A 117,147-nucleotide genomic window follows, 5' to 3' on the forward strand; every position below is an offset into this window, starting at 1 on the left:
AATGAAGGCTCTCTCTATTCCATGCATCATTAATGAAGGCTTTTATGCTCGATATTTCGTGTCTAATTAATCGACATGTATCATATTACTTGTACGAATTTAAACAGGATTGTAGCATCATCATACTACTTTGAAAAAAATCAAAAAGATTATTTAGAAAAAGTGGGCAAAACAATCAATACTAGTTAACCAACTTAACATATTAAACTTCATCATGAAATTATAATAAATTTATAGAAAATAAATCAAAAAAAATTACGAAGCTCCACTTCTAACATATCTAATATTAAAAATTAAAATTAAAAAAAAAAACTAAATTTATAAGACCAACATATAACCTAATATAATATATATATATATATATATATAAAACACACTAACTTAACTAATATTGAAAGATGAAATTAAGAAAAAAACTGAATTATCAAATGGAAATAATAATAATAATAATAATAATAATGTTGTCATTCAAGACTTAATCATGATTATAATACCTAATTTGAAGGTTAATTCAACCCAAAATCTATGTTATAGGTTAAGAAGATTATCCCAGTGAACTTAATTTTTAAGTTTTTATTTTTTTAAAAATAATAATATTTAGATTAAAAATATGAGTTCTATCCCAACCAAATCCTGGTTTGTCAAGCCACTAAATTAACTAGCCAGACTAAATAATGATATTGATATTTTTTAACACGGCATAACTGAAAAAGAAAAAGAAAACTTAAGACAACATGTGAAAAGTAAAAATGGGATTGATTGTTATGAGAGGTAATTAGAGGGTGTCTAAGAGTGTGATAATGATTATATTTTAAAGTATTTTTTGCTCAGAAATATATTAAAAAATATATATATATATTTTTTAAAAAAATCATTATTGATATCAACATATTAAAATGATCTGAAAATATAAAAAATATATTAATTTAAAACTAAAAAAAATTAATTTTTTTTCAAAAATATTCTTAAAACATAAAAACAGGCCATCAATAATCATGCTATACATCTCAATTCTCTTAAGAACTTTTTGCAAAGAGTGTTCGAATTGAATTGTCCCATTAAGTTGAGGATAAAACAAATTTTTTCCCGAAAATTGACACCCTCTTGTCTAACCTATTACTCGCATGAAAACTATAGACTCCATTAATTGTTCCTCACTCACCACCGCCCATGCAATCACGAATGACGAAAGGCCATCCATAGTGTCAAGATTCGGACAGCGACAACCTTCGAGCAAAATGAGGCGCACAACAATCTGTTGCCACAGTTTTTTATATTCTACAGCACGTTGCTTTTTGAATACAACACTTGAAAATCTCGTGCTAAGACTAAAACGATTGATTCAATAGCAAATCAATGCACGCTTTGTTTTACTGTCTTTAAATATAATAAGTCAACCAACTTCTCCTAATCCTTTATAACAAACAATCTTAGTCTAAGGGTTAGTTCTATCTTACAGGAAAATATTTTCCTGTTTCAATGTAAAACAAATACTAGAAAATAAATAAACAAAAAAAACACCATTTTATTATTAATGTAATCTTCATCTTATCACCATCTCACCGTAACCATTTAATATCATCATCACACCAGCCATTTCATCCACCACCATCACTAGATTATCAATATAATTATAGCTTCTTTATTATTTTTATTATTACTCCAACATCGTAAATACTATAACAATCATTACCGTTACTCGCAATCACCAATATCATCATATTATTATTAAAATATCTATAATAATAACTTTTATTATTATCGTTATTATCATTATCATAATAACCATCCTATAATCACTATTTATCTTCACATTATAATCATCATCACCATCACCACAAAAACAACATAACAATTATTATTTTCACAATCATAACCTCTATCATTAATTCTCATCTTTATTATCATCATTCAAAAAATACAAATGCAGATTAATTTATTATACTAGAAAATATTTTCTTTTTAATGCATTCAAACAATGAAAAATAACTTTTTTTAAAAAATACTTTTCACATGAACATTTTTTTGCAAACCTAATGGATCCTTAGCTTGCCGTGTTTGGTCGTTTTCTTCCCCCCCCCCCCCCCCCCCCCCCCCCCCCGGGAATGAAGCTTCCCATGCTTCTGTTTCACATTATCTCAAGGTTGTTATAAATGCAGGCAGCATGAATCAATCAAACCAATGGGCTGAAATAATGAAGCTTCAAGAAACCGCGATCTGACATGGCCAACAGGTGAACCATGCAGGAAATAATGTATTTGTGAACATTCCATGCCCTTAGCTTGAAAGGGGATGATGCCTAGGAAAAAAAGAAAAGAAGGCGGCCATGCTTTTCTGCACTATAAAGGGTGATGTATTAATCTCGCTGTGCCAAAAAGATTCATTACTGTTCCAAGTTCAAGATTCATGCTTCCATCAACATAAGCCAGGAGAGTTCATACATGACTTTCCTCGTCTGGCTAGCCAGGAATTTCAACGAGAATGGCAGTATTCAATTTGCTCGAGCAAATAGCCGCCCAAGTTGAACTTACACTAGATAAAATTTACCTCATGTACCAACATGGTCATATGCATAAATGAGATCGCAACCAAAATCATATAATAATACTGATAACAACCCAAAAAGATACGCACTCGTAAAGAATCATGTAAAACGCTGAAAAAATGGGAGAAAAATTTTATTTTATTTTTATCTCTACCACCAGTTAACCTTGGTGATGTGACTTTTTTTTTTTAATTACTTTTCCTTCATTTTTTGGGAAAAAAAGTATATATCATACGTGCTTCGCTTCACAGGTTGGATAAAAAAAATAGTAAAGTTTAGCCATTAGCGATGTAATTTTTGTAGCAGCAAGAAATATTTTTATTACAAGTAACGTATATGATAAACAAATGGAAGATCAAAGACATCAATAGCATTAAGAAATTTTTTTTAATGATAACAAAATATTAAACCGAGAAGTTAAGAGGCCTCAACCAAATTCTTATTTAATTTAAATTTAAAATTAAATCGAATTAGAGCTGATATGATGTAAACTCATTAAAATCCAATTTGATATCAACAAAAAAATATTCATAGACATTATTGTTTTAAGTTTTTTCTTATATAATAAGACAATTATATTTTTTATAAACTCGAATTAACTTAAATTAATTCTTAGACCTTCAAACTAGACAGTAAGCTTGGATTGGATGGGTTTAATAATTTAATTGTTTTGAATTTTTTTTTTCTAACTATACAACAATAAAAGTTGACAAGCAAAGAAAATTCATGGAATAAAATTTAAGAAAAGAAAACTAGCTATAAAAGAAGAGCACCCCCTAATGTTACAAAAATCATGCCATAAACTTTCTAAAGAAAACAAAAGATTGAATGGTATTCAATCAAATTAATAATATATAAAAAAAAGTGGCAATTAAATAAAATTAAAAAAAAATAACATTATAAAAAGTTATACAAAAAGAGCGCTCACTAATATAATAATAAAAAGAACTATGATCTCACCTAAAAAAAAATTGCAATTTCAATGATATTCAATAAAAAGAATTTCAAATTAATGGAATGAAGTGCAAAATATAAGGAAACAAAGAAAAAAAGAAAAACAAGCCATACAATCATGTGAGCTTGACACGCGTACCACCTCAATTTTTTTATATATTAAAAAGTGAACATGTTATTTGTCTTTTAAATTTTTTTATAAAAAACAAACGTGTACAATATATCATTTGCAAATTAATCAAGAAATTCAGCAATAAAAAGAGTAAAGAATACCCTAAAAACCTTGATAAACTTGTTTAAGGCCTCAAACAACCTAAAATTTAGTATATATATATATATATACACACACAAAAATCATGCCATAAACTTTCTTAAAAAAAAGAAAAGACTGAATGGTATTTAATCAAATAATACAAAAAAAAAGTGGCAATCAAATAAAATTAAAAAGAAATAATATTATAAAAAGTTTTATAAAAAAAAGTGCTCGCTGGTATAATAATAATAATAAAAAGCTATGATCTCACCCAAAAAAATTGCAATTTCAATGATATCCAATAAAAAAAATTTCAAATTAATGGATCAAAGTGCAAAATATGGGGAAACAAAGAAAAAAAAAACAAGCCATGCAATCATGTGAGCTTGACACGTGTATCACCTCAATTTTTCTATATATTAAAAAGTGAATGACATGTTATTTATCTTTTAATTTTTTTAAAAAAACAAACATTTACAATGCAAAATCCGCAAATTAATCAAGAAATTCAACAATAAAAAGAGCAAAGAACACTCTAAAAACCTTGATGAACTTATTTATGACCTCAAATAACCTTAAAATCAATCTAAATATCTAAAATTAATCTAAATTCAAAAACTTTCTTAGTGCTAAGATCTACACTCTCAAGCAATGGAAATAGCAAAGAATATCACAATAAAATTTATTTCATTAAATTAAACTTGTTGAATTTTAGTGGTCACAATTGACATCAACGGAGTTTTTTTCTCTGCAACTAGAATTCAGCAACTCTAACTTTTATCAATACAGTGACAAAACAAAATAAGTTTTATAATGAAATTGAAATTTTGAAAGGCAAAGGGACTGGAAAGTAACAAATCCAAGAGTTGGGCAACTAAATTAACCTTTTCCCTCCACTTTTGAAATTGACACCTATTTTCCTGTCTTTTCCATTTTGCTTCTCTTTCTTTTAATCTTTTTCTTTCTTAGAAAATTAGAAATAATTGGCCATCAATTTGACTTTAAAAGGTTGAAAATGAAAAGTAAAAAAAGATCAAGCACCAAAATGGGAAAAATATGCAATGATCCGGTCCAAAATGATTTATGAAAAGTTGCACGGTAAAAACTACACATTTTAGTTTTTTTTTTATGTTAATTGTTAATGTAACCGGTGTCAGTATTTTGTACATTTCAATTTTATATATATATATATATATATATATATAGGATTTTTGAGCTTGCAATCTCCCGGTTGAACGTTGAACTGCATTTAGAATCATGAGAAAAATGACCCCATGCCTTCCTAGTAAAAAAATTCTTTTTCCTCAACACGGCATTTAAGAAACCAAGAAAATAAGAGAAAAGATCTTACAACAGCCATCCAAAAAAAAAAAAATTATCCTCTTTCATATCAAAACTCATAAATACTGGCCTCGTAATGTTTATGCTTTGTACCAACAAATTTCCAAATGGAAACCATCTCATCAGTAGTAATCTACCCAAAAAGTTACTGATTGCGCGAGACTGAAAAGCACAGCAACCACTTTGCCCCTTGGTTAAATTATGAATAATGCCTGGGGTAAGAGGAAGAAAATCATACAAGTATAATTGAGTGGAAAGAAGGTATTACTGTTTCATTTCCTTCTAAACATCCCAAAAGCATAGCTGAGACATTACACATACTAAAGGGCACACCTTTGATTACTGACTGGCCCTCCCAAAGAAGTGTTCTATCTGTAAACAGCCTTGAGATTGCAAACTGCTTGTTTTAGCTCCATACTTGCACTTCTTGGCAGATACAGAATTTTCCTTGCCATCCTGCATAAAAAGGTCACAGTTAGAAGTCAAGCAATCAGTTTCATAACGAGGTTGTAATATGGAGATATGTGATTCTAGATACAACGTGGATGACAAAAAAAATAGCTGCAAGAAAACCAAAGCCAAGTTGAATGGATATGAACAGAAAACTAATTGATACTCTATAACAAAATGTAAGTAGAAGCATGATTGCGTGACAGGTATTGAAGTAAGCAACTAACGCGGGCAGCTACAAGTTGCGAAGACAAAGATGTTTCAAACCAAAATGTGTCAAACTAATAATTAAATAATTGTATACATGCATTACCTACCAACAAGGATTGATTCATAGATCTCAGCACTTTAACTCTACCACCTCGCCCATCAGATCCAACAGCAATTAAATCCCTGCTACTTGCACTTGTACCTTGCATGGCCAATGACCCGTTGCTTTGACCACGCTTACACCATCTCCCCAAGTACCGGTTTGTTCCATCAGGACCCATCAATCCACTAGAGAAACATATATCCCCTGGAGGTTTAGTATCATAATAAACAACTAATGTCAGATTCTGAACAATTAATATTCCAAAATATGTATTTTACAGAGGGCAAAAGTGTGCTCATGCATGTAGTTATATCACAAAGTTTGGCTCAAGCCACTCCTTGAAACCAATTACATCAAACTCAAATTATACCAATAGTAATGTGTGTTTGGGATTGTGGTGGCGGTTCAAAATGCTTTTCGCTTAGAAATGCATCAAAATGATTTTTTTTATTTTTTAAAAATTATTTTTTACATCAGCATATCAAAACGATTTGATAACATAAAAAACAATTTCATTTTAAGCAAAAAAAAATCAAAATTTAAGGAAACACGGTTTGCGCCGCGCCCTAAGAAGTCTTTTCTAATGTTGAGAATGGGTTGACCTTCTCTGGTGTCATCAAGAGACACAATAACTTCCTCGTCTGTAGCAGAATCAAGAGCATTGCCCTTACCATTGTTGATTCTTATGCCAAAAGGTCCAGATGGGTTCACTGTTTTGTGCACTTTGGCTTCACTGTGAATATCAGAAACTGCTTCTGACTTTGCAAGAGCAGATTCACCCTCTCTGGTCTGATGTTTTGAATCAGGGTCTAGAGTTACATGCACAGCTGTAGGAAGATTCAAAGCTGCTTCATCTCTTGCATAATAAGCATTTCCCTGTTTGTTAAGAGCAGTGATTCTAGTACATTCTTTGGATGAATTGGCACCCTTATCACCCATGAAACTAAAATTTTCTCGATCACTGGTCGAGCTTCCTGTTAGATCCACAGATACACAATGCTGTTCCTTTTGACCAGCACATGAAGTACTTGTGGCCAAAGCATTAGAACTGTCCTTGATATCTTCTGCAACAAGCCCTTTGCAATTTGCCTTCTTTGAAGCTTTTAAAGCCCTCAAACTTTCGTTATCTTTTACTTCAACAACCATCTCTAGTTCTTTGACCCTTGTCTGATGATGGCAACAAAACAATCATTTCAGCCAAACCAGAGACTAAGCCATTCCCCGGATGAGCTTTTATTGGAGAATTTTAAACAAAGTCCTCACAGACTTACCTTTAATTTATTGATCTTTTCTTTTGCCTTCTCAAGTCTTTTACAAGAACGAGCCTCACCCTGTCCAAGTTGGTTACACTTAGCCATCAATTCTTTGTAAGTCCTGTTAGAAGCAATGTGGAACAACAAATTATATTAGATATCAAAACCCTGAAAAAAATAAGAGATGCGGGTAAATATAAGGAAAAACCATTGATAACATTTTGCAAAAAATAGCTAAATAAAAATGCAGTGAGAATAAATCAGGTAAATTATCAACATGGTTATTCTTCAGTGGAAAAATCAGGGTAAAATCTAGCATTAGCAAAAGCAACTATCAGATAAAGATAGTGCATGTAAACATTGTAAAGTGTAAACACTGATCATTACAGATAGGTATCAAGCAAAAAAGCTCACCGCTGTCATAACACAATCCTTGATGATGAATCAACAGCTCTCATCATTTTGGAATTAAGAAGGAGCATTAAAATTCAATTGAATGTCAAAACTCAAAATAATTTTCTCCATCCATAAATACATTTAATTACTATAACTGAAAAATAGACAGCTTACTTATTGCGAATGACCAAAGACTTTCTCAGGATGTCTACGGTATCTTTGTTATTGGCTTCGTTACCAAAAGAGGCAAGCTTTAAAACCTCATCTTCCTCCAGATTCACATCCGATACCCTAAATTACAAACCGTATAAGTACAAGAGTTCATAACAAGAAACCAAATAATAAAAGTCTATTTGAACCTAGCACAGCTGCACTTACAGCTTGAGTGCTACAAGCTCTTTGGCAAGTGCCATATTCCTATCTTGCAGCCTGATGCGCTCCAACTTCAGTGCATCAAGCTCCTACAACACAGTTGACCAAAATCTCTTAGAAAAATTCAGTTAATTGGCACCACCAACGACATGAAAAGGGGAATAATCTAGAACAACTGTGAAGACGATAGTACACCTCAGATTTCGATCGAAGCAGGTGCTGAATCGATGCTTTTTGTTCCATTGCATGAGTCCTCAATTTAACTTCTTTCTTCAACTCATCTTTACAAAGATACAACTGAAACAAAAATAGCTTCATAAGACCCGGAGAAGAACAAAAATAATCGGTTTGCTTCAAATACTTCATTGATATAGCCATAGATTCGGTCAATTACAGCTACAAAGATAACTGCACGCCAGGTGTTCTGCAAAATTTTCACAGACAAAAACAACCAAACAAATCATAAGAGAAATCAATCTTACTTCCTCATTGAGATGCTTCATTTCCTTCACTTGACTCTCCAAAATGGTATTGAGACCCGACAATTTTCCTTCCAATCTCTTCACTTCTCCACGCAACAACTTAGGATCCTCCTCACACTCCCCCGCCTTCCGATCCCCGAACGGTTCGGTTTGGTCCCCGACCGACTGAAAATAAAGGCGACCGGCATTTTGCGCCGAGCAATTCTGCTTGCAAACTGGACAGCTACGCTTCTTTTCATTCGAACAATATTCAAACCACTGCTGCAGGCTAGGGTTTCAAACATTAACCACGGAAACCTTAACAAACTAGTTTCCAGGTTTGCAGAGAGAAATTGAAAAATTAAGCACATGCGAAATCGTTTCCGTACCAGAGTTCGTGAAAGACGTGGCCACAAATGGAGATTGATTGGAGATCTTCGACAATGGGCTTGAGATCTTCATAGCAGATGGAGCAGATTGTCTTCGCGAAAGAGTTGTTAGGGTTTGTGACCATCGCTCGGTCGCTGTGGGTCTGGGACTCCTTTTTTGCGTTTCGTTGCTGTCGTTTTGGTGTTTTTCAATTTTCCTGTCTCTCATTGTTGTGAATGAGAGCGAAATTTAAAATGATGAGGGAAAGCTGTAAATTTTATTTGGCGGGACATAGAGGGAAAATGGAGAATTGGGTCAGGTGCCGCGTGCATGCCACGGAGACTAATGTAAACGGTGAGGCAGACAGTTTTTTTTGGGAAATCTCACTTTAGCACCTAATATGTTATTCAATTATCAATTAAGTACTAAATCTTTTGATTTCATTAATTTCCTTTTCTTCTATTTTCTTTCTAAATGACCTGTAATGCAAATAAAAGCATTGAATCGACCGAAAGAAGTGCCCCTTCCTTTACTTTTATTTTAGAATATATTAAAAAAATTAAAAATTTATTTTTGATATTAACACGTAAAAATAATCTAAAATCATACAAAATATATTTAAAACAAAAAAATTCAAAACATTTCAAAAACATTGTTAAACCTAAAACAAATACACTTTAAAACAAGTTTCAATCTCTCTTGAAAATAACTTTAACATCAAATCGTAATAAGATTTTATTGACTTTGTTTAAAAGTGATAATAAGATTTTCTTGACTTTGTTTAAAAGTGAAATTATCATATTTGGGCATTAAGATTAGCCTTTATAACATATTCAGCTTTTTTTGCTTTTTTTAAAAGAAAATATGGTATACAGTGGATGGGTAAAGGGTGATCTTTTCTGGTGCACGTCGTGTTTGGGTAAAAATTATATAACCAGAAGATTTATTAGGTCCAAATTGGTTATGAGTGATACATTAGGGGCTAAATTGAGATTTTACTGTTTGATTTGTATTTTTTTCTTTGATGATAATAATAAAGGTATTTTGATTTTTTTATTGTTATTGCGACTAAATTACTTTTCTAGTGGAATTGATTGTTCTTCACATCTTCGTTGCTATGTTGGGAGAATTGATTGTGATCCTTACTTGTTTTATAAGAGTCAATGATTTAAAATCTTTATTACTGACACATTAACACGATTTATATAGAAATTTAGTATAAAAATGTTTTTTATAAATTCATTATTCAAATAAATAATACTTTAAAAAGCGTGTTTTCATTTATAATATCGATCAAGATTGGATGATAGTATCTATTTAAGAGTGTAATTACGATTGTTTTTTGAAAATATTTTTCACTCAGAAATATATCAAAATAATATTTTTTTTATTTTTTAAAAATTATTTTTTATATCAACGCATTTTAAAAACACCAAAAACATATTAATTTGAAGTAAATAAAAAAAATTAAATTTTTTTAAAATATAAAAATAAACAAAATCACGTTGTTTATTCTTTGTTAATGGATTCTTAGGTAAAATTTGGAGGTATAATTTTTACATGCTCTGATTTCTTGGTTTTTCCATGTTCTGCCAAATGAGAATGATAACACAACATCAACACAACAAAAATTGAAAGGCTATTTCCATAAGATTACAATCAACACAACATCAAAGAATTAAATTGAAAAAAAAAAAAATAACACAATAAAAAAAGAAGAAGAAGGGAACACTATGTGAATCCAGGATGACCCCTTTCCGATGTTAGAGTGAAAGGCTATTGCCTTTTATTTATTTTCTTATCTAAAAAAATAAAAGTCTCAAATCATTTTCCATCAAATTTGCATCCAAATATCTCAACTAATTAGCCATAAGATTACACGAACATGACAATGTTTGCTTCACTGTAAAGTAATGTGCTGCAATGATTTGGTTTGTGAGTGGTTGTTTTTGTATTATAATTTGTTTTTTAAATTATTTTTATTTTAAAAAATATTAAATTAATTTTTTTTATATGTTTTTTTTATTGTTTTTATGTCTTGACATAAAAAAAAATAAAAAATAAAATTTTACTTCAATTAAAAAATACAATACACCATGTAACAAAATAAATCAATAGCCGAGGGAACATGTAACAAAGCACAAATTTGCCAGTTTATACAATAATTAATAAAAAAATATTTTATAAAGGTATTCTTTTTTTTTTTTCAAAATATCAAAGTCAATATACGTGTCATCTATTGTGATTATACAGACAGTATATAACTATTGAATTATGAATTAATATTATTCTATATATTTGTTTGACCAAAACAAGTTCCCGTCCGTAGGTAGTTTTGTCAAATATAAGCTATGGATCCATCATATTTTATAATAAACTGAAATTTTATTTGTCATGTACTTGACTAATATACCCCCATGAATATTAAGTTTAACAAAAACATTAATAAAACCAACACGTGACATCACAAATGATAAAACTAAACTCAATGTCTTTTCATGTCAAGGATGTAAAGAAATCAACCATCTAGGTGGTGGTCAATGGTAAAAGCTTGTGATCAAGAAGTTTGTTTCTTATGTGGTCTCAGGTTCGAGCCCTGTGGTTGCTCATATAATAGCCACTGGAAGCTTACATGGTCGTTAACTTCAGGACCCGTGGGATTAGTCGAGATGCGCGCAAACTGACCCAGACACCCATGTTAAACTAAAAAGAAGATGTAAAGAAATCAACATCAAAGTTGTTGGGTGATGGACAAATCATAAAGAACATCATGCAAAACGATACAAAATATGAAGTTGAAAACGATAATTATCTCCTGTTGTCTTTATTGCAAATAAAATCAATTTATTTCAAATGCCAAATAAAACCTAACACACAAATTATGCTTTAATACTATAAAATTATACAGGGAAAAGTTAGCAGACACTTAAATATACAAGTAAATAATAAATACTAAAAACAAATTTTAATGAATTAATTTAAAATATAAACAAGTTGCAAAAAAAAAATGTGTGGGTTTACTGTCTTTATGAAGTGAAACTTGACAAAAAAAAAATGATAAATGAAAGTTGATACAGTTAACAAATGTTGGTCGATCGTTGGCGGGTTGAGGGCTGGATTTACATGAGGGTTGCCGGAATTTGAAGAGATTCGAAGAAGGGGCTGTTGTTGTGCTTTTTAGCAAATGAAAAATAAGAAACAGGGGAAGAGAGAACCATCAGGTTTTTATTCATTTAAAATCACTGATGGATTCCGTCAGCATTCATGTTATGTCAAATTTTTAACGAAACTACTAACAGAGTTTTAATTAATTTTTTTATATTCTCTTGCTACCAAAAATATCCAACCATAATTTTATTTTTATTTTTTTTTGTTAAAAATTACCAATAAAATATTTTTTTTGTCTTTTTTTTTTTTGGAATTACGAAGGAACAATAGAGGTGAAAATATCTTATTAAGGGTGTATTTGGCTTGGAGGTGTGGTGGCTTTTTGTCTAAGGCACAATACCTTTTAAGCACAAACTACACCTCTAAAAGCTATAAAAACATGCTTTTTACTCAAAAAAGCACAAGTTATCTCACATTCAAACACCCTCTAAGTAAAATACTAAACCGCGTAGGTTTTTTGTTATAGCCCATCCACGAAGAAATGTGTTAAGGGCTACACTGAAATTTTTTTATCATTTTTTATTTGTTTTGAGACAACACTGTCTTTTTATTTTTTTAATAACAATGCAATTATTGTATTGCCCTTAAAGAGTAAATAACCAGAACCTTTAGTCCAGGGGCCATGTGGTAAATTCAAATTTGTCATGAACAGTTGAATTACCTTTATTATGCAAATTTGTTAGTTTTGCCTTTGCAGGCTTGATTGTCATTCCCTAGAGTTTCTTTGTTGTTGTTATTTAGTCTTGAGAGTATTTTTGGGTTTTTATTTTTAATATTTATGAACAATTGAATTATTCCACTATTCTTTTCCATTCAACTTTTTAGCACTGACTTTAAGGATTTTGTTGTAATTTTATAAGGGTTTTTTGTTATTGTTGTTTAGTTATGAGGGTATTTTTAATTTTGTGCACATAAAAAAAAGCTGCTAACACGTGCGGTTGACAACGATGGTTGAAGTCAAGCTTCCTCCATGTCATTTGATGTGTCCTAGCATCCTCTTTCTCTTTTAGTGGCACGTGTATAGTAGCGAGGCATAATTCAACATCGATTGACTTTTCTTTTCTTTTTCTTTTTTTTCTCGGATTGCGTGCTGGTTATATAAAAAATACACCAGCCTTTCAATATATTTTTTTTCTTTTGATTCGGTCTTTTTTCTCTTAATTGTAATTATTTTTTTTACATTGATTTTTTTTATTTTGATTTTATTTTTGATTTCATCCCTGATTTTTTTATTTTGTTATTTTTTTTTAATCAAATATGGTCCTCATTGTTTTAATTTTTTTTGTTTTCAATCATTTTCTTGATTTATTTGTTTTTCTTCTATTGAATCCCTAAGCATTTATTTTTATTGAATTTTTATGTCAAGTTTGGTGCCAATTCTTATAATTGTTATTTTTTAATTTTTTTTTAATTGATTTGTTTTTTTTAATTCAATCCCTAAACATTTAATTTCATTTAAATTTTCCATTAACATTTAATTTTAGTTGGTTTTTATGTTGAATTTAGTCCCGATTCTTTTAATTGCTATTTGTTTTGTTTTGCATTGTTTTTTTATTGACCTTTTCCCCCTCAATTTCATCCCTCAATATTTGTTTGGTTAAGAATATTGCTTCTTTATTTTTTTAGGTTTGCCTTCAACGAGGCCATTCTAGTCTCGTGACCTGGGTCATAGATCTAAAAAATTAGCTCAGGTCGACTTTGATTGTTTTAAAAGCATTTTTTTAAAAAAATTTCCTGATATTTTTTCATTTTTTTTAACATAGATATTTTGATTTATTTAACTAGATGATTGCATACACTTTTCAAATGACACTTTTAATTTTTCATGTAAAAAAACACACTAGAGCAACTTACATACATGATATATATATTTTTTAAATAAACAAATTATAACATGCATGCCAATTTCATGATTTTAATGTTTTAACTTTTTTTTCTTTATACTCTTTTTGGAAAAAATATTATTTATACTTTGTTTATTTATACCATTATTTTTTTCATTTTCTTTTACTCTTTTGTAATATTTTTTTTGATGTTTTTTCTTTACACTTTTGTTGCTGTAAACTTATTCAACACAAACTAAGAAAATAAAGTTTTACTGTAACAATTACAATATTTTTTTATTTTTTAGTTACATTAAAAATTAATTTGAGATCTTATTATATTTTATTACATGTAAGCGTTGATTTTGTAATTCATGGTTATATTTGTTACTTGATGTAAAAAAAGACTCTAGTAATACTTACACATTAATTCTCATGTGTTGGAAAAAAAATTATTCGACCTACTACCAGACGAATTGAATAAACGTGTTAACACTTTGTTTTTTTATATTTATTGATACAAATAATTTTTATAGATGTTTTGATTTATTATTATTATTATTTTTTAAATAAATTTAAAAAATTAACATATTTTTTTTTTACTGAAAAAATTTATTCAATCCGCACGGCAGCGCGACCCCATGACCAGGTGAAACTAAAACGTACAGGGTTCCTGAACTTACTCTGGGTCTCGTGACTTCATTATTGTTTTTTTTATCATTATAAAATGAGGACAGGCTACTTCATTGCATAACTCTAGGTCTAATTTGACCTTTCAATACACCGTAAAAGAAATTTAATTTTCAAAATATTTTCTTAAAACAATTCACAAAATAACATAGAAGCGAAAAAACAGGAAAAACAAATTAGGCGGTGAACAATCCGTGTCTATATATACACAAAGCAGAAAGAGCGTTCTAACTTCTAACCTCTCAGCATTCCATTCACGCGCTCTCGCTCTGTCTCTTCTCCATCCCTAAAAATTCACGTCTAGCTGGGAAAAAAAACCACAAATTTCTAGACAAGATGATTTCAACCGATCTTGAAGTTCCTGGACTGGAAGGAAAGACCCTAAAACTAACCATCAATCCTGTTGAAACAAGCGAAGCAGCAAACACCACCTGGGATTGCAAGACCCCAACTGGAGAGGAACACAAAATACCTATCCAGCACGAGTGCCCTCCAGCTCCAGGTCCAAAGTGGCTTCTGGATTCTCTCTGTGTGAAGAAGAAGGCGTCGAAGAAGAAGTCTAGGTGCCAGCCAAAGGTAATAATGTTGCAACCTTTTAACGTATCTTATTCCAAGCGAATCACTCTGGCGCCTGGGATGCTGCCTGAGGATGTTAGAGCTTCTGATGATGCCTTAGAGGATCACATTGTAAGAAATTTGAAGTGGCCAGTCGAAGAGATGAGAAGACTGCAATATCGTTCACCAAGAGAAAAGAAACACAGGGTATAATTTCTCCTTCATTGAAGGTTGCTGGGAGAAGGTCATGAAACTCAATGGGTTTTAGATTATTACATCAAGACAGTACTTAATTATGCGTTGTGATATGATCACCACCTTGGTTAGGTTTCTCATTGTTAATTAAAAACGAAATTATGTTTTATTTCGGATCCCTTTTTATAATTTTCTAGAGTAATTAATGTTTTGTCTGCATCTTAATTTATTCACCTTTTCTTTCATAACCATAGAAATTAAGAAGATGGCAATTGGCATTACCCTTTTAAGCGACGATAAGAAGGATGTAATCACCAGGTATAAGGAGCTAATTATCATGCGCAGAGCCCACTGGTCAAACCGACCTTTTTTTTTTACAGTGCAGGCTGTTTATATGATGGTTATTTATTTAACTTTTTAGATTCAAACCCGGATTATCAATTAGAAAAAAAAAATTAAAATTTTCTAAATATATCAAGCTATTTTTTTTAAATACATTAAGCTGACATGGGAGTGTACTTTTAAAGTCATTTAGAAGGAGATTGATTCCAATTAATGTATAAGTTGGTCTTAAAAAGAAAGAAAGAAATTGACTTTTCTTTTTTAATATAATTATTCAACATAATTATTCTTTTAGATTTTTACATGCCTTGAAATAAATTTTTAATTATTTAATTTTTCATATATCCATGTTTCATGTCCTTTAAAAAATAAAATATATATTATTATGATGTATTTTTGAATAAAAAATACTTTTAAAAATAATTATTTCTGAATAAAAAATATTTTACATTAAATATAAAATTTGGATGTAGTTTGATAATTATTTAAGATAATTTGACTTTTAGAATCCAAATTCAATATTTTTCAAGCAAATATAAACATGATGTTATCCTTTTCGTTTAATTACAATTGCAATATTAAAAAGACTATATGTTATTATTGGTGTATTGATAATTTAAGTGCCATTTTTTTTTTAAAAAAACTTTTATGTTGTATATAAAATATTTTTAAAAGTAATCTATTCCTCGTGTATTGCATTTTGATGTTCAAGAATGGTCTTATTATCATGTATCGGTATATCATCTCGTGTTATTTTAGGTACGAGTTCATGATCCTGTATAAATTAATTTATACGAATAACAAGTTGCTCAAAATTCTTGTTATAATCACACAGACTATTAGTTATTATATAAATTATCTTATTATAGTATCATAATCTAGTTTCCTTCTCAGTCCATAATTATATACATGAAAGAATAGTTTTATTATTGTTTTTGGATTGATTACTGTATCCTTATATTTTCAATGAACGTAAATCATATCATATAACTTCAGTAAATTAAATAATCTTAATTATATATAATCATAATAAGCGTCTTAAGAAGATTAATCATAACTAGATTCTTTATTTATTTATTTTTGATAACACGAGAAAAAATCTGGTCATCAATTTTCAAAACAGTAAGATTATATGTTTTGTATTTTTAACTATCAATACTGGTCATCAATTCATGTAAGCAATTACCTTGTATTTTGAAAAGGTTATTTTCAAATCACATGACATATATTTTTTTAGTTCTTTAAATAAAATACCTTAACAAATTTAATTTAAATCTATATAATAAAATATTTTATTAATACATGGATATACACATGAGCTGGCATGTACTATTCGGCTCTAAGAAATTTAAAACCGAAATTAAAAAGAAAAAAACTAGAAAAGGAAGTGTTTTTATAGGGTTGAAGTCTACTAAGACACCTTTTGATACTGAGGTACAAGTATTTCTAAAAAAAAATTAAATTAATAATTTTTAAACAATTTTGATGTGAAAAATAAATTTTAAAAAATAAAAAAATATTATTTTAATATATATTCTTTTAAAAAAATCTATCTCGGTCCAAATTCTAATAAGCAATAAGTGGTAACAGTGATTCCAATAAATCCTGCCTAATTTCATACGCTCTATTGCTTCTCTTTTCTATTCCCGACCCTAACCTTTTTTCCTAAACTCAATTCACCAGAAGAAAAAGAAAAGAAAAGAAAATTACAGAATCGAAGATCATATGATGATACCAAGCTTGGAAAGGGAAACCCTAAAGGTAAATACTAGTCCAGTTAACAAAGACGAAGAAACAGAGATGACAATGGATTGTAAAACCCCAACCGGGCTGAGACATAAAATAGCAGAGACGACATGGGATTGCAAGACCCCGACTGGGGAGGAACACAAAATACCTATCCTGAACACTTGCCCTCCAGCTCCAGGTCCAAGGTGGCTTCTGGATTCTCTCTCGGAGAAAAAGAAGGCGTCGAAGATGAACTCTGATGCCGAGCCAAAGGTAATAATGTTACAACCTTTTAAGGCATCCAATTCCTAAGAGAAATAGCGGGTCTCCGATGCGCGCTGAGGGTTATGTTAGAACTTTGAATAGTCCAGTTAGAGAAATTAGAATATTGCAACATTCTTTTCAGAAAGATAGATACAGGGTATGATTTTTCTCGGGTTGCAAGTAGAAGGTCATGAAACTTATGCTGATTAAAAGGACAAGATTGATAGGTTTTGGAATTTCACAACGAGGTAGTAATTATGCTTTGAGACATAGTCAACAGCGTAATTAGAAACTGGATTATAATCTTAATTTGGATCTTTTCTTTTATTTTTTTAACGTAATGTTGTTGTTTTAATCAGCATCTTTATTGAATTGTTTTTATAACCATAAGAAATTAAGAAGATTGGTAGAAGTTCTGGGCATACAAAACTTTGCTTGCTATGCTGTGTACATGCGTGTGTAAACGTAGAATCCAATTATCACTGGTATTTCTTTTGATTATTATAATCTTCTGGGAAAGTTTGTTTTTATTTTATGAAAAACTTTTGGGGAAGCTGTTGCGTGGCATTTTCCATTTTCTTTCCGAGAATCACCATCATCCAGCCCTCTTCCCTTCAAGTCATGCCTAGTTTGGCTTGTATTAGATGTCTGGAAATTATTTGTTAATTTTCTCATCTTCTCGGAGGAGCACTGACAAGTGACAACCCAGTTTCTTAAATTGCTGGTTTGGCCGCTGACAAAATAACCTTCGATGTTTTATACTTTATGGCACTTGCAAACATTAGAAGTTTACTGAGGAGGCATGAAGATGCAGCTGGTAATCTTCTGCCTGTGGATTTTGTCTCCTTGCGGTTATATTTAATGACCAGGTTGATTCTTACTCCTTTTGATTTTTGTGGTGATTATGGAGGATCATAAAATGACGTTAAATCGGAATTTCAGTGATTTTTGTTAATATTTTCTGTAGAAAATGATTACTTAGTCCAACATCGTTTCATTTGTGCGTACTATGAAGTTCAATTGAATCGAGGTGTGCGGAGTATGACAAGTCGAGGTACTGTTTTATTTTCACGAGAATCAAGAGATCTAGTGTTATAAAGTTAGATTGTATTTGCCTTATGTTTTAAAATTGTGTTTAATATAAAAAAATATGAAATTAATATTTTTTTTATGTTTTTTTAAATATTTTAATGCAAAAAAATAAAAATAAAATCTGAAAAAAATATTTTTATAAATTTTCATATAAAAAATATTAACGACTATAAATAAATGACAAGCAAATGAATAAAAAGGCAAACTTGTCAACTTCAAGCTTCATACATGTTGGGTTTTATTTTAAATGGAGGTTGATCTGGTGGAAGATATGATCAAATAAAATCCAATGACTATTTGTTTTTATTTTTATCTAAAATGATATCCTTTTATTTTAAAAGAACCAAAATAGCTTTGTTTTATTTTAAATTGACCGGATAAACTCACAACCAAACCGAGTCTAATAACAGATTGAGTCTAATAACAAGGAGCAACAGTGTTGCAGCGAAGACCTATAGAATGCAGAAAGCATCACCAGGCATGAAGAACAAACGGTGGCAGACAGGATACAGAGTTGTTTTCAGATTACATCCATGCTATCAGATGACTGACACGGTTGACTTCTTGTTTGTCAGGGGTTCTGCACAGTGATTTGAACCTCTTCTTGTGTGGGTGAATTTAAATCATTGAAGAGCTGCTTCAGCTTTGCTCTTGAATTTAGAATACCTCTGCATTTCCAAGGAGCAGCGGCTAGAGTTTTTAGCCACTTGATTGTGTATCATGAATCTGATGAGCTAGTTGTGTTTTTATTGGTGGAGCTTATTTCTAAAGCTTCAGTAATCCTGTGTAGCTCCACCTCCTTTGAGTTAATTTTTCCAGTGGGGCTTGGAAAAATACAGATGAATTTTCCAGCACCATTGTGAATAACTCTCGTGAAGTCCGCAGCATAAGGCTTTCCGATAGATGATCCGTCCACGTTCTACTTCAGGCTGTTGGCACTTGGAAGTGACCAAACCAAACTCCATACAATCAGAACAAGGGAATCTTGTTTTCTTGCTTTGATATATTAATCTGGTTTCTCATGGAACCATCGAAACAAGGGAGCTTGAAACTTATCATGCAAGCTGGAAAGGTGCGATAATTCATGGAACAACTCCGTGCAATTAATCTTTTCAGTGCTTCAACTTTTCAACGCTCGATCTCGCATGTAGAAGCAGCAGGAATCATTTCCATATCTCCCATCACACACGCACACAGTAGTGTTACACATGGCTGTAAAACTTGATCTTGGATGTAGATGCACGAATGTCTCAACCGATTAAGTTTTGAATTTAATATTTAATGATCATGAGTTCGAGTCCTCCCATAATTAATAAAGGTTTATATTATAATTAATTTCAGAATTCATAAGATTAGTTGAGGTGCGCGTAAGCTGGTTTGAACACCTACATTAATAAAAAAAACTTGATTATAAATAAAATCCTGGTCACAAATTAACCCTAATCTTTTTAAAAAAATTAAAATAATAATAATATATATTTTTTAAAAAATTAACAAGAGTCGAGCTTTGACCGGATTAATTAATTTTATTTAATTTTTTTTTAATCTAAACCGTTCGAAGCTCTGGATTAACAAGGTTCTAAATATTCAAATTAATTTTATTTTATATTTAAAACAAAAGAGAAATGTATTCTAATTAAAAAAGAATATATAGCACCAGTAAAATAACAAATCATTATTCTATGGAGATAATTGGGATATTAATTTATCAAAACAACATTTTCGTTCGCTTTTTTGACCCCTCCCCTGCCTGCCTTTCTGAAGCATGAAAACAAACACAGCAACAAAAAGCAAGGAAAAACAAATCAGCTTTGAATTCTGTTTGAAAGAGTGGTGGTATTGTGTTTTAAAGTGTTTATTTTATTTAGAATTATATTAAAACTATATATATATATATATATATATATTTTATTTTTTAAATTTTATTTTTTAAATTTTATTTTAAATATCAATAAAAAAATTAATTTAATAACCTCGCATCCTAATTCCCCAATCTACCCCTACCCACCATCACGATTGCCTCTGAGAACACCGCCAGGGGCAAAAGCGTAACTATATTAAATACAAAAATAATTTCATTGTAGTTTTCGTTGATGAACAGTCTGTTTTCTTGTCTTTCCCTCTTTGTTTCTCATCAAAAGCTCGATCTACCGAACCAAAATCTTCGAAATTAAGACCCAAATCCTGTTTCTGGAAATCGTCTCTGCGTTCCGCTCCTTCTCATTCAATCACTAACAAGGTAATCTTTTTACCATTTCTAATTCATGATCTGTAAACTGCACGCGCTTTGGTTTTCATTGAATTTTCTCAGATTTAATGGAGGAGTGTTACAGTGATCTTGTGATAGTTTTGATCGATTGAGTATTTTTTAATGTATTTATCTGTGATTAATTGCTGGATAGGAAGCCGGATTAGTTTTTCCTTTTTGTTTGGTTGATGAGAAAATTGAAGAAAACGAGAGATAAATTTGGATTAAATTCTGTACTTTTTTTGTTATTTAGGTTTATCTGAAATGAAATTTCCAGCTTAGAACTTGCTCAAAACAAAAATCAGCTCACTTAAGATAAATCTTTTTGGCACACTTACTATTTTGCTCCTCATTTGATGATTATGAAGTTTTGGTTAGGTTTCTGAAAAATCGACACCATAATTATCAATTTTCTTGAAATTTTAACTTATGGTGATGATTAACGATGATATGGATAATGAGAAGCAGATGAAACAGAGCAGAGATGGAATCTGGAGTGATAGAAATTCAAAATCTTCATCAGTTGCCTCCGTTCCCCTCATTCTCGATATAGATGATTTTAAGGTAAGGAATAGATAGTGGAGTTTTTACGAGGAAAACTTGGTATCATACCTCATTTAGGATCTATTTTCTTTTTACTTAATTAATGTTAAAATTTATATTCCAAATTCATTTTGTAGGGTGATTTTTCATTTGATGCGTTATTTGGCAACCTGGTAAATGATCTGCTCCCATCTTTCCAAGATGAAGAAGCAGATTCAGCTGAAGGTAATATAGGTGGGAGTGATATGTTAGCAAATGGGGATGTAAGAGCCCCATCTGACGCAGCAAAATTGGCGCAAGGGTTGTCTTCTCCCTTATTTCCTGAAGTGGATAGTCTTTTGTCTTTGTTTAGGGATTCTTGTACGGAGTTGATAGACCTCCGAAAACAGGTAGATTGTTGGGAGTATGTGATGAAATTTCTGAGGTCATAATTTTTTTTTCTGCTGACATTTTGTTTTTGGATTGAAGATTGATGGAAGGCTCTACAATCTCAAGAAGGAGGTTTCTGTCCAAGATTCTAAGCACCGTAAAACACTTGCTGAGGTGAGTTTTTGGGTGTTTGGGTGCATGTGTTTTGAATCATTGTAAAAACTATACTGGAGAAGACGAATCAATAAATAAATGAAAAACTGATTTTTATTTTGAAGTAAACTGCAAAAGCTTCTTTATTTTTAATCCTAGATTAGATCTCTACAGCAGACACGCGTGCACACGCGTCCATGTGTGTGTAAGTTAATTCCATTTCCTTTAGTTGGGTGATATTATATAGTAATTACTTGCCATTTGATTTTTAGTGGTTAATGTTATATATTGATTAGATTAAAAGTAAAGCAGAATAGAAGTTGGACAATCAAAAGAATGTATTCTTTTTGAAATAAAAAGAAATAGAAAGAAAAGTAAAGTTGAGAGGTTTATGCAATATGTAGAATCCAGAAATTTGAGAATGAAAGGTGTGTGGTTTCTTTCATTTTTGGCAAGAGGTTTTTAGGTCTCAAGGGGAATTTGGTTGGTTTGGCTCCTCTAAGATACAATCATTTTGTTTCTCTTTGTTCTGTTTCCGAGATCCATCTAACATAGTTACCATTTGCTATGTATTTTATCTTTTCAGCTGGAACAGGGTGTAGATGGCTTGTTTGATAGTTTCGCTAGGCTTGACTCACGTATTTCAAGTGTTGGACAGACTGCTGCCAAAATAGGAGACCATTTGCAGGTAAAATTTTTCCCATGCTCGATTATAATTTGCTAAGCATTCAGTCTATAGTTATTTCACGCTTTTTATTATGATCTTATCAGAGTGCAGATGCTCAAAGGGAAACTGCTAGTCTAACAATAGAACTCATAAAGGTACTGTCTGTCAACTTATTTTTATGCTTTCCTTAGCTCAAAATGCATTAACACCTTGTTTACATAATTTTTGCAGTATTTGATGGAATTCAATGGCAGCCCAGGTGACCTAATGGAACTTTCACCTCTGTTTTCAGATGACAGCCGTGTTGCTGAGGCTGCTTCAATTGCACAGAAATTACGTAAGATGACATTATGTTCTTACAAGCTTTGAAATTGCATAATTCTGCAACCTCAAGTTCTTGTTATGCTGCACGAGCCTTTTGGACTAACTTAATTGTTTTTCTATATCAGTCATGCATTCTTCTTCTTTTTGTTTTTTCTTTGAGACAGTAGCGAGTACCCTTGCAGCTTAGCTGTAGCTTTCCATCTCCTTTAATTAGTCTGCTTTACTTCAGTCCTAATCCTAACTTTATACATTGAATCATTTAAATCCACTGCCGCTCCCTCCCTCCCCTCTTTTCTGTGATAATATCTTCTTGTTTTAGTACATGCTTCTAAACTCATCCAATACTATTGTCACACCAGATTAAGTGATATCCTTTCATCCGACTTGATTGCTAGAAGTTTTATTCATCTATATTGTCATTTGGATTTTCATTGAAATCTTCTCTTAAAGTGTTCCTGGTATTTTGGTTGGATCTATTCTGATGAAATACAAAATTTTTAGTAGATTTGGAATGTTGTAGCTTTTCCATAAATTAAGGAAAATCAATTTGACCCATTCCTTTGGATAATAGTAAGGCATTAGAGTGCTGAATTCACAGTGAAATTTGTTTTAAACTATGTGATTTATTTAAATAAGCACAAGTAGAAAAAACAAACAAATAATTTGTGAATTGTGAAATTCTTCAATAACAAAGAATCCTTTTAAAGATTTTTGCAATAGCTCTTGTTTGCTTTTCACAGCCATGTGAGTTTTTTGGTACTTTTGTGTTTTTTAGGGTCATTTGCTGAGGAAGATCTTGGAAGACAAGGCTTATCCGTACCATCTGTTATGGGAAATGCAACCGCAAGCAGAGGATTAGAAGTTGCAGTTGCTAATCTTCAGGATTACTGCAACGGTATGGGTTCAGCATATTGTTCTTTTTGATTATTGATATTACTGCCACAGGAAGTTCATATATGGTGCATCAAACAATACAATGATTTAGTGGGTACTGAAAAATAGTAACAAACTAGGTCCAAATAACAGACAGTATGGTTTAATAATTATTAATAGTTATACCATATATGCTCAAACATCATCAGGTTTGAAGAAAAGGACTAGCTTGTGGTATCATGAGAAAGAATTTACAAATACCCATTTCCATATGGCCTAATCTCCTATTATTTGTGTTATTTTCCATCATAATGAAGAATCTTGGAGTGATTTCTTTCTGCATAGCCTTGTAGCTTGGGATATGTTTCAAAGATTGTTTGCAATTTAGTAGTGAGTCTTGGGTGATCCTGAGGACAGTAGAAGAAGCAGTGTTGGATTCTTCTGGGGGTTTTTATGGAGGAATGTTTTAGTTCTTTATGGAGAAATGCTGTATGTGCATTTTGATGGAGAGGAGTGAAGGGTTTTTCTCTCATCACTTCACAGAGAGTCGGTTGTTGTGGAATATAGGATAGTCTTCTGGGCTTTGAATTCTCACATCAGCAGGATTCTTTAGGGGCACTTCCCAATAAATGGATTGGAGCGCTATGTTATTTTCATTTAGATGGTTGTCTACTTGCCTTTTCAAAAGATGTTTCTTTCTACAATTTTTACCATGCAATTCCTTTATTCTAATAATACTTTCTCCTTTTACCCTAAAAAAACTCATTTCCATATTGGCAAAGCAGGAAGAAAAGCTATGCAGATCATGATGCTTCGAAGAAAAATCATTACTGGCTTTTACGCATCTCCTTTGAATCCAAATTTTGAATGTTGGGTTTCAAAGGATATTTTGATAAAAGCAATTATCACCATGAATTCATTGCCTGGAGATTTCCTTGTTCAGAATTCTGAGAATTTTGTGATCCTGTTGTATTTTTTAGTCTGTTGATTACCAGTAGGCATTAAAGCCATGTGGTCATGGAAGGTCGTAGCCCATCCCTCATGTCCATTCCCCTCCCAAAATAAAATAAAATAAAAATAAACATAAGTGAATTGTAAAGGTGTTCATGATTGGTGGATTTGTTTCTTTTGTTTATCATAACGTTGCAGAGATGATTTTTTCCTCTTAATATTTTTCATGCAGAACTGGAGAATAGATTGTTGGCTCGGTTTGATGCAGCATCACAGAAAAGAGAATTATCGACCATGGCAGAATGTGCTAAAATTTTATCTCAGGTGAATTTTTTATAACATGTGACCGGAAAGGATACTTTTGTTGCCAAACACCTTGACTGGGGATCACCTGAACATGTCTACATTATACTGGGTGTGGGGGAGTCCTATTGTTTACCATATGGGGTTGAACTGACTGATTCGACATAATCTTTCCTACTTTCCTCTTTGAACTGAAGTCTTCAAGTCCAAATTGCATCAGAATAAGTGATGATTGGAAAATAAGCAGAAAAGTCCTCCAGACTTGCAGGAATTGGTCCAGAATGCCAACAAATTTGCTATTCCTTTCTGCCCTTTTTGGTGAAAAAACGGGAGGGAGATTGTTTAAGCCATAAATTTTAGTTATTTTTGTTTCCTTTTGATTCTTTTTCATCCTTGTTTGAAATAAGATGGATCTTCCATTTATAAGGGGATCTTGCAAATCTGTTGAAATGTTTTCTTTTTCCTGTTTAACTCTTGGGTTTCCTTTTGCATTACAGTTCAACAGGGGCACAAGTGCCATGCAACATTACGTGGCAACACGTCCAATGTTCATTGATGTGGAAGTCATGAATGCAGACACTAGATTGGTTCTTGGTGATCACGGTTCTCATGCTAGTCCAAGCAATGTTGCTCGTGGACTTTCTTCCTTGTTCAAAGAAATCACAGGTTTGGAAAATAGCCATTTATCTCAAGCAAAGATCACATTCTTCCAAGGATTGTTAAAAATCTTCAATTCTCTCCTGCAGACACTGTCCGTAAAGAAGCTGCTACTATTATGGCAGTATTCCCTTCTCCTAATGATGTCATGTCAATTTTAGTTCAGGTATCTGGGCAGGATTTGTTTTTTACCATACCTCATGTTTTACGCCGTCTTATTCAAATTGCACAAGGCATATGATATTTTTTTGTTGTGAATTCATATTTTTGATGTTTTCCATACACGTGCAGAGAGTTTTAGAGCAGCGAGTTACAGCTCTTTTGGATAAATTGTTAGTGAAACCATCTCTTGTGAATTTACCTCCCATGGAAGAAGGTGGACTTTTATTGGTATGTAGAATTGCTTGGTCCAAACTGTTTATAGTTCCTTAGTTTCAGTCTGAAGCAACAATCAGATCTTAACTTTTTTTGTGTTTGACTTGAGGCTTCAGTATCTTAGAATGCTAGCAGTGGCATATGAGAAGACTCAGGAACTGGCTAGAGATCTACGAGCCATGGGATGTGGTGACTTAGATGTTGAGGGTAATTAATTAACTTTCTTGATTCTTGGTAATTTTGTGAATATTAGATGTGTAATCATCAGCAATATGGAAGTGTAGAACATCATCAATTGATGAAGAAAGATGAACTGGGCCTGTCTTTCTCTATATTTGAATATTGTGGAAAGCTAATGATGTCATGTTGCAAGGGGTAGTCTTTTCTCTATGTGATCCCAGGTAATACCAGGGCTGCAGGGTAGTGGGATCATTCCTACCACCCCATCCTCCACACTCCTGCTCAACCAAAATGAAAAAAGAAATAGAAAAACAGAGATAATCATGTTGGATGATTCCTGGTGACTTATTCCCAGTTGTTTGGGAGCTAAGTTGTTGATTCTGTCTCTGATGACTTCAAATATATGGATATTCTATAATAACTTCAACTAGCATTACCTTCTACAATCATAGTATTAGCTCTTCCAAGTAGTGTATGACAAATTCTGGAAATTTTAGTCTTTTTTGCCTTTTATTGTAGAATACGAGTTTGAATGGTGTAGAAATGAATTAAAATAAATTTTCGAGCTTCTATGAAAAGTTTGGGCATATTTTAATGAACTTGTGGATTTCTTCAATTCAGAAAATTTCTCTTTTCTTGGTAGCAGAGATTGCCACTGAGATTTGATGTATTTAAATATGTTACTGCAAATCATAGTTGACAATGTGACTGATTTCCCGAATAAAAGTGTTAACATGACTTGATGAATGTGTATATCAACCAATACTTGTAACATTTGTCCAACATCTTGCAGAATTTTTCCTCTTTTATTTCTGTGTCTTAGTGACTTTCTTTGTTGATACAGGCCTCACAGAGTCTCTGTTCTCTTCCCACAAGGATGAATATCCTGAACATGAGCAGGCCTCTCTTAGACAGCTATATCAAGCAAAGGTTCATGTGATTTTTTTTAATATATATCAAATTTCCAGAACACATTTTTCTTTGGTGACAATAGACTGTACCATGATATGCAGATGGAAGAACTGCATGCTGAGAGCCAGCATCTTTCTGAATCAACTGGGACTATTGGGCGCTCAAAAGGGGCTTCTGTAGCATCTTCCCACCAGCAGATATCTGTAACAGTTGTGACAGAATTTGTGCGGTGGAATGAGGAAGCAATATCAAGATGTGCTTTGTTTTCATCTCTGGTAATATTCGATTCTGCGATCAAATATACCTTGTCTAATACTGAGAGCTCTTGTATAGCTGTTCTATATATCATGGGATTTAATGTAAAATGCTTGAGTACTCTTTTTCAGTTATCTAAAGGGTAATTAAGCAGTAGCTATCTCTATTTTTGAATGATTAAATGTTCCTTTTTGGTCAAGTCATCTGGGAATCCTGTGCCCTTGTCTGAAATTCTTTTTCTTATAGATAACCTTTTTCTTTCTTTCCTCCAGTAAAGTAAGGTTAACAAACATTCATGAAATTGTAGCTATATTGGAAGATGCATAGATTTACATGAGGCTACTTTGATTATTTGTCCTGGTACATGGATAAGATTGTCAAATTGTCCTTTGTTTTATCTTCTAATGGACATGTGATTAAAATGTATATTTGCAGATGACATTTGAAATAGTCTCTTTTGGATGCTTGGAATTGTCTTTACCACCTTCAGTTGTGGATTGTCTTGGCCTTCTTGTGGGTGTTAAGGCTTCCATCCACTTATAGTTTGATATGGTTTATGTTATCCGGCCCTATGTCTAAGACAATGAATCAAATGGTATCAAATAACACATAATCAAAAGAATGGATGGTTAGAATTTAGAAGAATTATACATGTTTTAAGCAGAATGTTGAGTTAGAAAAAATGAAATGAAATGAGGATTAGCCATTTTGGGTCTGATGGAACTTTTATTTCTATTCTTCTCTCTGAAAAAGAAAATATGAATGTGTTATTTTTCTTTATTTATAAAAGCTACAAATATTTCACTGGTATTTTATTGATTGATTCCAAACATGCTTTTCTGCAGCCTGCTACGCTTGCAGCCAATGTGAAAGCAGTGTTCACTTGCTTGCTAGATCAAGTAAGTTGCTTACTAAATCCAGTTCTTTGTTAATTTATGCCATGGTTATCTCAGATTTTAATTTTCAACAATAAAATGTAGGTAGGGCAATATATAACAGAAGGTCTTGAACGGGCTAGAGATGGCCTCACTGAAGCTGCAGCTCTAAGGGAACGATTTGTGCTGGGAACGAGTGTTAGTAGAAGGGTTGCTGCTGCAGCTGCCTCTGCTGTAAGTACCTGATCATATACCTTTGCTTGCTCTATCATTACCCCTTCTTTATGAGATATACCTATCATGTAGTTTCATATAAAGGCGATGTACATGTACTCAGAATAGTGTGCTTAAGTGAGATTGATGTTGAGATGCAGGCAGAAGCTGCTGCTGCTGCTGGTGAGAGCAGTTTCAGATCTTTCATGGTTGCTGTACAACGTTGTGGAAGTAGTGTGGCTATAGTGCAGCAGGTATGTTGGATTGCATTGACACTAAACTTTTTGTTAAATTGGCTAAAAGGAGAATCCTGTGATATATAGAGAACTTAAAATGGCTTTAACTTTCATCTTCAGTATTTTGCAAATTCCATATCTCGCCTCTTACTACCTGTGGATGGTGCACATGCTGCTTCATGTGAAGAAATGGCAACAGCCATGTCCAGTGCAGAGGCTGCAGCTTATAAGGGGCTTCAACAATGCATTGAAACTGTTATGGCTGAGGTTTGTTCTTGACCCCTAGTCTTTTACTTTAGCAATGCATGGATTCTGATGGAAACTTGCAGGTCTTTAATTCTTCGCCATTTGTATTTGTTGCGTTAATGCTTCATTCTATTTTCTCTAGTCATATTTTCATATCCAGAGGGAAATGCACTCGATCTATTCATGGATATGCTTTCATTGTCCCATGTCTTGCTAATCTGTTCCCTGCTCATTTTTTAAGTTCTCATTTGTATAATTTTCTTTGGGAAACTCCTACACAGGTAGAGCGATTGCTATCAGCTGAACAAAAGGCAACAGATTATCGGTCACCTGATGATGGAATGGCTCCTGATCATCGTCCAACAAATGCCTGCACAAGGTAAATTCAGCTCGATATACTTGGGACTTGCGTTTTGAACTAAAAGCATGTTTGTTGGGTTTCTGAGAAATAAGTGATACGAAGTCAATCCATTTTATTTTTTGGATTCTTAGAAATTTATTCATTTGTGTTTTCTTGTCGCACTTGGTGAGTGGGGGTTTCTCTTTGACAACACAAAGTGCCTACTAGTTTAATTCCCCAAGGTCCCAAGCCTCAAACCAAGTTCAGTCATACACCTACTAATAGTATGAATCTATGAGTGTTTGTTTTTGAGGTAGTTTTTGTAGTTTTGGTTTTAAAAAAATAAGTTTTAAAAAAATGTGGTTAAGTGTGGTTAGTTGGATTTAGATACGTGTTTGGTAAAAATTATGGTTGAGGTTTATGTGTAGCAAAAAACATATATAAAATGTTTGGTAGTTGTGTTTGGAAGTGTGGTTGCGATTGCTTTTCAAAGTGTTTTTTACTTGGAAATGCATCAAAATATTTTTTTTATTTTTTAAAAATTATTTTTGATATAAGCGCATCAAAATGATCTGAAAACACAAAAAAAATATTAATTTGAAGTAAAAAAAAATAAACAATTTTAAATTTTTTCAAAAGCGCTTTTGAAACACAAAAATAAACAGGGTTTTACAAAACTCAGTTAAAAAAACATGTAAAAACTGCTTCACAAAAACTGCGTTTCAAACTCAATTTTTTAGTAGGCCCCGCAGTACAAAACAGAGTTTGGTTTGTTACAAAACACTTTGCTGCGTTTGTTGCACCGCTAACGCAAAAGCAGTTGCAAAACAAACGCAGCCTATGACAATCGAATCAATTCATTTCTTTTCTGTCATGTTTCTGCTTCAAATAGCATATCTCTAATCAAAAGAATACATTATTTCAGTCATTATTAATAGTAGCTGCTTTATTTCTCTTGACCAGGGTTGTGGCATATCTTGCACGTGTGCTCGAGGCTGCATTCACTGCATTGGAAGGTCTTAACAAGCAAGCATTCCTGACTGAATTGGTTAGTCTATCTCTGGGATTCTTTTGACTCTTCTGTTTGCAATTGTTTGTCCAGTTTGCCCTTCACTTATCAGTCATGACTGCTCATGCATCTGCAAATAAAGGAGTTTTATGTGCACTGTTGAAGAAAGAATGGCATGTGTGCTTTCAGGTTGTCTTTTTATTATTTCAGACACGAGTGTCATGGTGCATTGGAGGGGATATTGCTTTAACAAGACTGTTTTGAGCATTCCATTTACTATTATTGCTTCAATGATTTTGTTCTCATTGATCTTTGTTCTTTTCCTTTTTTTGGCACAAGTAACAATCATTGCCTCTGAGCTTTAAATGAAAATAGGTGTACATTTATATCAAAATAAACCTTATATATGGTGTAGGGGTTTCATTGTAACTAAAAACACAGTTTACAGTGGATTGCTGAAGTGAAATTACCATTTTACTCTTGGGTGGGAAAAATGAGAGGCTTTGTTATGAGGGTAGTTCAGTGTTTTTCAATTTTTTTTGCACAGTAAAAATACGTTTTTACCCCTAAAGTCAACAAATCTAGAACTATTGACCAAAGGTTATTTAGTCTTTTCAAAAACTTTTAAAATGTCAAAATACTTATTTACCCTGTAGGTAAAAAAAAAAAAAATAGAGTTGTTGACCAAGAGGTTTTTTGGTTTTTCACTTATTAGAGTACAATAAAAATGTTTTTACCCCCAGAAAAGACAAAAATCAAGGCATGAGTCTGGGGGCATTTATGTCCTTTCACGATGGTTTTTTTGTATTTCTCAGGTTCATGGAGGGAATTTTAGTATTTTATATTTGGGAAAATATTTTTTTATTTGAAAAGGTTGTTGGCGCGTGATGAAGACGCACCAACATATGGGTGGCGTACCCACTCTTTGGGTGGGACGTGCAACGTCATATGTTGTCAAACATATTCTTTTGCCGTGTCCTTAGAAGCTCCACCGTGTCCTCTTCCTTATGAGGCAGTGCGTGGAAGCGGATGGTGAGTGGTTTTTCGCTGGCGGTTGTTCTTTTCTCCTTTTTTCTCTCTTCCAGAGAAAGTGCACGCTTGTCCTCTTTCTTTAGATTTTTCAATTTCAGTCCCTATGTTTTTGATTGCTTATTTTCTTCCTTGGTCCTTTTTATAAAAGTTTTTTATGTTTTTAATTTAGCTCTCATTCTTTTGATTTTTTTTTTCCTTTTGTTAAAGTTTTTTTCTTTTCAATTTAACTCTCCCATTTAAATTTTTTTGATGCCTTATAATCTATTTTTTATTTTGATTTTAACCCTCATTCTTTTAATCATAATTTTTTGTGTGATTGATTTTTTTCAAGTTTTATCCTTCTGCGTTTGATTTGTTGGGGAATGAGCTTCATAGTTTCTTCATTGTTGTGTTTTTGATCTAATGACATGGGTAACGAGTTTGGAAAGTTCATGCAGTCCGGGATCCTTTTTTCTCATTTTCTTTTATGATTTTATCATTTGAAAAATTTGCGAGTTTGAAAAATCTATAACCTGTGGCGAAGTGTGGTAGCTAGTTCAAACTATCAGGTGAACTCTTTCAGCTCTTTGAGGACACTGCTTTGGCAAGGCTATAGCTGATGATGAACTTTTTTTAAACAAATCATAATTCCATCAAACTGATGAGCATTCCCAAGATTATAACCAGTGCCATTTCTAACACATGACTCAACTGAAAAGCTTATCTCTTACACCATCATTCTTGGCATTTGGATCAAATTCGACCTCTTCCCTCCCATACTAGAAGCATTCCTGGAATATACCGTGACAAGGGAGATCATTATGATTTCCAGAAATATGATCTGAGACACCTGTAATTTCACTTAATGCAGTGGTAAACTGACAGTCTGTGCTCTTGCTTGGGGAAGGGAGGTAGCGTGGGATAGTGATTTACATGCAGACGCTTTTTTTCTCTTTTCAGTTTATACATAACTGAAGGGAACATTTTAGTATTTTGAAGAAAGAGTGCTTACGGAGAAACTTAACACTTAACATGGACACATTTATTATATCAGGGAATTCGCTTGCACAAGGGGCTGCTTAATCATTGGCAGAAATTCACTTTTAATCCCAGGTAATTTGCCTTGCCCAGATGCTTCATGCATGAAATTACCTGACATTTATACTCAGTAGTTTGGTGAAACTTTGGTTGGCATTTATAGTTATGGTTGGTGTTATTTGTAAAGAGAAGCATGTTTCAATTGGTGACTGCATGTGACAGGGTTGGAATTATTTGCAGTCCATTAAGAGTATGTGAGTTTCTTATCCAATAAAGAAATGTTGAGATCTTTGAAGAAAGCATTTTAACCTTTCATGACATATGATAACATCCGGAAAAGGGGAAACGCTGGATCTGGAATTTATGTTGTCTTTACTTGGTTTTGGAGCTTTCTCATGAGCATAGAAGTTGCTCATAATTCATGATTGGGTTTCCCCTGCATTTGAGGATCATGTTTTGGTGGTTGAGAGTTTGCAGTGACCCATGTTCTAGTGGGATTCTGGAAGTTGGGAGTGATTCTTCTAGATGCTCTATATGTGCTTTTCTTTGTTTGAATTTGCCAGTTTAATTACTTCAATAATTCAGTTTTGTTGATTCTCTTCCAAAGTTGATTAACCTATCTATTGCGTCAACTGTGCACTAATCTTGTGATTTCTGTTTGGATTTATCTCTTAGTTTCTGAGTTTGAATATTTGTTGTGTATGGCACCAACAAGTTATTTTGCATAATTGTTCTATTTTTGGTTCTCCTCTGCAGTGGAGGATTGCGGTTGAAACGTGATATAACTGAGTATGGAGAATTTGTGCGTAGTTTTAATGCTCCTTCTGTTGATGAGAAGTTTGAGTTGTTGGGCATGTAAGTTGCAAGACATTGACAAGATTTCAGTACTGATATAGAATTCCTTATCTAATTTTACTGAGGGAAATTTTTGTCTCCAGAATGGCCAATGTCTTCATTGTTGCTCCTGAAAGCCTTTCCACTTTGTTTGAGGGTACCCCCAGTATACGCAAAGATGCACAAAGGTATCGTGTATATTTTTATAGAATTGACTTGAATTGCTTTACAGTTAGTACTGATAGTCTGATACAGTGGATACAATATTTAAGACAACTAAAAGTAGGTTTTAATTTTAAACTAGTTGACTTGGCTACAAAAATCTATTCCTTTCTGTTCTTCATAAAGCAAAGAATTTGTCTCCTACACATGCACTCTTTAGGACTGCATGGAACATCAAGTGTTTGTTTTTTTAAAGAATTATGAATCCATATCCCACGCAATGGATGTGGTTTAGAGATACCTCAAAATCTTTCTAGCTTCAGTCAAAACTCTAGGGTTAAAGTTCTGTCTTATCATTTAAGGATTTTCTTTATTGTGGATCCGCCCCCTCTCTGGTTTTTTATTTTTTATTTATTTCTCTGATGACTGAACTTTGATTGCCTGCCAATTCAGGTTTATTCAGCTTAGAGAGGACTACAAGAGTGCTAAACTTGCATCAAGACTTAGTTCCTTGTGGACAAGCTCTAGTTGATAAAGCATCTGATGTATATATTATTTTCCATATTTCTTGGATGTCTTGCATGAAATGGTGGATACTTCGCACGGAGCACTTTCTCTGGTGGGCAACAGTCACCTCTAACTGGATCGCTTGTGGCTCTGAGACCAAGTTGTTGAGCAGTTTGGAAATAAACTTTATTCCCCCGTCTATTCAGCTCAGCTTGGTCAGGAATCCGGTACAGTAGAGTTTTCTTTGAATTTTTTTCTTTTCCATTTTGCTTGTATATTTTATTGACACATAGTTGGTAAGATGCGGGTCGATTTTTATTTTCAACTGTCATTTTACATATTAGATTCACAGTTTTGCTTTGATGATTCAGAGAAGGATTATGCTGTCCGTTGTGTCCTTGTAAATGATTCTCTTAGGGATGAAAATGGCACTTTAGGGGTGATTTTTTTTTTTTTTTTTTTTTTTTGATCTCCAAGTCGTTATACTCGTAATCTTGTTTTACAATGCATGTCTGTTTTCCAAGTTCCAAGTCAGTTTCGAGTTGATTTCTTTTTGTGTTTAAAGTTGAGATTTCTGAATATGAGGTTTCAAGAGGAAATACAGAGGAGTAATGTCAAAAAAAAAAAAAAAAATGATAAAAGGAAATAAGGATTATGTTTTCATGTTACAACGTTCGAGGACTGAAGGATTGACATCGCGTCGTGTAATCGTTGGGTAGGGAGAAAACAAGGAAACAAACTAAGACCCTAAAGTATTTTATTCCTTCTCGTTAAGCCTGCAAACCGGAGGTGTTTAATTATTAACTAGGACTGAAGGACGGCCATCACGTCGTGTAATTCGGCCTCGGCTGATTTTTGTAATGGTAGAATCTCGGGTTTCTATCTTGTAAAGTTCTCGGAGTATAGAGTGCTCGTTCGTTCCATTTCGAAGTTCCAAGTGGCTTCCATACAAGAAGACTGCCATAAACATTCACTGCAATTGCCAATGTCTTAACACAAGAAAGGCCACGATAGCCTATAATGATGGCGACGACACAAATGAAGGCCTCTAATTCTTTGCAAGCACAGCCTCTACCTTCACTGCCTCGTTCATGAATGGCACACAAACGGGAGAAAAAAAGTGGAGGTAGCGATTGTGACACCTGGTACTGCCTCTATGTGTGGTGATGAGGTGCGTCCATTTTTTCTAGTGTGATGCATACCTCCCACTATAAAGTGCTCCCTCTGTCAGTTTATCTCATGACAACGGATAGAAAGAGAGAGGACATTGATTGATGAAGTACGTTTGGTGGGTGGTTAAGTTGCTTATGGATGGTTATCTTCTTTGATAGCAAAGGCATCTATCTATGTGAAACATTTCCTTCGTGCCAATCTCATGACAAATTGACATTTCCCTTCCCTCTCTTAAAAAAGTAAATCAAAGATGTGCTAAGACCCCACAAATCACTGCTGTAGCACCGTGGTCAATCGATTGTGTGCCATCAAAAACTCCTTTCAAGTCTCTATCTAATCTCCAAGTAACCAAACAAGTGTTATTGAGATCTGAAGTCTTGTTCAATCCGCATGCCTAACTAGATATACGTAGACTTCGAAGAGGCATTTCCGAGTATAAATGTTTGACCAAGCCAATGGGGACTCTACCAAAGCCCAAAAACATGCTCTACCTATATAGGATGGGATAACGAATGAGAAAGAAATATGAAGCCAGCAAAACCCATCCTCCACCAAAGTCTCATACCAAGTGCTTCCCAACTATGTCAATATCACATAATAAATTGGAAAAGTGTAAAGAGGAAAAAAGGAGTGCCTATGCCGGTTTTTGTCATGGGTAGTGGTGGTGGACCAATTCTGAAAATGCTCTCTCTCTCTCTTCAATAGTACCATCATCACCACTTGAGTAACTCATACTTCTTCTTCTTCTTCTTTTTGACTAGTTTTTTTTCTCCATTATAAGTTTGAAGATTTTAAGGATCCATCACTTGATGGATTTGGCCTTGCTGGTTCCACACCCATCTGGAAACTGAACAGGAGATTTGGGTTACTGAATTGGCAATGAAGGAGCTCACGCCATATAAACCAGGAAGGCGCCGATCGAAGACATGATTATATTTTGTTGTGAAGATATCTTCGTTTGGTAAGTCTTTATGGGTTCTTTTACCATGCACGTACCTGTGCACACAAAAGATTTATATACAATTAAAGAAATTATATTGAACCTGAAAAATTAATAATTAGATTAATAGACCTATATATCATCGTGTATATAAACACATTTCTAACCACTATCGACATTCTGAATTCGCCACTGATCATATCACACGTGACTCGGGTTTATTTAAAGCTTTAAATTAACATGTCTATGATCCCTTATGAAAGTATTTTGCAAGGTTTACATATATTGTTGCTTGACATCAATGTTTGGGGGATCTGCATGGACTTTACTTGCATATGGACGTGCTCACAAAAAAAATATGTAATAGAAAAGGCTACTTTCTGTATGTTGTTGGGCTGTACAAAATATGTGAACTAATCTCTGGATAAATCGAGATTTAAAATTGTCGATTAAAATTAAGTTCATTTTAATAACGAAAAGGTTGATTAGCACTAACCCCTTTTCTTAATGAGAACTTCTCTCTCTAATTCACGTGTCGTCTTCTCTGATTCTTTAGGAACTAAAAAACAACAAAATCGAAAAGGATGGGGAAAAAAAACTTTGTACGCAAACGAAAATAATCTTACAATGAAATGTAGTTTGGAACATTAAAAACATGTTCCTCAAATATTTAAAAGCAAAAAAAAATAAAAAAATTTCAAATATTTTTAAAACACAAACATATTCATGAGCATTTTAAAACATGTTCCACTAGTATCAAGGATTCAAATCATGTACTTGAGGGTTTAGTTCAGTGGTCAACATGTGAGGCTTGTCTTGCTCCCGTCTCGAGTTCGACCCTTCATATACATGTCTGTCATCCCCGCGGTACCTTACCTGTCTACTGGGCTTGCAAGATGTTCAGTAGACTCGGGGAATAGTTGTGGTGCACGCAAGCTGGTCCGAATACCCCGGGTTATAAAAAAAAAAATTCAAATCATATTCGTTCCAGAGGAGGCCTAGCTTGCTCCTTGCCGCTAGACCCAACCCTAGGTGGTAACGCTTCCTTTTTTATTGACCTTTAAATTGACTTATTGAAAATCTGACTAATCTCAAGGAAATATCAAGCCCACTCGATGAGAAAGATATGGTTTGGTCAAAACAAATGAATTATTATTATTACCCATGAAGTCATATGGACCCCACACGTTTGCAATTCAATGCCCTCGTGCCACCCACGTCTTTAGGATACAAAATGTTTCGTCCCTCCAATGTACGTCATTAGCCCCTCTCGTCGCATCATCTGCCGTCACAAAAAATAAATTATATGCAAAGACTAATCCATGTGAGCGAGATTTTAACATTTTCCTTTTACATTTTAGTGGCCACGAGAGTTTTTTTTTTTTTTTTTTTTTTTTTTTTTTTCTGGTTTTACAAATACAAAATAATAAATAAATATATGAACCATTAAATGGATAGAATCCATCGGTAACTTCGACATTTAACTTTTTTTTTAATAAAAAAAAGAATTAATTTCAATTTAAACCGAGACGAATCCAAATTCTCTTCCTTAATTGGGTTTTTATTGTTTTATTGTCTTCTTTAAAATTTTAAACGATTATCAATATTCTCTTTTAGGTTATTCAAATAAAAAATAAAATTTTTCTTGTTCTTGAATTTTTAAAATTTGATCAAATAAAAAAAATATTTTAAAATAATTTAAAGAGATTAGATCTTCTATTCTTGTTAAAAAAAAATTAATGATACCATGTACATTATTTATATTTAAAAATAAAGAAATAAAAATGCTTGGTATTAAAAGAAAACCGACTTCTAAACTTTTATATCTCTATGATGGTATAATCATCAGCTAATAATGTAACAATATATTTAATAAAACTGATTAATATTGACAATCAAATGTCATGAGTGCTTGACCCGTGATAGAATAGAATATTTATTTATTAATTTATTAATGGGTTCCGTGGTTTAAACTTTATCTCTGCATATAATTTTCAGCTTGGTATATATATTATTTTATTTATTTATGTTTTTAATTATAAATGATTTGCATTTGCCTCGAACCCCGTGAGAGTAAATTGAAATTAACTCTTAAGAATAGGTTTACAAGTAGGCTAATCACATAAATATTACACTTTAATTTCACATACATACATTTAATTAAAATGTATCTCCAGCAAATTCATATCGAAATCAAGATTTAAGATATTTTTGTAAAATCACGAAATCATGCTATTTAACTAGTGAAGTCACTAAAGCATTAGGGAAACATCACTGTCATTTTATGCGAGGATTAAAAATTAATATTTTAGCCAGTTAATTTTTTTATTTAAATTAATATTTTTTGATACGTGGATTAAAAATTAAAATCTTGTAATTGTTTTTATCTTTTACATAATACTTTAATTACATAAAGCGAGGATTAGCGTGTCTTTTGTAAGCCAAGAAAACAAGTAAAATCACTACGATGATTAGCGAAAAACAAATCCTGACCGCCAGATCCTGTATCATAGGATTCGTTAGAAAGGGAAAGCTCGGTACGCTTTGAATCACGAGGCACCGGTAACGGCTATGACTTTTCTACAAAGCTGTGGGCCCAGGAAAATCTTCTAGCTGTCAGCCCACCCCCCGTCGGTGTATGTATTTTTCCTTTCCCATTCTTGGTCACTTCCTTCCAGTTATATATTCATCTCGGAAAGAGAATATTGTACTGTAGCAGACGGAATGGGATTTGGAGTGGAAAATATATATATATATATATATAAACAATACTACCGTGTGTTTCCGAAAGCAAGTAGTTTGGCACGTGCGAAGAAAGTGAGCAGCAGAATCTGGAAAGAAACCACAGCCGCTGATCATGGGCAGGCATCTGTGCAAGAAATTGACGGTCCGAACTAAAGTTTCAAAACATCCTCTTTTCATGCTGGTGATCTGGCCGTTGCTTCAGGACACCATATTCCGAGAATAATAGTTAGCATAATCCTTTCATTTGCCTACGATATTTCCTTTTTATTCAGAGAAGAACACTTGATCATTGTATTCCAGTTCCAGGTGCTTCATTATTATTTACAATACTGTAACTGATTTAAACTATACACAATAAATAAAACTAAAATCAAGTCTTTTAAAAGGATTATCTCATCTTATACTAAAAGAACACTTTTGTTTTTAATGAAGGGCATGGCACCAATATTTTAAACACGGTAAAAAACAGCAACCAAAAAAAAAATAAAGTCAGCACAACAAGCAACGTTAATTTGAATGTTTGTGGTAATTTTTGTTTTTAGATATACTTGAAAAGTATATTTTATTTAAAACATATTGATGCTTTTTAAAGAATTTTATTTATTGGTGTCAAAAATAAAATAAAATTTTAATTTTTTTAATATATTTTTAAACAAAAAATATTTTTAAAAAATATCATTCAACACGTAATAATCGCACATCAGATTTGTTAATTAGAGAAAGAAAAAAGAGCCCACAACATTTCTCTTAAAGGGAAAAGTAAATTCCTCCACGGAGTGATGAGAAAAACTGAAATTGGAGCACTCGCCCAATAACTGGCTTCCACTTTATTTTCTATTTTGTCGGTAATTCACAAACCTCCATTTAAATACACAACCGTGTGGACTTTCCAACACTCATCAAAAGGCGGAGCCACCCAAGTCATAACCCAGCCCAACCCAGTCCAATCCAACCCAACCAAACCCCACGTAACCCTTTGACATTTACCAAGTCAACCCCAAAAAACCAAAACTGGTTTTCAGCTTGTCTAAAGAGAAAAAAAAAGAAAGGAAAGGACAAGATAAACATTGAGATGCCAAATTGCCATACTCTCTCTCTCTTTCGCTATATATTATTGTTTCCCTACTCATTACAGCCCCTAACCTCTCTCTCTTTCTCTTAAAAAGTCAGCGCCTTCTTTTGTCTCCTCCCTATAACATCAGTTGCAGAAGGAAGGTACAGATTCACAGACCTTGTCTCTGTAGCCATGGAGGATATTGATTGGGATCTTCATGCTGTGGTCCGAGGCTGCACCACCTCCACCTCCACCACTTCTACCACCACCACCACCATCAACAGCAACAGCAACAGCACTGCTAGTGGCTATAGATCAGATTATTATCCTCAATATTCTTGCTTTTCTGGTTTTGGAAGTGAGCAAGTTGGCCATCTTTTCTCTCATCCAGATCCCTTTGAAACAAGAAATGCTATTGGAGAATTGCATGAGCTTTACAAGCCATTCTTTCCCAAATCTCAGCAGCCCATTTATTCTCCACAAGCCTGCACACCCCTCTCTTCTTTTTCTTCTTTTACCAGTTTTACCAAGGAACAGCCACAGCAACAACAAAAACAGTCACAGCCTAAGCAGTCTCAAACTGGTTCTGTGACTAGTAGTGCAAATTCTCATACACCTCGATCCAAAAGAAGGTAAATCTGCTAACTTCTCACTTACAGCAAGGAAAAGAATTTGATTTGGTAGATAATCATCAAAGAAAGACAAACTCTTTCGCTAATAAATACTTCATTTGTGTTTTTTTGTTTTGTCACAGAAAGAACCAGTTAAAGAAAGTATGCCAAGTTCCAGCTGAGGCTCTCTCTTCAGATGTGTGGGCATGGCGAAAATATGGGCAGAAGCCTATCAAAGGCTCTCCTTATCCAAGGTAACAACATATTATGCATCCATCTTGAATTTAATCAAAGCCCGCCTTTTATTTTGGTATTCTCGGTTTGGTATCAAGTCAAAACTTGTAAATTTTCTCTTTCTAATTGATTAAACTCTGGTTTGTTCAATGAATAACAGGGGCTATTACAGATGCAGCAGCTCAAAAGGGTGTTTGGCCCGGAAACAAGTGGAAAGAAACAGATCCGACCCAGGAATGTTCATAGTGACCTACACAGCAGAGCACAACCACCCTGCTCCTACTCACAGAAACTCTCTAGCAGGCAGCACCCGTCAGAAGACCTCAACACCTCAAACTGGCAAAGCTAATGATTCTAGCAAACCATCATCACCAGCCAAACCCACTTGCTCATCTCCAGCAACTTCTCTGGAAGATGAGCTATTAGCTCGAAGTACTTCAAACACGGAATTAAGCAGAGAAGAGAAAGATATAACGGAAGATGATGATGAAGATGAGATTGGTGGGTTCTCAGATATAGCTGTTAGTGACGATTTCTTTGCGGGTTTAGAGGAGTTTGTTGGTCCTGCCACCGGAGATTACTTCCCTGATCATTTTCCAGCAAGTTTTGGTCAGCCCTGGCTTGCTAACAATGCTGCCACGGCAGCCGAAAGTATTTGACATTAGTTGAGAATGGCATCTCTGACATCGGTCTTATGCTTTTCTTTTATTTTCTTTGCTTTTTTTCTTTTCGGTTACTTGTATCATTTTGCTAGAAGTAGAATCTCAAAGGCATCAATGCCTTGTGCCTGTGAAGTGAATGCTGCGGGTGAAAAGTAAAGAGTTTATTCCTTTTGTTGATCTTTAGACTGTTAGTAAATTAGTCTATTCATTTATCCGCCTTTTGCTTTTGCTATGTCAAGGCATTTAATTATTTACGAGGGTGAGAAATTTGTTGGAGATGAATTCTTGTTAATTGTCGGGTTATTACTGGCAAATCTCATGTTTGGAAGAGATAAAGATAAAGATATCCGTGGCCTCTGGGTGTCTTACCCTAGCCCCATGGCATATTGCCTCTTCAATTGAATCAGGCAGCATCCACAATACGTGTACGGCAGCCTCGAGGACTTGGACATACACAGTTGACATCTGTTTGGTTTCTCAGGGAGATCCAAATCATGGCCATAAAAAGTAAAATGAGTACTAAAATTTCTCGATGAGGTGGTTATTTTGACAACTTTCCAACCGACAGATTTTCGCAGAGTCGGGCCAAACGAGAAAAACAAATAAATGACAGTTAATTGGATTAAAACATTGTGCTTAACTGAAAAGTTGGACATACCATTGGTCTTGGAGTTCAACTGGCTTATAGGATGTCATAAGATTCATGATCCTCTTCCATCTCATTATTTTCCAATGGATTCGTTCACGCCACTAGCTCACTCGGCTCCTAAACAGAAGCCAGCCCTTCTCCGGTTGCTAACACAGGTCAAGATCATAAAAAGATTAAAAAATCTCCTTTCAGACATGTTTCACCAGATGACTGTCCGGCAAAACAGTTCAACCATGCAAATCACTTACCCTGGCAAGACATACTAAGCTATGCTAAGCTTATTATAATTTTAGAATCAATTTTAGCACGAAATTCAACCCTTTGTCTAGAGATTCAACAGTGGATGACTTTCAGCAAGCAAATATCAAAATGCAATTTAACTGTGACAAGCATCGCAATTATACCAATCTCCCCTTTCCCATTGTTCAAAATGAGAGGAAGGAATCCACCATCAATTGGATGGTGTTGTGGGACTAGCACGCTCGTATTGATACACCTCAGGAGAATGTGGTTCTCTAGAACAAGTCCGGCTAGAAGCCCCAACAAATAGAGCAACATGGAGAGAGAAACCATTACAGACAGAAAACTGGACTCTCCTAAACATTGCTAACTTATCGGGACAGCACACATGTTTTCAGGAATCACGACCTAGAAGAAGCCTTTTGTGCAGTGGAACTAGAAACCTCACATCCCGCAACAAATTTTTTCAACCTCTCTATTTCACCAACTGCAGAGAGCCACTCTGTGAGGATCTCCATGGTTATATAATCAGGATTACAAGCATGCTCGATCATTCTATCCATGAATTCAAAGACTTTTTCCAAATCTTTCTCGTCTCTAAGGCCTTTGAATATAGCATTGTATGTGGTGGTATTTGGCGTCACCCCCCAAATTTTCATATCTTCCATCAAGGAAACAGCAGATTTCACTTTATTATTCTTGCACAAAGAGTTGATTAGGATGTTGTATATCACAGTGTTTGGTGGAACCTTCGATGCAGCTTTCATGTCTTTGAAAATCTCCATGGCTTCATTTCCATTTCCATTTAAGCAATATGCATTTATTACAGCACCATATGTAGCAACAGTGGGCACCACACCGGCCTTGATCATCTTTCTCATCACTTTCTGAGCAAACTTTAAATCCCCATTTTTGCTGGCATAAGCAATCAAAGTGTTATATGTGATAGTATCGGGTTTCAATCCAGCTTCCTCCATTTCCTTGAGCATCTCAAAAACTCTATGAAACTTGTTCGTCCTACAAAACCCACCAATCAAAGTATTATAGCACACTGTATCAGGGCGGATCCCAAGCTTTTTCAACTCTGCCAAGACAAAACTGGCATCAGCCATCCTTCCAGCTTGGCTAAAACCAGAGATCAAGGTGTAGTAGACAATTGCATCTGGAGAGCATCCACTTTTCAACATTTCATTGAAGAGTTCCATTGCCTTCTCAAAATTGTTCACATTACAGAAAGCATTGATCAAAGCTGTATACGTAACAGCATCACCTTTCATACCTCTCCTTTGCGCCTCAACAAAGAAGTTAACTGCACTACTGACTCTCCCAGTTCTACACATGCCACCAACCAAAGTATTAACCGTGACGACATTTGGTGCAACACCCTCTTTATTCATCTCATCAAACAGCTCCTTTCCCTTCTCTATCTCACCAGCTTTACAAAACCCATCGATCAAGCAATTGTATGTAATGGTATCAGGAGCGCACCCCTTCTGTGATCTCATTCTTTCCATCAAACCCAATCCTTCTTGTTGCCTTCCAACTTTACAAAGTCCATCAATCAACGTATTATAAATAACAACATCCGGTTCAACCGAAACACTTATGCCACCACTCTCTTTACCACCACTCATCTTTTCAAGAACCTCCAACGCATCATCGACTCTCCTAAACTTGCACATATGATTAATAAGAATCCCAAAAGTAACAACATTCGGCTGAATATCCATTTCCACCATCTTTTCCATTAGTTCATTCATTCTATTAAAATTGCCCTCTCTTGCTAATCCTGTCAATAATGAATTGCAAGCAGCAGATTCCAAAACAGCCCCTAGTTTTATCATTTCAGTAAAAAGATCCCAACCTCTATTAGTCTTCCGATTCCGACACAGCCTGGTAATCAATCGACCCATCCAAAACGAACTAATAAGAACCCCATGCTCGCCGAACTTCAACACCAGATTAACAATCTCATCTTCACTCAAAAGTTCTTCATTTCTTTCTCTCTTCAACAAAAACGAAAACAGAATATCCCCTGTAGCATCGTTGGGACGACAATTAGAGTCGTCATTTGACTCAAACATTTCATCGATCACCTTCAATGCATCTTTAACACGCCCGGACCTCAACAAAATACTGAGCCAAACATTACGAAGATAGGTGTTTTTAACAGATGGGTCAAGATCATTGAAGAGAATGAGAGATTCCTCCACCAACTCACTCCTTCCAGAGGCGCGAAGGAGAAACGACGCAGCATTGACGGTGAGAGGAATATTCAACTCTTTCGAGGTTTTGTAAAGCCGGGATAGGTTAGCATTTGAATCGGGTTCACAAAAAGCGAGCTCGAAAATGGCCTGGAAAGTATAGGAGAGTAGAGATTGGGTGTCTGGTGAAGAAGGGGAGTTATTTTGGAGGTAATTGAGGAACTTGAGGGCTTGAGAAGAGGAAGGTAAGCGGCGGGTGATTTGATAGAAAAGGCGAGGAGAAGAGGAGGAAGGAGGGGAGTCGGTGAAGAGGAGTTGATTGAGTTGAGTGGTGTTCCATTCATTTCCTGGTATTTGAAGGAGTTGTAGGGCTTCGGTTATGATTGAGTTATGGTTGCTAGTTTTTGGTTGTGGCGGTGGTTGTGGTTCTGGAGGTTCGGTGGAAAGGCGGCGGAGGAAAGTGTGGGATGTGAGGAGGCGGAGGATGTTTGAGTGCTTTGATGCTGAAACTGTTATGGTGCTCATTTTGAGATGGGGAAGAAGTAGTGATTTTATTTTTAGGAGGGGCTTGGGGGTTTTCCTTGCGTAGTTTCAAGGTCTTTCAGGAGGGAAGGCAAAAGGCCGTTATGTACTTTCTGGAAGACGGATAGAAATTACCTTTTAAAGTTTTTGTTTTTAAAAATATATTAAAACAATATTTTTTATTATTTTTAAAAGTTATTTTTAATGTTCATATAATTTAAAAGTATATAGAAAATAATTTAAAATTAAAATTTTTAAAATACATTTTAAAAAATATAGTTGAACAATTATTGCAAACAGAACCTTAACCCAAAGTCCGTAGATCATGATATAAGATGATGCTCTTTTGATCAAACAATACTGGTTTTTCTTGCACGTATATGCTTTTTTTTTTTTAATGATAAAATATATATTTTTAAATCTTATTATACCTTAATCGATACAAAATATTTTATGAAACAATTTTAAATATATCTTTATCATCAGCTTGATACATTTAAAACTTTTTTATTAAATTTTACTAAATGTTTACTCTAAAATTTAAACTCAAGAAATTAAAAAAAAAAACATCCTTTTCTAATGTTACTTTTGATACGCCACCGTTCGAAATTTATATATATATATATATATATATATATTATTTTAATATACTGATATTAAAAATATTTTTTTAAAAATATAAAAAATATTTTAAAAAACTAAACAATCATAGTATTATTATTACTGCTCATAATATTACTATTACTGCGGATTATGATTTAGACACGTCTTCATCTTTATTGACAAAATAGCATGAGTTTCACCACAACTTTTCCAAAAAAAAAAAATAACAAACATAATTGAAACAATTGTAATTTTGTTTAAGTTTTTGGTCATTTATGTATGAGTGTTCAGTAAATAATCTTTGACTGTCTCAAAATTTTAATTTTTTTATATTTTCAAAAATAAAATTTTAAAAATAAAACAAATATTATTTTAATATATTTTTAAATAAAACACAATTTAAATCTCATCAGACAATCCCGAAGATTCATTGGTATCCCTGCAAACGAGTCCGCTACGCACACACGAAACTGCTAATATTCCTGCTATCTAGCTATTAATACGGAGCTATGCATAGCCACACCAGAGGGTTGCCAGATATCCAGATATATATATATATATATATATATATTGAGATTTCTATCCTTCCAACCAGTTCGGTTAAATCACGTGACACTTTTAAAAAATAGCTCCGAATCCAATTTCAAGATATATTTTAATTTCTATTGATTTTTTAGGCGAGAAAAAAAAAGGAAAAACATATGCAATTATTTCTACCACAACAATTTTCCTTCAAAATGTATCTCGATTTCGAATGTCGAGAACTGATGCAATTTCTGGCTTAGCTTTCAAAGATGCACCACCAAACTGGTCTTCCGTTATTTTCACTCTTCTTTCTGGTCACAAAAGGGGTGGAGGCCGAGTAAGGAACACATCTGCCGGATTAACCAGTATTCAATCATTTGCTGGACCATTACTTGATACAGACATTTTAATTTTCTCAGCTGCTGCAGCTGTTGAAGCGGCTGCCTTGTCCAAACCTAACTTTTGCAATTCGCTCATGAAACCATTTATCTCAGTTTCACTAATTTTATATGGACTGTGGGCAGGACCAGGGAACGAACCATTTGCCACTTCTTCCTTGTATTCAACTAGAGCTTTGTTGATGACATCTCCAACATGAGCATACTGCTTACAGAACTTTGGAGTAACCTATAGCAGGTAAAACAATCCCTATCTCAGCATACAGAACGTTAGCTATGCGAATGAAATCAACAAACCAGCGTGGCAATTATGGGATTAACCTTGGCATGATGTGGATGTTGCATCATTCCCAATAGATCATGGTAAACTAGCACCTGCATGAACGACGATTAGATACACATCATGCTACAATCCAAAGGAAAGATTGAATAAGAAAATTCAGACTCTAATGTAATTGTCTTTACTGTCTAGTTTTACACTATCAAGCATAACTTTTGATATGACCATTGGATTAAGCTGAAATTTTACCAGTAATTGCTAGACATATTGTTCTATATTGAATTAAAATTTCAGGTCAATCAAAGTTCGATAAGGTCTGGCAATAAAGGTCAGCAAATACAATACGAATTTTGTTATTTGTTATTTTTTGGAGATGATTCTTTTCCTCGTAATATAAGGATATTCAGCAACTTATTTTTAAGAATTTCCTAGTTCTACAAGGATCTTTAATGGGCAACAACATAGTTTTCAAATGGGATAAAAATTCCTTGTGTTCCAAAATCCTTCTTTTACAAAAATTTCTAATTTATCCTAGTTATACAAGGAAATGAGAGTTGAAGTATTTAATGATAGATTATTTTTAGGCTGATTTTTTTTTGTATTGATCTAAATTATTTTAAGGTTTTGTTTGTTGTTTTATTTTATTATTTGGATATTTGAATTTGATTTAGGGCTTATGTTTTAGTGTAAGTTTGCTTTGGCTCAAAAATGACTTGTGTTAGCTGATTATTAGCTTGGATTCGTTAGTTTGCACCTAATAATAGTCCGTTAGAATTATTTAGGACTATATATATATATTTTTTTTGCAGCAAAATTCAGCCGCTGTGATATTTTGAATAAACTTGTGTTTTGCATGATGCAACACACAAGTTTATTCCAATTTTGACTTATCAAGGTATAATTAATCTTATGGCATCTTCACATACTTCGGATTCTTGATTCTCTATAATCAACGAGTACAAGTTTAATTTTCAATGCATTTGATTATGAGGTTCATGGTTATTTTTAGATCAAGGATTCGATCTAAACCTGAATTTTAGCTTCTTGGGTTGTTTATCTACTTTGTTGTGAGTTTCAGGATTACTATCCTAGGGGTTCACATCACATCATGGATAGAAACGTTCACTTTTGAGAAAAATTAAGACTACAAGCTTTCAAGTTTCCTGAAAAAGAGACAAATTGCAGAGCTATTTCTAGTTACTCATGGGTACTTGAAAATGATAATTAAATGATTGTATCTGGCAATGGTCATAAGTAAGAGATTCCCAAGAGCTGATAGATAGTAAAGTATAATCAAGTTGACGGTAAAGTTCTTTTTGATAGCGAGACGTCACAGAAGGGTGGGTATTCTATCTGTTGCTTGTCTATACACACGAACTTTCACTCACATCGTAAGTTTTAGAACTCTTGTTCATGTAATGCCATTGAAAATATCTTCTCTAGCGTCATCAGAGACAACCAGGACATGAAAAAAGGCCTGTGCCCTGTTTAACAAGATTGAAATCCTAGAACCAAGCACTTTTGGGCCTTTGGCATTGGAGTATAAAACCCAATGAAATCTTCACATTCCTATATTAATGATCAAAACTAACTAGCACTACTTGGGAAAACCATAGCTCATAAGCTTTCTAGTATGACATATTTATCATCACCCAAACCTCTTCTTTTTTAAGTGTAATATGCTAATATTGCTTCTGGTCAACATAGAAGGTAGCATGCTTTAAATGCTGGAGTTCAAAATTGCACTGCCTCGCTTACCTCCTCTAGACAAGCAACAGTGTAGGAAATTCACAAAGATAATCAAATTCTTTGATCATAAGAATAAACTTATAGTGATGATCACCCCCATTCTGCAGTCTAATTTGAAACATAACATGCAAACATCTTTATCAAAGGATCAAACAAAGAAACCAAGAGTCTATATGATAAACCTGGCCACTGCAAAAAGGTCCTGCCCCAATGCCAATGGTTGGGATTTTAAGAGCAGAAGTTGCTGCAGCTGCCACGGGAGCAGGCACGCATTCTAAAACTACCGAGAAACATCCTGCTTCTTGCAAAGCCAGTGCAGTTTCTACAACCTGTGCAACATAAACAAATTCAACACAACATAAAACAAACAGTCTCGTAAACAAAACACATAATCAACATACCTTTACAGCACTGGCAATGTTTTTCCCTTGAGGCCTGAATCCTCCAAGAACACTAATAGCCTGAGGAGTAAGTCCTACATGTCCCATAACAGCAATTCCAGCCTCAACAATTGCTTTAGCAGCAGTAATTCTCGATGGCGACCCTCCTTCCAATTTAATCGCATCCATCCCTCCTTCCTTCAAAATCCTAACTGCCGTATCAACCGCCTGCTCATAATCCAATCTCACTCAACATCACCAACCAATTCCTCACTTCAAAATATTCACATTCAAGACAACACAAAATCCTCTCCCCCACAATGAACCCCCAAGAAAACTTCATACATAAACATTCTACTATTTCATAACTTTTAAAATATAAAATTTACAATTAAGATAAACAACAATAGAGCAACATTTTAGCTTGAGAAATCTAATGGGCACCTGGTTAGAACTAGACTCGTAAGTCCCAAAGGGCAAGTCACCTACGAGAAGCGGCCTTTTGGCGCCACGAGCAACAGCACGGCAATGAACAAGCATCTCGTCAAGAGAGATAGGGAGAGTGGTGTCATGGCCGTGAACAACCATGGAAGCGGAGTCACCAACTAAACAAACATCGATACCTGCTGTGTCTAAGTGGACCGCAGAAGGGTAGTCATAGGCAGTCACAACAGTTATCGGATCACCCTTTTTGTGTTTTTGCTTTAAATGGGTTAGTGTTACTCTTTGGTGTGGGTTTTGTGGCTTCGGTCCGCCGTAGACGGTGTTTTCAGGGACGTTGCTCATGAAGCGGAGGTGGCGGAGAAGAGTTGTGGGTTTGAGAGTGGAAGAGGATTTGGTGAGGTAAGTGAGTAAACCCATTTTTTGAGTGATAGGGAGTGAGAGGTAGCGAGAGATGGGATGTGTGAATGACGAGAAATTTTGATTGAATTTGTAGGTTTATTTATGGAGGGAGGAGTTAGTGGGGGAGGGTGGTGCATTTTGGCTGCGCCACCTGCACCGAGTTGATAGAGGAGTCCGATTTTGAGTTGCTTTCTTCCAAGTTTGGCATTGTTATCCACACGTGCCTTTCAGCGCTCGTGAAGGCCACTCTCTTTTGGTATAGTATATACTGGCATGTCATAAAAGAATAAAGAGAACCTAGGAGCATAGCATCTGCTAGGAAATTCGAATTAGGTTTTGGAAAATATTTATTTGTGGGTGGATGATGGTAAGGTTAAATTCGAGAGAGAACCCAGGTTTAACATGAATATGGGTACAATTGAGGATTTTTTTTTCTTCTTTTATTCAACTATGAAATGTATCTTTAGATCACTTTATGCTGAGTTTGTCGATTTTATTATTGTTGGTGTTATTTTTTTTATTATTAGAATTATAAATTTTAGTTTCAAAGTATTTTAGCATTCTGTTTTAGAATTTTAACTATACATACATACATACATACATACATACATATATATATATATATATATATAAATATATATATATAATTCAAAATATTGATTAAACATACATGATTCAAGTTTAAATTTAAAAATAAATTAACTTTGTATTATACAATACAAACATAATATTATTCATCTAAATATATTTTTAAAATTTAAAATATTACTAAATAGTTAAGAGTCGGAATCGAATATAAATTTAACTTGAAGTAATTCAACACAAACAAAATGCTAAAATATTACAAAAATTAAAAAGTTTTAACATAAAATTAGTATAAATCAAACATCATATTCATCATCACATGTAAAAATAAAAATTTTGATTTTACAGTGGCACATGAGAAAGTTATGAACTAGATATTTCAATTGATGATTATTTCCATCAAGCTCATCCTCGACATTAGAATGCCTATTTTTATCATCTAAAATCAGAGTACACAAAGGTGTCTCAATAGTCTTATAACTTAAATCATGTCAGTCAGGGCTGAGTTCTTCACATATCCATTCATCTAATAAGTTAATGCTATAAAAGTTAATGAGATCTAAAATTTTCCTTGTTCAACTCAAATCCACATAAAATACAAATATGAAAAAAAAACATGAATATAAATCATATACATCAATGATATTTTTTTGTTAAGCAATACAAATGTTAATAAAAAAAAATAATTATTATTTTCAATATTAAAAATTGATAAAATCAGGGATTTAAAATTTTTTCCTTGGACAGAGTCTCTCTACTAGATAATAGAATTATGTTTTAGTTTTGTCAAACTTTTATCTGGGACAAAATAATCAAAGTAAATTCAAAATATTTCGACATGAATTTGGACGAGAAATCTAAAATAACCAAAGATTTTGAGTAAGATGAGATTTGTTTTAGTTTGATTTATATTTTAAAATGATACAAGATATACCATATATTCGGAAAGGAAAAGATCTAGATTGATAACCTTGCTTTATGTGTTATTTAATATTCAAGATTATTTTTTTCTAAAAAAGATAAAAAAAATCCTTTTAGGTATATTCATAAAAATAAATTCCTTTCTATATTAATTTTGATTTTAAACTTAAAAGAGATCAAGTAAGAAAGTAGACCTTTTATATCATTTAATTTACCCTCGAGATTCGATAAAAAAACCTATCAAGGACTTGATCAACGAGAAATTTAATCAGGATCGGTAAAAGTTGGCTCGGAAATATACATACCATGTATTTACCTCGCCAATATAATTACTAGTAGTTAAAAAATCGATCATGTTAAGAAAATAAATACATTGCTAACAGTCGGTTGCCTTCTTTTTCCCTAGTGGTAATAATATAAATTCTTGCATATAAGTAGTTTTAAGGTTAACAGAGTTCCATGTCTGGTTTTCAGTTTTCGTGAAAGAGATAAAATAGAGACAGGGTAGGCAACTCCCTAGGCGAAGTCTCTACTCTGGTAAGGACCAAGTGACTTCATTAGCGTGGAGCTAGGCATGGTAAGCATAGAGTAGCGGTAGCGGTACCAAAAAAAAAAACACCGGCACTTAAACATACAGCAACGCAATCGATACATTCTCGTAGAGCGTGTATTGCACGCGCATATGTAACGTTGGCACGACATTTTAAAACATTCAATCGGACCCGCATATCCATACAGTTTCATCGAACAGATGACGTTTTGACTCTCGCTTGAAACTCTCTCCATCCAACGTCTCAGATCAACCAAAATATCTCTTTGACTCCCTTCAACTCAATCATAGCTCATATTGTCACACGTGTCCTTACACAACAAATCACCTCCGATGCACTCCTGCAAAATGCTGTTCAATTACGCGCCACCCTCGTTGATAAAACCAGTACTCCATTTCACTTCCTCCTTTGCCTTATCTCCTCGTGCTGTTCCTCATCCAGTCAATAAAATTCCCCTTTTCCACTCTCTCCGGATCTTCCGTACTTTCGCTGCCATGTCTGAAACTAACTCCGCCTCCGATTCTACGCCGGATCACATATCCGGAACGTGGTACTCGGTGCCGGGCCTCCGCCTTCGGGACCACCGATTCACTGTCCCTCTCGATTATTCCATCGATCGCAATGCTTCTCCTAAAATCTCCGTTTTCGCTCGCGAAGTCGTTTCCGGTACCTAAAGACTAATCTCAATTAGAATAATTATTAAAATTAAACTTATCGTAATTAGATTTATTTGAGATGTATCTATAATTTATACAAGTTTACAAATCCTGAAGTGCTAAAGCACTGAAGTCAACTAAACCATACACTACTTGTACTGGATTGGAAAATATGATCATGTTGCTTGCATTTTTTTCTGGAAGAAAACAATAATGAAAATATTTTGTTAAAATGAATGGTATTGTCGTAGTTTGTATGCTTAAATTCAGTCTCACTTGCATCTTTTTGTGGGAAAATCTGGATATCCTTGCTGCCAGTTTCAATTGCAAAATTGATCTTTGGATCAGATATCCAGGTGTTCAATAATGGAAATTCTTATTGTTAGACGCGTGCAAGAATACATGAGACTATTTAGAAACACTACATCACTGCAAATCTCCTGCCATGACACCGTTTCTTGATAGGCAAGCTGTGTGGTCTCTAGTTATAGTAGATATTGTCCATGCAATTTTTGTTTTTTATGTTCCGTGCAATTCATTAACTCAACAAAAATTTGGTTGTTGAACTGCACGGGTTAATATGTAATAATCATTTACGATTTGCATTTATCTTAGATTAGATTATCTACTTTTTTGTTTTCATTTTAGTACATGTACTATTACTTTCACTTATGCATTCAGAATGTTTGCTCTAGTTGGGAAAGAAGAACACCTACTGCCATACCTATTATATCTACAAGGGGGGCCGGGCTTTGAGTGCCCACGGCCAACTGAAGCCAGTGGATGGATACATAAAGCTTGTGAAGAATTTCGTGTTATTTTGATGGACCAGGCATGAATTCTTGGACATTCCTGTACTTTTACTGCCGTTTCACTACCTGTATTCATCCTCTCATACACGCTGCTGTGTATTTTTCATGCAGCGAGGAACAGGCTTATCAGTTCCTTTGACACCATCATCCATGTCGCAATTGGATTCTGCGGAGGAGGTTGCTGAATACTTGAAATACTTTAGAGCTGACAATATAGTGAATGATGCAGAGTTTATCCGAGTTTGTCTTGTTCCTGAAGCTGGACCTTGGACGGTTTTGGGTCAGGTATGAAGATTATTAATCTTTATTGGTTTCCCATTTCTTGTTCTGTGGACTTGACCATCTTTTGTTCTGGCTTTTTGTTTCACGAGAACACCCTGATTTCAGTCTTTTTACTTTAAAGTTCCATTTACCTTGTGGAAACTAAAGTGACTTGAATTGCTGACTTCTTGTTCATTTTTTGGTTTAGAGCTATGGTGGTTTTTGTTCAGTAACCTATTTGAGCTTTGCGCCACAAGGGTTAAAACAGGTCCTTCTAACTGGAGGAATCCCTCCAATAGGAAATGGATGCACTGCAGATTCTGTCTATAGAGCATGCTACGCTCAGGTTATTCACCAGAATGAAAAGTACTACAAGAGGTTTCCTCAGGATGTTGAAATTGTTCATGAAGTTGTGAAGTATTTGGCAGAATCTGAAGGAGGCGGGGTGATGATCTAGCACATGCAATTTTTATACTTTGGTTCATGAAAAGAAAAAAAATGTTGATCATGCCGTGATTCTTCCTCGTCTCTCTTTTCCTATCTGTACAGGTGCTTCTTCCATCAGGGGGGCTCTTAACCCCAAGAGGACTGCAAACTCTTGGTCTCTCTGGTTTAGGATCCAGTTCAGGTTTCGAGCGTGTCTGCACTATATGTAAGGCATATATATATTGAGAAGGATGTGTAAACACTATTTTATCCCAAATGAACTTGCAACTTTGTATTCTTCAGGTTTCCCCTCCCGCTTTCTTCTACCTTTATTTATCATATTTCCTTGTTTGTCTCCACAACCTGCAGGTTTGAGAGGGTTTGGGATCCTGTAATAGTTCCAGGATTTCGTAAGCAAATAAGCTACCACTTCTTAAATGCTGTGAGAACATTGCTGATCTTCTATTGATCACTAATCCGTGGATTTTTTTTAGAATCAACCTAAGTTATTTCTATTTGCAGTTTGAGAATTGGTTGGATTTTGATACAAACTCACTCTATGCTCTCCTGCACGAGTCCATCTATTGTCAGGTAGATTTTCCCATTCCTCTTTTAGCAGTTTCTTTTTATTGTAGGTAAATTTTACTGTACTTTTGCATGATTATAGTGGAACAGCCATAATGATGGAACAAGCTGTGCAATGTCAAAAGCGCAAATCAGTTAATGCTTCTTTGCTGGGTAGATTTCCACTTTCAAAAGTGCACAAGATGCACCCATGCATAGTTTGTTTATTTAAGATTTTCCATCAAGTTTCTAAATCCTCCTTTTCTTTTGGTTCAAGGGTGATTCATCGCGGTGGTCTGCTCAGAGAATACGGACTGAGAATGGCGGTAAATTTGATGCAATCAGGGCTGTCAAAGAAGGTCGCCCTGTATTCTTCACAGGGGAGGTGTGAAGAAATTATAATATTGTGCTTTAAAGATAACAAACTTTTACAGTTTTTACAATCGCTTATTGAGCCTTTTTAGAATATTAAGTGCATGATCTTTTGGGGTAAGATAAATTCCCCCCCCCCCCCCCCCCCAATGATAACCTCATTTACATATTTGTAAGAGGCCATGCTCGTTTCTTTTTTTTTGGTCCTGTCCCTTAGAAACATATATTTGCATTTGCATGCCTTTTATGAATCAAATGCTTGATCTGTATAAAAATATACTGTGATTTCTTAGTTTACTGATATCGAATAGAACCAGCATCTTTTGCTGTTTTGCTTACATTGTTTTAAGGAATTCTTCTGCAGATGGTGTTCCCATGGATGTTTGAAGAAGTTCATCCCTTAAGGAAATTTAAAGATGCTGCTCATTTATTGGCTGAGAAGAAGGATTGGCCACCCCTATATGACATTGCAGTGCTGAATAATAACAAGGTGCCGGTTAATCTTCCATATAATTATTGATTCATTATAAGCCTGCAATGCATACACGTTATACTGAGCTCAAATGAGAAGATTTCAATCTTCGAGATATAGCTTTCGCTTTTAGTCTGTTTTTTTAATAGAAATTAGCTTCAGTTTTATTGCTCGGAGGGGCTGCTAATTTTTTAAATGCTGGCAGGTACCTGTTGCAGCTGCTGTTTATTATGAAGATATGTATGCTAATTTCAAGTTGGCGATGGAGACAGCTTCTCAGATAGCTGGAATTAGGCTATGGATAACCAACGAATACATGCATTCTGGCCTGAGAGATGGAGGAGGGCAGGTTCTTGATCACTTGTTGGGAATGTTAAATGGAAGAAAGCCGTTGTTCTGATAACCATTGTAATTCGTACTCACTTGTTTCTCTCTTATTTGTACATCTACTCCTCCTCTTTTTTTTTGAACTTGCAATTTAGAATTAGTAATAATGTGCTTTCATTGATGGCTCCAAAGCAGTCATTTCCTGGAAAGTATTGTAGATTTTGAACAAGGCGTGTACGTAATCATGTAAATTTTCTTTACAGGGAGAAATTTGCCACTTCCAGTTTATACTGACACCTGAGTGCTAGTTGTCTTTGTCCCGGCAAACATGGATCCGGTTAAGCAGGGAAGCACCTCTCGAGGAAGTTCTTCACGATACCGTCGTACTTGGATTTGAATCACTGTTAATGTTTGTAGTAGTCTATTTTGAATTCTTTTAAATTTACTACAATAGATAGAATTAGACGCCGTGGATCCGTATTATTATTATTATTATTTAAATGATGATTAGGTGTAAACTTACCATAACGTCATTAAGGTTAAAAGATTAAGAAAACTTAATAGAAACAAAATTATGAAATTAATTTTTATTTAAAAAAATATTGAAAAATAAAACTGATAAAAAATAAATAAATAAAAGATATTAATTTGTTAACTTTTCAAATATATGATTCAAGTTATTAGATCAGAAACATCATACATGATAAAATCATGAAACTCAATTCTCAACAAATCAAACGGCTAAATGATAAATCATGAAGAAAAAAAAAGTAACCACAAAAAAGGATTTAAAATAAAAAAAAACAATTAAAAGAATAAAATAAAATAAATAAATAAATTAGAAAGTAATTATAAATTTTTAATTGGAGGGTTAAACTGAAAATTAAAAATAACTTCAATAAAAAGACCAAAAAAATTAAAAAGAATGAGGATTAAAATGGAAAAAACAATATACCATAAATTTGGATTGAATAATGAAATTGAAAATTAATTAAACTTTTACAAAATGATCAAGGAAAAAAATATAAACTAAAAGAATAAGGACTAAATTGAAAAACAATAATATATGATAAATTGAGAATAAAGGATGAAAATGAAAACAAATTAATAAGACTTTTACAAAATGGCTGAAGTTAAAATATCAACATCGAAGAGGACCAACTTGTAATTTTCAATAGAGGAGAGAAAAGAAGAAAAAAAAAAGCTTTATTGTCGATAAAACTGCCCCACCACTGCTAACACGTGCAACACCAACAGAAAAAGGATGCAGCGAAGCTTCCAACAACACGGTGAAATGATATTTTTTGCCACTGGGAGATGCCACAACTTTTTAAATTAAAATATTAAGTAATCCCTATTAAAAAATTAAATTTCCCTTGATGAACTTGATAATAATAATTAAAAAAAAACTAGAGTGAAAAGACCAAAAAGCTCTTGAATACAAGATTTAATTTTGTTGACTTGAAAAGTAAACTTGTCATTTTATTATATTTTAAAAAATAAAAAGATATATATACTCTCGTGTGCTAGTTTTAAAAGCTTTGAATGTGAGGGTAATTAGATCATTTTAATATATTTAAAAAAAATAAAAGAAACTCTTATATCTTTGGTCAATCCTTTAATAACTAAGAAGTCTTGTGAAAAGAACGAAATACCTCAACACCAAGTCTTTTAAATTTACCTTATGTTATAGTATTTTTGTTATATAGTATTGTGGTTTTAAAATCCTATAAAAATAGCAAAAGAATTACATTCTCAAATGGTTGATAACCTAGAAGTACGATTTTCACGTGGAAGAAAAATAAACAAAACTCTTGGGTTCACCAACCTATATATGGAGTGTGGAATGATTTGTAAGTTTTATTCATTAATTATTGTTTTTATATATATTATGTATATTGTTTAGCTCATTAATTATAATTGATTCTTATTGTTGCAATTTAGAATTTTATTTTTTATTGTCAACATTATTATTATTTCTTGCAAGCGTAATAATGAATTGTAGGCTTTCCAAACAGCTTCCATTTAATATTTAATTACTATTGATGAGATTGAAACGAGTAAAGAAGCTAACTAAGTTAGTGGTTTGCAACGACTTGAAAATAATAGGAGTTCACTTTAAATTAATTTGCAGTTTAATAAAAATATATGAGCAACTTATTTGGTTCTTAAGAACATTATTTCAGATGGATCTAACTATTCTCAATATAGTGATGCAATCAAGTTGCTAATGTCATTTAATTTTTCAATCATCTTACATATAGTGAAGAATGTTATGAGAATTACCGATGTGTTTTAACAAGACTTTGTAAAAACAATTCGGTAATAGATGAGTATTACTATCGAGTTTATATATTTACAGCTACCATTGATCAATAATTGCAGAACAAAATAATAGATTCGGTGAGCACATAACCAAACTTTTTATGTTGAACGTCACTTTGAATCCTAAAAATACCTACAAATTATTTAGTGTTGAAGATATATGCATGTTTATTGATAAGTTATATCTCAAAGATTTTTCTAGCCAAGAAAATATTCCTTCTAGTTGCAGTATTATAAGCTTTATACACCTAATCATCCGGTGTTAAGGAATTTGTCATCGATTGTTGATTGGTTGAAAAGTTTCATTGGCACGTTACTTGTATGTTGACAATAGGTATAATCTTTAAGGTACTTTTGCTTCTAAAATGTTTTGTTTTGTTCATAGGCATGCTTGTCCTTCTTCAAATACTTGATGTTGTTGGTGTACAAAAGCATGCATGTCTTGCTCAGAGTTTTGGGAAAAAGGTAGGCTTGTTTTTTCACGGTCTATATCCTCTGCTTGGGTTGCACCAATGATTCTGGCGTAAGGTTTTTATGTTCTTATACTCTTAACATGACACAGAAAATTGCCAGTTTCAGCTTGAATATTGGCATTGATACAGCAGACTAGCTCATTTGAATACCCTTCTGTGGAACTAAAAGAAATTCCTAGCGTTTTAGATGGCTCCGGTGTTCTAAGTTTTTGGTGTTTTTTCTTGGATTTTAAATGCCATCTATTCTCAGCATGGATACTGCCCTGCTATTCTGCAACAAGAGCTCTTTATGTATCATGTGTTGGTCCACTTTTCGAGAGTGATTTTCTCTTTATGAAGAACACACACTTAACTCTTGAATGGATATGTATTGGTTTTACCAGTCAATAAGATAGTTGGCGAGTCCTTGCTAGGTGAACTAATCAGGACTAATTACAAGTGTTTTCTTTTATACAGGACTAATTAAGAATGTTAAGCATGTAGGCTTCGGGAGTCAAATATATTTATTTGTTGAATGGGCTGAGCCACAGCAAATGGGTTGTATACTTTGCATATCATCATATAACAATGAGTCACGGCAAGAGGGACCTCGGATATGCAAAATTCCTGAGGTTACCTCCCACAGTCCATCTGACGAAACCAGAAAAGAGACCTCCAAATTCTTCCTTCTTAATTATTCTAGAGAAACTTCAGAGTTAAACAAAGAATAGTCTCCCATCCATTATAAAATAACCTGATGTTTGATTTTTATTAAGGGCTAAACACCCACTAGGCAAGTCTTAATATAATCCAACTGGGGCAATCAAATAGGCCCTGTTGTTTTATCTTGTCTACTAGCAAAAGCTGAAATGGAATATATATATATATATATTTCTGTTCGCGGCACTAAGAAATTGCAGGTGCAAACCAGTACCAATTCAAAAAATGCGTTGAAGATTGGTTGGTAAGCAGTGCCGTATCCATTAACTTGGAGGGAAATTTCAACATGTGTCTCAAATGAGGTATTTTGATTTGGTTAATGATACATAGGTACGTAGCAGTCCATGTATATATATCATGCATGCTAGCTATATTGCTTTGGAGATAACGATATGCATAAGTTGGGCACGTCTCCCCTTTTACTTGAGGGCAGTTGAACAGAAGTAGGTGAGCTGCAGTTGGCTTTACCCATGGCTACAAGAGATGGAATTGAGACTGAGACGGACTCTCCTTTCAAAACCTAGCAAACCATCTTCATCTCTCTATTTGTAGGTCTGTCCAACCTCTTCTCACCTTCCCAGGTTTCCACTACCTTTATCTTGACCCCTTATATATATTCAATCTTACGTACATCCTCAGTTCTTCTCTAATCATTATCTCTGTAGCCCCACAATGGAAGGCCAAGAAGCCCCACCACCACCACCACCATCACTACCACAATTTCCATCCCAAAACCCTCCCTATCTCTTCACGCCCTCACTGCTCCTATCCTCCTCATTGCACCCTTCTGTAATTGAGCCTCAAAGCCTTCCAGATATTGATTGGGTTGGCCTTCTCTCTGGCCAATCCGGGCTCGGCGAGAATAGGCCTTTCATGGACAGTGCTTCTATGGTAGCTGAAAATGGAGCTGAGGAAGAAAAGGATAAGAAGAAAGGTGGAAGAATGAAAAAGACAACCCGGCCAAGATTTGCTTTTCAAACTAGAAGTGCAGACGATGTTCTTGATGATGGATATCGGTGGAGGAAATATGGGCAAAAGGCAGTGAAGAACAGCAAATACCCCAGGTTTGCTTGTAATTAACTTAATTAAACTTCTAATAATCATTCTAAAACAACAAAAAAAAAAACAAAAAATCCTTGCATCATCTAACGTTGCATGGTGTGCATTTTTAGATGTTATACGTATACCCAATTACAAATTAGTCCGAAACTCCGAATTTATATTTTTGATGAGCGATGTCATTGGAATTTCATCTTTCTTTTCTTTCCTTCTTTTTTTTTAAAAAAAAAATATAAAAATAAATAAGAGTTGATAGTTTGTTGATTGCCTAATTAATAGTCGTAGGCGACTAGAGCCTAGACATCCTTCTCTTTTTTCAGCTAGTTAAAACTATATGCATCCTTCTCGAGAATTCACCTGTAATCAACACGATTAAATAATTAAAATCATATATAAATTACTGTATTTATATTTAATGTATCTATATATGTAGATTTATAAGGGGTTTCTTTTCTTATGTTTTGCCATAAAAATCTAGCTAAGGGTTAGGAATATTCGGAAAGAAAAGCAACCACGATCGGCAGCGAGAAGGATCTGTAACATCATATATAAATTACTGTATTTAATATTGTCGCGAATTGTGAATCACATGATATATATCTGTGAATTACTATATATGTTTTATTGTTCATTTTTCCAATAACATCATATAGCTATACGCATGCGCATCCTATTGCTTTTCGGATCTTTATCTTTCCATGCACGATATTTTGATTAATTTCTTTGTAGGAGGATTTAATTATGAGCTACAAACTTCGATGAGAAGAACAGAGATTTAAATGTGGACAGTAATATTTTAGTTAATTGATACTATTACTCTCAAGATTATAACAGATGAACATTAGATTTATAATTGAAGCAAAGAAACAAAAAAAAAAGTATTTTGCTTAATTAATTAATGAGACTACTGCAACCTATATATATTTACAACTATATATATATTTCTTTGAAATATAAAAATCCAAACGAGTCACTCCGTGTGCTTTTATCTGTTTAGTAATTAGTTGTTTTGGTAATTGAGGAGGTGCATATACTCCTTCTTTGAAGTTCTATATAAGTTTGAATCTCGGGACCCATATCCAGGAGAATTTAATAAATTCTACAAAAAAAAAAAAAAAACATTGTTTGATATGGGGATACATCCTTAAAATCATTCAATTTTTTTTTAAAATTCGACTAACGTATAACTATTTGAAAATATCAACCATTTATCTCGAATTGAAAAAAAAATTATACCATGGCGAAGTCATGTGGACCAAAATATTTTGAATGATTAATGCGTGAATATTCCCATTATTACTATATATTGAATGTATATTACAATTATTATAGATTTATTTAATGTAGCAAGTGGTTTTATCTTATGGTCTTGCACTATTCATTTTACAAATCTTGGGCATAATGTAGAGTGCATAATTAATTTTTGTCCCTCCTTCAACTATTATTTTTTTGCGAAATAATTCTTACCCCGGCACTTTGATTTCATTTTGCGCAAAGGAGTTACTATCGGTGTACACATCATACATGCAACGTGAAGAAACAAGTGCAAAGGTTATCCAAGGACACGAGCATAGTCGTCACGACTTATGAAGGAATTCATAATCATCCATGTGAGAAAATGATGGAAACCCTAACTCCTCTTCTCAAGCAGATGCAGTTCCTTGCTAGGTTTTAACTTCTTCAGCTTTTCTACACTTTCAAGAACAAATCAAGCAGACCTCCTGTTCTTGACCATCTTATATATAGTAGTATACTTGTTGTACTTATGCATGTTTTCGAGGTTGACTTTGTGTGAATAGACCAAAATCAGTGTTTATATCTAATGTAAAACTAATAAACTATATTGTGTGTTAATTTCTTTTTTCATTTTAATTTTATAATTAGATCAAGTTAGTTACCGAGCAAGTTTTTATACATCAAGTTTAAGTCTACTTTTCTGTATATTTATATATATATAATAAACGCTATTCTTATCAAAATAAAACATTTATAAAAGTTTTGGTTCATTTAAGATGTAGATAATTAAAAAGAAATCGAGTATATTTTCTTAACGTAAAATAAGCTCGATAATATTAAGATGTGTTAAAGAACTAATTCAACACAATAATTTAAGCTGTTAGGTAAAGTTTCCAGATATGATTTATATTATTCTTTAATAAGATGTAACTCAACTCTATGGCATCGATGCTTTTATTTTCTCAAAAGATCTGAAGTCTGAATTTATTCTTTATGTGTGTATATAAATTAAGCTTTATAAGCTTTGAGGTATTTGAAATTGTGATGTATGATATTTTTAAAATCTAAAGGGGTGAAAAAAACACTTTAGCAATCCAATATAAAATTATATTTTTGCTTTTTTAAAAACAAACTAAATAGATATAGCTATTAAATGTAATATAGTCTTTTCACGGGGTCCATAAGTTATTACCATATTTATAAGGGATGCATCGATCTTTTTGCATTTTTTATGCACAATAAAATGACTAGATTGTCTTTGAAATAAAAAAAAATTAAAACTAATGTCCGAGGGTGTTTTTGCATTTTTAGTTTTATGCATACTAAAATGACTAAATTGCCTTTAAAAAGTAAAATTTTATTCACTTATGGTCAAGGGTGTTTTGATATTTTCACTATTTGTTTTTACTTCAAACTTGTTCTCATTTTTTTATTGCTATTTGTTTTGTTTGAAATAATTTCTGTAATTGATTTTTTACGTTCATCTTCCAATTTTTTTCCTATCAAATTTTTTTCCTTATTTTTTTATTTTTTTTTTACTTTGAAAATTTTTTTAAGTTGATATTTTTTTTCTGGTTTTATCCTCCAACATTTAATTGGTTGAGATTTGATCTTTTTGATTAAGCTAAAAAATTTATTTGATCCACGGTGAAGTATAGGTAAAATTTGTTAGTATATGCTAAATAATTTGGATGATTAACATTGATACTATTTTTTTTTCTATAGAAACATAATCAATACTAGCTTTTAACAACACTTAGATGTACCAAAAAGGAACGGATAGAGAGACTCATTCATTTGAATAAGGTTATATAAACAAACAAGAAAAATGACATAAAAAATCATTCGGTACGATAAGTGACAGTACCATATGATATCCTTCCTCGTCTGTCAAATAAGTTTTTAAGGTAAGCCGGTGAGCTTCCACTTCTATAATCTGTACTGCCCTTTCTTGTTGTAAGCCGGTGAGCTTCCACTTCTGTACTGACCTTTCTTTTTCATCATTACCCAACACATGTAAAAAATCATGTGATACTTTCTTACCTTAACACGCTTCATCATTTATTCTGTCCGTATAGACCTTGAATAATATAATTAGGACCTTAGATTGGACCGACCAAGTCACCTAGAGTTGCACCCACATATTGTAAGAACTTGGAAGCCTTTGAAATCGCCGGAAGAATAGCAAAAAGGGAGGTTTACTTTCAGTTTCTAAAAGGATCGAGTTATTAATTAACCATCGTTGATTCATTTACAAGTAAACCGGAGAGCTTCCTCTTTCTTTCTCCTTGCCGAAATCGAGAGGTGTTGCAACATTTACTAAAGAAGGCTCGTTATGCTTTCCTTAAAGTTTCTTCACGTTAGCTAGCGTTGCCTATTCTTTTCAGTTTTTTTTTCTTTTTTTTTTTTGAAAAAATCGAAGCATGGTGAAGGCTTTTAGTTATGGCTCAAAGATTCTAATTAGGACATATGATGCCGTCACTTGATTTGGAATGGAATCACGCATTACCTTTTAGAACACAACGGACGTGATACTGGTTATATGTTACGGTGTCGTTCTCAGAAAATGTTTGGAATGTGGTTGATAGTGTTTTTTTAAATTTTAAAATTAAATTTTTTTAAAATTAAATTTTTTATATTTTATATCGTTTTAATGACTAATATTAAAAATAATTTTTAAAAAATAAATAAATATATTATTTTAATACATTTAAAAAAAAACACTTTAAATTATAATCACTATTTAAAAAAAAATTATAATATTGTCCGAGTTTGGAATTCAAACGGGTTGAGTAATAAATTTTTTCTGCTTTGAAAAGTATCTCTAACTAAAACCTCCCACGTTATTTTTAGAATAATTAATTACTAGACAATGCATCCCCCCACTAAGTTTAGAATTCCAAGTTAATTTTGAACATATATATATATATATATATATATATATATATATATATATAATTGTATTTTTTGATATCATGAAATTTGTTTATTGAAAAATGAAAAAAAATAATATTTGTATTTTATACAATAAATTAAGATGTATTAATTATTAAACCCAAAAATATATATGAATGCTAATTAAACACTAAAGTTGAAAGTTAACTTTTCAAGCAATAGATACAAATATAAATATTTTAATTCTGTAATTCTTTTCATTTTATATAATACCTTGAAAGTTTACTATCGTTGCTAGGTATATTATTATTGTTCTTATAAATATATAATATTTATATAACTAATATATCTTAAATTTAACATGAAAAATAAATAAATTACAATAATCAATTGAAAGTATAATCCAAAATACTTATTACGATTTAAAAATATATAAACCACACAATTTAAAAAATGAGAAATGATATTTATTATTATTTAAATAAGAGAGTGGATATTAATTAAAAATCAATTTAAAAAATAATAAAAATTTAAAAAAAAAAAAAAAAGGTGGGAGAGCAAGGGATGCCTGGAAGGCTAGGCTCATGCACATGATTCTCTCTTTGTTTTGTATTTTTTATTGAATGGGCAAAAGACACATGGTCGCCTATTGTGTTTTTTTTTTTATTGCAATTGATCGGACAACACTACATTTGCCAATGTCGATATTGTGTCATCCATGCATTGTCATCCTTTTCCGTCACCAGAAGTGGGTTACAAGTTTTTTGACCTTAAAAAATCAATTTTTAAATTATTGTTCACCAAAAAAACACTCTAAAATTTCTTGAACTTCAATAAATCAATTTCAAATCTTAAAACACTCTTTAATCACTTTAAAAGCAAGAAAAATATTAGAATAAAAAAAAATTAGAGGCCCTAGTCTATTTTTTTTTCAACATTTTCGTCATCTTTATTAAATTTCATTTTTCAAGATGAATCTATTAACATAAATATTGATTTTTTTTTTGTAGTTAGAATTTGGATGAATAAATCTTTTTTCCTTGTTGTTCTCAATGGCTTTCTCTCTCATTTCTCAACTACAAGTAACTAAAATATAAATAAAATAAAATTTAGAATTGAAAAGTATAATCATAAGAGAATATAGACCAAATTTGCAATAAAAAAAATAAATGGACCAAACTGTAATTTTTTTGCTTCTTCTAAATTGTATAGATGAAAAGGGGCTCTATTTAATTTTATTTATGTTAATTTTGATCTTTATTTTTCTTAATATTTTTAACAATAACCTAGAATTTTATTTGGTAAAACTAATTTTTCATTTAACATCGATATTTTATGTGACATCTCGCATATTAGAGAGTACGTAATTTGAAACAAATTTCAAAATATAAAACTATATATGACAAAATAATTTTTGAAGGCCAAATTAAGATAAAATAAAGTTCAATGACTAAAAGGGAAGGAACCAAAAAATTGAGGGACAAAGAAAAGGAAAAAATTACACAATAATAAGTGATATAAATAATAAAATGAGAGGGGATGAACAATGCACTACGTCCGACTTGTTTGTTTTGATATATTAAGTGATAAGCCTATTGAATATAATATGGCATTGCTTAATGCATAAAAAATGTCTACATGTAACATATTTATTTGTTCCATATTTGAGGGGGCCGTTCAACGCATCTTGTATATATATCCATACATGGGATGAATAAGCTATATTTTAATAGCATTAATTTAGTTACTGTTTTAAAATAAAAAATTGAGAATAGTTGAAATTAATATATAGAAATAATATTTTATATTTGTCAATATATTTAGAGATTATCGGGAAAACAAATGTATTTCTATATATATTATTTTTTTCATTCCTAATTAAACATATTTCTACCCATTCTATATTTATCCTTTCTCTGCCTGTGACGATGTCCAAACGACATGATTCACATGCACATCCTGCAAATTCTCTGCATTAAAGTTATGGCCATTCTTAATTGAGATCCAAACAAAATGCTGAGCGAACCCTCAATTTAGTCCCTAAAATATACCCATTCTTAATTGAGATCCAAACAACACCTTGGATTAGTTAGGTCATTTTCTTAGGGCTTAGTAATATTTTTATAAAAGGTGTCTTAAAAAGAAGAGTTCTGATATAAAATTAGTGAGAATACACGGAATGACCCAATCGGGAATTTTAAAAGGGTCTTGGATGTGATTGATGAATTGTTTTGTTTTAGAACTCAAATGATTATTTAAGTAATATGTCAAAGGCTAATTCGAGGCTTCTCCTAAAATCCTCGTATAAGGAAAAGGCAAGCACAGATCTGGACACACGGGGATACCCACTAGCTACACACGTGGCCTCACCCATGTCGCCGACGAGACACGCAGCAACCACGTCGAGATAAGCATTTCCTACTATATAAACGCAAGAGAGAAGCAAGGGAAGGGAAAATCATCATTTCATACGAAAACGAGGAAATAAACAAAAGCTCTTAACTAATCAATCGTATTCTCAGTTTTCTTGCAATCACAAAAATGTCGGAGTTGCTATGCAAGGCCAAGCAGTTTTTGGTAGAGAAGGTGGCTAATGTCAAGACCCCGGAGGCTACCGTCACCGACGTGGATCTTGAAGGCGTGCACCGTGACAGCATAGACTACGGTGCAAAGGTGTCTGTCGATAACCCTTATGAAGCTGCGATCCCTATTTGCGAGATTTCTTACGTTCTCAAAAGTGATGGCAGGTCCGTAATTTCAAATGTTTCGTTGCATGGTCCCAACAGATTTATCCTTTCATTGAAAAAGTACTGTAATTTAGTTTTGTTTTTCAACTGACAGTTTAAGCTTCTGCGTAATTCTTGATATATTTTTTTCATCTTGGATTACTTTTTATCTAAAATGAGTGCAATATTGTTCAAAGATCGATCATGTGAGAGATCTGTACAAAACTATTGGATTGCGTAATTTGTTGAATATCGGGTTGAGATTAATTACTCATTGCCAAATGTTCAGTGTCGTTAATATATTAACTCAAGAAGATGCATGATGATGCGGAATAGCTCTTAATCATTGAAATTACTTACATTTTTCAAAAGGAAGTGCGATTCTTATATATATATAAAAAAAAAAAAAGGCAAGAAAGAAAGAAAGGCAAGGGAGACATGATTTCTATCTTCTTACAATGCATGGAAGGGCATCTAATTTTAAATACATGGGTAAATCTCGAAAAATCCTTTGATTATGAAGAATTCCCCTACTGGATGATATTCCCAAGAAAATTGAGTGGCTTTTAAATTGATGTATAATTTTCTTGTGTGAATGGTTATTTATCTAATAAAAATGTGTTTGAGAATGTGTTACGTAATAGTTATGATTTAAAGTATTTTTTATTTAAAAATATATTAAATAATATTTTTTTATTTTTTAAAAATTATTTTTAATATTAATACATCAGAACAATCTAAAAATATAGAAAAAAAATTATTTTTTTTATGAAATATAATTTTAACCACGTTACTGAACACATCCTAAATTATCGTACTGCATGTATGAAAAATTTATAAATGTGGATTTTTATTTTATTTTTACATGATTTGTCCATTTGAATGTTTGGATCAGGGTGATCGCATCAGGGACAATACCAGACCCTGGCTCGCTGAAAGCTAAAGACACAACAATCTTAGATGTGCCAGTGAAGGTGCCACACAGTGTACTGGTGAGCTTGGTGAAGGACATTGGTAGAGACTGGGACATAGACTACGAGTTGGAAATAGGTCTCACAATTGACCTCCCTATCGTCGGCAATTTCACCATTCCTCTCTCCTGGAAGGGTGAAGTCAAGCTGCCTACCCTCTCCGATCTGTTCTAATTCTCTCCTTTATGTTGGGTCTCGATCTGTTTTACGACTATATATGCTAAAACAAAAATAAAAGGAAATGTGTTTTAATTTGTTTCGTTCAGGTCCATGATTTTTCTTTCCGTGCTAACTGTTAGAAATTATTTACTTTCAACTCATCTCTTGAGATTCGAATATCATCGACCATAACATAAGAAGCCGACTCAATTGAAGTGGATATCGAGTCCGTTTGTTAACAAGGTTTTGTTTGTGTTTTATTTAAAACGGAGATGCAATCTGTTTGGTTAATAATAAAACACAGTTTGTTGTCTGTGGATCTCACATAAATTTACGTTCGAAACGCAAGAAAAAAAAACAGCAAAATGTTGCTTCTTGTACACTGTTCATGCTAATTAATTAGCATGAACAGTGTAGCATACTCTATTCACGCAGTGTAGCCTAGCTACATTGTTTCGGTCCGATCGGTTCCGGTTCAAAACTTTAAATGCATTGAACCAGGTCCGACCCAGTAAAATAAAAAATAAAAATTATTTTTTATTTTTTAATTGTGTTTTATTTAAAAAACTAGTATTTAACATTATTCAATGACCCATTGTCAGATGCATTTCATACGTGATGGAATTGTAGATAGTTTAATGGAACAATAAAAAATATTTTATATAAAATATTATTTATTTCATGATGTAATAATAATATTTAAATTAAAAACCATCAATATTAATATATATTTTTTAAAATTATTTTATAACCTCAATTTCAAAAGCATTATTAACCAAACACATTAAACTACTTTTTGTTCAAATTCAATTTCAACCACAGTTTTAACCAAAACACCTATTTTTTCAAACCAACCTCAACTAAAAGTACTTTTTATAAAACAACTTTTTTCAAACCACAACCACAACAGCTACCGCAATACCAAACACATTCGAAGACGAAAATGCGTTCGAAGTTGTGGATGCCTCTCGACCGTATTTGTCACAATTATCGTCTTCACTGTTTTCCGTGTCGAGGAGTCGAGAACCTACGCTATCATCTAATATAACTGATTATAACTATCTAGTAGGTATCAGTGATAAGAGATTGAAATTAAGAGACTTGTTTTTTTTTATTTCAAATTCAAACCCTATAGTTACCAATATAATGGTCACTAGAGGCTTATATGGTCGTTAATTTTAGAACCCATGAGATTAGTTGAAGTGCGTACATGCTGGCTCAGACATCCACGTTAATAAATATATATATATATATATATATATATATATATATATATATATATATATATATATATATATATATATATATATATATATATATCTGACTTAGATACTAAACTAGAGCAAGTCAACGGTACCAATCCTAAGCCAGGCCGGGTCCCTGATTGCTGATTTGCCAGTTAAAACTTAAAAGTCCCTGAGCAGCATAAATCAAGTATAGTAACAGTACTAGATATATTGTCCGGCAACACTATCAACTATTTTTATTTAAAATATACTTGTTTTTGTTTTTTTAAATATTCAAATAACAATATCAACTAAATAACCTAGGAAATTGAATTTGTTTTGTGAAGATTTAATCCGGGATGTTTTTTAAACACTTAGAGAAACCCTTGCAAAGTTAAAACAATCAAATCACTAACCTTAACCTTTAATTAACTAAATTTATAAGGGATGAATTGAGAAAAAAAAACAGTTACCGGAAAAAAAAGACTGAAAAAAAGAAAAAATAAAGTTAATCACTATTTCCATCCAGAGTGTTTGAAGAAACAATGCACAGTGAAAATGGCATGGGAATCATTTTTTTTTTTTTTTTTTTGCAATTGCAATTGTAGTCTCCACGACCCTCTACTATGTGTCCCAATGGTTGTTGAACTAGAAATGGACCTGGCTATGCTAGCCAGGGCCCAACGAACCATGCGGTTGAATGATACTGTGGATATCATCTCAGAAGATCTCTTCATAGTGATCAATCAGTGTTGTATGCCTATTGTGACACCGGAAGCGAGCGCGAATGGGATTCAAACTGCATCAGAATTTAGAAACTGGGTGGTTACTTTTTCTTTCTTTTGGTGAAATTGGTTGTTTACTTTAATTTTAGCCATGATCATTAGCCCATGGTCTATGAGAACTTCCTCTCGATAACTTGCCATGCAGAGGAGTATTTAAGAAGTACTTTTAAGCCCAGCAATACGCTCGCCAGGCTAAAATGGGTCCATAATTGACCTATTAAAAAAAAAGATTGCAAATGCTCAGCCCAAACACTTACACCAAGAGTAAAATTATTACGGATTACAATAGTATAATATTTTCATAACTCCAAATTATTATGTAAACATCCCTTATTGGCTACGCCCTTTCAACCTATAGCCATATGGGCGAACGCGAGCAGGTAAGGCCACTAGCCCCGGCTGCGGACCGCCAGAGCAGCGACGAAGAAGGAGCTTCTCGACACCATAAGAAACGAAGTAGAAAATGCTGTGTATTCATCGCGGCCATATTTGTTATACTAGTCGTAGCGATCGTTGTTATGCGTTTCACTGCCTTTCGTGTCAACGACCCGATCATCAAAATGAACGGTGTTACGGTCACTCAGCTAGAGCTAACCAGTGGCACAATTCCTAAGCCAGGTTTGAACATGTCCCTAATTGCAGAATATGTATCAGTATAAAAAATCCCAACCTAGCATCATTCAAGTACAGTAACACTACCACAACTCTATTACCATGGCCAGATGGTTGGTGAGGCTAGAAACGGACCGGACCATGCCAGGGCCCGACGGACCATGAGAATGAATGTTACCGTGGACATCATCCCAGACAGGATCATTTGAGACCCAAATTTGAATGCTGATTTTATCTCTGGGCTATTGTCCATGACCACCTACACAAGAGTTCCAGGAAGGATGAAAATAGTGACTGCCAAGAGGAATATTGTTGTGAAGAATGATTGCTTCTTTCTTTATACATAGCGTAGATGTTTGATTGTAGGAGACATAGTGGATTGTGATCCATCCATATTTATCTTCCTATATGTGAAATATGATCTCAATTTTTTTTTTGTTCGTTTCCTTTTCTCCAACCTGTGATTCAATCGATTGGAATTGAAGTGATTTTTGAGCTCTTTGATATTGAACTGTCTACTCCCGGGGTGAAACTTACAACTAATAAACATGGAATTTTTAAAAAAATTGCTTCAGTTTAATCGCGTTAGTTAGTTCCTTAATGATGCCGGTTCTTAAGAAATGAGAAATGGAAGTGTTGTTGTTTTTCGAGTAAATTATAATTTAGTCTTTATATTTTTCTTTTTAATTTTGTATGCTAGGTCTCATGATTAGAAACAAAGGATACCTAGAAGAAAAAAAACAATTACATTGCCAAGAAAAAACAATAAAAAAAACTAGATTCCAAATAAATATGAAAATATAAGAATTGGGATTGATTTTTTAAAAAAATCAAAGGAATTAAGTATTATTTCATTAAAAATATAGATCAAATTAATAATAACTTACTCTATTTTTCTTACCAGAGTTATAAAATAATTTCTTGATTTCGTTGACTTGGCTACTCAAATAGTGGCAAGGTGTTGTTCTTCTTTCCTTTTGTTTTCGTGGGAAGAACAAGCCAGGCACATGACCTGTGTTAGGACAATTTTTCGTGGAGGTAATTTGAAAGAGCGCAAGAGGCACCGGAAAATTCCAATCACTATATAAACTAAGTTAATAATCCATTTACCTTATTGGACAACAGAGCTGCAAAAGCAGTGGCGAGACCTCTTGCCATTAATCCATGTTACTCATTTTGTTCTTGAAAGAGGGCAAAGGGCGCTAAAAATGTTAATTGAATATGTTACTCTTTTTAATTGTTTTTATGCGTTTTGGATACTGAGCTAACTCAAGGACCAGCTTGAAAAAAAAAATTATATAATGGAACAAAATGCAAAATTATTTTGGTTATTGGAGACTGACAGGTCCAATTTATTAACAGACCATGACAAATTATAGACAAGTTGGGGGGTCTATAGTTAGTGTGAACGCTTGAATGCTAGTTTAAGCATGCAAAGTTTGAAAACAATACGCTGCAAGGAACGTGGAAGCAATAATTTTGCAATATAAAAAGAATTATATTAATTTAATTCAATAACTTAAATTTTTAGATTTGATAATTTTGTAATATGATGCCAGAGTCTTATTAATTAAATAATCATGAATTTAAATTTTATTTTATTTAATAAAAATTAAATATAAAATAACGTGAGTATGTAAATTTTAAATAAAAAAATCTTTCACTTAATAAGATAATATATTAGAAAATATTATAAACTATATATTATGAAATTACTATATTCTTGTTAATTAAATAATTACAAGTTTAAATTTTATCTATTTTATTTGATAAAAATTAAATATAATATAATATAAATTTATAAGATAATATATTAAAAAATATTATAAATTATATATTAAGAACTTACTGATAATTTAAGCTATTGATTCAGAAAAATATGTCCATTTTCCTATGACCCATCAAATTTGTTGGCTTGTTAAACTATCAAATCACGTAATGAATGAGTGCAGCAACGGCAAAAATATTCCATTTCATGTCATTTAAGAAGTGGACCATTTTGCGATGATGACAATGGAAATAATAGTACCCCCCAAGTAAAATCGGAGGCTATCTTGTAGACCAGTACTCGACGAGTTAGTTTTTTAACCTTAGTATTATATTTTGTTTTTGTATTTTAAATTATTTTTTATATTTTAAAGTTATTTTAAAATATTAATATTTTCAAAAAATAAAAAATATATTATTATTATTATATATTTATAAATAAAAAAATACTTTAAAAAAAAAAACTACAAATTTCCTCCGCAAACATCAGTTCGTCCTTGGAGTGTCTGCTCCCGTTAAACTACGACGGATCTGACTTCTCTTTCTAGGGCTTAGCCCCCCCTTTGTAGTGGGGGTGAGATAAAAGTAAAAGCATTTGCATGGAATTCAAAAGTTTATCTAGCGATTAAATCAGAAATTCTTGTCTTAACAATATGTGATTAGTACTGTTAATAGGTTATCTGTTAATTATAATGTCAGATCTAATAATAAAAAATGGGTGCTATATTTTTAAAATCTTGAGATCAGACCTTAATTTTTTTTTTTAAATATATTAAACAAATATGGAGCATGTGATTAGTACTCTTGAATTTTTTTTAAGAAAAATACTTAAACATAAATTAGAGGCGAACAAGTTCACAAAGAAAGCAACAAAATGATGTTAAGGAATATATAAGCTGTTATTTAAAAAAAAGCAATGCATGAGCTATTGGTAACTTCTTCTTGTCGGTTTCATGCCATAATTTTTTATTTAATTATTATTAGATCAGACTCCAAATCTAACTTAAAAAATAACTCAAGTTATTAGACTAAGTAAAATCTATCATGATATTGTTTCGAGTTTTTTTTTTAAAAAAAATTGATCTTGATCTACTTAGTTTTAAATTTAATCAGATCATGAATTAACTTGTTAAACAATCTAAAGTTAACTAGTTTAATATTAAAATAAATTTAAATTAAAACATGACATGATTAATATTTTTATTACTAATGTGGTGAATAAGTTTGTGATAGTAGCTGTTTTTTAAATTGATTTTTACTTATAAATATATCAAAATAATTTTTTATTTTTAATATCAGTATAAAAAATAATTAATAAATAAATAAATCTTAATAAATTTTTATTTAAACCGCAGTCCTAAACATGTAATTAATATACTTATCAATCCATCAAGCATGTAAATTTCTCAGACAAAATATATTTTAATAACTTTTTTTAAATGGTTAGTCCTAGTCCTGATTACTTTTAATGTTCACGTCTTGGATCCTAAATTCGAGGTATCCGGTCCTCCTCTCCCCGTAGATGTAGACTTTTGGCCTTGTGTTTTTAACTTTATATTGGCCCCGACAGGGCATTAGAAAAGTGTTGGGTTTTGCAGCGGCTACAAGAGGGCATTGAAATTTTTCGGCGTGGGAAAATCAGTCCGAAATAAAATAGGTGGAATAACTTATAAGACCTTCTTCTTTTCCTTTTTTTTTTATCCTAGACTTGGTTTGCACGTGTTGAGCTGGGAAGTCCGTCAAACACATCATACACGTGATAACAAGTTTTTTGAAAAGGTGGAAGTTTAATTATTTTTTTCTCATCTGCATTACTATTTTTTTTTTCACTTGTAGATTCAATTGATTGAACTTCACAACTCAACGTTGTTGAGTTATAATTAAATCCCCTACGTGGATGTGGAATCCTTCCACATGATAGAAATGAAGAGTGTATCATTATAACAAAAAATTAAAAGCCCTTGCTAAAAAAAACTTGTTAAACATATAGGTAGGGGTGAGATTATCTTTTTTATAGGATATATTCAGTATTGAAAAAATAATTAGGGATAACATGGTTCGTTCATGTTTTTTAAGGTACAATATAAATATTGATTTGCCATAAATTTTCAAGCTTTGAGTTGGGGGTTTCGTTTGTCTTTTTTTTAAAAAAAACAGCGAAGATATAATAATGTCCTTGTAGAGGGGAAAAAATATGCATGTGTTGAGGGCTTCACTGTCGTTTTCTTTTATTGAAACAGTTCCAATACAAAATTACTCTTAGATTTCAACAAAAATAAAGTTGCATATAATGGTGTTTTCGTTGTTTGGCACTTGAATTTGACATGGCTATCAAACTCAAGGCACCTGAATTTAACAGCTAATCACATCCACAGTAATGTGGATCTAGCATGTTTGTCATATTTAAAATACTTGAATCTAGAGAACTATAAAGTCTAACATGAATATTAAAACGTTTATAAATTTAATTTCTAACTGTTATTACAATAACTATTTATATTTTTTACGAATTGGCCCGTAGCAACACGCGAATTATCTATCTAGTTTTTTTCTATTACTCGAGGATGGTATGAAAATGCAATGAAGTAAAATAGGATAACCATATGGTCATTTTTTTTTGTTGTAATTGGATCCATATAATTAGTCCCTCGCTATGTACTTTTGATTAGTGTAATTTTTACATGAAAACTATTTTATTTTTAAATTCTATTCGGGCATTTTTCAAACAAAAACACAGGAGTGAGAACTTCCGGGCTGCTTGCTTAGTGTACACTCTGTCGTTGCATATGGGCTTTGCTTAGAAACCAGTGACCATGGAAAACTTGAGAAGAGATCCACTTGGCCGAAACGCTCTCGCTTCTCTTTCACATGGGGATCAGCATGACAAGGTGCCACCATTTCCGCATGAGATAAGCTGGCATGTTGGGTCAAAGACCGAATATTTAAATCCCTCCTTTCCCGTTCTGATAGATAGCGGCTCCGAGAGCGGGGAAAGGAAAATCCACAGACCTTTCTGGCTTTTTTAATTGTTGAAAGGTTCCTGGAGGCTTCCAGGTTCTTGCTTATCATAGATTTCATTGCTTCCAATACCGGCGATCACAGTTGGTGGGGAGTGCGAGACGGCGTCGCACTGGACTTTGGAAATGGGCGGTATGGGAATATAAAACTAAGGGAAAAGGACAACAGGGCTTTAAGACCAATTGTAACGGAGAGTTGAATATTAAAATATTTGTCATTCTCGAAACAGCATTAAGAGTTCGGTTCCAGGACAGAATTAAAAAAAGTTAGTTCAGCGAGTAGATCTGCTTAACGTGATCTCACGCAATTTGACTTTTGAACTGGATAGTGCCGCGCTAGTGGTGGGGCGAGCTAAGTTTTACTCAACATAAAAAAAATAATGTTAATGCGATCCAAACATTTATAAAATAGATAAAAAGTTTAAGCCTACTTAATTGTATTTAATAATTTTAATTAATTTAAATAATATAAATATATAAACTGACAAAAAAATAACAATATAAAATAAATTGGCTAGAACTCATCCGAGTTAACATGCCAAATCTACAATCTGGTTATGCTATCGAGATAGCCCCGTCAAAAATAACATGAATAAAACTATGAAATTCAATTATTAAACAATCTAATGTTGAAATGTAAAACTAAAAAAAAAAATACAAAAAAAAATATAAGTTAACTTGGGTTAATCTGTTAACCTTGCAACCATATGATAACCCATTGGAAAGGAAATTAAAAAGGAAAAACAAGAAGAATAATTCCCGATAAATCAAATATTGAATGATGAAATTATAAAATAATAATTAAAAAAAGACCTAAAACGGACTAAAGTTAACTCATGTTAACTTTCAAAACTTTTGACCTTGGTCAAGAGCTCAGGACTAACCTCATATAAAGCAAATTCTAAAAAATAACGAAACAAACTTCTAAATCAATAAAATGTTGAGTAAAACATAATAAAATATCCAAAACAAAAGAAATAACAATTAAAACAACGAGAGTAAATATAATATAAAAATAATTTTAAATAAAATATCGAGGGATGAAATTTGATAAGAAAAATGATATAAAAAGATTTTAAATCAATTAGGAAAATGATAAGAAAACAACAATAAAAAGAACAAGATCGAATTTGATATAAAAATTAAATGACACCGAATAATGAAGGATGAGATAGAAGAAAAAAAATCAATAAACTAAGATAAAAATAAAATAAAATAGCAATTAAAAGAATGAGAACCAAATTTGATACAAAAAACAAAAAAAAATACCTTTATTTTTTTGGCGAGGAGAAGAAAAAAGTTCACTAGAGCTCAACCATTGCGCCACCGTGTAAACACATTAAATCATAAAAAAGATGACAACCAAACGCTTCCAACGCAGCCATAAAAGGTGATGGCAGTGTTTGAAGGTGGGATAACGCCTCACACGACGCCATAAGAGCGTATATGGTATCTACTCGCTAGCATCTGCGTTGCACATACCAATCACTTTTTATTTTTAATTAATATTCATATTTATCAAAAGATCAAATCGTTCCCGATTAACCTGATAATAACTAAAAATGCAGCTTGAAATGATGAAAAACACCCATAAATAAGAGCTTGAAAAAAATTTGCTTTTAAGGTGATTTAATCTCTACATTGTGTTTTTAAAATATAAAATGATTAAATTATCCTTTAACATTAACATTGTTTTGAAAAAAATTATTCTCGGGAGTAATAAAGTTTTTATAGTGTATTGAAAAGGTTAAAAGGTTAAAATGTTTCTTTATCAATGTTATAATGACTAATAAACTTTGTTGAAAGATAAGATTGTTTTAGCACAGTAGAAAGTTAACTTCTTCTTTTTTTTTATTTATTGAAAGAGAAAGGATACCCATTCTATTACCACGGTGAATAGTGATATGTATTACAGAAAACAATGAATTCTCCATGGCTTTCAATATTACTACTCACGCTCGAGGAATTATAGAAGAGGAAGAAGCATCGTCCTTTTTATCTATTTTCTTAGCAAGCCCTCATGCAATTCAGTCTAGAACAATTCAGATGGCATCCCTGCTAAAATCCACAAATATTTTCTTCTAATGGAAAAGCAAAGAAGTGTCACATCTGGTTCCCAAGATTCCATGGTCATACAGTTTTCAAATGCAGCCAAAATATTCTCACATGCTGGAATGTACCAAGAAACTTCACATCAGCTTGTAACCTTAACAACCCAATTCACAGATTTGTTAGCAGTTCAACACAGAGCCAGTACTCATGAATCTCCACTAGGAAGAAAAGAAAAGAAAAAAAACCCTAATTTCCTAGCAAAAGCAAGGCCCGAAGCCCATGATTTTCCCACTTCACACGTACTAAATGCCCCTCTCTGTTTCCAAACCCTGTATTAAATGCAGCAGCTGGAAAATCCACCCACCTTCCGCAAAAACAATCTCCCCTAATCCCCATACCTTTCTCTTTTCTCGCCCCTCAAATGGACTCCCACTCCCTCTTTAAACCCAAATGTCCACCCCCACCACCACAATCCCCTCCACTATCTCCGCCACCTCCCCTCCTCCCCCTGCTAATTACCTCACCAACCTTGGCCTTGGCTATTCTATAGCCATAGCCCTTTTCTTTCTCGTACTTCTCTCCACTATCCTCCTTGCTTCTTACATATGTTGTCGCACCAACCGCCATCGTTCTCGTAACTCTAACAACAACAACAATAATTATGCAAACTCTACAGCTGATGGCATAATACTTCCTCGTATTATTTTCGTTGCCGAAGATGACGAAGAACAAGAACGTGATTTAGAAAGTGCTGCTGTAGGTCTCAACCAGGCTGTTATCAACTCGTACCCGAAATTCCAGTTTAGTAAAGATGGTGGGTTCAGTGAAAGAACCAATAATTTTTGTAATACTTGCTCGATCTGTTTGTGCGAGTATAAAGATTTGGAGATGTTAAGAATGATGCCTGATTGTAGGCATTATTTTCACTTGCTTTGTCTTGATGCCTGGCTTAAGCTTAATGGGTCGTGTCCCGTTTGTCGGAACTCACCGTTGCCTACTCCGCTTTCGACACCGTTGTCGGAGGTTGTGCCTTTGTCGCAGTACGCAGCGGATCGGAGGAGGAGGTGATTTTGGTTTGATGTGGTTTGGGTGTGGACCGTGGAGTGTTGGGTTGTGTTTGGAAATGGAGAACTGTAAATTTTTGGGTTTTGAAAAGGCAGTAGGGGAATTGGATTTACTGATTTGTGATTTTGGATTGTTCTAAAATGAAACGTCTGGAAAATCATTTGACCAGGAGCTTTTTTTTTTTTTTGGCAATGAAGTCTAAGAATTGGAGTGTTATTTTTGTTTGTTTCCTTTGAATTTTACCTTTACTGTAACAATGATTGACTTTTTCATCGATTGCAAGATGTTTCTGATTCTTTTTCTTTGTCTTGTTCTATTCAACTTCTGTTTGGTTGTTCTACTCGCATTCCTTGCAAAAGCAATATCTGAGACTTTGTAGCTCAATAAAGTATTCTTTCTGATTTTCTTCCTAGATTGCTTTTGCAGTTTCAGACACCCTAAACTTCAATTTTTTAAGCACAGATCTTCGTTGCATTTTGCATCGGTGCTTCTTTCTTCATTCCTTTCCTTTTTATTTCTCGATGATTCACGAGTCATTCACATAATCACATGGATGTGCAAGAATCTGGTAGTCCTTCCATGATCGTAGCCATATGAAGGAAATTTCATATTCAGGATATACATATAAGAAAGAGAAGTACATGTATCCCGCAACCATTTTAGGTGTGCTTAGAGCGTAGTTATGCTTATAGTTATAGTTTTCCAAGTACAAAGCGAACCTATTCTTGTCCTACACTTCTACCTACGTGTCTTGCTGCTTCTATTTTTTAGTTTAAGTTGAGACTCTCGTTGTAGCCAACTGTAACTGATTCTACTATTGTGCATTGGACCATTTCTCCTCAGAACCTTGCTTTATCTTGCAAGCGTTGCAGTGAATACGTTTTTGCGAGAAAATTGGAGGCTTTAAGGAAACGAGATTGACCACGTAATGTACAAAGTGTAAATTCTACAACTTCTTATTGGTATTTTTCATTCTTGGTGTTCTAGCTGCTTTTTTTATCTCTATCGCTACTCTGTCTAAATTCTGCTCTATCAGATCTCTTTTTAGTTCTAATACCTCTGCAGTCATGTGCGGAGTTCAGAGTGAAGTAGTAATAGCTGCTGAAACTGTTGTTAAAAAGATCCACAAAGAAATGAATGAGATGAGAGATTTGTCAATAAACTCATCGGCAGAAACCCTCGTGTCAAGATACAGTGCTTTTCTTACTGGAATTATGGGGCTTATTGAGTCATGAAAGACAACAGGAAATCCTCCGGAAAACAGTGAATCAGAGCTGTCCATACTCTAGTAAGACAGCAACGGTTGGATGAAGTTGTAGAGTTTTTTTTCTAATGAAGAGATTCGCAAATATGTAAGGATCAAACACAATCGTTTAGATAAACAGAAATGGAACGTTCACGAGCATTGGCCATGCTTGTTTTGCAACGAAGAAAGATTTTGAAGAGTACATGGGTATTATGGTTCATGGACGCGATCCATTACCGAGGAGGAGGTGCTTCGCAAGGGGCTCGCAGCTATACAGCAAGCCATTACCCATAAATGAGTCCATGTGGAAGCTACCTGACAATTGAAAAGTCCGATGGAGCCAGTACAGATGCAAAAACTTCACTTGCCTTGCTAGGGCCTTGATAACCAATACAACTCGCAAGGGATTCTTTAAGTGTGCAGATTGCTTCAATCTCTCGGGCCATGAAACGCCAAGATGGATCAAACAGGCAGAACCTGATCCGGAGATGAATCTTATAGCAGATTTTCTGACAACTGAAGTTCTTGACATCAAGCGAGGTGAGATCATAATCGGATTGGATTTCAGTGTAGGAACTGGGAATTTAGCAGCATGAATGAGAGTTCAATGTCCTAATAGTCTCAGCAACTATTAATCTTGGTGCAGCTTTTAATGAAATGGTTGCTCTTCGAGGACTTGTACCTCCTGACTATAAATCAACGGCTTCCATTCCTTGATAATACTCTGGATCTGTGACACACAAATAGATGGATAGATTTTGTGCTCTTAGATTTTATATTGTGGTTGGGATAGAGTTCTGAGTCCAGGAGGGTTCGTTATGGATTGACAGCCCTTTCTGTTTGAAGGAAGATTTGGATGATTATTTGGAAGCCTTTAAGATGCCAAGGAATGGGAAGAATAAGAGGATAGCTGTTCCAAAACTGAACAAGAATGGCCGACAAGTGTTCTTTTCTGCTGTGCCAGAGAAGCCGCTGAGACCGATTCGTTACCAACACATGCCAAAGCCGATATTCTTTTTGGTTTCTGACTCGGGATCTCCAATTTCCTTGGCTTCCACCTTGAGTCCTTGCGCCCCTTTCGCTTTAATTGATGATTTATTAGGACACTACATTCATGTTTTTCCGGTTAATTTAGTTATCTTTACATTTCACGGTCCTATATGGTTGATATCTGCACATTTGAGAACCATTGTACCCCGTAGGAGATACAGGTCCTCACACTTCGATACATCTAATTTCTTGCCTTCTTTTCTATACAGTGGGCCAGATACCATGAACATAACTCTTAACTGTACGACTTATAAACCCAAATTTAATACGCTAAAAAAACACTCTTAAAGGATCCTATTTAATGTATTCAGGCACAACAACTCTATGGGCTCGCTTTAGATAGCAGGTTTGAGCTCTTTTTTCAACTTTTAATGGGCTGAAGCTCAACTCTCTATTAAATTGGTATTTTAGGATTTTATATTGATTCATAGTATAATAAAATTTAAAATATTACAATAATAAAATTATATTTTAGCTTCTTTCTACACAAAAAATACACTATGAGTTTCAAAACCTAAGATTCACAATATTTTATTTATAACATATATATTTTCAAAATCTAGCATTTTTTTCTCTGCAAAATTACTAATTTAAACATTTGAGAGTCCTTGTATTAATCAAATGAGATTTTTTACAGGTATCAGTTATCAACCGTATGAGTTTTTAATATCAAGCCACCATATATCTCAGCTAGAAAGAATGTATTATATTGTTTAAACTACAAGATCAATTGATTATATAACACATAAAATTTATTATTAAATATCTTGAATTTTAGAACTTCCAAGACAACCAATTTTGAAGTTGTGAAGCAAAGTTGAAGGGTATTTTCCAAAATTTTGTTTGTACAATACTGAAAACAACCTTGAAAATAGTATGTATTTCTGTATACATTATGGTATCATCTTAAAACCCAGAAGAAAGATGTAAGTTTTATCATAGATTCTATTTTGATTGCTAATTTATATTTCCTTTACCAAATTATATTCACAATCTTGCACACTCACCTTTTATTAAATGTTTTGCCTTTTAAAATTACACAAAAACACAATATAGAAAATGTGATTTTGAGTACCTACACTTGTCTGATTCTTACAATTAAGTACCAATCTTTAATTTTCTTCAAGTGTTTATTTGATTTTTTTCCCGCACAATAAAGTATTTGAGTGAATGTATGTTAGTCGAATGCTAACATGTACGTCAAGGCGATGATATGAACATTCACACATTATATAACAATTATTAAATGTGAAGACTCTGTTTTTTTACGTGTTTGAGATATTATTAAATTAACGAATCATGTAATGAACAAGGTGAAACTAAAAGTAAATGATGCTATACCTAAACTAGAAGTGATGATGCATATCATCACTTGATGTGTGTGTGTGTGTGTGTGTGTCTCTCTCTCTCTCTCTCTCTCTCTCTCTCTCTCTCTCTCTCTCTCTCTATATATATATATATATATATATATAGTAAACATTTACCTGGACAGCGGGCACTTTATTACGTGAAATAAAAAGATCAGACAATTAATTTAATAGAATTAAATACTAGATGCTCAGTTGTGAAAACCAGATAAATTTAGTAATTTAAAATCGCTTTATCCTAATACAATGCAATACAGCACAAATAATTGATGATCTTTCATATTTCATAGATTGACCGATTAAATTGTTCTTTGCTTTACTTGTGATTTGTTTTGGATTTTATTCCTGAGATACAAACTCGGAGAATCAAAAGAAAAAAAAAAGACAAATATATTTAACCATCGTAGCATTAGCCGCATTTTGGTTCGATAGTCACCTTTTTTCCAGGTGTAAGGCTTCTTTATTGCAGAAATGCCCCCAGTTGCCATCTCCAGCTTTCGGACGAGGGGAGGCGACCCATAAGGTTCAACATTCTATCTTTTCATTTGATTTGGACCTGATAAGTCCCTCAGTTGCAGGCCAAGGATCCCCACTTGCACAGTTACAGTAGCCCATCTTTGTGCCATTTCTTGTATCTTTTAAAAATAAAAATAAAAATATTAATTTAGTTTTTCAATGCTTTTTTTTCGATTGCATTTTTTTTTTTGTAGCCAAGATAATTTTTTGGTTGGTTTCTTAGTTATAATTTACCATGGAAAAAAATAATAAAAAAAGGATTAAACTGTAAAATTTGATAGAATACAATGTCCGATGTGAAAATCACATGAAGAAGTTCTTTATGATATACTCACGTTTCTCTTTCCTACATCACGGTTTCTTTCGTGTTTGAAATTTTAATTTTGATCTTTAACTTTATTTTTTAGTCTTTGTATTTAAAAGATGAGAGAGAAAGCTATTAGAAAAGAAAAGAACGTTGTTAGCTGATCACGTTTTGATCATGAAAAAAATTATTTTTAGTGTTAATAAATTACATTCAATAAAAGAAGTTTTGTTGAGATGGTTTTTTACCTTCATTTTTCCATAAAAAAATAGATTAGGGTTGAATTAGATTTTTCCTTTTGATTTGATGTTGTGTTTTTGACATATTTTGGTGTTTTGAGTTGATTTACTAGTTTATTGATGTTATAAGAATATTTATTAAATGTTTTTAGATAAAAATGAGATAATTTTTTTTTTATATTTGGAGTATTATGATTTAGCTATAGATTTTAATATTTTGGGATATAAAATTACACTGTAAATTATATCATCGGGTTTTAAATATACAAAATAAAAAATAAATGCAATGCTAAAATCATAGTCTTAAAACGATTAGAATTTAACTTTATAAAGAATAGACATCCTCATAAAAAGAAATCTGTTTTAAACCATATATAAGACCATAGATAGAAATATAACTTGGATTAACAACCAATCGACAAAGTAGCTTAATTTATAAAGGATGCACTAGAGTTGATATGTATTTTCCTTGAACAAGTAGTTTTTATACTTATATTATTGTAGATCATAGGTTATATTAGGTGATGATTTTATCTAACCATGATTTTATGATCAAGTCTAAACACCCTTCAATTTAAGAGAGAGCTCTATTATCCCATATCTCGCATGTCATGATTTTTATTATTATTTTTATTTTAAAATATTTATAAATAGCACCAACCATCAAGAATGAAGTGACAACTACCATTAACAACAAACCTACATATTCTATATCACCTAATTCACCACTGATTTACAAAATTCTTGGTCACGACCTCTCTTGTTTTTTTAATTACGCTAACAATCTAAAGTGCCAGAAAATATCTTTTGCATGGGACACTAACCTATTTTCATAAGCTAATTTATTATTAGTTGTGAAAAAGCTTAAATTTATCTGAAGTTCTTCAGAGACTTTATTAGTTGTATAGTTTAATTATCAGAGTCCAATAAAAACATTATGAAATTTTCATTTCAAATCCTTAGCTCATTCCATTTAATTTCTCCTGAGATATTTTATATTTTATTGTCTTAAAATATAGAACACGACTAGTGAATTATAGAAGTTCTAATATATTTATATTATACAATACCGCTCGGTATTTTATGATTTACTGAGAATATTATCAGATTAAGTATCAAATGTATTGCAGAGATTTCATTAATCCAAAGTTTTACGAGTCCGTACATTTTTTTCACAAATTCACCAGTACAAAAATGTACTGGTAAAAACAATCAACTTCAATAGTCAATTCATAGAAAAAGAATTAGCAGCAATCGGCTTGATTAAGCCAAGGCTTACCATTTTTTTTTTGGAAGGAAAAAAGAAAAATAAAAAAATTTTGTTTTAAAGTATGGTTGTGGTTATTTTTTAAAGTGTTTTTTATCCTGAAATATATTAAAATAATATTTTTTTATTTTTAAAAAATTATTTTTAAAATCAGCGCATTAAAACAATCCAAAACACACATAAAAAATTAACTTTTAGCAAAACAAAAATAATTAAATTTTTAAAGAACGTAATTTGCGCCCAAACAGATTTATGAGTACTATAGATGGAGTTTTGTAATATTTATATCTAAATCTTAACTTAAGATTTTTATCTTAACTCAATTTATTATAAATTAAATTCAACTTAATTAATTTTCAGGTATTTATAAGATATCTGTGGAGCATCCCAAATCATGATCTTTTTATATTAATTCAATGACAAATAAAAACAAAAAATCTTCTGAAAAATCAAATTACATCCAACAAGCTCCAAAATCATAATTTAAATCCAGTCCAATCAATTATACAAAATAATCAATCTCAACCCAGAACAGAGACAAGACATGCTAGAGAAAAAAAAATTACACAAAAAAAAATCATTTCAACCACAAAACAAGAAAACACACATTAAAGAAAACCAAAATAACAATATCTCTAAATTCCCTCCTCTTTATTTACTCGGGAGTGTTTAAAATAGTAATAAAGGTTGATTTTCAAAATATATTTTTATTTAGAAATATATTAAAATAAAAGAAAAAAGAAAAAAGAATAATGAAGAGAGAAGAAACGGCTAGAGAGGTAAGATGGTGAAATGTGAAATAAGACCACATTTTTTAATTTATATATACTTGGTAAAAATGTGATTTTTCCAATTTCCAAACTCTGAAATATATTTTATATTAATTTGATTCGGGTTGAGCTCAAATAACATAGTTTTTAAACCCGGTCTGTGGCCAGCCTGGTCCAAGGCTCGGGTTTCAACCGAGTCACAGGATTTTAACCGGGTCACTGGGTCTGCCGGGTCAATCCCTATTTTAAAAAAAATCTAAAACGGTTTACAACCGAGTTTTTGATCTGGTTTTGTTAGGTCAACCAGGTCGCCAGGTCACGTCATGAATTTTTCTATTTTCTCTTCAACCTGACCTGGTTCTAATTCCAGGTTAGTCGGATCCCGGATCGACTTGCCGGGTTTTAAAACTATGTCAAATAGGTTTCAGATGAGGTTCAACAGTATTTATATTATATTCACACCTTATTTTTTCACTTCAAGTTATTACATGAACTTGAACCGAATCCAAACAAGTAAGAAACAATTTATTAAGATAAAATTATCATTCCCTTGCGTCAGCAGGAAGCTAAAATCTTTTTTTTTTTCATCGAAAAAAAACATTTATATTTTTCTATAAAGAACGCACGTTAGGCCAACGTGGAGCCCACTCTGATTTCCAGTCTGCCTGCCCAACAAAAAGTAGCAGCCGTCCATTCCCGGATCACCGTCTCTTTAACTGCCACGTGTCGATGCCTTTTCAAACATCCCATCCACCACCGTCCTTCATTGTCTCCACGTATGAAAGCAAACCTCCCAAACTCTCAGTTAACGACGTAACTCCTCGAACCTCCCAAACGTAACACCGTCAACTCAATCATTTCATTTCAAATTCAACCAAACCACCAGGTTCGTAGACTCCAAACCTGAGGCTCGGCCCACGATTTAAATAACCCTCACATGCTTTCTTTTTACTCCCTCACTTTTCATCACTCCCCTCTGTGTCTGTGGGTGTATTTCTCTTTTTCTTGCGAAGAAATTCTCTGAAATTTTTAAATTTTTATTAGGAGGATCCAGATTACAATGGCGGAGCAATCAGAGAATCCGATTGAGTCAGTCATGGGGAAGATTAGCGAGAAGATTCATCACGAATCGTCTTCGTCGGATTCGGAGTCCGATTCAGAGAAGAAATCGTATCCTTCCGAGTCGGTGAAGGACAAGATTTGGCGGTTGTTTGGTAGAGAAAAACCTGTTCATCGTGTTCTTGGTGGTGGAAAGCGTAGGTCACTTAAAACCTGCTTTATTTATTAAAATTTCATTTTCTTTTTTTTTAATTCATTTATTTAGGTTGATTTTGATTGTTTATTATTTTATTTTTTTACTAGTGGAGAATAGAATGATTCAGATTTAGTCATTGTTTTTTTTTTCTGGTCTTCTGGGGTGTTTGGTTACTGAGAAAATTAAAAGGAAAAAAAAATGACTGTGGTTAATGTGGTATTTTTGTTCAGCTGCTGATGTGTTTTTGTGGAGGAACAAGAAGGTTTCAGCTGGTGTACTTGGTTTTGCGACAGCAATCTGGGTCCTTTTTGAGTTGGTCGAATACAACTTGCTTACTCTAGTGTGCCATATCTTGATACTCTCTCTTGCACTCTCGTTCCTCTGGTCTAATGCTCACTCTTTTATCAACAAGTAATATTCTCTCGTCCTTGAAGTTTTTAGCTCCCTTTTCTGGTTTAGGTATCCATGTATTTTGGTGGAGGTATTGACAACTGTAGGCTCGGAATGGGTTGTTTGTGATTTTCTTTCCGATGTTGTTTTATAGGAGTCCTCCTCGCATCCCACAAGTTCATCTTCCAGAGGAACCAGTCCTGCAGGTTGCTTCAGCACTGTGTGTTGAGATTAACGGTGCGTTTGTGGTCTTGCGCAGTATTGCCGCAGGAAAAGACTTGAAGAAGTTTCTCATTGTATGTTTCTTGAATATCTCATCACTTCTGTTTCTACAGGTTCACCTTGTAATTGAAGTAGATCATCTGATATTTCTGCCTTATTTTGTTTTCAGTAGAATAATTCTTATATTACTGCTACATATGGATCTGAAATTTATTGCTGTCGAGTTCTGCATTATTTGGTCAATAGTGTCATTGCTGGTTTTCATGCTTTGCCTACTCTGACTAATTCCTAAAATTGCTGGTGTGTATTGATGTCAGGTTATCGCCGGATTGTGGGTCATGTCAATTGTGGGGAGTTGGTGCCATTTCTTGACCTTGTTTTATATATGTATGACTTTCGAAGCTGATTTTATGCCTGATTTTATGCAGTTTGCTTAACGTGCGTTAGATATTATATACTGAAACTTTCCAATGATTTTAACAGGCTTCGTTCTGCTACACACTGTACCCGTTCTCTACGAGAAGTTCGAGGACAAAATCGACCCCTTGGCAGAGAAGGCGATGATTGAGATCAAAAGGCAATATGCGGTCTTCGATGCTAAGGTTCTGAGCAAGATCCCAGTGGCCGCTTTGAAAGCCAAGAAAGTTTAGATTGGTTGCTTTTTGTGTTTGGGTAATCAGGGGTTTGCAGGTCGTGATTGCTTTACCCATAATTTGCTAGGGATTCCTTTTGTTCTTCACCCCACAAATTGTTTTAAACTGTTTGGGTTGCATTTTGAATGAATTGTCTTTCATGGTGTTAGTTTTGAAGATGGAGGTTTAATTTGCAATCCTATGGCACCTCTTAATGGTGGTTTTTGATGAGTTCAATGTACATTAGTTTATCTTTTATGTTTCGGACCGTTGTGCTCCCGGTATTTTCTGATATTTGTGTCGTGTTTGCCTCGTGACTACGACCAAAAACAAAGTAGATGCTGTCGCAGAAACAGTTCCTCATTTGGCTATTGCGGGGGCAAGGTGGATTTGCGTGCAAGGCTGAAATCTATTTCAATTTGGATGTGTGAATGTCGGTGAGTTGGAGAGTACTATTGCTCTGTGCTTTTCTTAAAAAAAATTTGAATTTTTTTTTGAATTTTTTTTGTGTTTATTTAAAAAAAAATATTATCTTAATATATTTTTAAAGAAAAAACATTTTCAATTAAACACCACAGTACCACACAGCCATTGCGTAATATAAGCCATAAGGTAACCTGGCATCTAAGATTTCTAGCTAACAGGGTATTGTTCGTGATGTTACGTGTAAACCCGTGTGTGGTGGCCCGGCACAAGCGAGGTGAGGGGAAGCCAAGTAAACAGCAGAGTTTGGTGAGCGGCCACCTCGCAGGCCGCTTTAATAAAATTTGTACAACCCGCATCCAATATGTACGCTTTGGCAGCCATTAATCGGACATCCAAGTTCCTTTCGTAGGTGGTTTTACAGGTGCTGCTCAGGTTAAACAAGAAGTTCAAACTGCAGAGCTCAATAAATTTAGTGAAGCATAATGCCAGCATCATTGCACCCACAAGATAAGAGAGTGATGTAAAGGATTTTTGGACATTACAACTGGCTGAGTTTGGATGGCGATATACACTAACACTAGATGAAGATGGAAGGAATATTGCATTCTGCCATTAAGATAGAGAGATTGTACTGTTATTATTACGTGACAGCGTGCTAACATTGGAGAATGACCACGAGATAGCTATTTGGGGAAAAGAGACGCTTTTCATTTCACCGTGAAAGAATTGATTGAACACCAACGAACAATCTATACCTTTGATTAATTACATAATAAATCAACATATTTTCAATGTTTTGTGAGCAGTCTTGAGATCCGAGAAGGGTTGTCCAAGGATGTTAAAGGAACTGTTGAGAACTCGGAATCGATATGTGCAAACGGCAGCGAATTTCCTCGAGGGGCTACAGGACCATGATTTTGAGCTGGAGAAAGATTTGGTCCAGATGTGCTAGTTCCATGGTTGGGCACCGACGAACTAACCCCAGTAGTATTTGGACTCCTTCCTTGCGAGTCTTCATTGGGTCTACCTGTATCTTGCCCAGATTCCCTCTTTTCCCTTTCTTCAGTTTCCTTGAGAAGAAAATCAACCCACATATCTGCAAAGGACTGGAGAAACATATACTTGAGATGAAATTGCATTTTCATCGCACTCCTCTCCCAAGAAAAATATACACTTGTAAAAATGATATACTGAGATAGCTGATTATCTTTTAACGGAAAGGAAAAATCCTTTCCTAATAGCTAAATTCATGCATGCACTGTTGATGCCTCACTAGAGGCTGTAGAATGTCATTTGCCAAATAGGCATATGCTAGTGACCAAGAACCCACACACCCCACCACTTAAAAGTTAAAACAAAAGGGCAAAGACTTTACTGTCAAGTCTTGACTACAAAGCATCCCGAGTCATGCATGCACTGTTGATGCCTCACTAGAGGCTGTAGAATGTCATTTGCCAAACAGGCATATGCTAGTGACCAAGAACCCACACACCCCACCACTTAAAACAAAAGGGCAAAGACTTTACTGTCAAGTCTTGACTACAAAGCATCCCAGAGTCACGGTGACCAAACCCAACAACTATTTTCTGTGAGTCACTCAACCTCTAATGAATAGGTGGTCTTCACTCAATGGATAGAACACAACAAGATGCATAGAAAGTAAAAAACCAAACTTTCAGTTCTGATTGAATTCAGATCAGAATACATTCTCCAGAAGAGGCTACTAGGTTCTTGCAGCAAATTAGTAATGAGCAAGTGGATAGATGGATCCATCTCAAGCAAATGCTAACTTACGTCAGCTCAATGAAAAGCTCAAAATCACGCAATAACTGAGCAGAGATTGAGCAGTCTGCCACTAGTCTAAATGACAACCCAGATTATTAGGATGCAAAGGGCACACTGTATGAAACACCACAAAGAGTGGAAACAGAGCTACTTGTACATGAAGATCAAAAGGCCCATAGCATCATCTTACAGGTCACCTATTAAACATCAAGAAAGAAGAAAAAAAACCAACCTGGTTATCGGATGCCAAATTCATTTGAACACCAGCTGCACTTCCACCCAAGATTCCACCAACTAGGCGACCAGGTAGCCCCAAAACCCCACGAACAACACCTTTTCCACCTTGTTGAGCTACACCTATTCTCTGCTTGTCTTCATCCGAGAACCCAAGCATTCGAACCATAAGATCCAAAACCTGGAACCCGCCATACAGAATGAGAGTATAAGCTATGTCAAATTGAGTACGGGTTGCCAAAGGGATGAGAAACCAGAAACAATAATCATTATAACAATTTAAATAGCACTGCTATGTGAGAGCAGTGGTACAATATGGATTCTTTCCAAACAAGGATCTATTGAACTTGAGATGTCCTTTAACCAAAGGGTTCTCCAGTTAAAAAAAAAAACAAAACAAAAAAGATTTATGTAGGTTAAATTTTTCCTTCTTGAAGAGATGGATAATGATGCCTAGGTGTATTAGTGGTTAATCTCCTAAATGAATATAAAAACAACAATCTGCCTGCATGGTATAGCAGAGACTAAATATTGCCAACAAACATAACATTGAAAGAATGAGATTATCTTTTTTTTGTTAATTTTTTATCCTGTTCAATTGTACTAAGAGATTCATACCTCTTTGCTGTGGTTTCTCTGGAAGTAGGTCACTAGTAATTTAATCACAATGCGCCTGCAATAAAAGCCAGTCGCACATTATAGACTACGCGACCCATGCATATCAACTTCCAATCCCAACAATGTATACATGGTACAAGCCATCTCACTAACTTGTAACTATGATGTAATGTATAACAAAGTAGTAGATTGAATACAAAACAATAATCAAAACTAAGAATCACACACAGAGCAGGCTAACCTGTCAACTAGATAATCAGAATCCATGGACATCCTATTGAGTCTGCTCACACTCTGCTCAACAGCACGACGAAGTTTTGCATTGTCTTCCTCGAGCTTATTCACTCTGCTCTTCCCTTCTGCAAACTTCCTTTCAACGTCTGAAAGCTTGGCTAAAATTTCTTCTTTCTCCCTCTTTGATTCCTCTGTCCCTATCTCTGCTTCCTGGATAAATCAAGGCATATCACTCTCCAAAAAATGGGTAAATGGAACTTTTACAATATAAAATAAACCATTAGTTTTCTGGGTCAGCAAAAGCAGTAAAACATGCTTTGGCTTGAAGCAGTACTCATCTGACAAATACAACAGCAGCTTCATTCTTAGCAAAACTCAGGAAACTATAATGATGCTGCAAAATGCATATCAAAACAAGAATAAAAAAGGGTAAAATACAGTGTTAATTAGATTCTCTCTTTTAAAAATTAATTAGACAAGTTCAATGACAATTTGAATGCACAGCCTGTAGATAAGGTTGTGCACATGACAGTATCTCAAAAGTACAAGACTGCAAAACCTTACAAGACAGAAACTTTCTTCATGTCAGAAAAACTAGGAGCTTGTAATGATTCTGCAAAATGCATATTATAACAGAAATACCTTGATAAGTATTTGAACATTTGGCCTTTGAACAGCATGAGAAGATTTTCTTCTTGAATAAAAAAAAATCTTATTGAGAAAACGCAATGACAATTCAAATGCACCATCAGTAGATAAGATTGTGCACATGCCATATCACATCAATCTAACAATACAAAAAGTTACAGAAGCCCTTCATCTCATAGACTTTGTACATTCATGGAAGAACAGCCCTCTAAAAGATAATTCAACATTGCTCATAATACAGACATCAAATTCCAGTTACTAAGTTATGAAGACATCCAATTCACATCACAAAAAATTCATAAAAGTAAATATTATACATAAGAAAATTAAGGATTTTCAGGAACATTTATGAATTATCTGATCTGAAGTAATCTGAGCAGTTTGACGATTTTAAAATTAAAGGTTTAGAAAACTAACAAGACTTGGAATAAGAAGGAAGGTGAGGCCATACTTTCAAAAGTTGAAAACGCTTAGCTGATTCTTCTTTTGTCAAAGCCAACTGTCGCTCCAAATATTCCTGATAAAACAACAACAACAACAACAACAGGAACAATAGTTAAAAAAACAACCTGGAGACTGCAAGACATCAAACATAACCTGTAGGAAACGGAAGCAAAGATTACCTTTGCTTCAACTTCAGCAAAATACTGCCCAAGAGCAGTTTGAAGATTTAGAAGTTCAACATTTTTTGATTCTATTGTGCTCATACAGTTTGCAAGTTTTTTTTTCAAATCTTCAGTCATTTCTTTGGACTTCTGGATTTCATTGCTGTTCATCATCCTGACTTCCTCCTGGCCTGCAATTGCCTGCTTTAGAGCTTTCTCCAAATGTAATATTTGAGCCTTTTGATATTCATTACTCTGACGGAGTTCTTCAATGATCTTACTGTCTTCATCCATTTTTTCCGATTCTTCAGATTCCTAGACAGCAGAAGTCTTTAAGGACTGAGAACTTCATAGCCTACATTTACTTCAATAACATGCAAAGGATCACAAGATCCAAACAACACAGATAATACCAAGCCAATATCGTAATTATCAATATCATTATATGGAGTGGCTATTTCAAGTCATGTTTGGACAAAACAAAATTGACACAGCAAACATGAGTGCACAGCATAAGCTTTGGCATGGGAAATTGAATTTACTAAAATATCAATGTATCTCCAAAAGATTCCAGATGATAAACCATTGAATAATGTTTGCCACATGCAATAGTGGGAAACTTTGACAAGAGGGTTTGAAATGTTCTCAGTTCCTGTAGATGGAGTTGAATTTATTAATGAGCTAACATATCAAAGTATCTCTAGAACTCCTGAAGAGAAACAATCAACTCATAATGAATGCATGCACTAGTTAGATTCTTTATCACGAAATTTTGTTGTAATATTAGCCATAATTGTAAAATGAGTAAAGCAGTGATTGCAAAACCATCATTTCTTATCTTTCTTATTTATTATAGTACAGTTTGTCATTTACATCTCTAAGGTCATGCCAGTTTTATGGAAGAGAGAACTTTATGGTGCAGCATATCAGAACTGTTGAGTTGAACTTGAAAAATAAGCAAAAGTCAGCAACAGATCAAAGCAATAAAGTAAAGAAGCCATGCGAGATTACAATAAGAAATGGCAATTTTAGGAGTAGCAACCTTTTCCAACAAATGCTGTTTGAGACGGGCCAATTGTTGCAATGCTTTCTCCTTTTCATGGCGTGTTTCCTTCAAATCTCTCTCCAATTTTTGCAGCAATAGCTCCATTTCCTCCTTTCTAGGAGAAGTTGTAGTTGAATCCACTTTCTAGGAGAGGAATGGATGATGAAGATGGAAATTTTGATGAGGATGATTATGATAACAATAGTAAAATATTTGTGTAATTGAAGAAACAAAAGATGTGTACCAGGGGCAGTGAGAATATAACTCTCTCTCAAGTAACAACCACGTGTGTGCATAAGAGGTAGATAGAGCCTTTGTGTGGGAAACTGTGGGAGTGCGCCCATACGTGTGCATGCAGAGAAAGAGAGAGGGAGAGGGAGAGTAAAATTACCCCATCTGGAGAAGTTTCGTTAGGAGAAGAGTTCTTGCTTCTTTTCAAAGCAGCCTCAAGTTCATTCCTTGCCATCTAAAATAGAATATAGGTGAGAGATTTAGGAACCCAACATAGAAAAGGTATTATGAATTTTTGTGACATACATGGCACCATGGTTATTAAACCCGGCCTGGGGGTCGACCTGGCCTTGGCAGGGTCTCAGGTCACACTGGGTCAACCCATGAAAATTAAAAAAAAATATTTGAGGTTTTAATATCTCACATGAAAAAATTAAGAAACAATTCATGTGGAAGTGGGCTATATATATATATATATATCCCACGTCGAAAAGTTAAGAAACATTCTATGTGAATGTAGGCTATGAGAAAAATATATAAGGCAAAGTATTCATAAATTAATTTTATATTTTTTGGTTTCATTTGAAAAAAATATAAAAAAAAAGTCGGGTCTAACCCGATTATGTCAGGTCACCCGGGTTTTGAATTGACCCAGCAGGTCGCCCAGGTTTGACTGGGCCAATTACAAGTTCAGGTTTTGCTTATGTGAAATCAAGCCAAGGCCCCAAGCTTATGTGAAATCAAGCCAAGGCCCCAAGTCCCAGGTCAATTTGCCAAGCCGAGCCAGGTTTCATAGCAATGCATGGCACACTTCTTGCATGGATGACATTTTAAAATGCAACTAACCTTCATATTAGCATTTTCCTTCTCTAAGGTTATATATATAGTATTCCACATCGAAAAGTTAAGAAACATTCTATGTGGATATAGGCTATAAAAGAAATATGAGAAGCGAAATATTTATAAATTAATTTTATATTTTTTAGTTTTATTAAAAAAATATAAAAAACAAATCAGGTCTCACCCAGATTGCGTCAGGTCACCCAGGTTTCGGGTTGACCCAGCAGGTTGCTCGGGTTTGACCAGACCAATTGCAAGTCTTGGTTTTGCCTATTTGAAACCAAGCCAAGACCCTGGGTCGTCCACTGGGCCAAGCCAGGTTTCATAACAATGCATGGCACACTTCTTGCATGGATGGCATTTTAAAATGCAACTAACCTTGAGATTAGCATTTTCCTTCTCTAAAGTTGCAATGACTCTTTTCAAACTCTTTACATTGACATTGGGATCTTCATCTTCCCGCGTACTCAACTCTATCTGCAATCGTCTTATCTCTGATGTTTTTTCATTCAATTCATTATGAATTTTGCTCACATCTACTGAGGTCTATAAATTGAGAAAACACGTCAACAAAACACAAAAGTCAGATCTCAAATCAGAAAGAAAATATAGAAAGTCATACATACATGCATACATTTATTCAAGCATAATAAGAAAAAGAAAGATGATGTAACAAAATCAGCACTGCTAGAAGCATAAAATAATATAAAGAAAACAAACATAAGGTCCTAAACTGATAGGTAGTAATGGGATGATCCAAAAACATGTATACGACTACATTTATAGAGGTACAGAAATGTTATGCATATGCCATCTAGAACATACATATTTCCGGAAACTCCTAAATTCTGTAAGTGCTCCTTAGTGAAAAGGACAGAAAGACTAAAGAAACCAGAGCAGAATAAGAACAAAACTGAATGTATGCATGGAATAATATTCCACAGAAATTAGGAGCATGTAATATGATAAAGCACTCCAACTATCCATTTCTTTTCCCTAAAAAATACCAAATAACAGGTCTTTCCCGTAAACTAACGTCCTCAGTCTTCACAGGAACCATCGGAATTTCCTGGTACTACCCCAATCAGGAAAAATGGGACAATTATGCTAACAACATAGAGTAGCAACAAGAAGTTCCATCTCACTACCTTCTCACAGATTGGTAAGACACATCTAGATAACAACATATCTCACTAACAGTAACTGGTGCAACATGCTTGTACCAGACATGGTAAATATGCAACAGATGAGAGAATGATCAGTAGAGCCATAGAATCATCAAATAAAATTGAACTCACTTTGTGATGGTCCATATTTAGAATCCGGAGCTCCTCCTGAAAAGATTTGTTAATACTTTGTTCCTCTGAATAAATGTTGGAGACAACAAATAAAAAGGAAGACGAGTGAAAAATTTTGGTAAGTAATTCAAGCGACACCAAGAAGAATTCAAGAAGACAAAAGGAAAACATCATATTAAATTTTTAAGTGAAGAGTTACACCTTGCAATTTTATCTGTATATTTGCTGATTTGCGGCGTTCTTTTTCAAGTTCAGTTCTTAGCTCTTTTATTTCCAACTCATGAGTAGCTTTCATTGCTGCCAGAGACCTATTTTTCTCCTCCAGCAAATCTGCAAGCTCCTAGAAAGCATTCATATATCTGTTGTCAAGTTTGTTCATTTAAAGAACAAATACATAATGAAAAACACTATCTGCAAGTAGACAAGTACAAAAAGGGTAATCTACTGCTGAGTCCGTTTGTCAGTCAATTATAACGCACCAAAACAATAGGAAAAAAAGAACTTGCAATGTAATACAAGTGAAAAAAGGAGGGGGGGAGGGGGGGTTACATCCACAAATTTAAATTTCAGAAATTTATGAACCAAGTGGTGCAGGCAAGGCAATCAACAACTGACAATAACAATCATCTTACAAAATTCCCAGAGGCATATTCTTACATGACAGAACAGGGTGCAATGTGTCATTACCTTGTCCTTCTTGGTTTCCATCTTACTCTGAATCACATCAGGATGAACATCATGTAATATTCCATTGCCCATTCCATCATGTTTTGGAAAGACTCTGTTTTGTATTTGATTTCCACCACGGTTTTTTGCTTGAGTTGCAGGTCTATGTGGTCGTTTGGGTGATTGGTCGCCACTTTCCTGTAAAAATATCAGCCTGTACTTTTCAGCTTGTTGGAAGGAAAAACAATACAAAACATAGAACATGGTATTTTCAATCCCATAGTAGAAGAATCATACTCGGAAACAAATATTTTGCACAAAACAATAAAGCCAAAAGCTGAATAGAGAACGAGAGGCAGGTCAAATTCTAGATTAAAAAGGTGCCTTCCAAGACAGCTTATGTCATGATGGACAAAGGACATACGTAAGGCCGGCATAATTCTGATATAGGCAAACACTAAGATCAACAATCCATTGTAAACTAAACCTATGCTTCACTTTAGTTTCACTGTAAATAGATCGAAGTAGTAAAGAAGTCATGTAATATCATTTTTGATATTTGCTGTCAGGTCATGTTACAAGTGAAGTGTTTACATTTTCGATCCTAACTAGCACCTCACGCAGATCATATGATGGACAACTAAAACAAAGAATGAAAATGATCATCACACATTGTTTCTGTTCAAAATGTTAAGGTGGTCAAAACTGTATCACGCTAAATCCCACCAAAGTACTCAATTGGCTGATACCAAGTTTCTACAAATATTAATTGGGCAAGCTTCATGGGACAACTAAGAAACAACTCAGTAAAGAGGGGGTAAGCTGGTCAGATAACCGTGTAACAAGACATACCACATGAATACAAACTGCCTTTTTCCTATAGGTCATAAATCATGCACTATAACTGCAGAAAAAATAACATCACACAGTATCAAGCTCTCAAGTTTACTTGGATATAATCTAAGCAAAGCAACAGAGATGATCAGTACTTACCAAAATACTGTGGAACTCATAGTGCATGTTCAATAATGAGTAACTAAACAGATTAAACTTTCAAATCAAATAATGCATTTTAATTGAGATTTGAATAACCACCTTGATGCTACTTGTTGATGCTCTTCGATGCTCATTTCTAGACACATTAAGAGCCTCCTTTGTCACATCCAAATTTTGCTTCAACGAACCATTTTCTTGGTTCAATCTAGAAATCTGATCCTGTAACATTGGGATAGAAGAGCAACAGATTTAATTTGTCAAAGGCCCTTGAACATAGAACTAATGGAAACTAGTTAATGTTAATTGAGAGTTAATAAGCCAAAAATATACTCTAGACTCCAAGACAATCATGAAAAACATGAATTTAATAACGAAACCCTAAAATGAGCAAATAGAACATGGTGGTCGATAACTGCAAAATGAAATGCATTTGATATCAATTCTGGACATGTTGTCTCTTGCCAGTAAATATTATTTCCTTCGATAGAATGTGCATGTACAGCAAAGATAAAAAGGACATGGCATTTAACTATCAGAGTGCACTTTGCACCTGAAAGCTAAAGGTTTTTCTGTCATTCATCGGTACTTATTTCTCAATTTTGATGTTTGAGACATAATGATAAGCAGGAATAAAAAACTAGCCAAAAAATTACTGAATTTCTGCAGCAAAAAAAAAAAAAAAACAAAACAAAGATTGATCATGTACCTCTTTCTCTTTTAATATAGCTGCATAATTCACAGATAATGCTTTAATCTCCGCCTCAGATTCCTGGTGCCTTTTGATTTGTGCTTTGTACTGTTCAATCTACAAGAAGAAGAAAGAAAGAAAGAAATATATCTCTATAGCAAAACCAATCAACTAACCACATATTCCACGTTACATAACACCCCACACAAGCCACAACAAGAATGCTATCAACATAAACTTCTTATGCAAATCAACTCATCTTAACCTTTCTTTACAAATAAACATTTTCAGCCTAAATTACTTCCATTTACAGCTATCGTTGGTCCAAATACTTTTCAAATAATCAGCCACGAGTCTCGAGCAAGACCGAAGCTCGCCTGCTTTCGAGCACGTTATTACAAAGTTGTCAATGATTTGGCGATTACGCACTAAAATGCAGTACGCTTTACAACTGACTGAAGTGGGGATCATAAAATCTCTAATTAATTAACACGATAATTCGTATATTTCCATTCCTTGATTTTTGATCGAAATTGATACCAGCAGGGATCAATAACAAGTTCTTGCAGTTCCAATAACAAAAAAAAACCGTCATCAATAATTAAATCATGAAAACACATTGAACAACAAATACCTCAAAATTGTACGGTGAGTCATTCCCATTCGCAGTAGGAGACGGTGAGACCGACTTCGAATGCGCGAAACGGTGAGAATTCCTCCGATCAGATACCGACGAATCGTAGCCATTGGTGGAAGCATGGATCTCGAGATCCTCATCGTCGTCATGAACATCAAGTGCAATCTTTTCAAGGTTTTGCTTCAAATTCGCAATGGAGCTCCACATCATTCACAAATCTCAAACAAACCAAAAATCAAATAAAAATCAATTGTAGTTGTAGCTGAGGTTTGGTAAATTTAGCGTGAGAGAGAAGATTGGGGTTTTTGTTTCTGTTGGTAGATCTGAAATGGAAAGGTGTTAAAAGAAGAAGATTTGGTTTTTAATGAAAAGAGTAGTAATAATAAAAATAATTTCGTAGTACTTGTCGGGGGGAAGAGAATAAATTGCGTTACGTGATAGAAGTTATAGTTTGCCCCCCTTTGAGTTGTTATGTGATTTTATTTGGCAATCAAACTTTGCCTCTTGTGATTCTTACCGCCATTGGAGACCGTAGACGGGGTCGGGAAGAAAATACAGAGTATTTTGTTTTATTGTTTTTAAAGCAAGTTAAAAAAATAAATAATTATGTTTATTTGTTCTACTATTATGTTTTTTTCTTTGGGGAAACTGACTACCTTTTCTTTCGGTATGCAATCCACATGATTGCCGTATATTTATATCCTTATTGGAAACTCTCTCATATCTTTATAAAAAAAAAAACCTATTTTTAAAATGTCAAATAGTAAAGTTAATCAGTGCAAAACAGTATAGTTGCTACTAGCCCATTGGTCTTTGCTAAGCGATGGAGTAAAATTTGTTTTTTTTTTTTAAATAGATTTTGTTAACATTTCTTTTTTTTTAAAAAAAAAATAATCATTAATTTAAAATCAATTGAGGAAGAAATGATATTTTTATTTAGCATCAAAAAAGAAACACATTCCAAATTGACATGCACAAGTTGCAGGAATAATCTTAAAAAAAAATTAATAAAGAATCTAAATCTCAAATTAATTCAATATTAAAAAATAAAATTTAAAATAAATTAATTTTTTAAAAAAATAAATGAACTTGAGTCAATCAATTAAACTCTTGATACAAGTCATGCATGTCATTAGATTTAATATAAATTTTATTTCATAAATTATTTTTTTATTTAATAGATTTATATGATAATAAAAAACATGTGTTTTTTTATATGAAATATTTTCTTAAAAAAAAAAAACATGACAAGCATGCGAGATTAAGATAGCAAAGGCAAACAATCGATAAATAAATGGTGTAATTGCATTTTTCTTTTTTAAATTAAGGTATGAAAAAGGTATTAAACAAAAAAAATAAGTTGGATGTTGTGGCTTAACTCACCAAATTTGCAATCTGGATCATGGAATCAATCGGGTTAGTTTTTATTTTCATAAATTTGTATCTAAAAAAAAGGCTAAGAAAGAGGCCAGTGTAAAAGAAACAACTCAAACACGTGGGCCTTTAAGCCCAGGTTATCCGCTTGGGCCTATTCTTGTTCAAAGAGATGGACAACAAGTCGTTAATCCCTTATCATGTTTTTTTAAAAAAAAACAGACAAGCGATGCATTGTTTTCTAACTCGGATTTTAGGCACCACTGTGATGGTCAGAAAATCAAGGCTATAAATTTTTAACCTAACAACTATTTTTTAACTCATTTAAAGCCACAAACACCTAAAAAACCAATCTTAAAACTTGTAGAAACCAATCTAGCAATCCAATAAACTTGAAAAACAGCTAAAGTCACAAAATCAAAATAAATAAATTCCCTCATCCTTGACTTAAATATATTTTTTAAGTGATATTATGTTCAAAGCAACCATTATAAGACTCTCATCACTTAAAGGAACCCATCAACACCAATTTTAATCATTTTGGTGGTTGAAACAGGTATAAACAACAACTTTTTTTTCTATACTGGAATTTGACAGTAATCTTTCTCCCTCTCTCCTCTCATAAAAAAAACTAAAAAATGAAGGGAAATGAACTTTCATATAAAAATTAAATCTTTAAAAATTAAAAGGAACAATCACCTATAAACAAAAAAAAAAAATAAGGAACCGAAATAAACTTTTGTTGTGAAATTTAAAGTCACCACTTATTTTAGTTGTTATTTTAACTTTGGTTCGCTGATTGTCAATCCAATCCAACAAACCTTACTACAAAAATTAAATTTTTAAAAACTAAAAGGGTCGATCACTTATAAATAAAAAAAGAAAAGGGATTAAGATAAACTCTTGTTATGAAATTTAAAGTCAACACCTATTTTGTTTGTTATTTTAACTTTGGTTCTATAATTTTCAATCCAACCCAACGAACTTGGGTATAAAAATTAAAATTTTAAAAACTAAAAGGATTGATCATTTATAAACAAAAAAAAAATGGGTCAAAATAAACTTTATTTTATGAAATTCAAAGCCATTATCTATTTTACTCATTTTAACTTTGATTTTCTAAAAACCTTTTATTCTAAAAAGTTGCTAATTTAAATTAAAAATAACTCAGCTATATATAAAAAAATGTTAAAGAACCAAATGTTGGTGGTTCATGCTGCTTGAACTTGCATCTTGTCTTACGTGCAGCTGCAGCTAGTTTTGTTCTCTTAAAAATAAAGTTTACGGTGATTCATGAATGCACCACAATATTTGAAGCTGGGGTAGTTTTAAGTTGCTCGAATAGGAAATAGTCAATTGGATATTATCGAATAGCTGATGGAATGGGAGGCTCTCACCGCGCTTGCTCATGCTTAAACTGATGGCACCACTGAAGTTGTTGGAGAAAAGCTTGAATCCAGTAAGATTCTGAAGTTCAAGAAATGAATCAGAGACATGCCCTTCGAAATTGTTGATGCAGATCAACAACACTCAGGGCGATAAATATGCTCGTTAAAAATCTTGCAGGACACCACCAAGGCTGTTTTGACTTGGCAGCAATCTCTCCAGGGAAGGAAGCTCAAAAAGCGACGAGTTCAATGTCGCCTCCATTGAACTGCTCTCAGTAGAAAGAGAGCCTGGATTTGCTAACCCAACATGGTTTATTGTATCGAGTAGTACTCTCGGGCCTTTTTTTAACGGTGGAAGGAACGGAATCCATCCAAGAAGCTTGTTGCATGAGAGTTTTAAGTGAATAAGATGGGTTAGGCTTGAGAAGAAGGTATCAATCCAGAGAGAGTACGATTCCTTGAGTCCAGTTCAGTAAAAAAATTGAAGATTACCAATTGAATCTGGGATTTCTCCATAAAACTCGAGAAGCATAAAGACAAGACTTTTAAGTGCTTGTCTACTAGAAATTCCGGCTAAGTCCAGAACAAGGCATATTTCTTGATAAATCAAAAGTCTTCAGGTTTGGCAGTAGCACGATACCTTTCGGAGACATTTAAGAGAGATTGTTGCCATCAAGGTCAAGCTTTGAAAGCAATGAAAGGTAACTAAGTGATTCACAAATGGGACATTGGAGGTGACAGTGTGACAAGCTCAGGACTTGAGATTTGGGGGGTTGCAATTTTCAAAAACTTATTTTGAAGTTTAACCTTCTTGTTGCATTATTTGTAAAGTGATATTTTTTGAATTATTAAAATAAAAAAACTATGGTATTATTTTGAATTATTAATATTGTTAAAATTATTTGAGTCATTTGATTGTCTGTTTTGATAATATGATTTGTGTTGGTTAGATATTTATTTTATTTAAGTTTGATTTGAGAAAACTCAAGAATTTTATTGGAATATTTGTAGAAATTTTTTTTCTCAACATTCCAATAAAAATATTTTGATTGATTTTTTTAACAAATATATGTCTTTTTTTAATTTTTTCAACAAATATTTAATAGAAAAATAATATAAAATAGGTCTATTTATATTTTCTTTAATGCCTATATTTTAAATATAAGTTTCATTGCAACACAAAAATAATTCAATGGAAAGATCGTGATCAAAAAGTTTTTTTTAACAAATATATATTTTTTGAAATTTTTTCAATAAACAATCAATATGAAATTGGTATGTTTATATCTTCTTAAAATATCTAAAGTTTATGTTATTTTAAATAAATATAAGGGTTATTGTACCAAAAAATAACAAAAATAATTATTCGGTTGAACTTATTATATGTCGATTCAATTAATTAATATAAGATTTATATAACAAAAATAATTTCTAAATCAAGAATAAAATAGTTAAAATTGTCAATTCAATTAATTTTTATAGGTATTTTAAATAGTATAATTGAACTTATTATATGATTTAATATTTTATTTTAAATATAAAAATTGTAATAAATTATTAATTAAATTTAAATTTATTTATAAAAAACTCAGTATATGATTTGATTTTAATAAAATAATAAAATCTCAAAATGCCACTACATTTTAATCTTTCTTCGGTTGTAATTTTGATTTATTCGGTTGTAATTTTGATTTTTGTACTTTAAATACTCAAACGGGATGTGAGAGATTAGGAAATCTATCAAAATGTTCGATTTTATTTTAAAAAATAACTATCAATGAGTTTTCATGTAGACAAAAAAAAAAACTCACACTATTAATTTATGAATTTTTTCAGTTTAATTTTACCGTTTGAATCTCTCAAAAAATATTTTTTAAAATAAAAGGTCTTTTTTTCCCTTAAAATTAAATTTTCAAATTACCATCTTAAAAAGAAAACCTTTATATATATATATATATATATGGTGCTTTTCAAGGCCTTTAGGGTAATTACAGCGTCTGTATGATTTTAATAAGTTCGCATAACAATCGAATCCAACGATCGAGATACATCGGATTTTTTCTCGCCCTCTGCTATATAAAGAGCTATCCAGCTCTCTATTCTGTGTGAAAGATCAGACAATTTGCTAGGGTTTGGCACTTCGTGGCCGCCTTTCTTCTTTTTCTCTTCTGTATTATCATGTTGCGTGTTTCCAGTAGATGCGATGATGATAGAACAGTAGGTTAAAAACCCTTGATTGTGTGGTGGGTTCATAGCCTCCACCCAAGATGAGTCTCCTTTTCTGGTTCGTATTCACTGAGCATCTATGATTTCCTCTACTTCTATCGTCTTGTCTGGAGTGGATTTAAAGTTTTTGCAACGAAGGTACCTATGGAGGGGGTGCTATAAAAGTGCACTCCTTGTCCAAGTTTGCCTTCGAAAATTAGAATCGAATGACAGATTTCGCATGAACTGTAATCTATTTCTTGTGATTTTCAGTTCACAGATCTGATTTTCGTACATGTATAATTATACTTGAAATTGTCATGTCTGTAAACTCTGATACAATGCGAAGGTCCCAGCAGAGGGGTAAGGAACTCTATAAATTGAGGCCCCTCTAACAATCATAAAAATTCCTTCGCAGATTAATTTGCCGAATCGTAGGATGCCCTGAATTTCTCATGACGGGCCGTCTTGAACCCTCGGCTAAATATCAATGTCTGTCTAGTCTTGCATCTCACTTTTCTATCCTGATCTTTCAATTGAAAAGACTAAATTTTTAAACGATAGCTACTTATTTTTCTTTCCCCATGAAGAAAGTCCATTTATACTATGTGAATCCGCCAGGCCAAGTTAAAGCATGTATTTAAATCTTGTGAAAGGCAAGAAGACTCTGGATAATGGACAAAGTAAAACCATTGGAGAGAACTTTTTCTCTGAAAAAAAGATTTAGATGGAGGAAATTATCACTGCTTTAACATGTAGGAGGGAAATTGATGAGTGAGTACAGCCAGATGCTGTTAACTTAAAATGGGGTCATTGTTTCAGTCAACTAGACTTTCTGGAGATGAACATTTCACCTTAACTAGTTTAAGGATACATGTTTTCTGAACAAGAACCATGAACTGTTAAATGTTAATAGATTTTCTTTGTTTCGAGAAATATACTGAAATGAATAAAGAACAGCTGAGCGGTGCTGTTGGCTGCTCAAACAAATTGTCCAGTTCAGTTAATATAAATGAGGGAGAATGGGGCAAGAAACTTTGGGCGGTGAAATTTGGTTTAGATTCGGAAAGGATTTCTGACTAAAGGCTGTGCAGTTGGAGGCAGGTTGTGAATCAGTGTATCATTTCATCAGAGGTAACATACAGGGACCAATATATGTGCCTTGTGCTAGCAACTGGATTAAACTTATTTCAGGGCTTCTCCACAAGGATTGGGATGTGACAGTTACCCGTGTTTACAGAAAAGCCAATATCTGTGCTGATGGATTGGCCGTGGGGTGGGTGTTGATGAAAGTCACAGGGTGACTTATTGCACAGAGCCTCCAGATTGTGTGACGAGGATAAATTGCAGAGGTTTTTGTAACCTGGGAAACTATAGGTTATGCAAGTAGCATCTTCTGTTTCTTTTTTTCCGGGCTTTACGCTCCTGTTTAACACCCAAAAAAATAAAAAAAACACTGCTATTACGCAGCAAGAAACGGAAATTCTCGATTGCAAATTCTAAACAGATAAAAAATCTATTTTCGGGCTGCACATCCTACTCATACCATTATATGCACCGGAATTTTCTTGGAAACAATGAAAGTTTGCAGACTTATGTAGCTGCATAAAAGTCCCCAGTTTCTTCACAATACACCGACACAGGAAGGATTAGTCGGTGCAGAAGCCGAACTGATATTTGGTTGCAGCCCATTCATTTAGGCCTAACGAGGTAGGATGCCCATATATCATCTGCCGGCGGTGGTGGCTGAACCCAGTGGCCTGGTATGCGGCTGCACTCAAGTTCCACAGAACAATTAGGGGAAAAACAACTACACAAGGTTGGTAAACTATGAACAGCTATAAAATGCAGCTTCCAGGAAAAAGAATGATTGGCATGCTTACCTTCCTCCTGGTCTTATATACGCATCCCATGTTCTTCTAACCTGCAAGCAAAACGAAGAAATAATGGATCTCTCAGCAATTGTCAATCCAGAAAGACACAAATGCATGTAGCCTTTATAGTTAAGGCTATTTGGAGCTCAGTGAACTGAGCACGTAAACTTGTAATGTGCTAACTGAACAGACAAACTCTATAACGTGATTATATCTTACATTCTGTAAGAAAAGGTGTATCCTGGAAAGTGTGAAAAATCAGTTTAAGTTGCTGAAAATCACCTCGATAAGTGTGCCCATATCATTATTGCTGCCATGATAATAGTGGTAGAATTCAATTGGCAAATTTGCTACAGAATCATAAGCTCCACCATAAACTTGACCTTTAGATCCTTTTTCTCCAGATGGACCAGGAACTGCACCAGAGCCTAAATTGTCCGTGCTCTCATTTATTTCATCATTACTTTCCTTCATTCCATCTTTGGCATCACTTGCATCTTTAGTGTGCAGCCCACCACTCTGGATTGTTTTCCTAGATTCCTCAGCTGTTGCAATGGCACCCTTGGCAGCATCTGTTTCAGCTGCAGCCATTGCTTGGCGCTCTTCTTCCTCAACTGCAGCTCGAACTCTCTCAAGAAACTTGTCATCCTCCTCGGGGAGAAAATGTCCTGCATACAACCAACCATAATTAAAGGTAAAAAATAGACAATATGACATTACATGAGCATGGACACCACATGCATCACACAAATGACGCACTTAAGAACAGAAACAAGACCCATACAGGGGTGGTGCCACGGCCAGCCACCTCTGTATAAATAAATAATTTTTTTTTTCTTTTTTTGAAGTCCTATTATTTCTAACTTGGTCCCACCAACTATTTTTTCACCCCCCACCACTGGACCATAAATCATCGAGTTTCACAATAACTATCAAAGATAAAAGAGTCTCACTGTCTTAGTTGTGATGACTATCTTCAGAGCAAGCTGATAAGTTTTATACTCTGTAATGGTCGAGGTGTATTCATAATAACATTCACCAAGGAAAGATGCATACATTTGAACTTGCCAAAAAATTTTCAAATCCCACTTTAAACACAAATGCCACATCCGATGCATCAAACTTATACTAGCTGAAAACCATATTCATGAAATTAGAAATGCAGTTGTATTTAACATGGAAAATATCATAGCACTGTAGGACTGGAAAAAACAAATCATAAGAACAAAAAATTACATCGCAGCAGGCATGCACACAGTAAATAAAAAAGAAAAAGAAATTTATCAAGCATACCTTGTTTCTTCAATTTTTGAATCCTGATGGAGCGCAATTCTTGCAACTTCTCCACAACTAATACCAGCTCAAGCTGAAACACTTAAAATTACTTAAGATTGGGCACCGGCCACAGAGGAGAAAAACAAACTCAAGAACAGAAACAGCATGATATTAGACAAGTGTTTTAACTCTAAATGGTCCAATGAATGCTCTACTAACTCTTTACTAATAGTCAACACTCATTGCAAACTCTTACCAGCAGTGATGCAGAAATTAATGTGAACCAGGAGATTAGCTACAGACAGCTTTGAGCTTTGTAAAACAATTACAAATCCGAAAATATTAAAAAAGTTTGTATGTTATGTAACTAGTAGACTGACTACTCAATTCATTTGATATAGAATGCTTCTGTGAACATATAAGATATTAAATACACTTTTTTTGGTATATGCATCTATAAAATATGTGATATCATTATACTAGATCCCAAAATATCAAAGCAAGATGCGAGTGAGATGATATCAACTTGTTAAGAATGTATGGGAGTTGGTGTATAATGTTTCTTAAATTCTCACCTCAGATTCTAGCCTCTTCCTCTCTTCTTTTGCTTTAAGCTTTGCAATTTCTTTCATCTTTTCCACCTGCAACCGCGAATGCCTAAGTTAAAATTGATAACCTCATGCAAACAGCAAATACAACTGATGTCAACAAAATGACGTGATTTAAAAATAAAAAACATGATGACACAATCTTCAAAGCTAGATATTTAGACAAGTTTAGTATAACATACATTTAACATGCCACCATCTAACAAAAGAATTATAAGATCATGCTGTTTCAAAATCTCATATTTCAGTCTCCCAGATGTGTCACCCCTCATGTTGAAAACAAGAGCAATAGAAAATACAATGAATACCATAAATATACCAATGCAACACAAAATGAACAAGAGAAAAGGCACCTGAGCTTAAACTTCATGTACCTAGAGTACTGGAATAGAATCAATATGCATGAGTTGAACTTCTGACAGCAATTATAACCGTTTAAGAACAGATGGTTCTTTCAAGCAAGAGAAGCATGAAAGTTGAGGGTGCTTGGATGCTTGTTAAAAGAAATTGAATGCCCCAACAAATGCAAGGTGTCCTGTGAATCAAATATGTTCTTTCAGGTATCTTACAACATCAGTCTTGCACAGTCATTCAAGTTTGTTTGGAATATTTGCACAATATATTTTATTGAAAACTAAATTGGAGATCTCACAAATCCATTTACTGGCCTTCAAAGCAATCAACTAGCACCCAGTAATCACCTTATTAGCTCTTTCAACTGGTTTTGTGCATGAGACAATCTTAGATTGTTCTTCTAAATTCTAATGCCTCAACGTAAATTTTTTTTTGCTTCCAAGGAAACTGGAAAATCTACCAGCAATATCAAAATTTTATGCTATGATGTCTTCAAGTTAAAACAACAAATTTTTGGTGAGTTTCTACCAGTCACATTAGAGGTTTCTACGCTGACTCTAACCTAATCCAGATAAAGTACAGTGGACCATACAAGATAATTCCTCGAACTAAGAGAATCGCACAGCATTTGGAATCTTATCACCTACTGAAAGAGAGGCAAACAGGAATATAGCTGATTATACCAGTTTCAAACATAAAACTTCCATTACCTTGAGTTGTGCAGCATCCTTTGCTATCTCCCTAGCCCTCCACTCATCAGCTACACGATCAGCTTGGTCAAATTGTTCATGTACCTAAACATCACAGCAAGCACTATTAGAGGGGGGAAAAGAGCAAAAGAAGAAGAAGAAGAAAAGGATAATAACAGAGGCCTGGAAGGCTACAATAAATCAAGGAAAACCACCTTTGTGTGGATTTCTGCAGCACGTTGTCTCTTCCTCTTCCTCCAAAGTTTATTACGCTTGGACTTCAATATTTTATTAGACAATCTAGCTGCCATTGATTTCTCTTCCCATGGAGTGACATCATCTATGATTACTCTAAATGGCTCTAATTGAGCTTTTAATCTTGACATCAAAGCATTTGCAGCATTCACCGAAAGTGATTCCTGTGCTTCCAAATCAATTTTCCTATCTTTCAAATACTCGTACAACCCACAAGCATAAGGGTCGGTAGATTCCCCTTCCCCCTCTTCCACAGACCCTTCAGTGCTTTTGATTGTCATCAACATCTCAAGCTCTTTCTGCCTATTAAGAATAGAAAATTATTACAAACCATGTTTGCAAAAAGCAGAGAAAAGGCAATGAAAAGCCCCTTGGTAACTTTATATCCCAAACAAGCATTTGAAATTCAAACTGAAAGCAATAACTAAGTACATTGATGTAGCAAGAGTTAACGTGTCCTGTAACTCTTTCAGCCGATCATGCACATTTTTGGTGTCCCAAAAAGGAGTCGACTGTGGTGGATTAGGGGGTAACATCGGGAACCAGGGAGGAGGAGGTGCAGCAGGAGTCGCATGAAAAGGAACCGGATGCATGGCTGTGGAAAGAATTAAAGTCAAAACGAAACAAATGTTGTCAAGAAAAGAGCTAATTGCGGAAAAAGATTGTTTTAAGTTCTAACCCCAGCTACCATTGCCACTCGTTAACAAATTTCACAACTTAATACGCACAAAGAATTGACGATGGAATATTGCATAATCCAAAAAACACAGTTAACTATAGCATTCTTTACCCCTTCAATTCTTTTAGTGAATTAAAATCTCTCTCTCTCTCTCTCCAGTCAGTCAAATTCACAAACAGTTTGTGGTCCAGTGTGAAATTATGTATTAATGTTGCTCTTTATCTTACTACTTCAATTAAGCACCTTAATCACGAGTGACTCAGAGATATTATACAAAGGAAGTGATTCTGAATCAACCGTTTAACCGCCGGTCACACACAAAGATATCAAATATAACAGTTCTCTGTATGTTTTAGCTACAACAACATTATATGAAATTATGTATCTTTGAAAGCAAACAATATTGAACGATTACAACAAAAGAGTAATTTGCTCGTACCTTTTCAAATTTTACAGGGTTGAAGTCAGTCCCAGGTTGTGCTATGAACTCCACAGAGCTTGTTAAATAGGAGGCCAAATTGTACCCCGAAAAAACCCTGAACTTCAGCGAAAAATGAAACACCCCCTAAATCCCATTTTTTCCACTTTAAACACTCCCACTTTCGTTAAGAGTTATAATACCAAGCCTGACCCAGCCTAAAGCCTGAGTCACAAATTGGGTAGGTGAATCCAAATAAACGTATCTTAATTTGTTTTTCTTCAAATGTTAAAATAATGTTGTTTTGAAAAAAAAAATCAAACCAAATTTTAATTGGGTTTTCACCAAGCTGATCGAGCCAATAAAATTTAATCAAGACAATTTTTATCTAGTTCAATATAAAATCCTAAATCAAATTCCGAGTTACTAAATTTACCTGCTAGACCAAGTCTAGTTTAATTATAGGGGGTTGGTCCAGCCTGAAGGCCCGATCCTGAATAACACGGGAAAACCCTCATGAAAAAGTGGTATTATTAGAAAACCATCCATAACAAGTTGTGATTTTTAATCTCCTATAGAAATATATTTATACGATTTCTTTTTTCTTTCAAAAAAGACAAATATATATTATATCATCCTCATCTCTCGACGAGGCTTTATTCGTGAATACTATACATTTTTTACTTTGATAATGTAAATCCCGCAAAATCTGAGTTTGTTGATCTAGATGTATTGGGTAAAACCTATTTGCCATGAACTCCTGATGCTGAAATTTATCTGAATGTTGTGAATCTTGGACAAACAATTAAAGAAGGAAATGAAATACATTTCATTTAAGTTTTTTTTTTCCCCTGAGAGAGAGAGCATTTGAGATTTTTTTATTCAAATTATAATGTTATGTTTAGTTAATTTCTCAGAATAAAAGGAATATAGTAGAAGAAACATAAAAATATTTAATTAGAAAAATAAAAATATAAAATAAATTATAATTTTATAGTGAATCTTTATCGTTTTAAAACAAGAAAGACATGAGATATGTGATCTTCGTCCCAAGTGTTTTCGTGTAAATTATTTTGAGATAGTAATTAAGGTTGTCTAAATTTTTATAATTATTTTTTAGAACATTGTTTTATTAAAACTTGATTTTTTCCATTTAACTTTTCAACGAAACCTTAACCTGACCACGAGGAGTGACTTGGTTAAAAAACTAAAATGGTTGAAGGTGTAAAATCAGAGATTTTTTTCGTTGAAGTATTTATTTTTTTAAGTTGAAAGAATATTTTATAATTTAGCTTAAATAAAAAAAACAAAAATGATGTAGTAACCTAAAATCATCTCAATTGTTTTTTTCTGTTAGATAATATTATTAATAAAATATTAAAGGGTCTGGTTGTGGTTAAATCACTGTAACCATATTGTAATTATATCCATAACATATTATTTATTATAATAGTATTTTGTGTTTTTTTTAGTCTCATACTTCAATATTATGTTATTTTAGGAATTGTGGTTCATAATTTTTTATTTTTTATTTTTGTTGGGTTATATACTGATTTTATAGATTTAGTTTTTTTTTCTTGATTTCAACATTTAAAATTAGATTTATTGGAAACGGGACCTCGTAGTTTTTTTAATTTTTTATTATGAATTTATTTTAATTTCATGACCTAGATCGCGGGTTTAACAAATTAACTCGAATGGATTCATGTCATTTTTAGGCCACTTTTTTAAAATGATTTTTTTTTTATTTCATCATTCAATATTGAGTTTGTTAGAAATTAAGCTTCATGATTTATTTATTTTTGCTTTCTATGGTGTTATCCCGGTCTCATTACTCGAGTTGTAAGTTTAATGGATCTACCCGAGTTGACTTTGTTTATTTTCTTTAGGTCCTTTTTTTTAACTAGGTTTCATTTTTTTATCTACTTTCTATGACTTATCTCAATCTCATAACCTGAGTCATAGACTGACAAGTTGATTCGGGTTGACTCTATTAATTTTTTGTGTCATTTCTTAATTGATTCCCCCTCAATTTCACACTACAACAACTCAATCTTCTTTTAATTTCTTTATTTATTTAGTTTTTTATTCAATCTCATATTTTAATATTAAGGTGTTTAGGAATTGAGTTTCATATTTTTTTTTAATTTGTTTTATGTGGAGTTATCCCAAAATATAATATTTTTTTTTCTCGATTTTAACTTTCAACATTGAATTTATTGAAAAATAAAGATGAGGTGGAGCTTCATGATTTTTTTTTATTTACTTTTTATAAAGTTATCTCATCCTTATTTGCTTCATGAGTTGGTCTAGGTTGTTTTTGGTTATTTTTTTCAATTGATTTTTTTTATTTCATCATTCAATGTAATGTTGGTTGGAAATTAAATTTTATAATTTGATTTAATTTGTTTTTTATGGGTTATCCTGATTTCATAATCCGAATTGCGGGTTTGGAAGGTTAACTCGGGTAGCATGCAATTTTTTTCTCTTTTTTTTAAATTTATTATTATTTTCTTTAATATTAAGTTGATTAGAATTTGACATTTATAATTTATTTTGATTTGATTTTTTTAGGGTTATCATGGTTTCATAATCCAAGTCGTAAATTTAACAGATCAACTCGGGTTAATCTAATATATTGTCATCTCAATATTTAAAATAAATATCACTCAATATGTTACCATACCAATATTTAAAAATTATATTATCAAGTATTTATTATATTTTTTAGTTAATAATTAAATCTTTTTAATTAAAAAACACATTAAGAATGGAACACTTAATTTTAATGGACTTGTGTAGCAGGGTGGGGGAATGATATAGGCTCATTTTCCATTTTCACACTGTAGTTCAATCATACTTTTTAAAAAAATTTATTTTATTTTGTAGTTTTAATTTTTTTTCTAATGTTATTGGATCGTTGTGCTTACATTAAAAAAATATATTTTATTATATTTTTAAATAACAATACTTGTAATTTTTAATTCCGTGATCCACCTAATCAGGCACATTGTATTCAACAAAACACTAGTGAAGATCAGAGACAACAAGGCTAGGATGGTCGAGCGGTCCAAGGTGTCAGGCTCTAATTCTTGTCATCGTGAGAGAGGGCGTGGGTATGGTCCCACTTCTGACATTTTTTCCACATTTCTAATGTTTTTTAAACTCCACCCCTTTTTTAAGCTTTCATTGCTGGGCTAATGATTTTCACCTTGGCCCAAATTTTAATATTTATTTTGCAAGGTTTCTAGCAAATATCGAATTTGCGTTAATTATAACATAAAGTACTGTAGTTTTAAAAATCACACACACATATATAACCATGTCTTTTTGTTAAGATTGTGCATTTGTCTATTTTATTTTGTTATTTAAAAAAAAACGGAAAAGAGGAGCATAAGATTGAGAAGATTTGATTAAATAAAAAAATATTTTTCAACAAAAAAAAACTAGCTATTGGGAATGATTAACATTGGTGAAGAGATTATTTGATTATAGTTGACACGTTGCTATTGCTCCTCTGATGAATAGTTGTTTTAAACGAATAATTATATAAAATAGATAGATATTTCCTTTTGTTTCAGGTTGATGAATCTTTTTAATTATATATATATATATATATATATATATATATATATATTCTAGTTGACCGCTTTATTTTTTTTTTTTTTGAAATGGTTAATTAGTTTGATAAAGTTAATATGATTTAACCAAATCTTCTAGTTTTATATATTGCTGGTCAATAATTTCTCGCCCTTTATACTGGATTTTTTTTTTTTTTGGTTCTTGCTGAGGAGCAGCAACACCGCAATACATGATCCCTTGTTTCATATCAAACAAATAAAAGATAGCGAATCCACAGATGATTCCAGTTCTAGGCATAGGCCGGGCCTTATATAATCCAAATCCGAGAAATAAGCAGAGTCCTCATCCATTTTCCTTCAAATGCATCATGAACCCACATGGCATCTCGATGTTCTGACTCAGTAACGTTTCAATATTGACTTGCTTTCCATAGTAACGACGACAAAGCATGCCCGACATGTCCTTCTAGGCAACTCAGAGAGATAGCTCGGCCCCCCTTTGGCCACATTGTCTACATTTTCGTTGCTCGGTTTTCTTGCCAGGAACACCCGGGGTTTTCAATTTCTTGGAATTAAATTTAAGTTCAATTATTATTGTTTTTTTTTGTGTGTAAAACCTCAAATCAGTCCTCAGCCTATGCACCGATTCTCAATGGGTCTTTAAACTGAAACTCTTCTTAACTAGATCCGTAAATTAACATATATATATTTTTTTTTAGTTTAACGTGGGTGTCCGGCCAGCTTGCGCGTACCTCGACTAATATCACGGGCCCTGAAGTTAACGACCATGTAAGCCTCCAGTAACCATCATATGAGCAACCATAGGGCTCGAACCGTAAATTATCATACTTTAGTCCTTCAAGCCATGCTCATCAATGATCGAGGATAATTAAATTGAATCAAATATTGAATTTCATTCTCCCTCATGTACAGGCGGTGGGAGATTTTGCAGTACTGAAAATATTTTCACCTGATAGTATGAGTTTAATAGTCAGGAATAACATATAAATAACCTCACTCTCCCTCGTGTAAAATGTACAAGAAAAATAATAAGACAAGATTCCGTGGTTCGATACACTAAACTCTTCAACAGGATCAGAAAAGGCTGGTCCTTGCGATATTGGTACTAGATAGGCACAGTATTCTTTGCTATATATTTAACTATGATAATTGTGTTTTGATTTTACAAGTTAAGAAATTATCATCCCAAGGTTTAAACCAATGTCTTGAAGGAAACAAACAGAGGGGTGGTCCGGTAGCGAGGACAATAAGGATGTGCTTTTGTTTGGGCCCCTTGTGTCTCATGCTTAGTATATTTCTAGCTATCGGAGAGAGTAACGAGCCAAAATGTTGTAGATAGCTGGTGCTCGTATCACGTACGACTTATTTGCAAGCATATTTTGTCCATGTCCCCCCTTTTGTGATGCACTCTTGCTTGTTTTCATGTGATTATCAATGCTACAGAATCCCTTTAATAATGCATATGTGTGTCTCTTGCTTGCAATATTGGCTAAGCCGCTGTTAACAGGTGACGAGTAAAACTTTTTGAATCTATATTTTGATGTTACGTGAAAGAAACTAAACCCATTTCAAGGTAATAACCCAAGTGAATTTGTGCATGGCAGATTGCCAAATTATTTGGGTTTAGATTGCCATACTATTGAGCTAAACCCAATAATATGTTGGTTTGACAACTGTATATTTGAGTTTAGTTATATATTAACCTCAAGATTGCGTAGGTCTGATAAATTATCACACTCAATATTGGTTGAACCTAAAGCAATATGAGTCAGGTATGCTATCAGACCCAATATATTTGGATTCAGCTATTTGTTGGGTCCAACTAAACGAGGACATGACAAGTTGTTTGATCTGATAAACCTGAGTTCAATCATATGCTGAGCTTAAATTAACATAAGTCTAGTAAGTTGTCAAACTCAATATACTTGAATTCAGCCATGAACCGAGCCAAAGTTAATGTGGGTTTGTCAAGTTTATAGACCCAATATACCTGAATCTAGCCATGTGCTGAGAACAACTCAATGTGAGTATGACAAGTTGTCAAACCCTATATATTTGGGTCTAACCATGAGTTGAACCCAAGTCAACGTCGGTCTGTCAAGTTGTCAGACCCAATGTACTTGAGTTCAGCCATGTACTAAGCCCTGGTCAACGTGATGATAAATTATCAGACTCATCTCTTATAGTTTTGGCTACACGTCAACCCCAATTGGTCTGGACGTTGTTAAAGATCCATATTAGAACCACATGGTTTTGTCTTAAACCTATTAATATGATTTGTCCATGTTAGAAATAATCATTACTTTACATCTATAGATATATAAAAAATCTTTCAATGACTTACCATATTTTTATCTCATTAATGATATGTAAAAGATATTTGTCTATAATTAATGACGTGTAAGAGATTTTTATCTCTCATTAATGCCATCAAGACCAAATGACTCTCCGGTCCTTTCACTTCATCAAAATAATGAGTTCATAAATTATAAATGCCCTTGAACCAGTCAGATAAAAAATTAATATTTTTCTACTTTTCAAATATTCATATCTTAACTGTTAGAGTATTTATCACACCAAAACAAAAACAAATATCATTATTCTTGGAATTTAAACCTTTTCTTTTATTTATTATATTTCCCTACTTGAAAATTGATGATTTTATAATCGAAAAATCTCTAAACCCATCAAAATAGACTGTTTTGTATGTATCAAAATTTTTATCACCATTTATATATTTCCTGGACTATAAAAAATAGAATATTGGTATAAAGACACAATTAACCATTATCTAAACATCAATTAGCCTCATTTCTTAGTATATCGGATTTTATAACATCATCAACAATAATTTTTTTCAAATTTTGTTAACAGAAATCATTCAAAAGGTCTGTTTTCTCATTTTCACTAAAATATTAGATTACAGAGATTAGGGTGCTGTGAAACATAAGGGCACGTAGTCAGATTGAGGGCCTTGCTCATACGACTTGCAAGCTGATTGTTCAAGAGTACATGTAACAAATATATATAACGCCATCGTATTCCTTTTATGTACTTGATCAAGACCCAGCACATCACTCATTGAATGCAAAAAAATGTAGAGTAATTTACATGAGATTTACTAGGATAGACATATTGAGAAATGTTTCAGTCAAATACATTAATTTCTCATTTCAAGCTCCGTAAAGGGATAGTAATGAGGAATGATGACCAGTAGATTGTTGTGCTTATTTTTACAAGAGCTTGGAAAGGGAAACTGATAATTAACTAACGATGTTTAAAGGAGTGGTGCTAATTTTTACTGAAACATTCTTCCTAAAATTAGTTTTTGAAAAATTTCATCCGTTGGATAAATGGATCCCATTTGTGTGTTTCATTCATTCAATAGATAAAAAGATTTTTCAGGATGTGGGTTTAGGAAGAATTTTCCAGTAAAACAAAATTTATCCTTTTAAAATTACATGCTATTTATTTTTGCGATTCAAACCATGTTTCGTGATTTTTTTAAATTTATTTTTTTTTATTTTTTTGGTATTTTTTACCGTT

The 117,147-nt window shown here is 33.3% G+C and overlaps 11 protein-coding genes, 1 long non-coding RNA gene, 1 other non-coding gene and 2 pseudogenes across 20 annotated transcripts; 10 read left to right on the forward strand and 5 right to left on the reverse strand.

Annotated features, from left to right (window-relative positions):
* Nucleotides 1-5,113: 5,113 nt before the first annotated feature.
* Nucleotides 5,114-9,014, reverse strand: LOC7496992 (uncharacterized). 5 transcript variants are annotated; one of them, XR_002977860.2, is made up of 10 exons: nt 8,728-9,014; nt 8,360-8,627; nt 8,073-8,174; nt 7,884-7,966; nt 7,680-7,796; nt 7,128-7,230; nt 6,459-7,023; nt 5,857-6,060; nt 5,427-5,549; nt 5,114-5,305 (listed from the first exon to the last, which is right to left on the reverse strand). XR_002977860.2 is itself a non-coding variant. In XM_024585577.2 (10 exons), the coding sequence occupies exons 1-9, from the start codon at nt 8,850-8,852 to the stop codon at nt 5,433-5,435; spliced, it is 1,680 nt and encodes a 559-aa protein (XP_024441345.1). In that variant the 5' UTR covers nt 8,853-9,013; the 3' UTR covers nt 5,114-5,305; nt 5,427-5,432. The 5 variants fall into 5 exon arrangements, 4 of the variants coding, with proteins under 4 accessions (XP_024441345.1, XP_024441346.1, XP_052302720.1 ...); XM_024585577.2 differs by having other exon boundaries at nt 5,861-6,060; nt 8,728-9,013; XM_024585578.2 differs by having other exon boundaries at nt 5,114-5,549.
* Nucleotides 9,015-17,069: 8,055 nt separating this feature from the next.
* LOC7496993 (uncharacterized) lies at nt 17,070-19,431 on the forward strand. Its single transcript, XR_002977704.2, has 3 exons — nt 17,070-18,341; nt 18,440-18,526; nt 19,140-19,431. It is a non-coding gene; the product is annotated as an uncharacterized LOC7496993 (long non-coding RNA).
* A 1,205-nt stretch (nt 19,432-20,636) lies between these two features.
* Nucleotides 20,637-34,299, forward strand: LOC7496994 (exocyst complex component SEC10b). Of its 2 annotated transcripts, none has more exons than XM_006375288.3 (25): nt 20,637-20,803; nt 21,281-21,376; nt 21,493-21,744; nt 21,824-21,898; nt 22,464-22,565; nt 22,649-22,699; nt 22,776-22,881; nt 23,644-23,763; nt 24,925-25,016; nt 25,493-25,661; nt 25,742-25,818; nt 25,944-26,042; nt 26,144-26,234; nt 27,052-27,137; nt 27,221-27,394; nt 28,220-28,273; nt 28,355-28,483; nt 28,624-28,716; nt 28,819-28,965; nt 29,226-29,323; nt 30,248-30,332; nt 32,359-32,417; nt 33,099-33,197; nt 33,281-33,364; nt 33,792-34,299. In XM_006375288.3, the coding sequence occupies exons 2-25, from the start codon at nt 21,281-21,283 to the stop codon at nt 33,868-33,870; spliced, it is 2,517 nt and encodes an 838-aa protein (XP_006375350.1). In that variant the 5' UTR covers nt 20,637-20,803; the 3' UTR covers nt 33,871-34,299. The 2 variants fall into 2 exon arrangements, with proteins under 2 accessions (XP_006375350.1, XP_002320157.2); XM_002320121.4 differs by having other exon boundaries at nt 20,641-20,803; nt 21,278-21,376.
* Nucleotides 34,300-39,826: 5,527 nt separating this feature from the next.
* On the forward strand, nt 39,827-41,447 carry LOC7496995 (WRKY transcription factor 22). Its single transcript, XM_006375289.3, has 3 exons — nt 39,827-40,389; nt 40,512-40,622; nt 40,763-41,447. The coding sequence occupies exons 1-3, from the start codon at nt 39,950-39,952 to the stop codon at nt 41,259-41,261; spliced, it is 1,050 nt and encodes a 349-aa protein (XP_006375351.1). The 5' UTR covers nt 39,827-39,949; the 3' UTR covers nt 41,262-41,447.
* An 814-nt stretch (nt 41,448-42,261) lies between these two features.
* On the reverse strand, nt 42,262-45,021 carry LOC7459898 (pentatricopeptide repeat-containing protein At5g28460). The gene has a single exon (XM_024585378.2). It carries the CDS (start codon nt 44,880-44,882, stop codon nt 42,555-42,557), a length of 2,328 nt encoding a protein of 775 aa, XP_024441146.1. The 5' UTR covers nt 44,883-45,021; the 3' UTR covers nt 42,262-42,554.
* A 1,056-nt stretch (nt 45,022-46,077) lies between these two features.
* LOC7494115 (3-methyl-2-oxobutanoate hydroxymethyltransferase 1, mitochondrial) lies at nt 46,078-49,907 on the reverse strand. Its single transcript, XM_002320792.4, has 5 exons — nt 49,259-49,907; nt 48,836-49,042; nt 48,617-48,763; nt 46,727-46,780; nt 46,078-46,634 (listed from the first exon to the last, which is right to left on the reverse strand). The coding sequence occupies exons 1-5, from the start codon at nt 49,673-49,675 to the stop codon at nt 46,377-46,379; spliced, it is 1,083 nt and encodes a 360-aa protein (XP_002320828.1). The 5' UTR covers nt 49,676-49,907; the 3' UTR covers nt 46,078-46,376.
* Nucleotides 49,908-51,876: 1,969 nt separating this feature from the next.
* Nucleotides 51,877-56,122, forward strand: LOC7494116 (uncharacterized; annotated as a pseudogene).
* A 3,483-nt stretch (nt 56,123-59,605) lies between these two features.
* LOC7492733 (probable WRKY transcription factor 43) lies at nt 59,606-62,059 on the forward strand. The gene is made up of 2 exons (XM_002320124.4): nt 59,606-60,165; nt 61,658-62,059. The coding sequence occupies exons 1-2, from the start codon at nt 59,774-59,776 to the stop codon at nt 61,833-61,835; spliced, it is 570 nt and encodes a 189-aa protein (XP_002320160.2). The 5' UTR covers nt 59,606-59,773; the 3' UTR covers nt 61,836-62,059.
* Nucleotides 62,060-66,555: 4,496 nt separating this feature from the next.
* Nucleotides 66,556-68,253, forward strand: LOC7492734 (late embryogenesis abundant protein Lea14-A). The gene is made up of 2 exons (XM_002320125.2): nt 66,556-67,038; nt 67,913-68,253. Exons 1-2 carry the CDS (start codon nt 66,833-66,835, stop codon nt 68,160-68,162), a joined length of 456 nt encoding a protein of 151 aa, XP_002320161.1. The 5' UTR covers nt 66,556-66,832; the 3' UTR covers nt 68,163-68,253.
* Nucleotides 68,254-77,563: 9,310 nt separating this feature from the next.
* On the forward strand, nt 77,564-78,975 carry LOC7492736 (RING-H2 finger protein ATL67). The gene has a single exon (XM_002320126.4). It carries the CDS (start codon nt 78,057-78,059, stop codon nt 78,672-78,674), a length of 618 nt encoding a protein of 205 aa, XP_002320162.1. The 5' UTR covers nt 77,564-78,056; the 3' UTR covers nt 78,675-78,975.
* A 628-nt stretch (nt 78,976-79,603) lies between these two features.
* LOC127904279 (uncharacterized) lies at nt 79,604-81,255 on the forward strand (annotated as a pseudogene).
* A 5,116-nt stretch (nt 81,256-86,371) lies between these two features.
* On the forward strand, nt 86,372-88,160 carry LOC7492738 (reticulon-like protein B5). The gene is made up of 5 exons (XM_002320127.4): nt 86,372-86,686; nt 86,916-87,096; nt 87,230-87,371; nt 87,615-87,684; nt 87,781-88,160. Exons 1-5 carry the CDS (start codon nt 86,491-86,493, stop codon nt 87,945-87,947), a joined length of 756 nt encoding a protein of 251 aa, XP_002320163.1. The 5' UTR covers nt 86,372-86,490; the 3' UTR covers nt 87,948-88,160.
* Nucleotides 88,161-88,943: 783 nt separating this feature from the next.
* On the reverse strand, nt 88,944-99,457 carry LOC7492739 (golgin candidate 4). Its single transcript, XM_006375292.3, has 15 exons — nt 98,878-99,457; nt 98,262-98,360; nt 97,655-97,774; nt 96,581-96,757; nt 96,095-96,233; nt 95,894-95,958; nt 94,974-95,141; nt 93,916-93,990; nt 93,522-93,668; nt 92,498-92,794; nt 92,326-92,391; nt 91,234-91,436; nt 90,993-91,047; nt 90,373-90,555; nt 88,944-89,461 (listed from the first exon to the last, which is right to left on the reverse strand). The coding sequence occupies exons 1-15, from the start codon at nt 99,088-99,090 to the stop codon at nt 89,144-89,146; spliced, it is 2,325 nt and encodes a 774-aa protein (XP_006375354.1). The 5' UTR covers nt 99,091-99,457; the 3' UTR covers nt 88,944-89,143.
* Nucleotides 99,458-104,188: 4,731 nt separating this feature from the next.
* Nucleotides 104,189-104,337, forward strand: LOC112324189 (small nucleolar RNA snoR145). Its single transcript, XR_002977939.1, has one exon. It is a non-coding gene; the product is annotated as a small nucleolar RNA snoR145 (small nucleolar RNA).
* A 412-nt stretch (nt 104,338-104,749) lies between these two features.
* On the reverse strand, nt 104,750-110,355 carry LOC7494117 (U11/U12 small nuclear ribonucleoprotein 59 kDa protein). Of its 3 annotated transcripts, XR_002977509.2 has the most exons (10): nt 110,021-110,345; nt 109,335-109,497; nt 108,863-109,205; nt 108,669-108,752; nt 107,572-107,637; nt 107,015-107,087; nt 106,004-106,389; nt 105,731-105,771; nt 105,394-105,618; nt 104,750-105,272 (listed from the first exon to the last, which is right to left on the reverse strand). XR_002977509.2 is itself a non-coding variant. In XM_024584281.2 (9 exons), the coding sequence occupies exons 2-9, from the start codon at nt 109,493-109,495 to the stop codon at nt 105,540-105,542; spliced, it is 1,233 nt and encodes a 410-aa protein (XP_024440049.1). In that variant the 5' UTR covers nt 109,496-109,497; nt 110,021-110,345; the 3' UTR covers nt 105,293-105,539. The 3 variants fall into 3 exon arrangements, 2 of the variants coding, with proteins under 2 accessions (XP_024440049.1, XP_024440050.1); XM_024584281.2 differs by lacking the exon at nt 104,750-105,272 and having other exon boundaries at nt 105,293-105,618; XM_024584282.2 differs by lacking the exons at nt 104,750-105,272; nt 105,394-105,618 and having other exon boundaries at nt 105,727-105,771; nt 110,021-110,355.
* Nucleotides 110,356-117,147: the final 6,792 nt, after the last annotated feature.

This window comes from Populus trichocarpa, chromosome 14 (genome assembly GCF_000002775.5).
Source record: "Populus trichocarpa isolate Nisqually-1 chromosome 14, P.trichocarpa_v4.1, whole genome shotgun sequence".
Classification (NCBI taxonomy): Eukaryota; Viridiplantae; Streptophyta; class Magnoliopsida; order Malpighiales; family Salicaceae; genus Populus; species Populus trichocarpa.

Excerpts from the sequence above, each read along its gene's own strand:
- LOC7496992 (XM_024585577.2), bottom strand. The coding sequence starts at position 8,852 with ATGGTCACAAACCCTAACAACTCTTTCGCGAAGACAATCTGCTCCATC. Across the intron at positions 8,628-8,727 it reads CACGTCTTTCACGAACTCTG|CCTGCAGCAGTGGTTTGAAT; the intron begins GTACGGAAACGA and ends TTGAAACCCTAG. Across the intron at positions 7,024-7,127 it reads AAAAGATCAATAAATTAAAG|ACAAGGGTCAAAGAACTAGA; the intron begins GTAAGTCTGTGA and ends TGCCATCATCAG.
- LOC7496994 (XM_006375288.3), top strand. The coding sequence starts at position 21,281 with ATGAAACAGAGCAGAGATGGAATCTGGAGTGATAGAAATTCAAAATCT. Across the intron at positions 25,662-25,741 it reads CTTGTTCAAAGAAATCACAG|ACACTGTCCGTAAAGAAGCT; the intron begins GTTTGGAAAATA and ends TCTCTCCTGCAG. Across the intron at positions 33,365-33,791 it reads ATACGCAAAGATGCACAAAG|GTTTATTCAGCTTAGAGAGG; the intron begins GTATCGTGTATA and ends CTGCCAATTCAG.
- LOC7496995 (XM_006375289.3), top strand. The coding sequence starts at position 39,950 with ATGGAGGATATTGATTGGGATCTTCATGCTGTGGTCCGAGGCTGCACC. Across the intron at positions 40,390-40,511 it reads ACACCTCGATCCAAAAGAAG|AAAGAACCAGTTAAAGAAAG; the intron begins GTAAATCTGCTA and ends GTTTTGTCACAG. Across the intron at positions 40,623-40,762 it reads AAAGGCTCTCCTTATCCAAG|GGGCTATTACAGATGCAGCA; the intron begins GTAACAACATAT and ends AATGAATAACAG.
- LOC7459898 (XM_024585378.2), bottom strand. The coding sequence starts at position 44,882 with ATGAGCACCATAACAGTTTCAGCATCAAAGCACTCAAACATCCTCCGC.
- LOC7494115 (XM_002320792.4), bottom strand. The coding sequence starts at position 49,675 with ATGGGTTTACTCACTTACCTCACCAAATCCTCTTCCACTCTCAAACCC. Across the intron at positions 48,764-48,835 it reads ACATTGCCAGTGCTGTAAAG|GTTGTAGAAACTGCACTGGC; the intron begins GTATGTTGATTA and ends TATGTTGCACAG. Across the intron at positions 46,781-48,616 it reads GACCTTTTTGCAGTGGCCAG|GTGCTAGTTTACCATGATCT; the intron begins GTTTATCATATA and ends TCGTTCATGCAG.
- LOC7492733 (XM_002320124.4), top strand. The coding sequence starts at position 59,774 with ATGGAAGGCCAAGAAGCCCCACCACCACCACCACCATCACTACCACAA. Across the intron at positions 60,166-61,657 it reads AAGAACAGCAAATACCCCAG|GAGTTACTATCGGTGTACAC; the intron begins GTTTGCTTGTAA and ends TTTTGCGCAAAG.
- LOC7492734 (XM_002320125.2), top strand. The coding sequence starts at position 66,833 with ATGTCGGAGTTGCTATGCAAGGCCAAGCAGTTTTTGGTAGAGAAGGTG. Across the intron at positions 67,039-67,912 it reads GTTCTCAAAAGTGATGGCAG|GGTGATCGCATCAGGGACAA; the intron begins GTCCGTAATTTC and ends TGTTTGGATCAG.
- LOC7492736 (XM_002320126.4), top strand. The coding sequence starts at position 78,057 with ATGTCCACCCCCACCACCACAATCCCCTCCACTATCTCCGCCACCTCC.
- LOC7492738 (XM_002320127.4), top strand. The coding sequence starts at position 86,491 with ATGGCGGAGCAATCAGAGAATCCGATTGAGTCAGTCATGGGGAAGATT. Across the intron at positions 86,687-86,915 it reads TGTTCTTGGTGGTGGAAAGC|CTGCTGATGTGTTTTTGTGG; the intron begins GTAGGTCACTTA and ends ATTTTTGTTCAG. Across the intron at positions 87,685-87,780 it reads CTTGACCTTGTTTTATATAT|GCTTCGTTCTGCTACACACT; the intron begins GTATGACTTTCG and ends TGATTTTAACAG.
- LOC7492739 (XM_006375292.3), bottom strand. The coding sequence starts at position 99,090 with ATGATGTGGAGCTCCATTGCGAATTTGAAGCAAAACCTTGAAAAGATT. Across the intron at positions 97,775-98,261 it reads CTATATTAAAAGAGAAAGAG|GATCAGATTTCTAGATTGAA; the intron begins GTACATGATCAA and ends CCAATGTTACAG. Across the intron at positions 95,959-96,094 it reads TATACAGATAAAATTGCAAG|AGGAACAAAGTATTAACAAA; the intron begins GTGTAACTCTTC and ends ACATTTATTCAG.
- LOC7494117 (XM_024584281.2), bottom strand. The coding sequence starts at position 109,495 with ATGCATCCGGTTCCTTTTCATGCGACTCCTGCTGCACCTCCTCCTCCC. Across the intron at positions 109,206-109,334 it reads TTAACTCTTGCTACATCAAT|GCAGAAAGAGCTTGAGATGT; the intron begins GTACTTAGTTAT and ends TATTCTTAATAG. Across the intron at positions 105,619-105,730 it reads TATATAAGACCAGGAGGAAG|CCGCATACCAGGCCACTGGG; the intron begins GTAAGCATGCCA and ends ACTTGAGTGCAG.